General features: G+C 41.2%; 1 protein-coding gene and 1 pseudogene across 1 annotated transcript; both read left to right on the top strand.

Annotated features, from left to right (window-relative positions):
* The first annotated feature begins 60984 nt into the window (after positions 1-60984).
* Positions 60985-112068, top strand: WDR11 (WD repeat domain 11). The gene is made up of 29 exons (XM_033130898.1): positions 60985-61127; positions 62045-62156; positions 67110-67263; positions 68230-68403; positions 69820-70006; positions 72103-72268; positions 72688-72802; positions 73668-73863; positions 74134-74237; positions 76847-77023; positions 79582-79666; positions 85188-85294; positions 87347-87422; positions 88790-88898; positions 91033-91157; positions 92089-92236; positions 96146-96252; positions 96653-96767; positions 97145-97316; positions 103417-103525; positions 104391-104453; positions 105639-105704; positions 106500-106677; positions 107265-107360; positions 107886-108051; positions 108559-108656; positions 109077-109222; positions 109961-110040; positions 111095-112068. Exons 1-29 carry the CDS (start codon positions 61042-61044, stop codon positions 111250-111252), a joined length of 3675 nt encoding a protein of 1224 aa, XP_032986789.1. The 5' UTR covers positions 60985-61041; the 3' UTR covers positions 111253-112068.
* LOC117036482 (uncharacterized) lies at positions 76099-76238 on the top strand (annotated as a pseudogene).
* Positions 112069-144179: the final 32111 nt, after the last annotated feature.

Genomic DNA, 144179 nt, shown 5'->3' with positions numbered 1-144179 from the left:
GAAGAAAGAAAAGGCAAAGGAAGGGAAGGAAAGATAGACAACAGACAGACAGACTGTCCTCACTTCCACTCCATTATCCTCTCTCCCTTGAACTTCTCCTCTGTCCTAACCTGAACTTCTGGCCTTGGACTTTCCTCTTTACTTCAGATGGACTCCTGTGGCTTCTCTTTGCTCATCTCTTGTGGAGTCTTAGTACCTGTTTCACAACGACAGTCCTGGACCCTTTTCTCTCTCTCCTAATTGTCCCCTTCCTGCTATTTTTTTTTGAGGAAAACCATGCATTATTTGCGGAGGAAATTGGAAATGTCTATCAGGAGCTTCCCCTCCTACTCTGTTCACCAGAGAGCATCTCGCTCTCCGCACATCCATCCGTGCTTTTCCCATCTGTTTGCAGAGGGTCCTTTCCCAGCCTCTCCAATGTCATCTTCTCCTCCTCCTCTTCCCTCTTCTGTTGCTCACTAGCTGCCTCTTATTCTTCCTCTTCCTCCTTCTCTTTGTTAATCTTATGTATTAGATTATGTCACTTAATGGGTGCCAAACACTGTGTGAAGTAAGCGTTTCATGAATTACCTCATTCCCAATGGAATATGTGGTATCTATATATAGTATCTTTGCCTCTGTTTTACAGAAGAAATTTTTGAGGCTCAGAGAAGTGAGGTAACTTGTTAAGGTTGCACAGCATACAGCTGGTACACGATTAGCTCCTTCCACTTGGCCTTAAAACATGGGCATGTTTGGGCTATAGGTAAGTAAGAAAATAAATGCATCTCCTCATTTGAGTCATTGTTCTATTTCTGTCCTTTCTTTCACTCTGGATGTATCTGTCAAGCAGACAGGTACCTATGCTTCCATTTCCTCAGCATCCAAATCAAACTTTCCTAAGTTCTTGCATTCTGACTTCTGTGCTCCGCCATTCTGCTAACATTGGAATGATTTCTCAAAAATCACCAATGGCCTCCTTCTCTGTAACGAATGGCCTTTCTAATCCTCCTCTTGACCCCTCTGTAGGCTGTTGATGCTGTAGGCTGTAGGCTGCTGATCTTGACTTTGAAATTTCAGCTGCCAGCCAATGTGGCTTATAAAGCAGATTTGCGTGGTCATTGAGATGTGTTATGGGCGGAGGGCGTGGTTCTGGACAGATGGGCGTGCCACTAATGGGCACACCCCAAGCCCATGGCCAGAAATGTTAATTTCCTTTGAGGGTCCAAAGGTATGAATTATCTTCAGAGTGGGAAGAATCTTATAGATTTAAAGCTATTTTTGCAGCAAATCAAATTATTTACTTCTTCTGAATGTTTGTGATGACCCTATCTGTGTAAATATTAAATACTAAGTATCTAGATAACTAAGTAATATTTATATTTGCAACAAAATGTAAGCAATCCTGGTAATACTGCAAGAATTGTGTGTCCTCAGGGAATGTGGTGAAGGGGGCGGGTAGGAGTGAGAGGAGTGGTTCTCACTTTTATTTAATGGTTCAGTGAAAAAATGAATCTCTTGGGAATATTTTATATATAACTTTGCCAATGAGAGTCTCCTAATTACCTTCATAAGGGTACAGCTGTGAATATCACAGACTGTTTATTTTCTCTGAAGATTCTGCAGTTTGTAAAATGAAAGAGTAGTTCAAACAAAATGCAGATTTTGTTCCTCTGCCACAGGGCGCAGAGAAAGTAAGGTGTCTGGTTGATTGGAAGCGTGGATGCCCATGGTTGAACACACCCAAGAGATGTGGGCTGGCAGATTTTAAAATGGAGACTATACTCAACACTCACAGTGCCCAGATGGTGTTCACGCACATTGTTCTGTCTGCGCTCTCCCAGCTCATTGGGTAAGATGGAGATTTTGACCCCAGTTTACAGATTAGGAAATAGAAGTCCCAACAGTTGATACCATTTGACCAAATCTCCGTTAGCAGTAAAGGCAGACCTAGAGTCAACGCCTACGTCCCTAACTCCTGCCAAAGGCTAAATGTCATCTTCCTCCAGCCTACTGCATGGTTAGTTAATTGCGGGGAGTGAACTGTGCACCGATGACATGGCACAAACATGCAAGTGACAAAGGCCTTCAGCTCACCAACGTTAATGAAACTGCGTGAAAGAAGAAAATGTGCTTCCCACAGAGGTAAAAACCTATTAAGTTGGTGTCGGAAGGCAACATTATTCTTTTCAAAGGACATATTTGGAACATGATTCATTATCGACAGTCCCATTACGAATGGCGTTAAGTATTTTCAAGTGGAACCTGTCACCCACGCTGGCGAGCTGAATCCTCTGCTGAGACAAACTCCCCAAGTCTCCGTGAAGTATTATTGGGATGATTGCTAAGGCTGCAAGTGTGCTTAGGCATAATTTATTCAACTTCTGGTTAGGGTACCAAAATCCAGACAAGGGAAGTCTCAGATCCCTGAGGATACCCATCTGCACCACCACACCCCTTTCACACACACATAAACACGTCTACACAAAACACACATGCACATAGACGTAGCCATGGACCCCCAGGAACCCTGGTTCTATAATGATACTCTGCTCTCCCAGCCATAGGTGATGGGAGCAGGTGACCCAAACTGAACCACTCAGTGCCTCTTTCACCGGAATTGAAATTGAGACAATGCAAATAGGTAAAGAGAGCTGACTGATACAACTGACAAGACTCCAGAAGAAAAGCCCCCAAACTCGAGCCCTAGAGGTTCCTACTTTGTTCCTCTCCTTCTTGAATTCTGGTTCCCTTGGCCTTTACTTTGACTTTAGAAGGTACTACTGCTATATGCCTCCAATCGATTTCACTCTGGGCTTATTCGAAGTGGGTTTCTGAGATTTGTAGCCAAAGGAATTTCAACCAAAGAATGAGAGAGTCCCTGGCAAATAATGAGCATGTTCTCCTATGCTTCTTCAAATCGATAATCGATTTAGTTAATTAAGTGCAGGTTCATCCCAGGAAATCAGTTAAATAATATATGATAAGTTTAGGCGAGTAACGTTGATAGAAAGATGATCTATTTACTTGGTAACTTTGATACCTCTTAAACAGCAACTATTAGAAAATATACTCTTCATGCTTTTACGTAATAAGTGTATGTGTGTTTGTGTATCGTTTGGGCACACACACAGGCACACAATCTACTAATATCTGGAAAATTAGTTGAATTGTCAATTTGGAATAAGAATAAATTTTAAATTTAAAGTTTGTTTTCTGTTTTTGTCATTTGTAACATACTATTCATTTGTTGCATAAAATTTGGAGTTGTGTAACAATTATTTACTAGACATTAAGCTAGAGAGCTTTACCTATATTTTCTACTATCTTAATTACAATTTATAAGACAATAATTGTTCCTGTTTAAAGGTGAGAATCTGTGTGTGTGTGTGTGTGTGTGTGTGTGTGTGTGTGTGTATGTGTATCCAAACCATTAAACCAAACAAAAGTTTGTAGTGTGGACTAAGCATAAAATATACGGGAAAGCATAATGGTTACTATAAAGCAATTCATAACACTTACAATCATACAAGCAAATGCATTCAGAAAAAGAAAGCTTACTTTGGAGAATCTATTCACATTTATGCTCTGCAGTCACTATAAGTATGAAAAAGATTCTAAACATTTCTACCATATTTGGCAAAAATGAGTAGGAGAGAGACAGGTCTTTAATATACTTGCATTATGCTTGCTACTCAGGCAGGCAGGAAGTAGCATGGAGTCATGGAAAATAAAAATTCGCAGGCAGCTTTGATGTGAATGTGATTTGCATTGTTTAAGGAGGTTTAAACAATGTCAACAATTGTCAACAACCCCACAGCTGCCATGTCAGCAGGCGGGTCTTTGAATACACATAAAAATATTAAACGTGTATTTATCTCCTTTAACATGTGATCAGACACTGCATTTTACATGTCCATGCAAAGTCAGCAGAAAAATTCTAGGGGCTCCTTCCGTTATTAAATAGACATTTAAGAGCCACTCTTTAAGTGTTTCAAATTTTAATTTCACAAGTAATCTATGTTTGCTAGAAAAGTTTGAACTTATAACGAAGAAAAAAAACTCTTCATATCTGGATGAATGTTTTTTCATACATTTCTGTGTATCTATATACACAAATTTAAATATTTTATAGAAATGAAGTTAAACTGTTCTGTCTCTTGCTTCATTTCACTTAACAATGTGTTATTGGTATTTTATCTTTGCTGGGAAACAATGAGCTCTCCCATTTCTGCCCATCTTTCCAGCAGGGGCACTGTCTGCCTTAGTCCCAGATTATCTGCTCAAGGATATTTACACAGCAAACAGCCGTGGAGGACAGAGATAGAATCTCCTGCTGGAGCAAACAGCAGGAGTGCTTACTGTCTGATAGAAAAGATTTGGTTCCCTAAGCTCGGATTCCCCTCCTAAAATGCAACCCACTCTATGATGTCAATGCAGGTGTCTCCTGGACCTCTTCATGTCACCCTTTGGAAATTAGGGCTTGAAAAACTGGCAGGAAAAGCAATCCTTTTATTCTGGCTACTGCTATTACTGTGAGTAATAAAGTCCTTTGTCTTGGACCCCGGAGTCTTGTGTCTTCTGCCAACGTCCATGAAACTATGGCTGTCTTGTTAACTTACAAGGGGGGTAAAATCTCAGACTCTCGTGGAGCTTGGCAGTCATGTTGCCAAACCATTGCTCAAGATTATCACTTTTGATAGTTGCATGTAAGGAATGTCTTTATCCATTTTCCTATTGTTGGATTCTTAAGCTGGTTCTACTGTCTTGCTCTTGAATATAATACTTGTATACAATACATTTCTATATCCATCCTTATAAATAACGATATTTTGGGTGCAAATTCCATAAACTTTTACCTTTGATGAAATGCAGACACAGAAACACTTGACCTTTTCCGAGCATTCAACAATTAACTTGTATTTCTCACTGGTCCTAGAGGTGAGGCTCACAGAGGGAGGACAGGGAGATGCCAGAGTGACTGGTTGTCAAAGGAAACAAGGAAAGGTGCACAATCCAGAGTCAGTGATCACTCAGCCTGTTTGGGTCTTGAATGGCAGAGCCCAGGTGGTGATGCTGGGTACTGACTTGTAAACATAATGCTCATGTTTGAGAAGGGAGGATTTGGTCGTCGAAGAAGCATCAATAGGTTGGGGGAATCATCCTGATGACCCAGCCTCTTCCTTCTGTCTGGAGGATCCCTCACAGGCATATCTTGAGTCTAGTGCTTTTAGTCCTCCTCGTGCCATCCTTTCAGCCTGACTGGGACCTTTCACTGGTTTCATACTTCTCTAACCAGACCCCGGGTCCTTTCACTTTTCTGAATTCACTGTGAGGAGACCAGGAGGCAGACATGGGTTGACTGAACCAGGGCCAGTGTCTATTTAAAGTCTCAAAGGTATCTCTGAAAACAAGCATAGTCTTTTGCAAGAATGAAATGGCAAGAATTTCATTGTGGTATTTCAAGTGGTAGACTTTGAAACAATAGCTCTCATTTTGCTTAAATTTCCTCTCCTGCAGAGAGCAGCAGGACCTCTCTCTGACTATCGAGGGTGACAGTCGGCCTGTGGCTTCTCTCCAGTACTGTGCTAGGTGGATAGGAGTGGGGGAGGGACAATAAATTGGAAGTAAACTTCCTAGATTTGCTGCTATGATGACCCGTCCTTCTCCTCCCCTCCCCCCGACCAGCCATGCTGTAGTATGTCAGAGGTGGGTGTCCTTCACATCAAAAATTGCGCCATGCAGGGACAATGTGGCATCGAGCTTTCACCCACAGGGGATTTGGAGTTGGGCAGGTATGGTTACGAGCCTCAGCTCTGCTTCTCTGCAGCAGCTTTTATGACAGAATCTTGGCTTCAGACCCTCTATGTCCTCATGAACAAATGGGGATAATAAAGGGGAATCTGCCTCGTAGGCTGATAGGGCGGATTTAATGAAAAAAACATATGTAAAGAGCTTATTAGCATGTGGCCCATAGCAGGAAATCATTTCGGCTGCTCTTACTACTGTTATTCAGGCTGTCCACACATATACCCAGCTGATACCAGGCAGGCTTGATGCCTGCTACAGTGGAGGTATGATTGCCACTGTTATTTTTTGAGCAGGCTTCTCCCTTGAGAAACTCAGCTGTACCCACAACTCCTCCAGCATTAAAAAGGCGTTGTTGTGATGGAAAGCAGTAATACTGAGAACTTCGGTGTTTTTGTGCCCCAGTGTCATGTTTAAGGATATGCGAGTTCTTTATCTCTGGCAATAAACTTCAAAGATATATGAGCTAAAGCTATGGGCCAAGGAATGAGAAGTCTCTTTTTGACTGCAACCTGCCCAAGGATGAGGCCCTCAATCTAAGCCCTAAGCCTAAACAGAGACGACTGAGTAGTTAATGACCCTGGGGAAACCCACAAGGGTAACGTTCTGTAAAGTCATAGCGCTGGTACATTCTCTAGTCGTCTCCCTCTGATCTTAAGGAAGACGGTGCTGCTTCAAACCCAGAGACTGTGCTCTAAGGCTCATATTGATTTTGTTCCCCTCCACCCCCACTCTAATACTCTGAAACTATAACATTAATTGCACTGCTAAGATGAATGGAGTTATACATACCAGTTAATTTTCCAGTGGTCACCATGACCTTTTGTAAAAGTGTCTGTTCATCATTTGAAAGTGTATGTTTTCCAACACCTCACAATGAAATACATGTCAGGAAGCAAAGCTTTACAGTGATTTTTTTTTTTTTTTTGTGCTGACAAACTGAGAAGTAGGAGATGTTCCTGTGCCCCAGAGTCAGAAAAAGCACAACGAGTTATGAAGTCTGAGAATATCAAAATTGACTTATCACAGCAAATAGTCATGCTTATGTAATTCCATTTAACTGGTTACTCAGCTCTTTTTTGAAAGGCATTATTAAGCTTGTTAAAGAATCTCAAAGGGAATCGGTTTCATTAAGCAACTAAACAATTAGACCTTGGAGTATTTAAGAAGATTACAGGCAGATGAACAGTGCTGCAAAGTGGCCCTGAAATGCATCCAAGAACACAATAGGCAGTAATATAGATTTTCAGAAGTATTTTCTCAGACTGTATTGTTTTTCCGGTTACCATTAATTGCTCATTTTCCCAATGTAGACATTCATTGTAAAATACTATATATTTACATAATTTTTACTATATGTAATTACAGATACATTAAAAGAAGAAGATGACTTATTTCAGCAAACAAGCAATGTCAATGTTACTTTAAAGTTTCCAAAGTTTGTACAGGGCAGCCTGGTGGCTGACAGCACAGACGTCTAGAGTCAGAGTAACTGGATTTACAGCCCAAGGCCATCACTTACGGATTCTGTGATCTGGAGAATTCTCTTCAACTTTGATTAAGTTTTATCATCTGTGTAAGTGAGGTTAAAAAATAGCACCTTCCTTGCAGTATTTTAGGAGAAAGAAACAAGATAATATGCATAATGTCTTACATCCGTGCCTGGTACCCAGGGATTGTTCAGTATTTTATGTACCTTATATAGACAGTATACAATGAAATTGGGATTTTATAGTCAACTCTGTTTGATAAGCATCTTTTTATTTAATAGTATATTGTAAAGCCTTTTCTGTATGAGTACATGCGTATCACTTCATTATTTTTAATAGCTGTGTAATATTCCATCATATGAGTGCTTGATAAGTTACCAGGTACTAAGCATGGTGGCATTGCCTGCCAACCGTCAGTTGAGTTTGGGTGCTGTCTTTCTACGTCAGTGTGTACTTGTGCAATTTATTGCATTTTTAAATTGTTGTGGAAAAATTAGTAGACATCAAAAAACTGAAGGTCTGATATTAATGGTAGGAATTATTGGTCTTATGAGTGTATTACACTTGAGACCAAGACAGGAAGCAGTATATGTTTGATTCGAAAAACATGTATGAAATGGAAAAACATTGTCAATGTTTTTCTATGCCTAAAAGGCAAGTCTAGGTGGAAATTTCATAGTTTATTTTTTATCTCACAGAGAATGGAAGCCCTCTTTTAAAACATATGATTTATTTTCAGCTTTTGCATGTTTGACTGATGTCCAAAGGAAAGTCCTGGCTGTAAGCATCTCCTGACAGCTTCAGGAGGAAACATGAGTAACGTGCAGAAGGCTTGGCTCCTAAGAGACGGATGAAAAGTTAAAGCAGAGTTGAATTCTGCAGCCTGTCCTGATGCTAAGAGTCTGTAGCACTGAATACCTCAGTGATTCCAGAGTCTCTTATCACCAAATACCAAAGTTCGGTCCCCTAAGGACCGATAGAGGAGGCACACAGTAGGAGGGTTTGGTGGGAGGTCTGGGGAAGAGGCAGAGACTGAGAGTTTGAGAAGAGACCCCTTGAAGACACGAATATGCTCTTGGATGTCAATAGCTTTTTATTTTCATTCTGGGGTGAGGACACAGGGTAAAAAGGTACAAAGAACTATGTGCTGTACAGAAGTGAGACAGGAATATCTATCGTGGGCCTAGCACATAGTAAGTGTTCACTGAATTCTGAGTCGATGAATGAATGTCCCGCCGTTTGTCAAGTAAAGGTGTGGACGGACAAGAGGCCACATATTAAACCTGACAAGCTCAGGAGACTGAAAATAACCACATAAGATGGCGTGAGCATAAAAAATTTCATAACTAAGTGAGCCATGGAGGGAAGTCACATCTTTAGCTTCCTTCGTAAAGTTAATCTGTGCCTTTCAGTGGGCCTGTCTGTTGTCTTTTTGCACCTAAAATAACATCCTTGGAATGTCAGGAATCCCCTTTCCCGGACCAGAGCAGGAAAGTACAGAATCCCTCATTATTATTCTTGTCCCTTGATAAACATCTCTATGAGAACTATTAACCGTCCTGTACCACCTATGTGAAAGAAGTACCTGTCTCTCCAATGCACTTTTATCCAATCCCAGAGACTACCCCACTTTGCTTTCTCCTACCCGCTTAATCTGTCACCAATGGGTTTCATGTAATCTTCCTCCTTTGATTTTATGTATAAAATAAGCTGCAAACTGCCATTTTGCGGAGCATTTTCTCAACCCGTTGAGATTTTGCTTCCTGGCAATTGTCATCAGTTTGGCTCAGATAAACTCTTATAAGCCTTTTCTTAGGCTGGATGTTTTTCGTCAACAGGAAGCAGAAAAGTATCACATTGTTTTATAGCATCTCTGCTGGTTGTACAGTCATAAAGTTGCCCTGGCTATTCTCTATCATCTTTTCACTTTATGTTGTGTCTAGTCTCATTTAGAGGAAAGAGGATAAAGGGAACTGATATTTGGGAGGGGCGGGGGAGTGAAGCTGTTGCAAATGATTATGCAGAGGTGACGTGAATGGCATCCCCTGCATTGCACAGTGCACAACCTGTGCAGCTGTACATCATGGTTCCGGCTGATGGGTGCCTCCTATGTTTGCAGTACTGTGCTAGATATCATCACACAATATTACTATACTCGTGTCAAACCCTTCTAAGACCCCTGTGAGGTGGGGATTATCCTCATTTTCCAACTAAAGGAATATTGATTTAGAAGAGTTGAAGAATGTTCTAAGATGACACAATCAGGCCAACAGTGGTTGGGCTGGAATGGGAACTCAGTCTGAGTCTGACTCAGCTCAACGCCCTGCTGAAGCTTTTTCAATCACCCCAGAGAGTTGGGGGTTGAATACATTTAAACACAAACTGACCATCCCCCGCCCCAAATCACAAACTATGTGTAGTACACAAAAGTTCTGCCATTCCGCAATGAATAATGCTCTTTGTGCCTCACAGAGCTCGGCTTTCCTGGAGTTTGGGAAGAACTGTGGCTTTAGCAGGAGCCTGAGTTCTTTGATCTCGAATTTGTGCCCTGAATCCTATGCTTTTATTTGAATTTTGTTTCCTGGGTTATCTCCAGAATCTTTTCTTCCCCGCTTCTTCCTTGCTGGCTCTTTTCATCTTTGCCTGGGAGACCTGGAGTCCCTGTATTCCCTAAGGCTCCATGTCATAGAGACTGGGCAGGGGCGGGAAGGAGGGGTGTGAATAGGAAAAGATGAAAAGGGAAGAGATGTGGAGGTGAGGTGGGGTGGCTCTGAAGGGCAGTCAGGGGACGTGGTTGACACATTTGCCAGACAATGCGGCAACCAATGTGGCTTAACAAGGAGAGACACCTGCAGAGTTGTTCTTTAAGAGACTGTTTTGGGGAGAAGAATTTAAACAGGATTACAGTGAGGGAGGAGCGGGAGTTTTAGTATATGTGCTGCCGAAGCGAGCACGAGGAATGGGAGTTTTGAGAAGGCTGTTGTAACCAGGAAAAAAATCCTTGATTTGAGGCGAGTAAGAGTGTGAATGTGGGAGAATGGGTAAGGTCACGACGAAGGAGGCACCGAGTCCTGTTAAAGGTGGGCAGGGCATGAGGGAGAAAAAGAAAGCAAAAATTACTGCCAACAACACTACTGGAAATGAAATGCCTCACGAGACTGGGCAGTGACATGCTCGAGAGTAAACCGGTTGGTGGTGTTCGTGTTAAAATGGAGACGTCATGCTCTAAGGGGACTGTCCCTACATACGGCCCACGCCAGGTTGCAGCTAGTTGTGGCCATGACCTCACATACCAGGACTTACATTTCAAGAAAATCTAAAAATCTCTTAGATTTTAAAACATAATCATAATAGCTAACACTTATTAAGCACTCAAGGCGGAGGGCAGAGCTTTCAGAATCCCTAAATTTGGGGGGAAGAGGAAGATGAGACATGTGTGAAGGAGAGAGAAAGGAGTTATCAAGAAGCTGAAAGCAAACAGGAAAATGCATCCATCAATGAAGTTGCCAGAGGAGGGAGGGAGATGGAGGTCAGCGGTGGCACCTCTGCAGATAGATGGGGACGCAGGCTGGTACATTTGGTGCACAAGGGGGCATCCATGACTCCCAGAAAGTAGTCAGTAGAGAAACAGAAATCAAAGGCAGAACAAGAGGAGTTGAGAAGTGAGTGGGTCACAGAAAAACAGATGCAGCGGGTATAAACTACTCTTCTCATCAACCCGGCCAGACTTCTTAGATTTCCGAGATGCAAATTCCATCCCCATTAAGTGTCATTAGTTTCAGTGGATACTTTCAATTAGTTCCACACTCAGACGTCCACAGCCTCTTTCTCCCTACTGTTCAAGGCTATTACCAGAAGAAATAAAGGAAGCAGCACAGCTGGGATCTTCCTTTAAATTTTCATCAAGGAGAGAAAAATCAGCAAAACCACTGAGTTTATCCCAAGTGCTGTAGCATAGAGTCCAGCCACAAAAATGAACTCCACCTGAATCTCCGGTGGGTGAGGGAGAGGTGAGGCAGAGATGAGACTTCAATCCTTCAGCAGGACGCTCTTTCCAGATTTGCACAGGGATGGCCAAACTGCAAGTACTGCTCCCTTCCAACCCCACTAGTGCATTCCTTGCTGAGAACTGCGGAGAAAGATCCTTTTGCCTTCATGGTGTTGCTTTTCTCAAGTGCCTTTCCTGGATAAATATTGTAACACTTTTTACTTGCTATCACAGGGTAGAACATACTAGTCCAGAGAAGGCCTCTCAGATTGCCTCCTATGGGGAGCAGAATTGACTGACAGCCCCAGTAGCCGTTCCTGAGTCTGGCCCGAGTTTGTTGTAGCCACATTTCACTAGCACATTAGGCTGCTCCCAGGGACACTGAGACAGGCCCATTCCTGCAAGAGGCAGGACTCCTCTTACACGTGACGTCAGCTTGAGAACTCCTCATTGTTCTTGCTGAAACTTTCTTGGGGGGGCTGCATTGTATTCTAAGACTCTGCCACCCCACTTTTCTTCCTCCCAGGCTCATTCGCAGGTGTCAGACCTGCATAGCGACCTTAGGGCTCTCCCAGCTACTTCCTCTCCACAGGTGTGTCTTGCACAGCGAATCCCTTCTTGGTGTCCGCTTTTGGAGGAACTGAACTAATATCTATCTACATTTAGTAGAAATAGAGAATTAGCCATTAGATGTTGGGGTAATATTTCAAGAGACGCTAGGAGAATAATAGATTTAGAGTCACAAATCCTGGACAAAATAACTTACTAGCTTTACAACCCTGAGCCTATAAAATGCAGATGAAAACAATAACAGATTAACAGGTATTAATAATATAATCTCAGAGTGTTAGCATCAAATGAAATTATTTGTTTAGGTAAACTTTGTAAACTCTAAAAAACTTTACAATTCACAGTTATTAATAATGATACATAAGAATGATGATGATAACACTTTGTTGTCAGAAACTGTGAACTGTCTTTCCTCACAACCCTCTGACTTCAAATATGTAGGACAAATATGTTTTACAATTGAATTCCATTCTGACACTAACTACCCAGAGTTAGCACAGACCCCACAGGTTAAGGGTTCAGTCCCGTGAGACTGCCCTCCCTTCAAACGCCAATTGTAAATTCCAGGCCTTCTGTACTTCTGACCCACTAGCTATAAATCAGAGGTTCCCACAACCCCCTTTTAGATGTGATAATCTGTTTGAATGGCCCGCAGAACTCAGAAAACAGTTTGCTACTATTGGTTTATTATAAGGGATGTAACTCAGGAATTGCCAAGTGAAAGAGACGCACAGGTAAGTACGGAGGGGCACGGGGTTTCCAGGTGTGTCACCCTCCCAGCCCTTCGATGTATTCACCAACCAGGAAGCTCTCCGAAGCCCATCATTTAGGAGCTTTCGGAGGTTCCACTATGTAGGCGTGGTTAATGGAATCACTGGTGACTGAACTCCATCAATTTCCAGCTCCTTTCTGCTCCCCAGCATGTGGGGTGTGGGGCTGCAAGTTCCAACCTCTAATCACGTGGTTGGTTTCTGGAGCAACCAGCCCCAGCCTGAAACTATCCCGGGGCCCACCAAGTGTCACTCATTAACATCAAGTCAGGCCAGGTTGAAGGGGCCTTATTATGAATAAGAAAAGATGCTTGTGTCACTCTTAACACTCGGGGAATTCCAAGGGTCTCAGAAGATCTGTGTCAGGAACCAGGAACAAAGACCCAATATATTCTTATGATCACAGAAACCAAGACACACTTTGTTGTCAGAAACTAGATTGAACTAACGTGGTACCTATGAGAATGGATTCTGTATGTGAATTCTCCCCCTACTGTTACAAAATAAACTGTGGAACTTTATTTGTATCATTGCAAGAGTTGAAGGAGAAAGGCTTCCCACGGGTGATAGTGGGTTTGCAGTGATTTTCTTTGTTCTTGAAACCTCATCCTAAATTCCCACCCTCTCTTCCTGTCTCCCTCCTACCCCACTTCTCTCTCTCTCTCTCTCTCTCTCTCTCTCTCTGTCTCTCTGTCTCTCTGTCTCTCTCTCTCTCTCTTTCTCTCTCTCTCTCTCTCACACACACACACACACGCACACACACACACTTACTAGATAGCATAACCTATTCAAGGTAGACCAAAAAGTTCTTAGACTGTTTTATACTCTTCAGGAGTCTTAACCAGACCCCTCTTCTGGTCCCACAGATTTCTATTTCAAGTAAAGCTTTTCATCAATCTGTGTTTAGTAAAATTGATATGTGGCAGAGTTGGAAAAGATTTCCTCTTGTAGTGAAGGTTGTCTAATGTCCACAGGACACTTTCTAAGATCCAGGAGTGGGTTGAGGTGCTAACAGCCGGGGAAGGTAGATCGTTTCGTCAAGACTCCTGAGGGTTGTGTGCCTTTGTTGAGTTGCTTGGGCCAGCTGGCCAACACTCGGCAGCTTCTTTACAATCCCAGTGGACCTTCCGTGTCAACCTACGGAGTCTTTATCCCCAACCTTCAACCTCTATACACAGCCCACCCAGTCACTCCTTGCTGCCCTCCTTTTTCTCTCTTTGTTTCCGCCTTTACCCAGGGTTAACTGTTAGCCCACTATCCTAAGTTGGCTTTACCTATAAGGCAATTACTGGCCAGGCGTGTTCTGCTACTATTGCTACATGTTCTAATTCATTAATACTAATATTTATGCACCCCCCCTTCCCCGCCCCCAAAAAATATTTCCCGACCACCTGCTATGTTCCTGGCATTAGCCACAGGGGTGGAGGAGTGAATGACATGAATACATCAGCCCCGCTTTCACAGAACTGTTGACTGGTCCTGGAAAGGAAACTGGACGCGTAAGAACAGAAAGGCTGCTGAATGTGGCTCGGGAGAGGTTCCTACAGGCAGCCGTGAGGATGTGGAGCAGAGAGAACCATCCTAATCGAATCCTGGGGAAGTGAGACCCAGAAAAGTCAACCAGTTTGCGTAAGGTCATGTATTAGTTCCCTAAGGCTGCCGCAACAAATCACCACGCTCTGCGTAAAACAGAAATGTAGTCTCTCCCAGTTGAGGAGGCCAGAAGTCTGAAATCAAGGTTTCAGCAGGGCCACGTTCCCTCTGAAGGCTCTGGGGAAGAAGCTTCCTAGTCTTTTCATAGCTTCTCGTGGTTGCCAGAAGTCGGGGGCTTGTGTCTGCCTCCATCACCACTCAGCCTTCTTCTCTTCATGTGTCCCTTTCTCTAAACCTTCCTCTTCTTATAAGGACCCCAGTCAGTGGATTTGGAGTCCACTCTCATCTTAACTTGATTACATCTGTTAAGGGTTCAGGGGTTAAGACATAAACACATCTCTTGAGGTGTTTCAACAACTCATGCCACTACAGGGCACATAGTCATCTAATGCAGAGCCTAGATGCAGGGCTGTCATCAAAAATTCACAATTCAATCAACAGCAAAAATGTACCACCAACAACAATGTGAATTTTTAAATATTAATCCAATTCTCACTGCCCCTTTAAAGGGAAACTATTACCCATCTTAGTTTAGCACTTTGATGAACTAGAACTTCAGACAACTGAGCACTTGTCCCATATTTATATTAAGTTATGATGCCATTTAGAGCACTAGATACAGTGCATTACCTGAAACACAGCCTTACATTTGGCTGAGCACCCACTCAGATTTCAAAGGATCCTGCAAACACCTTGTTTTCTCAGCCTGCCTTAAAGGCTCCAGCCCTGCTGCACACCTGGGCACTCCTTTGCTTTGCAGCCTCCTTCTCCTGTGTCACCACGACTACCTGAGGCCTTTGCACAGCCGAGGGCTCCAGGCTGCATCCCAGAGGCATATGTTTGGTCTCCACATTCTGTGCATCGTTCTAGATCCCCTTCTAGAGAGCAGGTGGCAGGTTCTTAGCTGAAGGAAGACTTGGCTTCTTTCCATTTTCAGACTGGAGCTTTTAGAGGACAAATGAATTTCCCTGCTTAACTCTGATGTGCTTTTATGCTGCTTGTCCCATTCCTACCCCCCAAAAAAGTTTTCCCACTTTTTATTATCTTGCCAAAGATTCCAAGAGGTAAGCGGGAAAAGGGCAGAGAGGGAGGCCAACACATGTCCCACATGTCTAAAGTCCTAAGGATTGGTAGATAATGAGCTAAAGTTATAGATTTATTTAAACATTCCTTCATCTGAGAGAGAGAGAGAGAGAGCTTACAACCCCTAAGAGTCTTCTCTGAACTCAGAGGGGGGTAGAATAAAAGATGTTGTGATTTAATTCCTACACTATAATGAAAGCAATTGTCCTGTTTGTGTCATTATTTTTCCATTATCTCAATGCCTCAGTTAATGAAGATTTTCAGAGCCCACTCACACAGCTACAGGAGCTGAGCAGTTAGATTGTATCGTCCGCCCTGTAGCTATAGACGCAGCTTCACTGCAGACGTGATTTGTCTACCTTGTATCATGGTCCTGTCAGTGCTAGCCATGGATTCGGCTGTATATGCCAGCCTACGGGGGCAAAGCAACTTCCATTTCATCCATGGGCCTCCTCTCCCTCATTACATTTCATTTGTAATATTACTGCAGAGGCCACCCTTCAGACAGTACCCACTGTGCTGATGGTGGCAGATTGACAGCGCCTGGGCACCAGGGGCATTCCGGCATGCCAGACAGTTCGTGCATGACACAGGACATAGGCCAGTATGTCCCTCTGTGTGAGAGGACCCACAGTTTTTAATATGTGGGCATTTTCAGGCTTTATCTTTCCTTACATATAGCGGTTTCAGAATTGCCAACTGGGCCTTTTCTGTCCCTGCCCCCTCTCCCTGGTTTCTGAGAGTAGAAAGGGCAAAATCTATGCAAATCCTCTTAAGAAAAGAGATCAGGCAGGACGTATTCCCCAGGTAGTTTCCTGGGGAAGGAAAAGAGGTAACTGGTCAGATGGTCATGATAGGGGGACAAGCGAATAGGGTGGCAGGGCCAGGATGGTATGGATGAGGGGGAGGACACTTATGACGGAGGAAAGGGAGAAAGCCCTGAGCATTTGGGGGCGGCAGAGAGGAGAAGAAAACCGAAAAGTTACAAAAAATCATTATGAACTTTGTCCTTGGAGCCCCACGAAAGACCATTGAGAGAGACCTGAATGAAATGAAATCCCCTGCCTGGGCTGCTCCGACTTGTCATGCAAATGTGACACTCCTCTGAAGCTGGGCCACGTGGCTCTTAGCTCCATCAGCAAAATAGCTTGTTCCTTGGCCACTCTGTGCCCCCCTACCAACCCGACACCAGCACTAATTAGAAGAGGGAAGAACATGGAATTATAGGCTTTCAGGGGATGAGGCACATTAGAAGTAATCTAGCCTAACCTCTCATTTAATTCAAGAAACCTCCTACCGCCCCGTAGCCTAGCCTTTGCTGGGAGAGTTTCAATAACAGAAACTCAGGTCCCGCTGAGAGCCGGTCTAATTATCGTAATACTCACGCTTCGGAGCCCAACGTGCGGCTTTCAGACAGTCACGCTTGTTGAACTCCTGTTCCCTGCGTCACAGGTCCCTGACCTGGAAAAGAGTCACAACAGTCCCTCTCTGAGTGTCTGTGAGGGGACTAAATGACACACTCAATACGATGTGCTCTAGAAAGAACCACGTAGATTCTGAGTATAGCCTCGTGACCCCGTGCCCTTGGATTGAATTTACATGTTGACCAAACACCCAGTCAGTTCAGTGGGGGGGAAAGAGGCCCAGTGTGGAAACATAGATAAAATAAGTGACCTGATGGAGTTTGGCTTCTAAAATAAGTTCTGACGACATGCTGATACACAACTATGTTTAATTGATTTGGGGAAACGATTCTCAGAAGCCCATCTGCCCAAGGTGGAGAGAGAACCTTGGAAATCCAATGCTTTTCCAATCAAAGTCAATTCATTCATAGTACTTTTTAGGAGCTACTTTAGATATCCTTATGTTTAATGAGTGTGGTATCTGAGTAAGAATATATTATAGGAATTGGGAATCTTAGAACAGCTGACAGTTAAAATAGAAAAGAAAGGAAGATTGCAAAAAAAAAAACAAACACAAAAATCCAAAATAATTATTTAAGAGTGGAGCAATTAGAGTGAGTTTATTTTTCTTCTTTCTGCATATCAAAATTTTCTACAATAAAGTTATAATATGTTGATAATAACAAACAATTGTGTTACAACAATAGCACAATTTAACTGCTAGCTTTGTGTGTGCTCTTATGTCAAATATTTCAACTTTTACTGCCTCAGGTTCTTTATTTTTAAAGCTAGGCCATTCGAGTAGGTGCTATAGATTTTAAGGGCCTTTCTTAGATCAACCCTATTATTCTAGTCAGTGAACATTTCACTCATGAGCAATCGATTGTCACCCATTCAAAAACGCTTTCACCTTCACAGCCAGATGATTTTCCATAGAAAAATCACACATTTAGTTAACAACTACGTGCACCTTGCTTCGGAAATAATAAAAGAGTGACAGATAGATGTTTCACGTCTTGCAAATCTTTGACTAATAGAAGAGCTATCAAATTGTGACTTGGCAATGAGGTGATGGGTGTTATTACGTAGCACATTTATACCTGGCTTACTGAGTGAAAATTGGCACTTTTCAGGTGAGTTAGCATCCTTTGAGTCCGTCCCCTTTTGGAGGGCATAGTGCTCACTGCCATTCATGGGACACACAGTCTGAGTGTTTATTTGTTCCAAGGTAGCTGCAGCCTCTTGAGCCTGACCAAACAATCCAGTAAGCCATTATGGAGACTGGGATAGTTTTCCCATGCACCGAAGTGCCTTTGTAACTTGCATACTTCATAAATATCAAAGTCCATCTCACATGCAAAGCGTTAAAAAAAAATTCATTTAAAAATGTAATTTACATAAAATAGAACATTCACTACTCGAGGAATTGAAAGAAAATCTATCATCATATTTAGACTGTTGGATTTTTGTTGGGTGATGCGATAAAAATACAGTATTTGGAGCCAGAGAGACCTACTTGCTAGTTCTGAGTCTTAAGTATTATCCCTCTGAATTTCAGTTAGTTCATCTGTGAAATGGGCATGCAGTAGGTTTATTTCTCCTTGCATGGATAACCTTAGGTATCTTTAATTCGGTGGTATGGTTTATAAAATCTTGGAAACATTTTCTACATTTTATTTATTTCTACATCTGTTTTTGCACATTTTGTGGTACACATGGTAGCATTAGATTTCCATGTGAAGCTGTGCTCCTTGCCTGATGATAAAAAGAATCAGGAAGAGATGCTAGGGTTTCTCACCACTGTGAGTACTAATTTGCTAAAACATTTGAATTAATAGCAAATCCTAGGTTCCTAATCCTCTGATTCAATAAAGGGATAAAGGCATTTATATTCTAGTTATTTATGCTGCTATCTTGCTTCTTTGACTATGAAGCTAATTCTTGTTCTGGTATGCATATGTAACCCACATTTGTCACCAGATTTTTGTACAGGCCCATGCAGGACTGTGCTGCATGATTTAATGCATATTGTCCCTAGTGAGGGGGTAAGGAGAAGAAAATATACACATTTGCAAAAGAATTTTTCAGAATATATTGGGGGGATGCAGCAAAAATGTGGCGCTAGCTCTCAAATCCTCAAAGATGATAGAATCTGCACCAGTGGTGTTTGTTTCCTCTCCAATAGCCACCCTCCACCTACATTTCCCTGCTCGTGGAGCCCGGATCAATGATAAATAGAGACCGAAATTGCCAGAAGCTCACTTTCCAGCTGCTCTTGATCCACTGGCAGCCATGGGACCTAGCTGGGTCCAGGGACATTAGGGGAACTAGGTAGAGGGTCTTCTTGGAAAGCTCTTCCCCCCTGAGAGAGCAGAATGATGCCTCACGCTCCCTTTTGGACTTTCCAACTCAGAAAATAGTGGCAGCACCTTCTCAGTGTTCAGACGCTGTTGAGTAACTGAGCCAACCCCCCAGATCAACTCTTTCTGGAATTTTTATTATGTGGGGGAAAAATAGCCCTTACTGCTGCTGACACTACATGTAGTCTGCTTTCACGTACTCTCTTTCCCACAGTCTAAAGCATCCTCTAGCATAGGGAATGTGGTCAATAATACTGTAGTAACTTTGTATGGAGATAGATAGCAACTATACTATTATGGGGATTGTTTGGTAATATGTATAAATATCGAATCACTAGGACATACACCTGAAACTGATAGGATATTGTATGCCAATTATCCTTCAATTTTTTAAAAAGCACCCTTTTAGGTGCCCCTCCCACCCTTCCACTCTTGGGCTAAGGCTTCCTGCTTCTCACCCTTTGTCCTGGTGTAATCTCTGGCACACACAAATATACTGCCAAGAGAAATGACACAAAGTTGACCTTTTCTCACTTCCCCCAAATACACTGTTCCCACATGATCTGCCAAGGTACATGAGGACCCGAAATCAACCCCCACCCTCAGAGCCTCCAGTGGGGAGAGGCGGAGGCGGGGTGTCATGACCAAGTCAGCGAGGCTTTAGGGCAGAGCAGGAAGGAATGGCAGGCATAGCTGGGTTGAGGAGTGTACAGCTGTCCAGGAAGCTGTGCCCAGGTCCTTGAAGGAGCTGTGGAGCCCCAGAGCAGCCCCTTGACCCTCAGCAGGAGCAATGTCATGACCTATGAGCTGCAGCGCCCCCAAACTCAGAGGGGCCGCTGCAGAGGAAGGCTGAGTTGTCTGGTTGTCAACCCTGAGACGTGGTAGCAGAGACAAATATCATCAACAACTGCTGCTAACGGTGGCTGTCATGAGATGGGGGAAGCAGCTGCAGGAGCCGGCTCTGCAACAGGGGGAAAAGCAGGTCTGTCTGCAGTCTTTGCCTTGGTGAATGATGGTCTGCAGGGGCGCCCCTGAGACACTGGTGCAGTTCCACAGAGGACCGAACCGTAGGAAGGGTTGAGTTGCTGGCTTGGGGACCCCACAGCTCATATATCCCTAGATCTCGAACACTCCTCTCTTATGATTCGCCCTGACACCTGTGCAGTGGAGAAGGAATTTGTTTCTCTGTTTTGTTCACCCCTCCCTGTGGAAAGAAAATAACTTTCTGTCACTGAGAGACCAGAAGAGAGTGAGGCACCAAAATCTAGAGTTTGTAAAGGACCAAGATTTTGGTCTAGGCTTCAGATGGCGAGCAGCATACGCTCCCTGGAGGAGATGTTACCGTTGCACTGACTGGCAGGCGACCACTGGTCAGGTAAATCACTGATTGGCTGCTTTTGCCAAGAAGAGAAGCTCTTCAAACTGTGGGCATCAGAGCAGGTGCTTCCTTTGTGAACGTCGGCAATCATGAGTTTTCAGAGAGGCTCAGAATGGCTTGCAGACATTTGATAAATTCTAGTTTCTCCGATTCTTTGTGCTTAAGTGCTGCTTTGTGCTACATAGCACAAAATAAAGTGGAAATTTGACAAGAGCGGTTCACGTTGATCACAAGCCCATTGATTTTGCTAAGTTGTGGCTAATATCAAACACGGCTGAGTTTCGACAGAGCTGTGCCATGTAAGCCTCGCAGTACCAACGATGACAGCCACCAACATTTTTGCATGTGCCGGACACTAATAACTGATGTCATTTAATTCTCACTACCCCACGGAGTAGGTACTTACTATCTGTGTGGCTTTGGATGAGTTAATCCCTCCCAGGTGGCAAGGGACAGAGTCAGGACTCAAATGCAATCTGTCAGACTCCAGGGCCTGGGTGTAAGACCACTGTACCATACCATGACTTGTTTTAGACCCAAAAGCCTTCGTCTTTGTCGGGGCTGGCTTTTCAAGCCAACAAAAGAATATGAGAGAATGTCCAAAATAACCCTAGAATCTAACCTAACTTTCTAGGCTTTCTAGGTTTTGAACTCCTTTTAAGTGGAAGGTGTGTGTGTGTGTGTGTGTGTGTGTGTGTGTGTGTGTGTGTGTGTGTTTGTGTGTGTGTGTGTTAATAAAGCCAAAGTGGACACTGCAGGCTATTAGAGCAGAAAAAATTTTTAAATGAATTTAATTTGGTTTTGGGTGCTGCCTCAAAGAAAAGAGTCATGTAAATTAAACATTTTAAAGATCCAAGTACTTACTTACAACAAACAAACAAAAAACTCTAAAAGAGCCTGTAAGACCAAACCTTGGTAACTCAATAATTTGAGTAGGAATTTTGATTCCTTCTGCATTTGAGCACCACAAGCCATTAATTTATTATAAAAGTTCCTGGATTGTCAGCACTTAAATGAAGGTTAAAAGTTGAAAAAGCATGTTAAAACACACCAGTGCACCCAAAACCTTAAAAAACAAAAAAAACCCACCATTTTATTTTTCCTTTCCTTTTGGCTGAATATCACCAACAAGATTTCATTTTATTTAACCTAAGATAAAAAATGTAGAAATTCCATTTACTAAGTGATGGAATGAACGGCTCTAACTCGTTAGTAATTGTAAAGAGTACACACATTTCATTATGTGAGACTGTCTGTCAATTCATTTCTCAGCCCATCCATTAGTGAGAAATATTGGCTGTGCCTATTAGCGGCTGTGTTCAACAAATGATTCATATTTAAAAACTCATTTTCCCTTCTCCAAAGCACTTTGGAAGTGACGGTTTTGTTTATGCTGAACACTGTTGGTGGTTTGTGCCTCCTGTGAATGCTTCAGACAGACACAGCTGGCTGGGCTGCCGTGTGGAACCATGTGCCATGTGCCCTGAGGGACCCCAGGTTTTCTCCCTGTGCAGACAAGACAAGCTCCCGGAATGTCGCACTGCTCTGTATTAACAGAACAGTGTGGAAAAACAGAACTCAGCTATTGTGGGACGATTATGTCCCCCCCAAATTCACAGGCTGAGGTCCTGACTCCCAGCCCCTCAGCGTGGAACTGTATTTGGAGAGAAGGGTCCTTAAAGGGGTGATTAAGTTAAGCTGTGGCTCTCAGGGTGGACCGTAGTCAATCTGGTCGGTGTCTTTATAAGAAGAGATTAGGACACAGACCTGTACACACTCAGAAGAAAGACCATGTGAGGACACAGGGAGGAGGGGCGCAGCTATAAGCAAAGGAGAGAGGCCTCAGGAGAAACCAAACCTGCAGACACCTTGATCATGGACTTCTAGCTGCAGAACTAGTATGAAAAAATTAATTTCTGTTGTTTAAATCACCCAAACTGTGGTATTTTGCGATAGCAGTCCTATTAAATGAAGGTGTCAGCCTATTGTCCACTGGGTATAGTATTAAGCTGCAGCCAGATTGGATCTAGAGTGAAGCTGATGATTCTCCAAACATGGTGACCCTCGAAGGTCAATGTCAGCCATGCCCACATCCCAGTACTAGAGAGTCATCTTCTGTGAGTAATGGTTTCACCAAGAGCTCTCCTTAATCATGTGAGAGGTGATGTAGGACCCAGGTAATTATAGCCACTGGTCAAGCCTTTGGTTAATAATGATAGCAATAACTATTACCAGCATTGGCTGGGGGCTCTGTACTGCACACTCTATGTGCGTTATCTGATAATCACCACTGCGGTCGTATTAGGCAGATCTTAGTGTGTCTCCAGTTTTACAGACAACGATTCTATCTTGCCCGTGGTTATGTAATCAGGAAGCCGGACTTGGACCCAGGTAGTTCATCTCAGGAGCTGGTGCTCTTAACCTCTAAGCTAGAGTCACTGGTAATGTTGGTGACCTTAAAATGCAAGGGTCTGAAAATGAAGTGACGCCCGAATTATTTTTCTCCAAATGACTATGATGATGGGGTGGGGACGTCCATTCTCTTCTGAGCAGGACCTGCCCTCTCCTCTTTACTTCACCTCCTCCAGGAAGCCTTCCAAGCCTACCTCATCCCTAAGGGCTCAGTTGTGCATCATCAATCCTACATTGCTTACTAATGAAGCTCTGCATTTGGCACTTGGTATAAACTGTCTGACCTTATTGATTATGTTCTCATAAGCATTTGTCATATTTTACCAACTTTTATTCAAGACATGGGTATCTGTGATCTGTGGTAGGCACCCTCTGTGGCTTTCACTCCTTCATAGAACACAGTGTGGGCGACAAGCTAGTTTGCCTGAAAATGACCGCAGGAGCTTACCCTGGGGTTGCCTAGATAAGGAGCCAGCTGGACCAGAGACCACCCCCCTGCCTTTTTCCCCAGAAGGAGATTGGGCAGCTTGCAAAGAGCATGCAAACCCAGACTGCCTGAGTCTTAACCACTGGGCTGTCACACTTGTTGTGTATGAAGGGACCTCCATCTTGGGTGTCGGTTGGGCAGAGCAGTTTCCTCTCACATGCCACCTGGATTGGCTGCCTAGACTTGTGCATTGAAAAACACAGGCCTAGTCTGAAATCATGGAAAAGAGTGCCCAGGGTCATCTGGAAGTGCTTTTTAAAAATAGGAGTGCCTGACCGTCACCCAGACCAACTGAATCAGAAACTCTTGGGGACTGAGATGCTGGAATTGTTCTGTGTAAAACTGCCCAAGTAACTCTCACATACAGATGGCAGGCTGACTAGAAAATAGGACACAACCATCCCTGCCTCCACAACAGAGGTGACACCTGGGGGTGAATCTGTGAAGCATTGGACACACTGTGAGTTGTCAATAGCGTCAGTCCCCATTGCCCTTCTTTGTATAGTCTCCTAGTTCTCTGCTAGGAGCATAAGAGGGGTTCAGTAAATACTGCTGGTTGGTGACTGTGTCAGCCAGAATAAGAAGGAAGAGCTTCACCAGGAGGGGCAAGCAGAGGAGCCTTGGGGAGTAGAGTGATCCACTTGTCCTGGTTTTAAAACTGAAAGCCCCATGTTTCCTCAATCCCGGGGAAACCGGGATGATTGGTCACTCTATTGGGGGAGCAGGTGAGGTTTCAGCAGCATCTGCACCTCCTACCTAGAGTGCTGAGATTCAAAATTGGCAGGCCTTTGACTCTTCCCTGTGGGCACTCAGAGCTTGGGGCGGAGAGGCAGTCCACTTTCCTGGTTGACACCTCACTGTGACTTTGAGCACCCAAGGAGCAGATGAACCAGCCATGCTGCCAGTAATGGGAGGAGTTACACACGTCAGCACCAGGTACATACAATAGGTAAGAAGCCCAGAGGAAAACCTACCACTGAGTCTTAAATATTAAATTTAACTTGTACCTGTGACAGGCAAGACCAGTGCCTGATTGTATATGCGTCTCATATATGGTGATGAGGTTTGGTTTTCTTATGTTTTGGCTATGAGCTTTCACTGGGGTCACCCAAGCCTCTTCTGACCCCCTGCCTGGGGACGTGCACCCAAATGCTCGCTTGCAAACATGACCAGCTATTTTTCTCCTGTGGACAAGAATTTCAAAGGAGAATTTGACCAGCTATGAAAGACCTTTCTGGGACAATTGGGGAAATTTGAATATAGATGGACTATTAGATGACGCTCATTTTGTTAGGTGTGATCGTGGTAGTGTGGTTAGATAGGAAAATGCCCTTTTTAGAGGTATGTACTGAAATATTTAGAGATAATAAATCTCATTGTCTGTAATTTACTTAGTAATTCAGCAAAAAAAAAAAAAGATAAAGCAAATATAAAGGCAAAAATATTCAAAGCTATAGCAATTGGGGCATTGTGAGTAGAAGACGAGGGTCCCCAGCCTGTATGTGATGAAATATGATGATGAAATTTTGTAATGATAACCTCGGCTCATGAAGAAATGGCATCTACTGGCCAATCTACTGTCAGGGGACAGGGAAGTATATGGCTTTTAGTTTTCCAAATCTTTCATCCAAAAAGCGGTTTAAATGTTGAAGTTTTTACACTTTTTTGAAGCCCAAAGGCATATAAAGCCCGGTCTATGCCAGCACACTTTAGGTGGCACAAGTTTGGGAGCTGACAGGGAGCTAGGACCCCACCGCCCTCATTCACTAGCTGTGAAACCTCGAGCAGGTCACAGAAGTTCGTAGAGACTCAGGCTTCCTCTCTGTGAAGTGGAGTTATTAATGCCTGCCTTACAAAGCTGTGATGGGGAAAGGCTATAAACAGGGAGCTTGCATGGGTGTGTCAAATAACCAATAAATGGAATAGCCTCTTGTGGAGAAAGAGGAAGGAAATTTGATTTTGTTCAATGTACGAAAACTCCAAGGAAGAGCCCCCCAGAGAGACCTGACTAATCCATAGGAGTCCTGAGAACTGTGTGTTATAGGAAATAGCCCTGCGACATTTACCTTATAAAAAAAAGATTTTTAAAGGAAAATCTATATTAGCAGGTTTCCATTTTTTAGTTAGTCCCACCTGTATTTACATGTAAAGGAGAATAAACTTAATATCAATTGGGGTTCATGTTTCTCCCATTTCTAGTCGTCAGCCAAATAAAACTGAGCCTATTTATGCAATACATACGATAGGTGAAGCATCACTAGATGGAACCAATTTTCATCTTCAGCACAGCCTACTGAGGTGGGTCTTATTATCGAATTATCCCCCATTTTACAGAAGTGATAGATACCAGAGGTGAAGTTCCGTGCCCAGAGGTCATAGCTGGAAAGGCAACGCAGCCTTGGATGAGAATCACTACCACCTTGGCAGGACCTAACTCAGTCCCCGTCCTGGCCCCACTGCCCACAAGCCATAGAACAGGGAGAAGGACTCAGGTGCTCCTGGGTGGGACCCAGTGTCTTCCCTGTAGTGTGAGAGTGATGATAGGAACAAGCCCATCAGATCCTGAGAATGAAATGAGCGAATGCATTAACAGGGGCAAAGCATTTAGGAAAACACTGGCATGTGGCCCATGTTTTGTGACATAGGTTGGCTTGTTTAGCGAGCGCAACCTGGCCAGCTGACCCCTTTACGCTGCTTCACTAGTGAATAGACTCAGCCGGGGGCACCTCTCATTGCTCACCAGATGTCATGATCAAGAGAGGGCTGGATGTGGGCTTCTGGCCCCAGAGCCATCTCTCAGCCCAGCACCCACCCCTGGTTGACTTCATCAAAGGCTCCCCTCTGCACCGCAGGGTGGCCAAGACCTGCTGTGTCCCTCTGGTAGCACCTTAGCCATACTCTCTATGCACCAGCTCTAAGGTTCTCAAATCCGTGAAGCTCGTCAGGGCAGGAATTCACAACACCTGCTTTTGGGATTCATATTATGGGATGCACAGAGCTGACTTCATCCCATGTGAAGAGGGAATTTCTATGCCTGAGAATGTCTTGAAAGCTAGAATTCAGCCCAAACTGAGGAGAAACCAGGATTGAAATATGATGTTGTAGGCACAAAAATAAACATCAGTCCCTTCCCACATACATTCAAGATAGACCACGACAGACGGACTTCAGTTGGCCTACGTTGGTGTGGTTTTTTATTTTTATTTATTTATTTGTTTGTTTGTTTATTTATTTTACCAATATTTTTTTTGTATTTGTGCACAGCTCAAGGATTTTAGGCAGGGTTTGAATGTAGGGTGTGAGGGTGGTTTTGCATTGCAATGTGACAAAACACAGAAGAAAAGATTCAAAGAAACAAAAAGAGAGAATGATTCCTAAAGAGGGGAGTTTCTTCTACGCACAGACATAAGAACAGTTTTCATTCGTTCAATCGTTCATTCATTCATCTGTTTATTCAGTAAATGTTCTGGGGCTTCTTTCTACATTGTGACAGACTGTACGTGATACACAAGGATAGACGGATGAGCAAGACTGGGGTTCTGCACTCAGGAGGGGGTGATGATGTGGATCAGTGATCTTGCTTGACCTTGGGTGGTTACCACCTCCAGGTCCTGCACCTGCTTTCAACCCTGGGTGGGTGGACGTGGGGCCTGACATCATCCCACCCACGGGTAGGTGGGTGGTAGTTTTATCCTCTTGGAGATGGTGAGGCAATTGAGACTTTCCTAAGAGTAGAGACTGTCACCCCACTTACATCCCCACCCCTGAAATTCTGCAGTGCTCTCGTCCAGCTTCTCCTTGCTGAAAAATGCTCTGGGGAATTGCCAGACAGGTCATTCCTAGCAGTTGGCTTTATTTCTCATTCATATTCTCTCTCTCTGGGTTTTCCTCCTTCTCTCCCACTAAAGAATGAATTACATATCCCATAGGCACATATAATTAAAGAAAGAAAATTAAATCTAATATAGCCTCAAGCCATTATGTTTGTGTTTATTTACTCTCTGTGGTCATTGCTTGCTATTAATACTCTTATTGGTTATAGCTTATACCAAAAAGAAGAGGGTAGAAATATTAGTTGCTGGTGATAAGGGAATAAGTACCCTTTTACTTAGCTTGAAATGCAATCAAGTGATAAGCATCCATTGTGCACCTGCTATGTTCCCTGCGCCAGCAGGACACAGATCCGAGACAGGCGTGAGCTCTTGTCCCACTAGCCCAGTGCCTGGCCAGCAGCCCCAGACCGAGGGATAAGCTAGTGCTCAATCAGAACAAGCCCCCCAGTGCTCTCCTCACTCACCCCTTCTGTCTTGAATGAATCCCCCTGACCCATCACCCATCACATTCTGATCAGCCTCTGATCCAAAGTAGGACATTACAACACAGCTTTGTCAACATGGTTGTTTTGCTTTGGGACGTGTTTTATGACACGGTTGTATCCGTCATGCTCCCCAAAGCAACAGCTTTCTTTACACTTGTGCATTCCCAAGTGTTAATGCACAGCAAACATTTCCAGTCTTTATTTCTTGTCCATTTTCCCATCTTCATCCCCCTTTATCAGCAGGACAGTTTCTTTTTTCTTTTTCCTATATTGTCGAAACTGTTTTTGAAGTATGTTCTTTTACTTAGTGGTGTTTTCTAAAAATCTACTAGAATGGAATTAGTCTCTATAGATATGTTCCCTGCTACAGAAAAGTCATTATACGATAGGTTAATGCTATTAGATATAGCTTATATATACTACTAGGTACTGAGAGAATGATTGGGAATTTATTTGGGCCTTCCCTCTGCAATTTGGATAGAAGAGTAAATGCTCATTTTGATGAGACTAAAGGATGAGTGGGGCTGCTGACACAGGGCAAGGCCAGCTGCTCCTGTCTGGTTGGAGGGGTGGGTCGGGATGATTTTTATTTTAGGCATTCTGAATCTGAAGGAATGGCAGAAATTTCTCACGCTTTCTGAGGTGTGGCCTTAACTTCTCAGAACCTCAGTTTTCTTATCTGTAGAATGGGCATGACAATTTTTACGGAAACAAGGAGACCTTAGAAGAGAATGAACACCAAGATCTTTTAAACCTTAATGAGAAAATCCTGAAAAGAAATTGGACTGGGGGTGGCTGGTTATCTCAGTTGGTTAAAGCATGGTGCTAATAACACCAAGGTTGCCGGTTCGATCCCCTCATGGGCCACTGTGAGCTGTGCCCTCCTTAAAAAAAAAAAAGAAACAAAAAGAAAAAGAAATTGGACTGAACTTGGCTCAGTCTCGCATCTCCTGGGTTGAGTGTCCCATCTGTGGTGTCATTTGATACGGGATAACTCAGAAGTAGAGCATGCATGGTATGGGAATACTGTATGAGTCTCTCATGGAGGCCAGAGGATTGCTCCACACCCCTCAGGTGGGGCTTTTCTAAGAAGCCATTCTAAGAAGCGGGCAGTCCAAGAAGTGGAGATTCAGAAGAGGAGCCTTGGATGCAGCTAAAAGAAGAAAGAAGACACCAACTTTTCATCTCCATCAATCCAGGGCTCACGTAGGGACATCTGGGAGTTTCCAAGTGGTCGGGGGCCGTGGAATGCCCTGGTGAAACAGACTAGTGATTAGTTATTTTCTGTGCTATAATTCCCTTTCATTTTCCCCAAACCTTCAGCGACAGCTCTTGCCTGGAATAACTGACGAGTCTAATTGTGAGCGAGAACAGGAAAGAGTTATTCCCAATTACCGTCTCCCTGTGCCTCATGGAACTCTCCTTCCCTGCTTTATAGTGACCTAACTGTCATCCGTTTTCATTAAAACTGCCTCTTCCTGCCTCATCTGGGTCAAAAGACTTAGCCCCACTTTTTTTTGAAAGTCAGTCTCTTACTTTAGTGAAAACTCCTTAAGCTTTTGGAGCCACACATCCAGGCAGCTCTGGGAGGAGGAGGGAACCATGGATTTCTTACTTGTGTACCACACTCCTCCTGGCCCTAGTGTTGGGGTGGGAGTCGGGGTGTTGGGGTTTAGGGATACTCGAGAAAAAATATTCCCCTAAGTGACTGCCCCTGGAGTGGTTGCTTGCTCCTTCCCTGAGTCCTTTCTGCTGATTTTGCTTATTCTCATTTACCCCGAAGTATTTTTGTGTGCATTTCCTAAGAACCAAGACACCCTGTTACTTACCACCATCCAATCATCAACCTCAGGAAATTTGACAGTGATGCAATATCATTATCTAATTACAGTCCATGTTTAGATTTCATCCATTGTCTCCACAGTGTCCTTTTTAGCTGCTTTTCCCTTTGGCTCAGAATCCAGTCCAAGGTCCTGTGTTATATCTAGTTGTCATGTCTCCTTTAATCACTTTTAATCTACAACCATCCTTCAGCTTTATGGGCTGAAATACCATATGACTTCACTTATATGTGGAATCTAAAACACAAAATAAATGAACAAACAAAACAGAAACAAACTCATAGATACAGAGGACAAATTGGTGGTTGTCAGATGTGAGAGGGTTTGGGGGTATAGATTAAAAAAGGGGAAGGGATTAAAACGTACAAATTGACAGATAGGAAAACAGTCACGGGAATATAAAGTATAGAACAGGGAATATAGTCAATAATATTGCAATAACTATGTGTGGTGCCAGATGGGTACTAGACTTATTGGGGTGATCACTTCATAAGTTATTTAAATATACATTGACATTTTCAAAGAATACAGGCCAATTATTTTGTAGTATGTTCCTTGTGTGGTAGCTTGTGTGGTATTCCCTCGTGTTAGACTCAGGTAACACATTTCAGCAGAAATACCCCAGATGTACTCACTGTCTACCAGCACATACCTGCTAGCTGCTCATAAATACCACCTATAGCACTTCGGCAAAATAGTCAAAGATTACATAAGAAGTAAGTCTTTTAAAACCATTTCTGGACTTCAAATTGAGCGCAGTACTCACTGTGAAAAACGAGTGTAAACCTTAGGTGCAAAGGAGTAGAAGTACAGATAATAATAAACACAGACTATAATCATCATCATTATCATGACTATTTTCATTTTTATTTTTCTGACTCTCTGTAGAGAAGAATTTTAATTCAGTCTATCAATCTGAAAGATGAAAATGTACACATTGGTGATGGATAGGAAAAGAGTATGGAAACATAAGGTCATTTAACCACTCAAGATTATTTACTTTCAAGGCACCTATTGTTAAGAGTGGAATAATAGCTTTATTATTCCTTCTTTGTTTTTTCTTTATTAGTTTCAGATGCACAAAACAAAGTAATACTTAGACATTTACCATTTATATCCCTCACACAGTGACAACCCCCCTCCCGCATCCACTATCCCTCTGACATCGCTCAGAGCCATTACATTTCCACTGTCTCTATTCCTAATGCTGTACTCTTATCATCTCAGTTCTTATAAGTGTTTCAGGGAGCATCGTCAAACTGCTGTGGGAAGATCCTCTGAGATGCTGCAAGATAACGGTGTTTACTCAGACTTAGCAGCGAATAGTTGTAATCTCATTTCGTTGAAATGATGTGATTATTGCAAGATGTAGCACCAGCAACTCGAACTGTCTCTGACACTCATATTTCTCTTGTTTAAGAAACAGCTGTCAACAGGATCTGGGTGAGCTGAGCAACTGACAAATTATAGGAAATTGTATTTTTAATCAATCACTTGCCTACAGTTGTGGAAGCTAATGTTTAGTTTATAGTTATCCAGACATAATACCATTTAGAAACTCTTCTTTCATCACAAGGCATCTAGTAATTTTTATGGTTTTTCTTAGTATGTATGGCAAAAAAAATGTCTGAAAATATGCACTTTAAAGTCTCAGGTGGGCTTAAAGAAAAAGGATGGAAAGAGATATATCAGGTAAAGAAAGAGCATAAGAAAGCTGGCATGACTATATTAACACCAATCAAAATAAATTTCAAGGGAAGGCCTATGAGCAGAGATTAAAAAGGAACATTTTATAGTGATAAAAGTATCAATTCATCAGGATATATAACAGCATAAAATATATATGATCTTCAAAATCAATATAAAATATATATAGAATTTCAAAATCTATGAAGAAAAGAATAACAGTGTTAAAGAAAGAAATAGATATAGTTGAAGATTTTAACACCTCTCTCAGTAATTGACAGAAAAAGTAGGCCAAAAAGGTCATGAGTATATGGAAGATTTGACTGACACACTCAGCGAACTTGACCTAATTGGTATTTACTGAACAATGATAGAATATACATTCACTTTTCAAGAAGGCATGGAACATTCACTAAGAGAGACCATATGCTAGATCATAAAGTATGTCTCAATAAATTTCAAAATACTGAAATCTTTAAAAGTATGTTTTTGAATCACAACAAAATTAATTTGGAATTTATAACAATAAGATACCTAGAAAGTCTCCAAATGCTTGGAAATTAAACAATGCACTTCTAAGTGATGTACAGGTCAAAGAAGAAATCATAAGTCATAAGAAAATATTTGCACTGAAAAATGATAATAAAAACATAGCATATCAAAAATTCAGAGATTCCCCTAAAGCATTGATCAATGAGAAATTGGTAGCTTTAAATCTCAGACTGTTGATTTGAAACCTTTCTTCTTCTTGAACATAAGTTTGCATGTTATAAACCTAGAAAAACGTGGGTGAATTGAACCCAAAATACAAAGAAAGGAGGAAAGAAATGAAGATAAAAACCAAAATCAAAGAAATAGAAAGTAGATAATTAATAGAAAAAATTAATAAGGACGATAGCCGATTCTTTGAAGAAATTGGTAACACTGATAATTCCTTAGCAAGACTGATTGTATCCGTTAAGGGTTGATCAGAGAATCTGAGCCAATATGATATAGAATATGGGACATAGGAAATGGACCTTACTCAGTTGCGGAAGCTGGTAAACATTCTATGTGAAGCAATTTCATCAGGAACTGAAGCCTACAGGGCCTTCAGCCAGGAATGAGAAGGGGACATGAAGTGGGAGAAATCGGGACAAACAAAGAGGACCTGCTGAAATGCAGGAGCATGAATGGGAACCTGACTTGGTTTTCCATTGAAGAACCAACGTCAATGTCTCATGTTATGGGCTGGTGGTCTTGCTGTGGAGCTGCATAGACCCCGGACCTGGATTCGGAGAGGCTGAAGGAGGTATCCCAGCAGGAGCTGGAGGACCTGCAAGCCTGGCTACTGCCCCCACCTATAAGGTGAGCCCCCAGAGACACAACAATGTGCCAGCCCCTGCCAGCCCGTCGACGCCTAAGCTGGTCACTGCCTTCCTTCTGCCTTCCATAGCTGATATTAATTTCTCATGTGCCCAACCCTGAACCAGAAACAAACAGAGAAGGAAATTCTGGGAAATGAGATTTAATTTGGAGAGGCAGACACAGTGCATAGCTTAGCTGACCGAGAAAACAAAGAAAAAAGATACAAATTACCCCTATCAGGATTGAAAGAGGGACTATCACTACAGATTTTATAGACATTTAAAAAAATAAGCTCAGCCTTCTTTGTTGCTTAACCTCAACATTTCCTAGTTGTGCATGCTCTCCGGAGAAAAAACCATCACGTTATCCATCCTTCTCATTGCCTTGCTGAGTGAAGTATTTCGACGTATTAAAGCAAAAGCTTATGCAATAGATTAGTTAGAGCAGCAGGGTTTACTTTGCCAAAGAATTCTTCAGGCTGCAGAACATGGACATGTTTCATGGAAGATCATTATTTCACTGAGTAGCTCAAGGGCAAGAACAATGAGAGTGAAAATCGTTAGCCACTTCACATTAAAGATCGCTGAGAAATGGGGAGAAATTTCCTGAAAAAAAAAAAATGACGTGCCCATAATACTTACAAGTAGAATCGCACACACCCTTAAAGACACATTTATTGCCCTAAGTGGTTGTCTTAGTTACATGCTCAGCTCCTTTGTTTTCCCATAATAAGTGTTCTTGCTTTTCATGGTCAGGAATGTATGACATGACATTCTTTATTATGCAGAATTTTTCGCGAATGGTGATCATGGATTGGGTTTGGGTTTCTGCTTTTTCTGCCCTTGCAGAGAGAACAGAGCCTGCAGAGAGCAGCTTTCCCAGAAGTAGAGTAGAGCCCCATTGTAACATTGTTTGTCACACAACTTTGCACGTGTTGGAAGACCACAATGAGAAGGGCAAAGAAAGGCTGGGTCAAGATCCTACCACCATTAGCCTCCCCGCCCCCACCCCCTATCCTGCCCTGACTGCCAGTGAGGAAATGTACCTGATCAATTAATTCACCCTGGAACAAGGAGCAGCCTTCTCAGATTCCCACCTTTTTAAAAAGGTACCTGGAGAAATCAAGCACAGTACCAATTTCTATGGAGAGATTTCAGGCACCAGGGAGGCTGGGCTGGGAGAAATTTGGGCACTGTGGGGAGAATTTTCAGAGTCGCTTTGAATCCGTACTTTCTCCCTCCAGATTCCTTCACTGTTTAGTGAGTCTATTAAGTGCCAACTGTCTCATGGGCAGGTGGGTTAATGCCTGTCCTGACTGGAAGCTTGATATTATTAGGTCCCCAGTTGACAGTTGGTTTTCTCATAATGTCCAACAAAGCCGTTGTTTCTGACCCCAGAGTTTCCAGCCTGATTGTGTCCACTGTCACATTTTATGTCTTCTGGCAGGATTTATGAGGTGGCATTGTTCAAACAGAGAGTGTCGAAAACGCCTCCAGAGGAAGGAGCTTCCACAGTCAGAGTCATCATTCAGAGAACAGGATTTGTCAGGGATCAGAGGACGTCTGACAGAGTACCTTGAAGGAAGGAAGGAAGAGTTAAAGGAGACACGCAGTCGTGCAAACACTCTGCTGAGAATGTGGTGAGTGTGATTCGATGAGCCTTTTCTTCCTCCTAGAATTAACTGCAATTTTCAAGCCTGGCAGCTTGATTTTATATCGAAACTTGATTCAATTAAATCTACATTTTTTGTTGTTGTTGTACTTCATGTCATTCCACTAATTGGTTTCAGCATCGACTTGTGCCAAGTGCTACCACTATACTGTTAAAAAAAAAGCCATTATGCTAAAAGAATTTAAAAATGTAAATGTATCTTATCTCATACCGTCTCTTCATTTTTCTGAGGAGATGGGTGCCAGAAGAGAGGGAGAAGTAATTAGTCAGCAAAATCCAGCGACGCCCATCCTGGAATTAAATTTTCGCAGTGTGCTGGAGAGCGTTATCAAGACACGGTGCTTCTGAGTCCCCAGGTTTGTTCTTAGGCAAACAGTGCACATTGAGCATCCACCATGCGCCACCTTGTTCTAGATCCTTCAGAGTCTAAGCAGGCTCAGCCTAGTAGCCATGAGAGCAGCCCCAGCTTCCCAACGATGGCCGAACCTTCTCTCACGCTCGAAACTCGTACTTCTGGTGGCTTTTCCCCAGACGATTCAAATCATGACCACATCAAGTGAATAATTTTTTCCTGAAGTTCTTTCAGCAAATGCTGGTAACTACTGTATTACCATCTCCTCCGCAGCCTAGTTTGAAAATAATGGTAATGAGAAAAGAGCATCAGAAGCAAGATAAAGCAAAAAGGTTCTTTAATTAAATGTCATTAGGGACTGTGTTATACTCAGGTGGTTCTGAAGACCAAGTTGACAGGGAAGTGCCTCCGATTTCTTGCCTTCTACTGGTGCTAGAAGGACTTTCAAGCCCACTGTGTGCAAAGCCGTGCTCTTACAAAAGGGAGTTAGGCTGGCTGCGTCCACTGGTCCTCAATCTGGATTTCAGGAGCCCTAGATGTTTAAGGGGATGCCTCCAGGCCACTAGGAGGGCCTGTGCAGGGCGGTCCAGGGGGCTGACCGACCCCGAAGCTCCAGTTCCCCACCCTGACTTCAACTAGACAGGGCTTCCCTCTCATTCCTCTTATGGCTCAGTGTCCCCTGGGGAATTCTATATATGGAAAGGTCTCCATAACTTTAAAAGTAATTGAAAACCACTAGCCACACGGACTCCAGCACGCGAGGGAGCGCTGCTGATGAAGTATTATTCTCTCCGGAAGTAAAACAATTTGAAATAGTTCACATTCTGATGGATGATGAAGTAAGACGTGCGTTATGGTCAAAACTATTATGTTGGTTTCTTTGCTCTGGCGTTCAGCACCCTTTTCAGCCCGGGGAAGTGCCCCAGCAATGGAAGAAGGGCTTCTCTCTTTGCCTGTGGTTTCTCACCCTCTCCTACCCAGCCTCACGTGCCGGGGAAGCCCAGCCAGCGTAACAGCCTGGAGATACTTTCGGACACTCAAGTCCACATTTCTATGCAGGTCTGCATAACATAAGCTGAGTTTAGTTTATTTCAAAATAGACACTCCTATGGTTGGGTAACACACTGCTTTTATTGCCTCCATAAACCAGGATTCAGTGGATGGAGCCCTTAACCATTATTCTTTTTGCTCTTCTTTTTCTCAATTTATGAAACAGTAAAGGATGGTTTCAGGGAAAAGTTAATAAGAATATGTATGTAATGGGTATTGCAAAATGTTGGCTTGGTGATGATAGATAAAGCCACTTTGGAGCAAATCCTATATAGCCACAATTCCTGGCTGTCTGTCAGCATGATTCATAGAACCTAGAGATGAAGCTGTGCAGCCCTCCAGAAGAAGCATGCACCTATATATGCGTCTAATTTCTAAGAAATTAGATACAAATATTATTGAATACTTAGCATAAGTCGAACTTCTGTAAATGGCATCTCTAATTTGCAAAAGAACCTTTTACGTCAAGTAGTCTCATTTTACAGAGAGGAACTGAGGTTCGGTGAAGTTAATTTCCAAGCCTCCAACCTTTCAAATCCAGATCTGCCCAACGTGTTCTTTTCCTGCTTCCCACACTACAACTCTGTTTACACACCTCCAATGACAGGGAACTCACTACCTCCCTGTGACACAGCTGTGTGCTGGAGGGGACTAACAACTAAGAAGCACTTTGTGTTGAAATGAACTGTTTTGTCCTCCCTTTCCTACTTATGCCTCTTTACACAGAGCCTTACCTCCTTTTGTTCCCTGTCACAAATGATTATTTCATTTCAAATTATATAAAGGAGACGTGGTAGAATGATTGAAATTTCAGAGTAATCGGCTTGATGTGTATCAAACCTATTATGTAACCAAGGACGTCAACCTTGGCTTGTTTTTTCAATTCCCAGTTCTAAGACTTAGAAGAAAACATGTTCTATAGCTGAGATGGAGGAAACTGTAGTTCGTATTGATTTTGGTGAGACAATCAGTTAAGAACATCTTTAATTACCTAGTCCCAGGGATTCTGTTTGAATTAACTAGATTTTGGTTTCTCTCCCTTCTGGGACATGTTCTCAACTGATTTCTATGGATGATGTGAGAATCAACTGGTAAGTGTGCTTCTAAGTAATTAATAATGCTTCTTTAGAGTATTCAATAATTTAAGAGGATAAAAATGTTTTCATTGACAATATCACCGACAGCAGTTGTTCTCAACTAAGGATGACTGCCCCAGGTGATGTCTGGCACTGCGTGGAGACATTTTTGGTTGTCACAATTGGGGAAGTGGAGTGCTATTGGCATCCAGGGGGTGGAGGCCAGGGATATCATGAAACATCCTGCAGTGCTCAGAACGGCCCCCCTTCAGAGAAACATCTGCCTCAACACATCAGTAGTGCTGAAGTTGAGAAGCCCCAATCTACAACAATACCAAAAGGAATAGGAGCAGCAAGAGGAAAAAAATAAGGATTTCACAATACAGAAAACGATTTATAATAACTTGACATTGGTGTCCACCATCACATCAGGAATCAATTGAAATGAATGGATCATAATTTAGTTAAGACAAAACCTTCAACAAGTGTTATCAATATCTAGTGGACACATTCCTAGCCTCCCTTTTTTCTGTAGAAATTGTTGAATAACAGCCAGTCGTACCACGTTTCTGGGAGGCAGGTAGCTTAGTTCTCAGATTTCCTGACAACAAGTAGAAAAGCAAATTCAGGGATAACGTGGAACATGTAGTCTTGGCACTCCCATGACAACAACAGAAGGACACTTGACCTTCCAACCTGGAGACAAGTGAAGGAGCCAGCCAGTACTAACAAGCTTTGAGTAGGTCGTTTAAGCCTCATGCTTTGGTTTCCCCAATCTTAAAATGAAAATAATAGAAAAACATCTGAAATATTGAGATGAGTATATCAAATAAAACACGCCATCCCCCTGTTAAGTATAAAATGCTACCCTCTGGAAGGTTTTACAAGGAGATCCATTATTATAAGTGAAAGTAGATGCCGCAAGCAGGCATAAGAAATTGCCCAATAAGATTTAAATCCTTAATAACAAGCCTTAAAATTGTGCCCCAGTCAATTCAATTCACAATTTAGTCATTCTTTTCTAATCAAACACAATTTTGTGAATTAAATGCTCTTAATAACATCCCGAAATTAGATTAGGGCTTTGCACCTGGAGCTTTCTCTATTACCAACAGAATAGAAACTATTGGAGAAGCAGAATAGTTGAGTGAATTCTGAAGTGAGACTAGAAAGAACAAAAATAGATACGAGGCGGTGGGGGGAGGGGGAGGAAAAATGTATGAAACAATCTTTCAATTAAGTAAAACCAAATAGAAGCAAAGAGACATTTAGGTCAAAATCTGGGGTAGAGAGTACTCTTCCCTTATGGTTTTCTGACATTAGACAACTTTTCTATGTTTCAAAAGGACAGCAAGGCAACTTGACTAAAAAGAAGCCTGTATCAGAGAACAGACAGATGGTTGCCAGATGGGAGGGGAGTTGGAAGACTGGCTAAAAAAGGTGGAGGGATTAATATGTACAAATTGGCAGTTACAAAAAAGTCCCGGGGATGTAAAGTACAGCATAGGGTATATAGTCAATAATACTGTAATAACGATGTATGGTGCCAGGTGGGTACAAGAGTTATGGGGGGGAGGGGCGCGGATTACGTCATAAATTACATAAATGACTGACTACTCTGCTGTGCGCCTGAAACTAATATCAAATAATATTGAATGTCAACTGAGAAATTGAGAAATAAAAGTAATTGAGAAATAAAAGTAAATAAATAAGCAAAGTTAAAAATTAGAAAAAGCCTGTATCGAATCATTAGAGTAGAGGTGGAAGGACAAGTAATTTAAAGAAAAGTGAGGGGCCTGGGGGCAAGCAATGTGCCCGAGAAGACCTTTGGAAGAGTCAGAATCAGAAAAGAAGGTACTGTGACAACAAAGAAGAGAGGAATTTGAAGATGCTACCCTGCAGGCTCTGAGAAACGGCCAAGAGGCAAAGAAAGTGAGGAATGCAGCTTAGAAACAACAGGAGAAGGCAGGGAAATAGATTCTCCCCTAGAGCCTCTGGAAGGTGCACAGCCCTGTTTTTACCTTGGTTTCGGACCAATGACACCATTTTGAGCTTCTGACATCCAGAACTTAGAATAAATTTGTGTTGGTTTAGACCACCGAGTTTGTGATCATTTGTTACAGTATCAATAGAAAACGAATTCAAGGACCCAGCAGTGTATCTGGGAAAATCAAAGCTCCCAAAAAGGGCCTGGGCTCAGCTGGACAATGGTGCAGCCACTGCCACAAGGAACGGTTGAAGCCACAGGGCTGGGCGGAGTGGGCAGGGGAGGAGTGACACCAGAGCCATGCAGCAGTAACCAATAGGGCTGACGGCTGGAGAGCATCACAGCATGTGGGCAGTGGAGACAGAAGAAAGAAGTGAGCACAGCTAGAGAGGAGAGACTGGGGTGTTGTGATTTTTCAGAAGCCAAGGAGAAATGTCAAGGAATTGGTTTTCCCTCCCTCGCCGTGGACTTTAATTTCTCCCTTTATCTTGGCTCTTCATGGACAGTGGCAAAGGACCCTATCAGCAGAGCTGTAACAGTAAATCACCCAAATCCACGGGGACGGAAAGTAGATTAATGGTTATCAGGGACTGGGGGGAGGCAATAGTGCAGAGTGACCACTGACAGGTATAGAGTTACTTTTGGGGTGATGAAAATGTTCTGGAATTAGTGGTGATGGTTGCACAACTCTGTGAATATACTAAAGCTCACTGAATTGTACACATAAAGTGTACAAAGAGGTGACTTTTCTGGCATGAGAATTAATTCTCAATAAAAATAAATAGACAGATGATAGATGATAGATAGGTGAAAACCCAATGCCCGAGTGGTCTTCATTTGATGCAGCAGAAGCAGAGTGACCTGACGCCTCCAAGTTCAATGTGGTCATTCTCACACAGTGGTTCTTGGGCATCTCTGCTCCTGGCCCTTCTCAGAGGTCCCTCTGTCACTCTCTCCTGCATGGAGGAGACACAAGTAAAAATGATGGGCAGGGTGAGGTGTGTCTCCTGGAGAACTCTTAGCATGATGGAGGTGTTTCTGCTAAGCACAGTGACAGATTTCCACTGAACTTGAGCCAGATCCTGTGGGCTGACTTCCAACAGCAGGTGGTGGTTGCTAACCAGAAAGCAAAACGCGCTGTAGTGGTTTCAAAATGAAAGAATGCAAAGCCAAATATTTGTTGCTAATCACTCACCAAGTAGAAGTGGCTGGTACAGGGTGAGCAGCTCAGAAGGCCCACGCCACGGGGTGCCCACGCAGGACCCACAGGAAACGTCCAATGGGATGTCCTCTTTAAACATCAATGGGAAGATGGTGCTGGAGTCCCTGGAGCTCCGAGGCTGAGTTCAGAGATGGCTTTGCTTCCATCTGGTTCTCTAATCACACTCCCTCAAGGCACTAAATACCTGTTTTTCCATCTGTAAAATAGGTTTCTTGGTTGCCACAGACCAATTATGCTGATGTTTTAATTAAAACCAGAGAGACTGCCATTTAGGACTAGGCTATTAGCGTGTGGACAGTGGCATAAATTTCTGGTAATGGAGGGAAATTCTATTCTGGGCAAAGCGTCTGGAATCCCTGAAACTCTTGCACTATATCTTGAAAATACTGTTATCAACAGACTCTAAACAAGAAAATGCTTCTTTAATCAGCTGTGCCTCACTTGAGCTGTGATTCATCTCTGGCCTTCTGAAAGGAGACTATTTGACAAGAGCAGTTGCTATAATTTGTCAAAATCATATCTTTCTCTGAAATTATCTCTCTGCTCATGACATCGATACATATCCATGATAGTGGCTTTTGTGAAAGAGAGTTTATTTTGATTTCTCTAATAGCTGCATCAGTAATCAAAAACCTTGCTTTGAGGGGATTGTTTCAAGATCATATCAAAGAACTTGGGGATCCTTTTGGAGGCATTTGTATAACCTTCCTTTAACCTAACTTGTAAACAGCAGCAACAGCTGATCACAGCGGAGGGCAGAAGGGGCCCTTTTTCCCCCAAGCTGCTACTGCTCTTCTAAAATAGATTTTCTACTCAAAGTTCCTTTTGTTCTGTCTTCACAATGATCAGTCCTAGAAGGAGATTTCCACCCAACCACACTGCAAAACAGATGTGTTCTCTGCATCATTTAAATATAATTTTCTAAATACACTACATTCATCATCTTCAATTTATAGGAGAACGAAAGTTGTTACCACTTTGCTGAAGTGGTAGCTGCTAGAAAACATGGCAGGAATTTGAACTGCTGGGTGCTGTGCTTTCTGGGAATGATGGCTCACTCCCAACAGGTGAGAATTTACCATCGATGGAGAGTGGGAGACTCAGGTGTAAGTACCCCCACAGGCCCTCCTGTACCCCAGCCTCTCAGACATCTCACCTTACCCTTCCGTCAGATTCTTCCTTTCCGAGAGTAACCCTTCCACATACTCCAGCTTCCATCTGCTATTTCCTCCTCCCACATTTGGGAAGCCCACCCTCTCCACACCTGTCCTTTACATTTCCATCATATTTAGTGAATATCTGCTGTGTGTCAAGAGTTACAGAAGTGACAGTCATCTAAGGAACCTAGGAACACCCAAATTTATCTGCCACTAGCCAGCCTTTCCTTTAAGGTTCTTGAGGAATATATACAGATATAGATATGGATATGGATAGAGATAGAGATATAGAGATATAGATATAGATATTCCTGCAGTGTTACTCTGTTCTCTGAATCAGAGGGAGAGGGTAGACTGGGGCGGTGGGCGGGGGGCGGGCGGGGGATGAAAAGGAGATAGAGTTACCTGGGAGAATGGGAGACAAGAGGAAAAAAGCTGAGTTGCAAACCAGCCCTCCAGAGTCCTCCAGGGCCTCTCTAGCACTCCAGGTGGCCAGCTCAGCTCCATGGTTTGCATTCCTGCCCCAGGTATTTCTGGCCTCCACTCACTGACTGGGGTGCCTGTCAGACTGGATTACAGCCCACAGTTCTCTGCGCTGTCACATTTGCCATCTACAATCAGAAGGGAGTATATTTCAGCAATGGAGATGGAGAAGTCAGGATCTGTGGCAAGGAAAAATGGAATGCAGTGGAGGAGAAAACTCCATTATAAACTCTCTGAGGAGCCGGGGTCATCCATCTTCCTCTTTTGCTTGTCTATAAGCAACTCGCTGCTAACAGCTTTTACGCTCTCTGAAGGAAAGAGAAACACTGAGCATTTATTTTCCCCTTTTAATTGCAGAATTACAGAAATGGGTGATAATACTCTGCATGTAGCTCACAACACGACTTTTCACGTTATCAGCATCATGTCCTCCCCCTGCACTCTTTTTTCCCAAGATCTCACCCCTTGTAGCCTCTTCGTCTTTCATGAGCATGTTCTTTCTGCCGGTCTATCTTTCCATGATTAGTCGAAACACAGCCAGACACTTTAGACCTCTCTGCCGCCCAAATTGTCTGCTGTTATCTTCCTAAAACCCAAGCGCTTTAAGCAGAGGATTTGATTTCGAGTTCTAAAGAGAAACCAAACAAAACAATCCAAAGGTAGGAACAAAGCTAACGACAGTCTTATTTTATTGCTGTTTGTGTTCATTTCCCCAGAGACGAAGCCCTGTACACGGGAGCCCCATTCTGAAGCACGATGCCCAGTCCACTGGGAGCCACAGTAGGTCGTGATATGGGTTACAGGCAATTACTACTACTAATTAAAGTCTGTGAATAAATCTCTTTTCTATTCAGAGGGAGTGTATCCAAGGTTATCCTTATAATGAAATTACTTCCACTCAACTTACTTACATTCTGATATGCTCTCCTCAGAGGAAGAAAAAGGAGGTGAAGTGCAAACAGCACACCCAGAACCATTCAACCACCTCGAGACACTTCTTCAGCTTAGGACACACTTGTCCTGATGCCCCTTTAATAATTTGGACAGTTAGATATGGTTCTAGTAAAAATGTGTTTTAGCTTTTTCTTGAAGTCTAGTTACACCCATTGTATTGCACTTAGAATGTGACACCATCTGTCTCCTGCCTTAGGACAGAAAGTGTCATTGGGCTCCAACTACCTAGAAACTCAGATTCCAAATCTGTCAACTTGCTTTGTCCCCAGAGACACCAGCCTCTCTGTGTCTCTGTTTACTACACTCTTAAAAATGACCGTAACACATGACCTACCTCACAGGGTGATTGCCAAGATAAAGTGACCTACAGAAGATACTCAACTTGCCAAAATTCAAATAATGGACTTTCAAAACTAGCAAGAAAGCTGGCTGCAAAGCAAAAGGTTTCCAGCTCTGTCTGACATCAACAGATGGTGCTAGGTGTCACCTGTGTGGAGGACAGAGGGACAGCCTTTGGGAACCTAAACTGTTGGGAAGCTCTTAAGGAAAATTCACCTTTAAACCGGGAGGGTTGGAAGTCATTCCAAGACATATGTGGCAGCATATCATCTTTCCTGCTGCACTGGCCTCTTCCATGAGCACATTTTTGCCAGTGAACGAATAGTAGGGAGGCTGTTCAACCAGGTGCATGCTTGTTGTCATGGAATAATTGTCTCCTTTCACAGTCAGTGTCCTAGTTTGTAGGATAAAATATCTGGTTACCCTACCCAGTGGGACCCTTGAGGAGTCATTCATTTCAGAGTCAGCATCCAAAGCCTGGTGTCAAGACTGTACCCTGCATTCTAATGCCTCACTGTGTCAAGAGGAAGCAAAACAGTATGATTATTTTATTTTGACTTGAAGTCTGAGGGGTAGTTTATGTAGTACAGTGGATCTCAGCCTCAGTGCTATTGACATTTGGGGCTTGATATTTCCTTGTTATGGAAGACACTTAGTACCGTATTTCCCCGAAAATAAAACCGGGTCTTACATTAATTTTTGCTCCAAAAGATGCATTAGGGTGTATTTTCAAGGGATGTCTTAATTTTTCATGTACAACAATCTACATTTATTCAAATACAGTCATGTCATCTTCTTCTGGAACATCGTCATAACGTACTAAATGCGTCCGTCTGGCTGACGATCTTAACTGGGCCTTATTTTGGGGGTAGGTCTTATTTTCAGGGAAACATGGGCGTATCCTTGGCCTCTATCCACTTGAATACCAGTAGCACTCTCCTTCCCTCTTCCCCCATTTGTGACAGCCAAAAATACCTCCAGACATTGTCAAATGTCTTTTGAGAGGTAAAATCACCCTTGTTTGAGAAGCACTGACGTAGTACTTCTTACAGTAGGACAGAGTGTACAAATATGGGTGGATTCAGCCTCTGACAGTCATGGTACCTGAAATAGCACCTGAAATCAGAGGGCGAGAAACAGTTACCTTTAGGGTCTGGAAGACTATGCTGGTGGTCATGAGCTCAAAATTTAGAGTCAGACAGACTTAGATTTGAATGTGGCTCTGTCACTTACTGCGTAGCCTTGTTCAAGTTACTCAATCTTTCTGAGTCTCAGTTTTCTCATCTGTAAAATGGATTTGAAAAATCCCTATTTCCCAAGGCAGTTGTGAGGATTCAAAGAGACAAGACATATGAAAGCATTTGATATGTTTGAAGCACACACTAAACACCCAATAACAGCATAACAATGATGATATGTGATGTTTCTATTAGACTGTGGGCGGAGCCACGTGGTGATTGAATGATCTGGTATGTTTTGAAAGGTATTGTGGGCAAGTCAAGTTTCTTTGGAATAGGTCTAATGGAGAATAAGGATACATGCCTATAACTATTTGGAGCTATTCCGTAGTTCTGGAAGCCTAATTTCCTGGTGTCGGATTTCAAAAACAAGTGGGCACATGTTTATTGTATTACAAATTCTTGATACCCATGGTGTATGGGGTTTTCAAGCTACCATGTAGCCTGGCCTCTGTGGCATGACCCCACCTCTCCCAAAATCCAACCTGAGCCCCAACCAGAGAGATGGTCGCTGTATGGCCCGTGAGCCCAGGACTAAAATGTGTCAACCCATTGTCAGGCACGATGACCCATGCTCCAGTTGATGGTCCTTTTGTGTCAAAGTCTCCTCCAGACTGTGATATGCCAAGCGGACATGAACCATTCATGGTCCTGGGATATTCCCTGAAACTCACCCTGGGCTTTGCCTCTGTCCCTGGCTAGGTGTGTAAGTCTCTACTTAACCCTCTCTGAATATCAACATCTTCACCTGTAAAGTAGGGACAAATAATACCTACCTGTCAGGTGACTACGAATATGAAATAAGCTAAATAGAGTGTTTAGCATAGTGTCTGAACACAGTAAGGGCCCCGCACATATTTGTGTCTGACAACCTCTCAGATGCTCCTGAATATAAATGAAGAATCAATCGCACACCACTCTGAGTGGTGTGATGAAATCTTGTGCCATCCCACTTTGTCCCGCCCAGGACGTGAATCATCCCTTTGTCCAGTGTATCCACACTATATACACTCCCACGTGTTAATCACTTAGTAGCCATCTTGGTTATCAGGTGAATTATCATGGTATTGTGCTTGCGTTCAAGTAACCCTTTTTTTACTTAATAATGGCCCCAAATCACAAGAGTAGCGATGCTAGCAATTTGGATGTGCTAAAGAGAAGCTTCTATTAAGTGAAAAGGTATGTGTGTGTGTGTGTATAGGAAAAACATAGTATATATATAGGGTTCGGTACTAACCACAGTTTCAGGTGTCCACTGGGGGTCTTGGAACGCGTCCCCCACAGATAAGGGGGCACTGCTCCTGCCTTCCCTAGTGGTTGTAAGGATTAAACGAGTTAAATGATATAAGTCAGTTAGATAGAACACAGCAAACCCAATGTAGCAGTAGCTACCATCATTTTTATTTGCAATATCAGCTGTTCTTAGTAGTTTCTATAATTAGCTTCTTCGGTTGTTTACTTCCTCACCAGAGTGAGTCTTTCTTTAATTGTCAGCAATTTTTGAACGCTCTTTAGCAACAGTCAGTCAGCTCTTGTTTTTATGCCTAAAATGACTATACAGCAAGTTGCAAATTTCTACATATGATTGAAGTCATAATAATAATAACAGCCCTCGTAATTGCTATATGATTACTAGGATAGAGCTAAAATCCTGGCCAGCCTTTCTCCCAAGTCTAAATTCTAAACATTCTTAATTTTGAAAGGTACTCACAACCAGAATCCAGCACACACAGAAGGGAATGTTTTCGATCAGGAATCGAAGTGCTTTGATAATGAGAATGCCCTGTCTGGCTGTGCCTGAAATCTCCCGGAGATGCAACTGTCTCTGTGAGAAAAGTGCTCATTTGTGATTCTCTTTGATACCACATCCCTTTTTCCCCACTGGGTGCTCATGCCAGAATAAAAAAGGCAGAACTCTAGGTCTGTACATATCACATTGCATGCGTGCTCATTTCTAGAGACAAATGGCTCCATTAAACACCGGGAAAGCCTTCTGATACCTGGACAACCCACTGAAAACATATACATTGAATTTCTCACTCATAGCACAAATTCATCTTCATAATACAGTCCCCAGAAGTACTTCAAATGATTTTGTGTGAATAGTTTCTGAGCTATGATTATAAGATACGATTGCTTTGGCGGAGGGGGCAATACGGAGGATTATTTCATTAGTTTTGTCAGCTTTGGCACAGGTGAGGTTATGAAAAGAATTAGCAACCCTGTGGACTATTAAGGGAATAAATAAATATTTTAATATATCGTAATTTGGAAGGTATTGCAATAAGGTCCAGCATGAATAATTCACTTCTTTCATTATGATGTGCTTATGGTTGAAAGTCAAATGTCTGGGAAAAACAAAAGTCCTACTCATTATTAACAGAAAAAATATACCCAACAACTTTGCAAACTATGGTGTGTGCAGGTGCTGCTGACCTCAAAGCACAGGCAGTGTGGTGTGAGAGCTTGGTTAGAGCCTTATCAGGCAGATTCTGGGGCCTGGGCAATGAAAGAGGAAGCCAAAATCTCTATTCTCTGTCCAGACCTGCTGTCTCTGCTGGTGGGGCAAGGAAAATAGGGGGCAAGTAACTCCTAATCTGTACATATGCCCAGAGATTCACTAGGAATCTCTCGCAGGGTTGGCGGAAAGGAGTATGTTTGCACCACAGTAAGGCTGAGCAGATTCTCAGCCAGCTGCCTCCATCACCTCTCACAGGCAGGGGCGTCATGGAGAGGTTCTCTAACCGGCTGCTTGCCAGCAAGCTCCAGCCCTTACTTCCTAGGAGATCCTAATCCAGCTCTGTTATTTTACTGAGCCTCAGTTTCCTCATCTGTAACATTGGGATGCCAGTTCTTACTGCACTGTGAGGATGAACTGAAATGACAAACATGAACTACTGAATATAACGCTTGGCTTCTGAGAATTGCCCCTCCTTCCCCTTCTCCTTTCTAACCTGGATAAAGGAAGGGATTCTCATTCTTCTTCAAACAGCAATAACAAACTATCCTAGGCTACAAATTCCTGCTGGTTGTGGGGTTTATGAGAAGCCAAGAAGAGCAATTCTTTTCAAGAGAACCACACTCAATTTTTCTTACCTCCAGTTTTCTGTATGACCTTGGGCAGCCTCCTTGTTGGTCTGATTCCTGGCTACCTGGACACGTTGGTCCTCACAGTGACTTCCAGCTCTGTGGTTTGCTGACTGATTGTCCCACAGGGCTGAGGCTTTGTAGAGTGAAGCTTTCAGGGATCGTGTGCCTGAACCTTCTGTTTTCCAGAAACATCTCCCACATCCACATAGCTCTGTGGGGTCCCTCATGTTGTTGCACAGTTCCTCTGCCAGGTGTCTGACCCAAACCAGTGAATCAGAGTTCTTCTCCACGAGTTGTTCTAGAATTGGGTAAGAGCTATGGGAAGCAATGAAATATAGCTCAAAAGCTGCTGACAGCTATCTTTTCAGCCTTTTGGTAGAAAACAGGTTGCAGTGAGAGAGGAAAGGCCAGCACAGAGAAGCAGAGCAAAGATTCCAGGAAAATCCAAAGTCTAGTCAGTACTTCACTTTCTAATTCTCATGGTCTCAGATGCCCACCTGCTCCCCTCTTCTCCCTGCAGTTAGGATGTTTTCTTCCTTGGATTCAATGAGCCAAAGAATAATCTTTTTGCCAAAGCTAGTCTGTTATATTTCTGTAACTTGCAAGAAAAAAAATCCTGACTTGGAGCACCATTTTCACTTGATCCAAATATCCCTTGTGTTTATTTGGGATGACATGGTTGCCATTTTTATTATTATAGTGAGAATATTTACCAAGATATCTATCCCCTTAAGAAATTTTTAAGTATACACTGAAGTATTGTTGACTATAGGCAGATCTCTAGGACTTATTTATCTTACATAACGGAAACTTTATGCAACTCCCCATTTTCCTCAACTCCCAACCCCTGGCAGTCACCATTCCACTCTTTGATTCTATGAGTTTGACTATTTTTGATACCTCATATATATGGAATAATGTAGTATTTGTCCCTCTGAGAATCCAGTAAAGTTGCAGGATGCAAAATCAACTTACAAAAGTCAGTTGTACTTCTATATGCTAACAACAAACTATCTAAAAGGGAAATTAGAAAAATGATCTCATTTGCGATAGTACCCAAAAGAATGAAATCCTGAAGAATGAATTTAACTAAGGATGTGAAGGATTTGGTACACTGCAAACTATAAAACATTGCTGAAAGAAATGAAAGAAGACACAAACAAATGGAAAGACACCCCATGTTCATGGATTGGAAAAATTAATATTGTTAAATGTTCATACCACCCAAAGCAATCTACAGACTCAATGCAATTCCTATCAAAATATTAATGGCATTTTTTACAGAAATAGAAAAAAATCTAAAATTGTTATGGAACCGCAAGGGTCCCGGAATAGCCAAAAAGAACAAAGATGGAGGCATCTCACTTCCTGATTTCAAAATAATATTGCAAAGCTACAGTAATTAAAACAGTGCAGCACTGGCCTAAAGACAGATATGTAGACCAGTGGAACAGAATAGAGAGCCCAGAAGTAAATCCATGCATATCTGGTCACTGATCTTTAACAGGGGTGCCAAAAATACACATTGGGTAGTCTCTTCAATAAATGGTGTTGAGAAAATTAGATATTCACATGCAAAAGAATGAAATTGGAACCTTATCTTACACCATACATAAATGTTAATTCAAAATAGATGAAAGACTTAAATAGAAGGCCTGAAGCTTCATGACAGTGGTCTTGGCAATGATTTCATAGATATGTCACCAAAAGCACAAGTAACAAAGTCAAAATAGCCAAGTACATCAAACTAAAAAGCTTTTGTACAGCAAAAGAAACAATCAACAGAGTGAAAAATCCACGTATGGAATGGGCAAAAGTATTTAAAACCATATATCTAATAAAGGGTTAATTTCCAAAATATATAAGAAACTCCTATAACTCAATAACAAAAAACTAATAACTAGATTTCAAAATAGGCTAAAGACTTGAATAGGCATTTCTCCAAAGAAGCCATACAAATGACCAACGTGTATATGAAAAGACATTCAGCATTGCTAATCATTGCAAGTCAAAACCACAATGAGATACTTCTCATACCTGTTGGATGGCTATTATTAAAAAACAAATCAGCCAGTGTTACTGAGGATGTGGCGAAATTGGAACACTTTTACACTGTTGGTAGGGTGGCATGGTTTTTAATATTTTATTAGACCTACATTACGCTACCCTTGAATTCAGCTTCTGTTGCAACATGCTGTTACCTCAGGGGAAAAACAGGAGTTTCTCAGTACTATATAATCTGAAATTTTCAGCCCCAACAGACAGCCTTTCTATGAGGGTCTGAAAAAGAAGAAAATATCGGAGAGTAAGTCACCCCCAGCCCAGCACGGTGGAAAGACAGACTGTCTGGAGCCCCTCAGAATTGGCTGCTTTCAGTTATTGGCTACAAGTGTGGAGTTTATTACAGATTAGATATAACTTTCTGAGATGAGAGGGCAGAGTAAAAAGTCAACACTGACTTTAGGCTCTGGAGTTGGGCATTCTTGCATGGCTGGGCAGGGCTGCATAGGTGGCTCAGCCCTTACATAAAAATCAGTATGTTGTGAATTATCAAAGACTCAACATTTCTTAAAAAAAAAAAATACCAAGAAGAATGTTGTTTCCCAGGCAACAGCTTTTCTATTGCTGCTGTCCAGCTGGCTCCCCACAAATTAATCATGAATGTAAATGAAAGTGTTTCTCAAGGTAAGCGACTGCTGTCCTGCTCTGCCTGTAGGGATAGCAGTGGAGAAATCAAGAATAGAATGAAGTCTTAGGAAAATCGATGGCACAACTCAACACTAAGAGCCCAGACTAGAGCAGAGTGGCTATAATGCTGGTCAAAATGGGTTGTGCCAAACCAACACTACGGGGACACACACCGTCTTCACAGGAGCCTGCTGCTTACTCATAGGAGGCAATGTGTGCCTTCTGCGTTTGATGTCATCCTGACAGTGAGTGTGGAATGTTGACTGGATTCTCTTATTTTTAGAACGCCTTCAAACACTGCTTGCAACAATATTTTATGCTTTTGAAGTGTGCATTATTTTCATTGTCAAAACATGTCAATTTGTGTGCTTTAGGCCAACAGAAAACCAACTCAAACTGGATTAAACTGGAAATCCATTGCTCCCATAAGAGGAAGTCCAAAGATAGCGTGGGCTTTGGGTTGGTTGATGTTATCAGGTTTGTGATATAATTGAAACCCAGGCTTTTTCCATAACTCTGCTCTGCTGTCCAGGGTTCAGTTGCATTCTAAAGCTGCTTTTCCTCCTGGTCATAGGTTGGCTTCTAGCAGCAACGAAGACTATGTGTTTCCTTGTTACTTTTGGAAGCCTGGCAGAGGGGCAAGGAAGAAGGTTCCCAAAAATTTTCAGCAAAATACTTCTTATATTTCATTAGCCGGAAGCATATTTCATACCAGTTCCTCAACCAACCCCTGATAAAGAGAAAAGGACCTCACCTGGACCAAGGAGGCCCATGCCTATAGCCAAGAGTGGTAAAATCAGCTTCTCCTAAGGTATAACGATTACTTGGGAAGAGGTAGCTAGCGGGACCAAGTCTGAGCTCTATTAAACAAGACAAAGGGAAATACATGGCTGAGCAGGCACAGATTTAGCTAAGGAGCACATAAGTAGCTAAAAGTTTGAATCACCTGCTTCCGTTTCTAGGTTGCAGTTTCAACACGAAGACTCTTCCTAGTTCAATCCTTCAACTCCCACCTCTATATCCCCTCTGGATGGACTGTGTGTGTGCCCCTCAAAGTTCATGTGTTGAAATCCTAACACCCCATGAGATGGTATGAGAAGATGGGGCCTTTGGGAGGTAATAGGTCATGAGGGTGGGGCCCTCATGTGGATTAGTGCCCTTATAAGAGGGGACACGAGAGAGCGTGCCGTCTCTCTGCTCTCAGCCATCTATAACTCAGGCTTCTGCTAGTTTGGAGAAATTGGAGTTGGGTATACATAGTGTTGGTTTGAACAACATGAAAGTTATGATATTCAACCATTTCCTGACGTACAAAAATGGCATTTTCATATGATTCAAGCCAATAACTGGTGGGACTTTGGTGAGCCTTCCCTGCGAGGGTGCACTACTGCATTTTGAGTTATGGGAGGAAACAGAACTGTTAGGCAGGAGCTATTATTTATAAGTGTAAGAAGAGGAAGAAGCCTGCCTGGACACCAAAAGGAGCAGATCATGCTAGATAGTCAGCATTTTTATTGTCTAGCATCCAAACATACTTTCTATGTTGGGAAGGCCAAGCTCATGGCCAAGCATAGCCAAGCACATGTTTCTGTCTGGGACTTCGAACCTGGAAATAATTGGACATTCAGAGAAATTTTTTCATGGTGGTTGTTGTGGACTAGAGTCCCCTGGCGTGAAAGTGAGTTTTATCACAGGAAGAGAGATGTCCAGAGGTGGCAGGGCCAGCAGCAGGGAGTGTCCAGCTGGGGGGCAGTGCAGTTCTGAGCAGATTTCTGGCATGGTTGGGTAAGCTTCACCTCCCTTTTGTTCCTGTTCAAACAAGGGTTTCCATTCTTCTCAGTCAGTGTAAGTTTCCAAACACTCTTAGAAGAAATCCCTTTTCTGGGTTAGTTAACTAGAGTAGGTTTTGTTGTTGGCAGTTCAAAATGTTAGTAAGTACACTATTTTTGGTCAGAGGTTTTACAATGGTTTCTAGATAATAGTATTTATCAGTTCTTGCCAGTCCAAGGATTCATCTATAAAATAGTCCAGGTCAGCAGTGAGCAGTAAGGTGGAGGAGGCCAGGAATATGTCTTTGATTTGTTCCTCCTTAGTTATTTGTAGTTTCAGATATTTTTAAAAAACTCTATTGTGGTAGAAATTTGTAGTTTTCAGAAAAACCATCCATTTCCTTTAGACTTTCAAACTTATATAAGTATGCATGGTACTTTAATTATTATTATTTTTTTGGTATTTCTATTGCTGTAACTCCATGTTTCTAATGTTATTTTGTTTCTTCCACTTTAAAAAAATAATTTTGCCAGAGAGTCATCCATTTGTTTTTGTTTTCAAATGAAGAGTGCTTTGATTTATTAATTGCACCCTTGTTTTCTACTTTATTTCACTTTTGCCTTCACTATGCTCCTTTATTTGGTGGGAGGAATGTATGTTTCTTTTCTAACATCCTAAACAACATGCTTAATTTGGTTATTTTTCTCTTTTCTTTTTTTGTATCAATAAAAGCACTTAAGTGATTTAATCTGGCTCAGTTCAACAAATATGTATTGAGGGCCTACTACGTGACAGGCATAGAGCTAGGTAGAACAGGGCACACGATGAATAAGACATGACTATGTGTCCCCAAGAGGTCTGGAGAAGGAAATGGGAATATTTAAAGATTCTTGTAAAACAATATGAATAGGATAGTTATTTTTAGTTGAAATGAATACTGATTTTTTTTCTCTTTTATACATTTTTATATTCACCAATATTTCAATGAAATGTTTTAAAATTTACCCATATTTCATTCTTGAAGACATGCTGTTTATATAATCAGAACATAGAAACTCTACTTTTTTAAGAAGAAAAAATATGACAACATAAAAGTAGTGGTATTTAGCCTTAAATCTGGAGTTTCTAGAAAGATCTCCCAGAGAAGACACCAGATCTGAGTTTTAAGGGAGAGAAAGGGCCAGTCAAAGAAAGACAGAAGGATATTCCAGATAGAGGAAGCAGCATAAACAAAAGCCCAGCTGTGGGAGGAAAGAGGTGTTATCCCGGCCCACTGAGCTCTAGAATGCCTGCTTCAGTGTCTGCCTGCTTCGTGGCTGTGGCTCCAAGAATCAGGGACAGGCAGATGGACTCCCGCTGAGCCTGCAGCTCTAGCCTAACAGGTGCTCTGGGAACATGTGTGACATTGAATGAGGATGGATGAGGTAGGGCAGTAGTTAAGCAGCAGCGCCATTGCCTAGGAAGACAGATTTGATCCAGGAGGCCCCTGGGAGTCCCTGTGGTTTTGAAAGCATAAAGGAAATTTTTACTGCACCTGACATGTTCTGTTTGAGAAGAATAGGTACTGTTCAGGGACAGACAATTTCCCCACAGTTTAAATATTGATGATGTGCTATTATCACTTCCTTAAATCACAAAAGTTCATATTAAGGTACCTACTAGCTCCTGTTGTAGATTAATGAGCCCTAATGCAAATTCTCCAATACCAATAAAACCCTGATGTGCACATATGACCATGTAAAGACTGTTCTTATGGGCTAAATAAAGCATAGAAACAAAGGATTCCTCAATCATAGGCACCGTAAATGTCTTTGGTAATGGCTGCTCTATTGGCCTTCTCTGTTCTGGCTTTGAACTGTAACACATCTACTTCCAGAGCCCCAGAGAGTGTTCAGCTAGGAAAGGCAAGGCTCAAAATAAGAACATTTTAATATCAATGCCATTGGGTAGGATGTCAAGCTATGGTAGAAACTAACTAAATTCTATCTATCATCTATCTATCTATCTACCTACCTATCTATCTATCTATGGTATTTGTGATTTTATATGTATGTAGCATATATAAATGATATATGTGATATACAGAGGGTGCCAAATATATGCGCATATTTATACACATGTATTTTAAGACAGGAAAACTGTATTAAAATTGTAATACTCAATATATACCAATAACAAAAGATGAATACAAGTCACATTTGACTTCTGCAATGACAAGAGGTGCTCAAAGTGGTTACCATCAGCCTCTAGACACTTCTGATTATGGGGAACTACTGCTTGAGCAACGTTGACCAAAGTGCCCACTTGTGTACATGTTTTTGGCACCCTTGGTGTATATAATTAGAAATATCGATTTCCCTTCATTTTCCTGGTTCTCAATAAATAGCATTGCTATTCAGCTCACCAAGTTTTATAGAAAACCCCTTTCTACAATTATGCAAGGATCCTAGCGGTTTTTCCTTTTAAAATATTTTAAGTGAAATTTAAGCCTGATTCCTACAGAGAATTAACTTTTAGAACCACTACATTCTGCCATGAGGAAGAGTAATGGCTGTTTTCCTTCTCTACTTTTTATTGAAATCCTTCATGCAAATGAGACAGATGTGAGGAACTTGGCACATAACAAAGTCAGGTATGACTTTCCTATTAATTTGGCTGTAAAGCCCCCGGCATTAACTTCACCCTCAAAAGAGCAATTGGTGGCTGCATGGGGCTGGGGTCAGTCTCCGGCCAGCAGGTCCAGCCTCACAGGTGTGGGGCTAAGTGACTTGCAATGGGCCAGGAAAGGTGAGGGGAGGCTGGGATTCCCTCCAGGGTCCATGTGGATAGTGAGCATAGACTCTGGGAGACAGCTGTTGAATCTGTTCTCAGAAACATCCTTTAGTCTAGTAAACCTCAACTACCATGTCCTCAAGTGCAGCAGCTAATCCATTGTAATGTAATAATTACGTATAATATGGAGAGACATAAAAAGAGATCAATAACAAGAGTAGCCAAGTAATAAATTCAACTGATGATTATCCACAAGGAAGTGAGGAGTGGGCGGAAGGTGTTTAAGGAAACACCGGAGGAAATCTAAGGAGATGCCAAGTACAGGTGTCAATCCAGTGCTTCCTCCCAGTCAGCCAGTCACCCCTTCTGCTGTTGGCTTCACCTTCCATGTGCTGGGTCCCTTTCCTTTAAAATGTTTTGACTGCACAAAGTGTGCACACTTGGTCCCCATTTTACCCTCTATGATAATTTCATAACCTTTTCATAACTTTTCAGTCTCAAGTGAGAGGAGCCCTGTATCCTGGACAGAGCCCTGGCTTTACAGTGAGAAAACCTGGTGGCTGCTCACCTCTGTCACTGGCTGGAAGTGTGATCTTGGATAAGTCACTTATCATTTCTGAGGTCGAATTCCTTCATGTAGAACATGGACTTGGCAATACCCACCACTGACTAAACAGCGTTGCTTTGAAATTCAAATGCTTTTGTTTAAATAATAAAGGACGGACTGATTTAAAATACAAATGTTATAAGGAAAATAATCCAACAAATGCAGTAAATGTTTTGGGGTATATTGAGGCTGGCATCAATGGGAGGCTGAGCAACCAACAACAGGAGAAAGTTTTGAGTGAAGACACAGCCTGGGAAGGACGACTCATGGGGCCCAAGCCTGGAAGACATGAGGCAACATCATACTGAAAGGTACAGAAGCAGCAGCCCCTCTCCTTTAAAAGCTGACTCCTGCAGCCACTGGAGGTAAGTCCATGCTTACATGTGCTGAAATAAGCAGGATGTGATTTGCGGGGTGGCCATGCCTTCCCATGGTTCCTAGCAGAGTACAGGTTGGGGCTTACCTGGCTGGCAGCTCAAACAGCCTGTGTCTTTGGCTGTGTATGAGGACAACCTGACCTTTATACACACACACACACACACACACACACACACACACACACGCATAAAAGGTGTTGAACAATTAAGTTTGCAAACTTTCCACCGTGTAAATGCATGGTGGAAAGTTTGTGAACTTAATTGTCCAACCTTTTCGTGTGTGTGTGTGTGTGTGGTCATGTTCATTGCATAATTAAAACACATATTCAAGTACACAGATGGTTATACAGTTATTTTGTGCTAACAAAATAGCAAATCTTGGGAATAAAATAATAAAATCACTTCTATTCAGATGATAAGTTTTTACTATCACATCAAACTAAGCAATTTCAGTCTCAACACATTTAGTTAATCTTTCATTCAGACTTGCTGTCTAGTAACAGCATATCCACACAGGCCACTAAAGTCCACTTATGTTTCATATTTTCTGTCAGAATTACAACAAAGGTGGATCAACAGCACTGTCTGTCCTTCTCACTGGAGAAACTTTGTTCCACAGTAGAGATGGAGAATACTACAGCGACTTCTTACTTGGCTTGAGTAGGATTGGCTGTTTCTGGAACTACTGTTATTATTAGCTCTAAGATGTCAGTAAAAATGCTGGTAATCTCTCTAAGCCAAGCCTTGTATATTTGGACAAATAACTTTCATGGTTAGTCTTTTTTAAATCAAAGTATAGTTGACATACAATATTATGTTACCTTCAGGTGTACACCATAGTGATTCTACATTTATATTCCTTATGATTTGGCCACCACAATAATTCTAGTAACCATCTGTCCCCATGCAATGTTATTACGATAATATTGACTATTTTCCCTATGCTGTACATTACAAACCTCTAGCTATTAAAACATGTCAGCCTGATCTTTTAGAGTTGAGTTGTCCTCTCCAGACCAAGATCAACATGGTCCATTTGGAAGCTGCAATTCCCAAACCCTGCCTTATATGTTCATGGTTGTGGTCTCGTAAGCCTTTGTTTTAAAGTTGGCCACTGCAGTTTTGGTACTCTGGTGACTGACAGCAAACTCAACTCCACTTTTACTCAAATCCTTACTACTTCTTCTCTTGCAGGCCACACCTCAAAGAGGGAAGATCTTTCTTCAAATTCAGGCTGGTAGAGCTTAGAGAGGCCAGTGCTGTCAATGAAAACAGGATGTCTAAATTTATACCTCAACTCTGTCAGTAAATAATAAGATGCTTAGAGATCTAAGTGCTGTGTTAGGCTCTTTTCATATATTTTCTAATGCAATGAATGCATTTAATCGTCCAAGGAAGTTACTCCCTTCTCTCTAAATAACAGAAGAAAAGGAGGCTTAATGAGTGAGGTCAAGTGATCTGCCCAACTTCACAACAAATGCTCTTCTGTTACTGATGCTAACCTTCCATTAGGCCCTCAGGCCAGAAGAAGAAAATCCAATGTGAGGATTAAAGAATAGAAAAGACTTAAGGCACATGGAAAGTCCTTCGCTCACTGCCTACCGCATGGTTAAATCCTCAACAGATGATATCTGACATTAATAATAGAGGAGCATTAAAAAAAAAAAAAACAACTTTAAAGGGTCACATGCAGCGCATGGTTTCCATGAACTTGTGCACATAGAATAGAAGCACTTGGTGCTGGAAGACATTTGGACAAGTGTGAGGGGCAGGAATGAAGCAGAACTACAAACAGTGTGCCTGAAGTTGTTCATTATCCTACCATGTCAAGTGAAATAAATTAAAACAAAAACACAAATAGTAAAATGCAAAAATAAAACAAACAAAAACAATCCATAAGTTTCTCCTTTGACTAATTTTGTTATTCCTGGGAGAGTACCCTGTCGTAATACACAGTGTTTCAGCATCAGAATTGTGTCCCCTTCCCTTCCCACAGCAGGCTACAAACAGGCCACAGCTCTCTTTCTTAGTTTGGGAAATAAGACCTTGACTGCAATCCTTGACCTGATTTGCAATATTTGTTCAGCCAGTGGCTCAAAATCTATGCGGTCACCTATAGAATGGGATAATTTTTTTGCAAATCTAGTAAGAGATTTGTGTCTAAAGTATTTAAAGAACTTTTATAACTCAGTAGTAAAATGACAACCCAATCTAAAAATGAGCAAAAGGTCTGAATAGTTCTCCAAAGAAGATACATAAATGACCAATAAGCACACGAAAAGACTCTCAACATCATTAGCCATCAGAGAAAGGCAAACCAAAACCACAATGAGACCCACTTCACACCCCCTAAATGGCTATAATCACAATGACAGAGAATAAGAAGTGTTGTTGAGGATGTGGAGAAATTGGAAGCCTCAGACACTGCTGATGAGAATGTAAAATGGTGCAGCCTGTTGGAAAACCAATCTGGTTGTTCCTCAGAAAGTTAAACATAGAGCTACTATATGAGCCAGCAATTCTACCCATAGGTGCGTATCCAAGAAAAATGAAAACACAAGTTCACGCAAAAATGTGTGCAAGGATGTCCGTAACAGCGTTATTTATAATAGCTGGAAAGTAGAAACAATGCAAATATTATCAACTGGTGAATGGACAAGTAAAAGGTGGCATAGCCACACAATGAAATATTATCCAGGAATAAAAAGGAATAAAGAACTGATATATACTACAACATGGACAAATCTTGAGAACATTATGCTAAGTGGAAGAAGACAGGTACAAAGGGCCACGTGTATGATTCCATTTATATGACGTGTCCAGAAGAGGCAAATATACGGAGACAGACAGTAGATTAACAGTTGCCTAGGGATGAGGAGGGGGCAGGAAGTCGGGGGGAAATGGTGAGTGACTGTTAGTGGGTACAGAGTTTCTTTTTGAAGTGATGAAACATTCCAAAATTGATTGTGGTGATGGTTGCAAAGCTCGGTCAATATACGAAAACCAACCAAATTGTGCATATTAAATGGATGAGTTGAATGGTATATAAATTTTATCTCAAGAAAGCTGTGGGTTTTCTTAAATCCCATGTTTTCCAGGCAGTTGGGCTTCATTGTAACTAGACTGTGGAGTAGATTCTGACACGGAGGGCAGTGTGGTGTTGTCAGTAGTTAAAAGTGTGAGTTTTGTAATCAGACTCACGCTGGCTCTGCCTGATACTGGCTGTATAACTTTGGGCAACTCTATGAACCTTTATTTTATCATCTGTAGGATACTTGTTATAATACAGCCTCGTGACTTTGAGTAGATTCAATGAGATGATGCAAGTAAAGGTTTTATCATAGTACCTGGCACTTTCTGAGTGCTCAGTAGTAAGTTACTGACTTCATTATCGTCATCCTCTCCATCTCCATCCATGTTCAAACCTGTTTCCCAGTGTTCTCTCTGATGTGACCCTGGAAAGTTTATTTACTAAGTAAGAAATCTATTCAGAAATATATCATTTCTGTCTTCGCCCCTTTCTTCTGCTTTCCCCCACCCAAGCAGAGTCGGAATCAGAAATATCACCATTATACTCTTTATCTCCACTAATTTTAAAAGAAAGAGGGAAAAAAGTTGTCCTAGTTTAGGGATGCAAATGATATAGCCGTGGAAGGATGCTCTGAGCCTACATTACCAGGCTTTGGAGTTGATGTCATTGGCCTGGGGTGAAATGGTACTTTTTCAGACACAAAAGAGGAGCATAGTTTCTTTACTATCAAAGAGACCAATTGTGCAATTGTGCAGTGTGTTCAATATTCTGTCTTCCATACTAGCCAAGACAGATGCTTCAGAGAAGGCTGTAAAATCCACTGACATACTTAATTCACATTTGTACCATTGGAGACTGCTGTCCCAGTCCCACCTAGTCATCCATCCTTGCCTTGAATATTAAACATTCATGTCCTCAAGATAGCTTATAGATTTAAACTAATTAATCCCTCTTCCTCCAAGAGGGTTACCTTTTGCCTTTCTTCATCTGTGAGCTCCTGTACTGACTCCTCATTGTCACCTGGTGTCTGGTTGACTTTATACTTATGGCCATTTAAAACGCCTACTCCATCCATCATTTATTGAGGACCAGGAAAAATGTTAGGCATTGGGAAGAAAGGAAGATTGGGATTTTCTTTGTCCTCTGAGAGGAGTTCTAAGTCTACTGGAGTTTATTTATTCTCCTATATTACAGTTGCCTAAAAATGTGTTAGTCTCCCCTGCTAGACAGACATATCTTCAGATAACAGGGGTAGGGTATAAATATTGAAATAGTACTGAACGGCACAGAAGAGTGATTTCTCAGAAGTCGCTACACAACACTTCCATTTATATCTCATTGGCCAGAACCTAGTCTCATAGTCTGATCTAGTTGTAAGGGAATCTGGGGTATGTATTCATTTAAAAGAGTGACAATGTGCCCAGAAACAAATTGTGATTATGTCACAATGAAAGAAGGGGAGAATGAATTTGGGGGGCCAATTAGCAATCTTTGTCACAAGAGGCATCAAAGATTTTTAATAAGGGAGTGATAAATTTAGATCTGTGGTTATGGGCATCTCTAGTGGCCCCAAAAGCATCAGTAGGGGAGGATGTGATGCAGGGAAAGGGAGGGAATGGAATGGAAGCAGCAACAGTGTGTAGTTGCCAGATAACAACTAAGAGCCAAACATTGGCTTTAACAACTAAGAGGAGAATACAGGTGGTCTTCGAGAAAGCTAGTTTATAAGACCGATAAGGTGTGGACACAAAGACCTGTGATGATAAAATTACCAATATTTTGTCCCTTTTGTTGATCAAGGAAATAAATGTATTGGGGGAGAAACAAGGATCTGCAAAGATCATTGTTGGAAGTGCTATGAAGGGTATAAAGGAAGGACGGAGTAGAGAGGAGGAATGATTGAGTCTCACTAGAGGGAGAGCCTCAGAGGAGAAACAGCAGAATGAAAGCTACTCTAACTGGCAAACCGGTGTGTGGCCTCCGGAGTAATGTTTTTTCAATTATTTCCAAAACCAGATATGGAGTGTTCTCCATATTTGGAAATTTTTATCTTTGGGCCATTCATCTCATTCACTTTCTCCATTTCATCCAATTAACCCTGTTCATTCATTTATTCTATAAACTTAATGAGGTCAGAGACGTAGTGTCTTCATTGCTACCACCCCCTGCCCTCCACCACCCCACCCCCCGCGCCTGCAACAGTGCCTGGCATTGGTAGTTGTCCTAAATTAATTAATCAAAGGCAGAAAGGCTAATTGGGACTTTTAGCTCTTGCTTTTCACGATTTCCAGCAGGGCACAGAGGCCAACGCAGTCTCAGTCTGAAGACAACAGAGATGATGTAGGTAGTAGCCCCACTTCTTCTAAGGCACAGCCCAGGGCAACGACAAAGCGGTAGAACCGCAAGGGCGGCGGGACCCTGATGGAGGCGGAACCGGGAGTGGCGGAATCTGGTCCGCGGAATCCAGGAACGGTGGAACCTTGGAGCCGGCGGAACCAAATGGCGGCGCCCACGGAGCCACCCGGAGTGTATTTAGAAAGGAAGTGCAGTGGCCGCCGCTTCCTGATTGCCCGTCGGCTCGGAGGGCCGGGCGTTTCCGCTGTGATGTTACCTTACTCGGTGAATTTCAAGGTGTCGGCTCGCACCCTCACCGGGGCGCTCAGCGCCCACAACAAGGCGGCGGTGGACTGGTGAGGGCGCCGTGCTTCGAGGCCGCCAGGCTCGGCCAGGAGATTGTGAGGGGAAGGGGAAAAACAAGAGGTTTCACCCCTGGATAGTTTGGCCTCGCCAAGACTGGGTGCCGCCCTCACATGATAGAGGTTTTCTTTTAAATGCTGGGATTTTTTGTTGTTGCTATTAAAGTGGTAAATACCCGGTGTGAGAACCTGCCCTGTGCAAATATGTTTGCCCTCTTGCTCCCATCTTTGTTTCTGTTTGCTCCTTTCCCCACACCTTCCGTAAACATTCCGTTTCCCCCGCCACCTCTCCTCCGATCTCCAGGCTTCTCACCGTGAAATCCCCCTGACCACCCTCCCTTCCCCATCCTGCCTTCTCTCTCTTATCCCTGTCCCTTACCTTTATTCATTCAACAGTGTGCTACCACCCTGTGCTATCCTTCCTTTCACTGCTATCTTTTCAGTGTAGAATAAGACTGCGGCTCTGAATATTAGTAATTCGGCTAATGTAAAGCAAAAGCCTGGAGCTGTGGTTGCTGGGAATGTTGGCAAGGGGGCTGAAACCTGTCCAGTGTTTATCTTACCGAGTTGGAAGGACCAGGACTCATCACGGATTATATGCAGCGTGAATCCACAATGAATCCACGCACTTTGTGGAAGCTCAGGTCTCAAAGTTGAATAAGACAAGGAGTATGCCCTCAAATAGATGACAGGAGTTACATTGTGTTTCCTCAACGCTCTAGACGCATAGCCCTTAGAAGTTTTTTATACAAAGGGAAAACGAATTTCAACAAGCATTTTTAAGTTTAGCTAAACCTTTCATTTAAACGGGATAATGTAACATACTGGCCTTCAGACTTAGGTAATGATTTTACGAATGGTAATCCATATTAGGTAAATTTATTGACATTTTCATGTTACTGTTTTGTTAGGGGCTGGCAAGGTTTAATTGCTTATGGATGTCATTCGCTTGTGGTAGTGATTGATTCCAGTACGGCCCAGACTCTTCAAGTTTTAGAAAAACATAAAGCTGATGTTGTCAAGGTAAGTCAAATTCCACTTTGACTCTATAATATATTGTGTGTGCTAAAGTGGTGTGACTAAAATTTCATTAAGTCGTATGTATAAATGTTGAATCGCTTTTAAATATAATAACCTATTTGGGGTGGCCTAGTATTTCCGTGCATATGGCTTATGTCAGTCCAGGATGAGCTATTAAATGCTAGTCCTTAGGTCAAAGCTGATGGAAAACACCACTTACTCATTCATTAGTTTTAGCACTTAGCATGTGCCAAGGACAGGGAAATGACAGCCCTCAAGCAATTCATTGTCTAGTGAGGAAGCATGAAAAGAAAACACACAAGTACAGTGTAATTAGCGAGACTTGCAGAATGTGCTGTGGCAAGACAAAGGGGCTGCACATTACCTAGTTGTAGGGATCTGGGGAGCATCACAGAAGTCTTTTCATTTTAGGGGCTGGTAAACTGTAGTTAGCCAAGTGAAAAAGTGGGGAGGAGCCCTGCAGGAAAGAGGAAGAATATACACAAAAGAAGTAGTGTGGATAAGGGTGGCTAAAAGACGGGATACGCATTTAGGGGTGATGAAAGAGGAGGCAGCCAGGGAAATGCACTGCCCTGAAAGTTGTACAGGTTATGAGAAAATTTTGGAGTTTTAAGTAGGCGATTGATAGCGTCATATTTGCATTTTAGAAAAATTCACTCTGACAGCAGTGGAGGATCTGTTGGAGACAGGCAAAGCAAGGCGGGTCATTTAGGAGAGTTGCAGTGATTCTGGCAGGAAACTCTAAGGGCCTACAGTAAAGCTGAGGCAAGAAGGGCTGTTATTTAGGAGCTGCCTGCGAGGTAAACTTGATAGCCTTTATAGTAGTCGATTTTAAGTGAAAGTCAGAATAGAATGACTCCAAAGTTTCTGTTTGAGTAACTGAATGACAGTATTACTACGATGAGCTGAGTTTGTGTGCAGTCAGTGATTTTATGTTTTCAACATGCAAAGTCCCACCCTCCTGGGGCAATTGAATTACAGTGATCTGAAGTTTTAGGAGCGAGTGGAAATAGAGACTTGGAGTCTTTCTGTTTTTCTTTTTGATAACAGCTTTGAGAGATTCATACCATAAAATTCACCCATTTTAAGCTTAGAATTCCAAGGTTTTTAGTATATTCGCAGAGTTGTACAGCCATCACCACAATCTCGTAACCCCAAAAAGAACCCTAACTCATTAGCAGTCACTGCCCCCCACGTCCCCCACTCCCGTCATCCCTAGCAACCACTAATCTCTGTCCTGGACATTTGTCTTTTCTGGATATTTCACATGAATGAAATCATGCAATATGTGGTCTTTCGTGCCTGACCCTCACCTAGCGTAATGTTTTCAACGTTCATCCATGTTGTATCCTGTGTCAGTACTTTGTTCATTTTTATTGCTGAATAATAATCCACTTGTGTGGATAAACCACATTTATTTATTGATGGACATTCGGGTATTTCCCACTTTTTAGGTATTGTGAATAATGCTATTATGAACATTTATGTACAATTTTTTTGTGTGACCCTGTGTTTTCATTTCTCTTGGGAATCTGCCTAGTAATAGAATTACTGACTCATGTAGTAGCTCTGTGTTTAACTTTTTGAGGAACTGCCAGACTGTTTTTCAAAGAGGCTGCACCTATCGGCAGTGTATGAAGGTTCCAATTTTCCAATCCTCACCAACATTCATTATTATCTTTTTGATTGTCACTATCCCGGTGGCTATAAAGTGGTTCTCATTGTGGTTTGGGTTTGCATTTTTCTGATGGCTAATGATGTTGAGCATCTTTTCATGTGCTTATTGGCCAGTCGTATATCTTCTCTGAGAAATGTCTTTTCAGTCCTTTGCCCATTTTAAAATTGCATTGTGTTTTTATTACTGAGTTGTAAGAGTTCTTTATATATTCTAGATACAAGTTCCTCATCAGATACACGGTTGGCACATATCTTCTCTCATTTTGTGAGTTGTCTTTCACTTTTTTGATAGTGTCCTATGAAACACAAGCTTTTAATTTTGATGTAGTCCAGTTTATCTGTGTTTTCTTTTGTTGCTGTATTCAAGAAATACAGCATTGTTGCTTTTCCCAAAGTCAAGAAGATTTACACCTTCGTTTTTTTTCTAAGAATTTTACGGTTTTAGCTCTTACATTTAGGTTCTTGATCCACTTTGAGGTAGTTTTTATATATAATGTGAACTGGGAAGAAGTAAAATTGATTTTTGTGTATCGACCTGTATCCTGTGATCTTGCTGAACTCATTAGATCTTGTAGTTTTGGGGGATTTTTTTACATATACAATAGTGTGACCTGCAGATGACAGTTTAGTTTTTTCATTGGTCATCTGTATGTCTTCTATCTTTTTTTTTTTGTAATATTGCATTGTCTAGGAACTCTACTACAGTGAATAAGAGTGATGACAGGATATTTTTGTCTTGTTCCTGAGCCGAGGAGGAAAGCACTCAGTCTTGTACTATTAAGTCTGCTGTTAGGTGTAAGTATAGGGGTTTTTTGAGAAAAATCTCTCTCTCTCTCTCTTTTTCTCTTTCCCCTGCTCCCTTCTGTCGTTTTGGAATTTCTAGAGTTTTCATTTGTGTAGATCCAAGTCTCAGTCTGATATTGTTATATGTTCCCTTTGCCTGAAAAAGTTCGCTTCAGTTCTTGAGGTATACATCTAATATTGGTTGATTCTCTCAGCTTTTGTTTGCCTGAGAATGTGTTTCACCAGTTTTTTTCCTTGTAGTACTTTAAAGATGACTACTCTGCTATCTTCCGGTTTGCATAATTTCTGATGAGAGAGTTTTATCTTTGTTTCTCTGTGTGCAGTGTATCTTTAGTCATTTGGCTGCCTTCAAGATTTTCTCTATATCTTTGGTTGTCAGCAGTTTGATTATGATGTGTTTACGTGATGTTTAAAAATACATATATATATACTGCTTGGGGTTTACATAAATGGAATTCAAGCACAACACGTACATACATACACGTGTATATATGTGTTTGTATATATGTATGTATACACACAGCAAATTCTTATTTACGGTAGTTTTATCCTGTAAAGTTGCTGCAAACACTGATTAGCAAATACTAAAACATTGTTTGCTCCTAGGGGAAATTCAGGGTTAGGTTCCTGTGAGGCTTTAGTCACAATATTTTTGTCTACTGATCAGTACATAACTTTGTCTTGTATGTGTTCACGTTAAAAAGCATTTTATTTAACATGTATTGGTGATTCATTAAAGTTGAATTCATAGCCAATTGCACTATAACTCATGCCTGAACAAAGCTTCTCTCTCATGTTTTTTCTATAAGGCGCATCAATCACAACTTCTTACACTTAGGAACACCAGACAGCACTTCCGCACTGTGCCCAGGGACCATTTAAATAGTAAAATCAACAAAAAGCACAAAAATACAAAGAACGTGCTAAACAGACCACAGAAAAGACACTTGTTTGCATTGTTAGAGCTGAGACATGAACGCCTTGTTGGGCCTTAGCTGGGAATGCACACGTGTGTTGGGTGACTCAAATTTTTGGCCATTCTGCACATGTCCATGAATGACTGCAAAAGCACTGCAAATCCTGATTTTGCAATAAAAATCACAAATAGATTTTAGTGAGGCAAATTCACAAATACAGAATCTGCAAATAATGAAATAATGAGGATCTACTTGCATATGTACACATTACATAAAATACATATACATATTCAAGCATATACACATACACATATACACACATTTCATTTTTAAAAATATTGCCTGAGGAAAAGATGTATTACAGTAGAACCTTAAGGCATATGGACATTGAAGCTTACAAAACCTTGTGTTTCCATCTTTTTCATGAATACTATAGGAATTGGTTAGCATACTTCCCTACCTCAGCATTATGTATAGTGTGTTTACGTATATATATGTGTATATACACACACACACACAGACACACACATTCTCCTGCATACATATGTTTATGTGTGTATATATTTAAAGATTCTGTGGTGTTTCAGTTCATTTATTAAACACATATTTGTTGGGCACCGCGTTAAGGTTGGGGATTACAGTATGGCCTGCGTGATCCTGCCCTGTGGAGCTTATTGTCCATGGGTTGGTGATAGATCGAAACAAAGTAAACAAAATAATTACAAATTGTTGTGTGGTAAATGCTTTAAAGAAAACAAGCAGGACACTGAGTTAGAGGAGAGGGGACATTGTGGCCAGGGAAGTGGCTGGGGAAGACCTTGGGTTAGGGTGAACGCTGTGTGTTTTATTTCTGACCTTTATCAGTATTTGATGCTCAGGATTAGTGTGATTTGCACTGGAATTCTTACAGTTTTTATTTTTAAAATTCTCTTCTTGTGATATTGTAGAGGTATGAAGCATCCTTTTTTTTTTTTAAAGAGAAAAAGCTTACCATTTTTTCCAATTTTATGAAAGAGGGACAGCCAGAGTTTTTTGTTTGCTTTTATTTTTTTTCCTGTTTTTCCATCTGCAAGATTTTTGTAGCTCTAAGTTGTCTCCTTTTAATTAGGAGAACAATACAGAAGAACATTCGCCTTGGCAATTTAGGATTTTAGGTGTTCTGTTATAATTAGATTTTATGATTGTAATATTTGATCGTTAGTATGTACCAATGATCATTACCATTTCATGATATGGTGTTTTGGAGTGTTTACCTGGATTTCCCAGAGTATTAAGGCTATCCATCATTTTCGATATTTTAAAGGCAGGAACGTAGTGGTATTTTCAAAAATATTTTAACTGCAACTTTTAAAAAGTACCATAAATAATAAAAAACGCCTGACTTTCAAGATGGAAACTGGTTTCCTGTTTATTCTTTTTAAATATTTTTGTGCTGTAAGTGTGGAATGTAGTGTGGGTACGGGTTGATGTTTTATGCAAGTTATGTTTAGTCATCCAGTGCAGGTATTTACTCGATTTGATTTCTTCTTGATACTAGGTTAAATGGGCCAGAGAAAATTATCACCATAACATTGGCTCACCATATGCCTTGCGCCTAGCTTCTGCTGATGTCAATGGAAAGATCATCGTTTGGGATGTAGCAGCAGGAGTAGCTCAGTGTGAGATCCAAGAACACACCAAACCTATTCAGGGTGAGGAAAGTGTGCACTGCTAAGTATTTATATTAATACACTTCATCTTAGAGTGGATTTTTATCCATTTATTTTCATCATTTCCTAGTTAACTCTTGATTGTGCTTAGTCTGTTCTACTGATCTGAATCTAGGTTTTTTTATCTTTATCAATACATTTCTGGGCATATTTGCTCCAATCCCAGCTGATTTGAGCTTTGGTAAAATGCGTTAATTTCGACATCAGCCTCAGTCAAGCATGATGAGAGACATTAAACTGCTATAAACAGTTTTGAAATCTTAAGCTACAGTATAACTACACTTAGCCGAGCTGCTGTTTTATATTAGCCCTCAGTGCTTACTTTCTATTACTGATTTTATTCTTTTATATAGATGATTTGTTTGCTTGTTTATGTTTGTTTATGTTATTGACTTAAAACCAAAACAGTATTCTTTACGCTCAAGGCTTTGACAGAGTGGCTGTTTTGACTGAGAGAATTTTTAAAATAACTGTTTAAAAAATATTTATTGAGTACTTGCTATGTACTAGGTACTGAACTAAATCTTTATGCTGTTTATTGTTGTGAAAAGACGTGACACTCTGCCAAGTCCCATTAAATAATTCCGCAAAAGCATTAGGAGAGTCTCATGTTAGTGATCGTGGCTAGGACAGTCTTTGACATAAAGTTTAAAGTAATGATTGCTGCGAATTGCCGTGTATTTTCTTTGAAGTCATATTTCAGATTACTTGAAAATTTTGACCTTGAGATTCTAAAGTACAGACATTTTTATGTAAAATTAGCTTCTCTGCAATCTTGACACATGTACACATATATGCAACCTTGGGGGAGAGGCGAAGGTGGAGTTAAGATTTTAAGGATTATGTAGAAAAAACAAAACAAAACAAAAGACTAAATATCAAGGACACGTTAGCCAAGTGTTTTGAAGTGGATGATTTCTAAATTTTGCCTCTATCTGGTCTTTACAGATGTTCAGTGGTTATGGAGTCAAGATGCTTCCCGAGATTTACTGCTGGCCATCCACCCACCAAATTACATTGTGCTCTGGAATGCAGACACCGGCACCAAACTGTGGAAGAAGAGCTATGCAGATAACATCCTTTCTTTTTCCTTTGACCCTTTTGATCCCTCACATTTAACTTGTGAGTAATAGTTTCTTGTGGAAAATGAGTTTGAGGTATTTAGATATAGTTAATGCTGTATACATAAGATACATACACACATCGTACATCTATAATGTTAAAACAACTGAGCAAAGTGGAGAAACACATCTCTAAGCCCCTAACACAATCCTAGTACAGATACCAAATCGTAACTCATAGCATTTGCAAGTATTTTGATAGTTAGAAATTTAAATCAGCAAGCTAGACCATCACTATGTGGAATTTGTAAATAGAATAACATTAGTCAGGAGGAGAAAATGGTGTGCTATTCTAATTCATACTTAATTAAATTTGTTTTTCTGTAACATTTAAAGAACCAAAGTTAATGGTTGCATTTAGTCTATGGCCAAATTCACTTTTCCTTTTTAAAGAATTGTTCTCTAATTCATGACATGCATCTTGAGTGTCATAAGCAGATGCATGTAAGGAACAGATGAAACCCAAGGGAATTTTTTTTTTTTTGCAGAGGTTGCTTTTTTGCCAATGTGCTTTTGATGTTTTACTGAGCTACTGAGCTAAAAATTAATTTGTTTTTAGACATGTTTTTGTGACTACGTTATTAAGAAAATATTTTGTATTCAATTATCCAACCGATATTTCTTGAGTAGTTACTGTATGTCAGACATGTTGTGGAACCTAGAATATATCAGTGAACCGAGACCAGGGTTCTTGCCTTCATTGAGTGTGTATTCTAGTGAGAGGGAGTCAGATCCTAAAATCTGAACATAGTTCTAAGTGGTATAAAGAAGTAAAATCGGGTAAAGGGAATGGAGGAGGCTGGGGGAATGGGATTGGGCAGGTTGTGGTAGGCAGTCGGCCACTCCACTTTTACTCTGGATATAAAGAGAAGAAGAACACTGTACATCCTAGGGGTTAATCTGATGCTCAAGAAAAAAAAGGAAATATATTTAGACGGGGTGGCTCATGGTGATCAGCAAAAATTTGTATCATCCAATCAGATGTTTGAATTCAGCTAAGTGCAATAGGAAAAGCCGCTTCTATATGGGTTTTCTTTTTTTCTTCTGTGAATTTTATATTTGGAAAAGTATTTGGATTTTGAAGTTATAGGATATAATGAGGAAAGGTTTCTAATGAAAGTCCATGCACTGAATTATTTGGAAGAACAAACATTTGTTCTCTCTGCCAGTAACCTTCTGGTATCCCTTCACTATAAAACATTAATTTAGAATGCTAAGCTCGGAGGCCTCTGAAGAAATGTAAAGGACCTCCTGTTTCACTTCTACTTGGAGAACATTCCTGTTATGTTATGACTGCGTAACACTGCCAGTTCTGTATTATTAAAATTATCATTACCTTGCTCTCAAAATTGTGTTGGAAAAAAACTATGCTAAACTTGATTAAACTTTAATCAGCCTTTTGCTTCTCTCCATGTAGTACTCACCAGTGAGGGCATTGTGTTCATCTCAGACTTCTCTCCATCCAAGCCTCCCTCAGGCCCTGGGAAAAAAGTTTACATATCCAGCCCACACTCCAGCCCAGCGCATAGCAAGCTGGCTGCAGCCACGGGGGCTAAGAAGGCTCTTAATAAAGTGAAAATCTTAATCACGCAGGAGAAACCCAGGTAAGTTAACAGTGTAACGCTAACCACAGCATTCGTCTGTTTATCATCTATTGGAAAAAAATCATTTTGAAGATGTGCTAAGATTGATTTTCTTCTTCATCTCACCCTTTCTCATTTCCACTTTTCAATTTCATAAGAGGAAAAATAGTCTTTTTGTCTCGTCTCCTAAAAGGAGATTCAGCATTTAATGTGGCTCCTTTGTTTCCACTAATTGGGCTAAACTCCCCCCACTGATTTTTCACAGATTAAAATTTTTTACTTCCAATTTTTAGTTTTGAAAATGTGAGATGAACATTCTAACGTTGTGGCTATTGAATACATTAAAAATTGAGGGACAAAAATCTGGATTTTCATTTTCAATACATTTTTCTGACTTAAATGCTGTGCAGTCTCTTTAGTCGTAAAATATGGGTGTTTTTCTTACGTATGTAAAGATGTTTCTCATACTGGTTAAGGGCCAGGATTCTAGGGGAAATTGTAGCTATGTGACTCAAAAAATTCTTTAATCTTGCTCAAATTTCACTCTCCCAATCTCTAAAATAGTGTTTTAAAGAATTCCGTACGGTTGCTATAAGAATTAATAGATACAATAACTGAAGTGCTTAACATAGTGGCTGATACTTGGTAAGCATTCATTTGGTAAATGCTGCTAGCTATTGTTCATATCAGAAAGCAACTGAATAAAATTTTATTTTAAGTAACTAATTTTATGCCTTACACATAGATTTATCTTTTTCCTAGAGCAATGGTTGTTCTTATAGTTTTATTACTTTGGCAGTTTTTTTGACATTCATTTTAAAAGAGCCTTTATTTTTAATATGCTAAGATTATTCTATCTAGACTTTGTGGGTAATTACGTGCAAATATGTGGTAAAATACAAATGGCTGTACATTCTGAATTTATATGTAAATATCATTTTTATATATTAAACCATAAGCCAGGTAAGTTCACTAATTTATTCTGCACTCTATACTGAAATAATTTTAAGATTGCGTCTTAAATATCTTAAGAGAACTTTCTATTCATTTTTCATTGATTCTGTCTCATAAATAAATAATTATTTTGTAGTCTGAATAGTTTTATAAGTTATGATTTATATGTTACATTTTTCTCAAATGAATCTACTCTCATCTTGAGTTTGGGGGAAGTGAATTATTAATTCCTTCAAATAGAACTGCTCTGGGTACTTTCACATACATTATTACATATAATATTACTGCAATCCTGGGTAGCAGTACTGTTCTCATTTTATAAATGAGGAAATTGAGTCCCACAGTGTTTTAAATATGTTACTCAATTCACCCAACCAGGAAATGACAGAGCCAGGATTTTAATGCAGTCCAAATCCTTCTTTCTAGTCCTCTAACTTTATTTTAAATTTCAAAACCTTTTAATAAAATCATTATGTTAAAAATGTACATAATTGTATCTCTGTTTCTATTGGAATATAGTTAATATAAAAAGGTAGTTAATTATATGCAATAATCACAAATTACTGAAATGATTTTTGAAACTCTTGAACAGTCTTTTACAGTCCTCATATAGTTTTACATATTTTATTTACAAAGAAGAAAATGCTGTGATGAGTGAATAAAATACCCTACTTTGTTTCCAAAAAGATTTGAGACAGCTTAAAAGTAAATGAAGCCAGAATAGAGGAAGTGACTTGCCCAGTCACTTGATCAGTGGCCCTAATTACCCTAAAAGGTTTTGTTTTAATCCTGAGTTTTGTTTACAGCAATCTGTTTAGTATTTTCATTGCAAAAGGAAATAAAGCTACTATGTTATGAATGTCAGTATAGCATTCTCACCATGTTATATCACAGACTCAATCTTACACTTTCAGTTTTTCAAAAAATTTACAAACATCTCTGTCCAGTCTATACATTATTGTCATAATTTGGATTTTGGCACGTAGTAGAAGTCTAAGTTTTAGATACCAGCTCCTGTTGGTCATTTCAAGAGAAAGTTGTACATTCTCATTGACAATTATTATGTGAAAGTACAACATTCAATTCCTTATTAGCTTTTTCTGATATGAATGAAGTCTTTGACTCATTTCTTGATGCCTAAAGTAAATGTTTACTTTTTTCAGTGCTGAATTCGTAACTCTCAATGATTGCCTTCAGTTGGCGTATCTGCCTTCCAAAAGGAATCACATGTTGTTACTCTATCCTCGAGAGATACTAATCCTTGACCTTGAGGTGAATCAAACAGTAGGTGTGGTTGCAATAGAACGAACAGGAGTTCCATTTCTTCAGGTATCTACAATTTATAAATTACATCCCCAAAAGTTGATTATGAATGTTATATAGAGAAAAACTATAATCTTGCAAAAGTCCTTCATTTGACTTTTTCTTTTCTATTGATTTAAAGATTAACAAAGTTATTTTACATTCCTTATTTTTCTACACTTTTGATTGGTTTGATTACCCTAGAAATTCTGACTGATCTGAAGATATTTACTGAACTATTTAAGTTACATGGATAAAGACACATTTTTTTTTATGATTATAAATGTATTTTTTTTTTTTAACTGTTTAAAGCTTTGGAGTATGTGCTATGTTTTTGTTTTTGTATTGTTTTTTTGCCCATATTCTCTAAATACAAGTTTGAGTTTCACAGTATATACTCTTTAATTTCTTATGTTTTAAAAAGTAAATAAATTATTTATCTAAAGGTAATACCCTGCTTTCAACGTGATGGTTTATTTTGCCTACATGAAAATGGCTGTATAACTTTGCGTGTCAGAAGATCTTATAACAGTATTTTCACCACTTCAAATGAGGAACTGGGTGAGTTTATATCCCACAATGATGTTAATTATGTTTTCTTCAGAATTGTTTTATAAAGCTTCATGTGGTAAATACCAGCCAAATGATAGAGTTAATGATAATCTTGGCCTTGAGAAAGTCGAATATGGTTATAATGGGGGCTTAAAAAGCAAAAGCCCAAGAAAAATCTCATGGAGTTATACTAGTACACCTACTATGTACAACCAAGAAAATAGTATTTTGTAATTCCTTGATTATTTCCACCAGCCAAGTAGATGTTATCTTTTGTGAATTTTTATTTAGCACAAGTCTAATTTGTATGTACATTTATTATTATACCCCCTTGACTTTTCTTCTGCTTTAGGAATTTCCACTGTAAAGTGACATAGGCTAATAAGTCTCTAGGTCACTCAGTTGTCAGTTTCATTCAGTCGTATCTTGGAGAATAAAAATAATGTTTTGTGAAATGAAGTACTGTGTAAAGGTGAAAGTGATTTTTTTACATTTTGTAAAGTTCAATTATTTTCAGGCTTATATATATAGACTACTGTAAATTATGGTCTATAATGCACTGTTCATTATTTAATCATCACTATTGATTATTTTTCAAAGCATTTTCTTTATTTAAAAAATATTGAAAAACAAGCTATCTTGATTATTATTGTTTTGGGTTTTAAACTTGGTGTAGATAGTCATTAAGGTAATTATCTTTATATTCTGAAGAAATTAGTAATAATTATAAAGAGGGAAGCCATTCTTGACAAACTTTGCACTAGTAAAGGAATGGTATCCTTTTTAGTTGAGGTTTTATTTAAATTAAAACAAGTATTAGTAATATCATTACAGTTGCTTTCTGATATTTACAAGAAAACAATACTATGTTAAGACCCAGATCCTGTCCAGGAGCTCACATATGACTTACGAAGCCAGTGTGATGCAATCAGGGTGACAAAAACTGTCCGTCCCTTCAGTACGGTGTGTTGTCCTGTCAATGAGAATGCCGCTGCCCTCATAGTGAGTGATGGAAGGGTCATGATATGGGAACTGAAGTCTGCAGTTTGTAATCGAAATTCACGGAACAGGTAAATCAATAGGATCATGTTTGTTTTCTGTTTCCTCTTTTTTAAAACTTACCAGAATCATATTAAAATAGCAGGGATTTTTTCTATTGAAAATAGTTTTAGAGTGATAATTAAGACTTTGGATTTTTAGGGAATTATGTAAACCTAGAGATATTTTACCTATGGGTAAGAAAAATAGAATGCGTGATCTGAAATTAGTCATTTGTTAGCTACTAACATGTGATGCAGGTTATAAATATGTAAAACCATCTGATTATTATGTCTTTGCAGTAGTTCTGGTGTGTCACCTTTATATTCACCAGTGTCTTTCTGTGGAATTCCTGTAGGAGTGCTACAGAATAAACTCCCAGACCTCTCCTTAGATAACATGATTGGTAAGCTTTTGTTTTGTTCTCTAGCTTTCATGTCTGGTATTCTTTTTGAAGGGCAAAATTAATAGTCACTGATTTGCAATGATAAAGTCAAAGTTAATACTTGAGAAAATTAAAATGTAGCGAGCACAGAGCCTTGTACTTGATGTGCAATAAACATTTATTGAAGGAGTAATAAAGTAACTGAGCAGTATTAGAAAAAAATTATTTTAACTTTTTGACATATGTTTTCTTGTTTACATATTGGGGATGCTTAATTTCAACAAATGTTTATTTGCAGATAAAATATAGTTTCCAAATTACTCATTTATTATAGGGCCAATATATATTAAAGGAAGAATGGGGATTTGTAATTTCAAATATTACACAACTAGAAATTATAAATATGCCAAGCAGTTTTGATGTCTAATTCTTTTAAAATTGTGGCTGTGGTTTATAAAGGATTTTCTGTGTCATTGTTTTTCCATAATGTTATTGAAAATTGGTATTTAGTAGGTTGTTTTGTTTAAATGTAGATAGGTGATATACTAGGAAGAGCGTTACCTTATTAATCTTAATCGGAGATGACATTTACTGGGTGCTTAATACTATGTTAAGTGCTGTTCTCAATGTTCTGCGTATTACCTCAAACAATCCTGCAAGGTAGGTAATATTATTATTTCCATTTTATGTACCTGGGATCTGAGACCCGGAGAGATTTTTAAAACTTGCTCAAAACCACACAACCAGTAAGTGGAAGAGCCAAAATGTAAACCCATTCACTGTGATCTGGAGCGTCCAGTCCTGGCTGCTCCAGGGTGGTCTTAGGCAAGACCTGACCTTTCCAGGCCTTGATTTTCTCATGGTTCCTGTAAGTTGTAAAATCCTTTTGCTCAATGATACTTTTATATTTAAAACTAATTATCTTAACCTTCCAGACTTAAATCCATATAAGGAAGTTTAGACACATATTTGTTTTGCAAAATGCATTTTACCGGTAACACAAAGTTAATTGACCTTGTCTGCATTTAATGTAAAATATTAAATTGAAAAGAATTGTAAGCACACCTGCACAGAACTAATCAGGATGAAATGTTATGCTGTTTAGATATCTAAGTGATACCACTTTTTAAGAGATAAAGGGATATATATTGTGTAATAGTTCTTGACAATGTAGTGTATTTAAAAGTATTGAGTAAAATAAAGTTTTGTTACTTGAAAACATTTTAATTAAAACTTTTAATTAAACTTTTAATTTGAAATTCACTGTGTACTTAATGATAATTGAAAGCAACTGAGTTAAATACAGACCCCTGATTTCTATTCACTGGGTAAAAGCGGCTGCTTATTAAGACCGAATCTGCCCTACCTGGGAGCTGCCTCTACGGAAGGTGCTTGAAGAAAAAGGTAGCCATTCTCAGGAGTGACCTCCAAGGTCCTGAGGGTCGATAAACATGGTACCTCCCTGTTGAACTTCCTGTTCCTTTACACCCCATCTTTTTTTTTTTTACCAAAGGTTGATAGCAATTGTATGGCTGGTCCGAAGGGTTCAATTTATTTGGATTAAATCGATGGCCATTTTTTTGTGTATGTCTTACGGGTTTTAAAATAACATCATTAAAACAATTTTATAGCCTGAAAAAGTTATACTTGGTCCCCTCACCCTCTCTGCGTAATTATTTACATTTTTTCCTTTCACAGTATATACGTGTATGTGTGTATACATATATACGCTCACATGTTCGTTAGTATGTATTTTTGACAACTTAATCTCAGTAATCAATAGTGGTTTATAGGAAATTACAGTTTATATCTAATACAGAATATTTATTAATATATATTTTATATTTATTTTGCATAGTGACATATCAAGTATTTAATTCTAATCGCTTCTCGGCCTTTTGGCTAAGATCAAGTGTAGTATTTGTTCTTATCAAGTATTTAATTCTAAAGCGTAAATTTTGTAATTTCATGGACACATTGAGATTTCTCATTAGAAATCTAAATGAGTTCTTTGAACCTGTTATTTGTGATTCCCAATCTTATGTGCACTTTGCAAAGTGTATCCACTGAAAGTTGCCCTTTAGAAAGGTGGTAAGACAGGAGTGTTGCTGCATCCCTCTCCCCAGAAGTTGCCCTCTCGGGTTCTAATACCAGGAACTTTGGCTGAAATAGTGTTTCTTAGAAGACAAAGGTCCCTGAATTCTGGATAGCAGTACTCTGGAGTAATCTGTCTTTTGAGCTGTCAGACAAGGCAGTTTAAATCCTATAGCTGCAGCCCCTAGAGTGCTTCCTTACACCTTCTAGACCTGAATATACAGAAGGTGCCAAAAAAATGTATACACATTTTAAGAAAGGAAAAAACTATTAAAATTACTCTGATGGTAACCACTTTGAGCACCTCTTGTAAATGCAGAAGTCTAACATGACTTGTATTCATCTTTTGTTATCAGTATATATTGAGTATTACAATTTTAATACAGTTTTTTCCTTTCTTAAAATGTGTATGCATTTTTTTTGGCACCCTCTGTATTCTTCAAGGCCTAAGAGTGTTTTCACTGAAAAGGTGTTTTAGATTTTTAAGATCAGCATACATTATAATTAATATATTGGTATTTCTGATTACAAATCAGGGCAGAGTGCAATTGCTGGGGAAGAACATCCCAAGGGCCCCCTTCTGCAGGAAGTGCACCTCAAATTCCTGCTAACAGGACTGCTGTCGGGACTGCCCTCCCCGCAGTTTACTCTCCGCATGTGTCCACCGCTGACCACTAAAAACATCAAGATGTATCAGCCACTGCTTGCTGTAGGTGAGTATGGGACCTGTTCTTTTTTTGAATTCTTCATGCATGTTTTACACTGTATAAGACATACAAGTTTGCTAGTTACTAGAAAATCCTTCTTTCTCTTAAAGAATAAAGAACAGGAGGCTAAGTGAAATCGTGTAAATACTCATCTTAAAATATTTTTCTTCTTTTTCCTTTCTGTCCTTTAAATCCACCCATCTTTTTATTTATTTATTTTTAATCACAATGACAATTCGTTCACCTGACACGGAGTGATAGAGTCGCAGACACTATGGGTACCTTTCTGAAATGTCAGGAGGATAGTCCTTCTGTGATGCTGCACTGGACTCCTGTCTTTTCTTGGACCACCCCAGGCTCTTTCTGTGCATGTCATTTTGTATTGGGTTTTTGGTAACTGATAAATGGTCATAGTTGATAGTTTAATAATAGTGTTTTTCATTTGCTAAGAATTGTATATTTAAAATTGTTTAAAGTCTCTATAAACTAAGATTTGCCTCTTGGGTTGAAATTGCATATTTTTATGTTGTAGATAGAAAAATTGGTCTGGGTTTCAACTTGCTGTCACATTAATTTCATAGTAATGTGAGTAACCTAATTTCTTTTATAGAAAGAAACCAAATTTTAATTTGCTATTAAGTATATAAGGTTAAAATGCATTTCTCTAAAATTTCAAAAAATAGTATATTTGTTTGAAATTATCAACATTTTTTTTTAAAGATGTTATTCATTGGCTTCTGGCTTTCGTCCCAGGTCTATAAACATATGATTTGTGATTTTTTTTTTTTCTAAAATGAAAACCTGACCACATTTATTTTGTTGCTAGTATATCTCAGCGTAATGGCTGACTTGTGAGTACTAAAGGCTCATTTGAATATTACTATTTGGCATATTCCTTTTTTCCCATTTTTTTCATTGCTATTTTCTGAAAGTCATTCGAATTTTAAAGTTCAATAGTCTGTGTTCAGATTTATATAAATGTAGATAAATGTTTAATTTTTGCTTTAGACGCTGCTGATTCATGTTAAACTTCTTATGGAAATTTTAATTAGGTTTTGTCAATGTACAATGTATGTACAATGTTAATATACCTATTTTGTTAGTTAGGATTTCGTCAATTTCTTGGAGAAAATTACTTCTTGGGGATAGCTAGATAATAGCTAATTCAGGATCTGAGATTTCTATTGTGGAATAAGCTGTATTGTACTGGTGTATAGTAAATATCAAGTCATTTATTGAATTTAGGACAATAATAAAGTAAAAGCAAAAAATATAAAATAGGTGCCTGAGCTTTTGCAGAGTTACTAGGGAAGAAAGCAGAGTTTGTTAAGCTGTCGAGTTACTTCTTGTGCTACCCCATAGTATTAGATCATAGGTTCAACATCATCAGAACTTGCAGAATGTAGAAATCATTTGATTATTATGAAGCTCTGTTAACTGAAAAGTTTTAGTAATTCTTTAGATATTTTCTCAGTACTAGAAGATATTGTGAAATAGATGATAAATGTAAACAAGTATAATACTGTGTTTTCTACAGTAGTTTCACAAAAAAATTCTGAAGCTCTGTTCAGCAAATAATCTAAAAATTGGAATTTGCCAACCATTTTTACTTCTAATATTATTATTATTATTATCATTACATTTATTATTTCTACATTCGGTTGCTTTGTATGAATTCATTAATCCTTTTAAGTTATGTGCAATGAGAAAGTGACTGTCCACCTAATTATACTGTTCACATTTCTTGCTTAACTTAGAAAAACATTTTAAGGACTGAAACATTACTTTCTCAAGTAATGGCCCTGTCCCTTCTAATTAAATTTTAGACACAGTACCAAGATCATAAAAAGCTTTAGGCAAAATAATAACTACAAACCATAATTACAGTAATAACAGAAATAGTAATAATCACATACTTCCTTTGTGGCAGGTACTGTACTGTTTCACATATGTCTTCTCATTTAATCTCCAGAAAATGGATTTTTTTTTTTTGTGAAAGGGATAAAAACACAGCTTTAGTGTGGGCCAGGAAGTTATAAGAGTCCAGGGCAGAGCCCGGGCTTTCACTCAGGCTCCTTTGACTGCAAAAATCCAGGTAACCATTGTACTTTACCATCTCTTTGTGATTTACTTAACGTGAGACAAAAATAGAAACGAATCTTTGTGAAGAAAAATAAAAAAGTCTGTTTAAGAGTTAGGTTGCCTTTTTGAGAACCGAACTATAATAAACTATAATAAACGTTCCAAAGTTCAAAAAGTGAAAACGGCCATGTATAATAAAGCTTAGGAAGGTGCTTCTTCAAATTCTATGTGTATTGAGTTAGATTTTGAAGTCTTTCTGTGGGAGTCTATCACTTGATTTAGGTAAGATTTCAGGACACAAGAGAGTAGGCCCATCTTTGATAAGTGGAAAGGCAGAGAAATTCAGTCTTTTTTAACACATACCTTTGGTCCCTTTTATAAAAGATCAATGTTGTAGAATGATTAAAATCTCGAGACAAGACTTGTTGGGAAGATCTGGAACTCCCCTAGGTAACTACTCATCTGTTACGTCATTTTGGTAGGTACAGGAAACGGTTCTATCCTGGTGTACCACCTCACCAGCGGGCTGCTGCACAAGGAGTTAAGCATCCACTCGTGTGAAGTCAGGTGAGTGACATCACGAACATACAGAATGCCAGGAGAAAGTTCTTACAGGCTTTTCTGCATTGAATACTCTTCAGTGGTGATTATTTGACTGATAACTTTGGATAATAAATATTCATGTCCAACTAATGGCTATGCTAATCAAGGATGAGCACTAACTGTTTGCTTTTTGTAAAGGACATTATGCAGTGGAGAATTTTTTTCTCACTTTCATTGCTGCATCTTATTTCTTTCTCCTAAGGTCCAAGCTATTTTCTTACTGGAAATCACTGGGTTTCCTTGTTCGGGTTTATTTAGTTTGTTTTTCATTTCTATCAAGATCCCTCTGTAGGACTGCTCATGAAAAATTTGAATAAAGTCGTGTTAATTATTAATTTCCTTTATTTCTTTGTTGAAGCACCATCGGGAAAGAACCAAAACTATATGACAGTATTTTTTCATTTTCAGAGGTGATCTGTTTTATGAGTACTGTGTTTGCCGAGATTTGTGCGGGAGAGCTAATGAAAATGATACTAAAAATAAAAATGCCTCTTGGTTTCTATTTTAAAAGTACATGCCTGTCTGCTCCATGGCGTTATTCTGCTCATCGTATGGCTGTTTTCCTTTTTTGCCCTAGCAAAAATGGATGGATGGATGGTGATGGATTGTGAAGCTACTCCTGTATAATATAAAATTATTAAATTGCTAGTAACTTTTGATGATCCTTTAACAAAAGTATAAGTAGGGCCATTTTCTGTACTCTGTGCATCGTGTAAGTATAGGTCTCAGGTATACATTAAAATTCTTAGTGAACCTTAAAGAACACATTATTCTGAGGAAATGCATTTTCTGAACGGGGGAGGGTTAACCTTTTAAATGCCACAAGTGCTCATTGTTTTGGAAGTTTCTGAGAAGCTTGCATTGCCTTATTCTGTCAGGTGCATTGTTTTGCTGTGCAGCCTGGGTGACTGTTTAGGCCACCTTATGTTGTGCTCCTTCAGTATCTCCCTAAATACATTTAAATGGAGTAGTCTTGGTTTCAAAAGGGTTAGGTTTTCGGGGTACAGGGACATGGGTCTCTGTCTGAACCCTTTCAAGCTGCTCATCGTCTTTCTCTTCTTCCAGCAGTCCCTGATAACCACTGCTGACATCTTCTCTCTTCCATTCTTTCTTGTCTACATTTCTTCTCTTGCCATTTCCTTTCACTGTTGCCTTTTGTGTGTAGTATTTCCTTTTATAGCTAACACCAACCAATCAGAACTCTCCATTAAATCAGTACTTATTCTAAGGTTTACATTAAATATTAATACTTTGCATGCATCATTTCCTTGAATTTCCACTACAGTTCTATGCAGTAGGCACTATTATTATCCCAGTTTATAGAAGAAGAAACCGAGTATTATAATCTGTGAAAAGTTAGGTGGAATTCAGTCTAGGCCTTTTAGGCTTAGGAACTGATCTCTTACGGTATATGTGCTAGATCTCCAGCTAAACAATACACAAAGGTTAGTAGGAAGTACTTCGACAATAAGAGAAAATTTTAACTAAAACAGGATTCATGTTAAGAATTTGGTACATGCTTCTGGAAAATCAAGCACATTTTCATTTTTTTTTTCTGAACCGTGAAATCTTTAATAAAGACACAATAGCTAGTTTATCAGCAAGCTATTCAATTTTTTAAGTAAGATTTGTTATCCTGGCTCAGTTAGGTCATAGATGTCACTAAATACTTGACTTACATGTGCTATAATAATATTTGTTACTGAGTAACACTGAAAGTATAAAGCGTTACTTGGGATACGAAATAACTCTAAAGGATATGCTACTCAGGCAGGTGCTGTGAATGATCACACAGATCTGCACCAGTGTTTCACACGAATTTTCCCTCTTAATTGCCATTTTGAAGATAATTCACCTTTTATATCCAGAGCCGGTACCCCAGAAGATGCTAAAATCCTGCTGTTTTTGTATTTCAATTAGTGCACTTACAGTATTATAATTAAAGCCATTATGGAAATTTCACAGAGGTGTTTTAAAAACTGCTAAACTATTTAGCAACAAACCCCAATGCATTCTAGGTATTCACATGCAAATTACAGGCCGACTTTTAGAAAGTTGTTTTTCTACCTTGTACTAAGTGTGTTTTTTAAAACTACTTAATCTTAAATACTTGAATCTTATGCACACATGTGGTCAGGGACTGCCTAACTGCAGATAGTTGCATCTGTGTGGTTTTTTTAAAACCATGATGTTTTAACTAGTTATGCTTTACAAGTAAGTATAGAGCATCTTCTGTATGCCTGCAAACAGACATCTTTGAGGCTTATCATCTGTTGGAAGATACCTAGATGTAAATGGAGTGGAGTGGTACATGTAGGTTTTCTTAGATTATTAGATTTCTTAGATTATTAGTCTGTGTCTTTGTTCGGTGGGCTAAATTTATGATAATATTGCCCAGTACTATTTTCAATATCAAAAAGCATTAGAACAGTAGTTTATATGGATATCAGAACATTGACTCAGTATTGCTTTGAGTAAATTGAGTGATTTCTGGAAAGTAAAATGATCTGTTTTGTCTGTGAGTTTGCAGAAGTTAGTTTTACATAATCGTAGAACTTCAAGGCCTATCAGGAAGTGTGTGCTCCCCCAGCCACCAGCGTTGAGAAGTAGCCTCTGAGTATCCCCAGTGGAGATCACCAGGCCCATCTTGGGAAGCTGTAGGAGTCAGAACCCCAGTACCCACTGATAAGGGTGCTGTTGTTCACTGGTAGGAGTCCTATAAAACAAACCTAGATAAGTCAGAAAATGAGCTGCTCTTCTTACAGTTTTTTTATAGAGCTCAGTGTGTTGTTTAGACCTAAATAATAGTTTTCTAATCCTGAGAGCACTGTGGTGTTTTGCTGTGTTTGACAAGAGAGTTTGTTTTCATTCTTTGCTTCTGAGAAATAATCCCCTCCTTATCTAATCTACTTGTAAGTCCAATTTGATTTTGATTTTCTTCAGTTGATCAGTAGGCATCGGATGTACAAGCCGCTGCTGCAGTCTGCTCAGAGGCAACATAACACGCTCCTGGTGGTGGATGACAAATAAGCAGTCGCCCCATGTTCTGTGACATCCTGAACATGGGGACATGTTATAAACACTTCCTGAATGTGTATGGCGCTAATAAACACAAGGAAGAGAACATCACTTATTTAACCTAACAGTTTGCTGAGTGCCTATCATGTGCCTGGTGAGGCATGGCGTGTACCTCCCCTCAGAGCGAGTACAACATAGTCGCACTGTGCAGTGTCTCAGCCAGTCCCACTGTCCCCTCCGCTGGTCAGGCTTTCAGGCAAAGCCCATTGCCCTTTGGGATTCAGCTTTAATGGTCTTCCAGGAAGACCATTAAAGGAAGACCAGGAAGCCTTGCCTGGCCCCTGAGGCCAGATTTCGTGTGACTCTTACCAGCTCCTGTCGGACTTTGCACCACTCTCTTGTAATCGGTTATACAGAGTGCATTTGTATAATGTTTCTTTTCTGCTAGATTGTAAGCCCCAGAAGGACAGCGGTTATACCTGTCTCGTTCACAGCTGTATCCCCAGGGCCTAGTATAGTCACTAGCAAATGTATTTTTAAAAATAAGGACTGAAGAATGGGAGGACTGGATTTCTTAGTGTCCAGAGATAGTGGCATTATTGCACTGGAGCATAAGTGGTTCACATTGCCAGCAGCGAGACTTGGAGAGTGTGTCTTAAGGTTTCTTAAGGTCTGATTGAAGCCATCAGTTATAAAGAGAGCAGAAAAAGTCCAAATGATTCTTCTCTCCTTTTATTCACACTGAGTAGAAAACTTAATACTGTTAGGTATCGGGAAAAAAGAGAAACAAGAGACAAAGGGACTTTTCCATTGAATAATGAACCCAATTATATTGTATTCACTATAGGTGTGGTTTTAGCGTAGTAAACGGGGAGGCCTCACATTAGATTTTGACGTAAGAGTAATAATGATGATGATGACGAGTGCTAACGCATACAGTGCTTGTTCTGTGTCAGGCCTTCATGCACTCGCTGTTACGATCCTTACTGAATGGATGAGGAAACAGATGTAAGGAACCAGCTGGAGCTCGGACTTGCACTTAAATAGAGCTTGAAGAAGGAAGAAAGAGGTCGTTCTAGGCTTGGAAAGTCTCAAGAATACTCCGTTTTAAGCTGCCTGATTTGAGTGTTTCAATACAGTTTTACATTTAAAGAAGTTATAATCCTTGGTTACTACAGCAATTCATGCTGTTGCAAATATTTTCAATTCACTTGGGATTATCTTTGTCCCTCTGAGAAAAGACAAGTAAGTGGATGGAGACACAGGGTCAGTGAGGAAAGTTACTGTAGTGAAACTAGCAGACAAGATTCATATGATTGAGAGTTAAGTTTGGTCAGATAGGATGAGGCACATGGCTGGATGGCCTTGGAAGTCACATAGAGAAGTTTGGATGTGATGCACGAAGCCGTTGTACCTTCTTGGGCAAACGAGAGATATGTTCAATATTTGACACTAAGTCTAATAATAGCATTCAAATTGCAGTAGACGTGGATGAACTAGACAGGGGTCGGCAAACATTTTCTCTAAAGGACCAGATAGTAAAATTTTAGACTTTGCAGGCTATAAAATTTCTGTCACAACTACTCAACTCTGCCATTGTATCATGAAAGCAGTCAGAGACAATATGTTAGCTGTGTTTGTCCCATAAATGCTGATGAGCAATCACGTATGGAACAGAGGTTTAGATATCCCTCCCAGACAGCCTCTATCACCTTGTAAGTAACAGGGTAGTATAGTAGTAGTGTTTTTGACTTCTTCTTACGACTCTGATGGTTCACTTGTCCTGTGTCTCCCCTCTTTTGCATTCTCTACAAGCCATGATGGTGAACAGTCTCCAGTTAGATTAGTGGGGACAAACATCACTTCTGATCGGTCCCACACAAAGGAACTCCCAGGGCGTTAGGATAGGCGGCTGTCTTGTCAGCATGTCTTTTTCTTTGAGATTTTTCTTTTGTGCTTTTCTCTAATTGATACACGATTTGGAACTTGCAACCACTTCCAAATCTCACAGCTCAGTTTGTATTGTTTATTTCAGGGAATTTCTGCTCCTAACCAAGAATTGTGATAAAATTCCTAAGTATTCTCAACTTGAAGCAGTCTGCTTAAGATATTTCTATTAATATATCACTTTTTTTTAAGCAATGGAATTCTCAGAAACTACTGTGATGTGATTCTCGTTTGCCACATTTTAACAGTTATTTTAATTCTGCTGTTAATACCCATAACTAAACAATCTTGTCATTACATTTGGAAATAAACTTTTAATGATAAATAATTTCATATATGTTGGAAATATTATACATGATAATGTAATCTCAAATAAAGTCATATTAATATTTCTTGTATAATAAAATTTAGTCCTTAGGTAAAATATTTTTTTTTTAAAAAAGGAAAACCTTATTTTTCAAATAAATTTTTTAAAGCAAAGCAGGTATTAGATTAATATTTATTTAATTTCTTATCATAGGGGTATTGAATGGACGAGTTTGACTGGTTTTCTTTCTTTTGCTACCTCAACACCAAACAATATGGGATTAGTGAGAAATGAACTTCAGCTGGTTGATCTTCCAACAGGTTGGTATATTTAGACTCAGACAAGATTCAAAATGGTTTGTCATATTGTTCAAAAATGTTGTCATATATAAACATGTTTAGAGTACTTTCTTTCACCTTGGAGTTTTTCCTTGTATTCTGTTTGTATATTTATTTTTTGTTGTTCTGTAATAATTGCCCTAGAAAAGACTCATCATTGTTTGTATGCAAATTGTGTTATGGTAAAATGGAGTACCATTAGCTTGAGCAGACAGATTCATAAGTAAATATGATATCAGTTCTTCTTTTAAGTACATTGTTATATATAACCAAAAGTACAGTTTTAAAATAAATCTTTGTAGTTAGATTTATTAGAATGTATTTCAAGACTTTGGACTTTATAGGAAACCCTTAAAAAACTTACAGGTAAGGATTGTTTTTAAATGCTCAAATTTAAAACTTTTGAAAGTCTCTGGCTGAGTGAATAGGGAAACTTAATTTGGGAGTTTAAAGACTTTGCAATAGGAAACATTTCAGTAAAGTAACTTGTTCAGAATTGTTAAAAACCTACAACCCAATGAGTTTTAAAATGAAAAACTTGAAAATAGAATAAGGTGAGGATTTGAAATTATTTTATAGCACATGCTGTGATTTCAAATAATTTGTTTTTTACAAAATTGTGATTTCTTTAAAATGGTGTACCAGTATGAATATATGTTCTAATTACACACACTTATTACACATTACATACAAGATATTACAATCTTATTGGTAAAAAGCAATTTAACCAATAAGATTGTAATATCTTGTATGTAATGTGTAATAAGTCAAGAGTGTGATTGCTTCCTTATAGTCTCAATATATATTTCTAAGATATAGGTGAGAACAGCTAACATACTTTCAGAGTATGTTACTGAACCTCTAGGAATTAGCCCTGCCTTTAGACCAGTGTTGGCTCTAGTTTCATTGGAAGTTACCTACCCAGCAATCTCTACCCTCAGATCCCTGATTTGCCAACAAACACACTGGTCTCTCTAGTTGCCTGGTAACCCAGGGATGAAATGGTATTCCCTAGTGTCATTCACTAAAAAAAAAAAAAATCCCTGTTTAGTTTTTTCAATCAGGTCAAGTTCAGAGTTTTTAGATAACTTAAAATCTGTCTTTTACAAATTTCTTTTTGAGGAACAAATTTCTAAGTAATAGTTATTGTCTTTTTTAAGTGGGACATTTGAGTTCATAGATTATATACTTTTATAGCCTTGTCTTCTGAGGGCAGCAGAGTAGTGGAGTCAGGAAAGGTTGTGGAGTAATAATATAATTGTGATAATATATAATATAATAATTATAATAATCAAATAATAATGGTGAGATTCCATTCGATAGCACTGAAGAGCAGGGAGGCTTATAGGCTTTCAGTTATCTTTAAATGGAGTGTGTTCTCTCTTTGGTTTAATGAAAATTAAAATCTAGGAAAAGATCTTAAAATATTTGTTCAAACATAAGGTAGAATTTTGCATTTTTTTAATTACAGAAAAATCATTTAGTTTCTTTGGCAGCTAACTAATTCTTAACAGTCCCCAATTTTAGTTTATAGAGACCTTTTGATTAGAACATGTCAAATATTTTAATTGGGTATTTTGCACATGGTACAGGAAATCTTAAATATCGGTTGAAGAGTGTTTTCCCCACTAGTTAGTATTCGTAAGTATGGGAAATGTTTACATTACTTTAAATATACCAGTAGTTTTTACAATAGACAATTTCCCTCCTGTAAATGGATTCAAACTTTAGAAATTGTTATTTCTAAATTTCTAAAATTAAATTATTTGAAAGAAACCACAGAAGGAATTCAAGAAACTTTGTAACAAGTGAAAATATTTTTTTTTTATAAAATGGATATATATTATTCATCTTTAACTTGTAATACTTTTGAGAATACTTTGAATTTAGATTATTAGAAACAGCTTAGAAGCAAATGGAAGAATGAATGGCAGAATAGAGGGTAGCACTGATCAAATTACATTGGTATAATTGCTCGTTTCTTACATGTTTTATGTGCTGTTTTCACATTTTATTTAATATTTGCAATTAAAGGTAGGAGCATTGCTTTTCGAGGTGAACGAGGCAATGATGAATCGCCCATTGAAATGATTAAAGTATCTCATTTGAAGTAAGTGTCGATTTAAAAAAATCCATGTTGTTATCACAATGGAATCTTAAGGATTTTTTTTTTATCTTTAAGAAATTGAAAATGCGCTAGAATGCATATAGAGTTTCTTAGTGATAGCAAATGGTGATATGTAGCCATATCAAAGAAAATGTTTTGATCACAAAATTAAGTTGTCATTGCTTTTAATTCTCCACCTCTAAAAGATGAGGTAACTTTTGTATGGATCTTAACATTTCACTACCGTGTTTCCCCGAAAATAAGACCAGGTCTTATATTAAGGTTTTCCAAAGGACGCATGAAGGCTTACGTTCAGGGGATGTTATCCTGAAAAATTATTCTAGGGCTTATTTTCCGGTTAGGTCTTATTTTCGGGGAAACATGGTAGATGGGTAAAATCAGTAACCCTGTTTTGATCTGCTATAGCTGTATTGATGTAAATGTCTGTCACCCACTAAGAAAGTGTTATCTGATGAAATTCTGATGCACTTCCCACCTCAGTGTAGGTTTATTGACTGAAAGAATTCATTTTCTTCATTTATAATTTAGACCTACTTTAGTTCCAGGTAAGTTTTGTAGCTTTTTTATTCCAAGGGAAAAATACATGTAAAGCTGGATTATTAAACATAGAGACTTGAATGAAAACCAAAAGATCAAAGAAAGAAGTAAGCTCTCTAAAATAGATTTGAAATTTTCTTTAGCATTTCTAGATCTTTGCATTTCCATATAAATTTTAGAATCAGCTTACCAGTTTTACCAAAAAGGTTTCTTGGCATTTTGATTGGGATTACATTGACTCTATAGATCATTGTGGGGAAGGACTCATCTGAAGTTTTGTGATTCATGAACATGGTGTATATATTTTTCCACCTCTTTAGGTCTTCTTTAATTTCCCTCAGTAATCTTTTGTAGTTCTTGGTGTATATGTCTCACAAATTCTTTATTAATTATTTTTTGTTTTTTCTTTGATGTTGTTATAAGTGTTTTTTTATAAACTCTTTCCTATAATTTTCACTATAACCTGCATACCAATCCATTGAGGTAGGTAGTGGTCTTCGCATGTCATGTATGAGAAAATTGAGCCTCAGGAGGGTTACTCTGAGTTGTGGCAGCAGGATGTGAATGCTTGCCTTTTTTTCTTCTTTCTTTTGAGCTGGGCTCCTTGCCTAGTTATGGCTGTGTGGTGCTCAGAGGTCATCTTAGAGCTTACCTTCTTATGACTATTAATCACGAGGGCTAAATATATAGTTTAAATTATCTATGTTTAGAACGTGTCATTGGAGTTTTCTGATTTACTGAACTGTTATTTGTACTACATATGGTGAAACTTTTGCAAAAAGGGGCTTATTTACTAATTTTGTTTATTTTAGGCAGTATTTGGCAGTTGTATTCAAAGATAAACCCCTGGAGTTATGGGATGTTAGAACTTGTACCATTCTTAGAGAAATGTCTAAAAACTTCCCGGCAATAACTGCTTTGGTAAGTTACAGCTGAAGAACTAAATAGTTTATGTAGGTATGCACATATATGGTGAATATTTTTCTTTAGCTTGAATTGAAATCCTTACTGCCATGTATTTTCTTGTTAAAAGGTATGTTCAGAGAAGATCTAAAAATTTTGATAACTCTTATTTTCTTGGATGGGTTAAGCTAATACTATATTAGTGCAATTCCAGTTAAAATGACATTTAGATATTTTCAAGAACATGATAAACATTCTAAAATGTTTGTGAAAGAATAAAGGTCATAATAGCTAAATAAAGCTTGAAAAAGGAGGAGAAATGTGACGGATGATGGTAATATAAACTATATAAACTATATCCTACCTGATATAGTTTATATTATTATAGGTGTATAACTGTATATACCTATATGTATCTATATAGTTATATACCTATATATATATCTATATAGTTGTATAGCTATAATAACATGAACTATATCAGATGGGATATAGTTTATATTACAAAACCAGAGAAATGAAAGCAATGTCATATTGGACCAAGAACAAGAAATGGACCAACATCATAAGGAGCTCATTATGAATATTTGGGAACTTAATGGACAGTAAAGGAGCACCCAAGTCCCAAGGGGAAGAATGGGCTATTTAATGAGAAGTCTTGAGACTTCTTGAGACATTTTATGGAGAAAAATACTGGATCTCTACTTGATATCATATTCAGAGGTGGGCTCCACAAGATTAAAGACCTAAATGTAAGAAAGTAAAGCTATACAATTATATAATCAAACATAGAAGAATATTTATGTGTTCTAGGGGCAGGAGAGGACGTCAGAAGCTTACACCAAAAGGCAAAAAATACTAATGCATTTAATTACATCAAGATCGGTGCTTTCTGTTCAATGAAGGACACCTATGTCAAAGTTAAATATGGAAGACAAGTTGGAAAAAGAAATTTTCCAACGTCTAAGACTGACAAGGGTCTAACTAATCCCTCTAGGGGATGAGTATGGGGGGAACTCCTGCACGTAAGCAATGAGAAGACAGGAGTCCCAGTGGAAAGATGGACAAAGTATGTGAGCAGTTATTGAATGCCACAGAAGCCTAAAAGGCCAACAAGCATATGAAGAAATACTCAAACTCATCAGTTTTTAGAGATGTGTAATATAAAATAACCATGATACATCTTTTAGACTAACAAGAATTGGAAAGCCAGATAGCATCAGATGTGGGTGTGATACGGGCTGTAGGAATTCTTCTGCGCTGCTGGTAGGAGTGTAGGCAGACGAAGCCATTCTGACAGCACTTACGCCCGGACAGACATCCTCTGTGCCCCCGCTATTCAGCTCCTGGTCACACAGGAGCTTCCGTGAGGATGTTGACTGCCGTGTTATTTGTTGTGATGAGAGTTTGGAGGCAATCTTGGTGTCCTTTGCTGAGAGAACAGACTGAAAATGGGTGGATACACCCGTGGAGTATTCTATAGCATGCAGAGCTTAGCTGCACAGTGCTGAGTGAAAAGAGTTAGAAACCAGGACGAGACAGATAATACAGTGCTCTTTATGTAAGTTACAAATACATGCATGTAAAATAACTGCATGCTAAGAATTTATGCATGTGAGAGGATATTAGATTACATACATTAGAGTGGGTGGGAATATAAGAGAAAAAATAAACAAAATGAGAGGTTTGAGGTGGTCCCGTGGATGATAATGGGCCATCATTGGAGGAACATGATTATCTCGTGCTGTACACCTGGGGGGAGGACGTGGAGGGAGGGGCTAGGAGATACCGTAACTGAATTTATTATTTCCATTTTGTTAAGAAAAAAAAAAAAAAGGTTTTGTAAAGACCTTTCCATTTTGTGAAAAAACCTTCTAGAAGTTTGCCATTAAACTCTTCTACCTTAAGCTCTAATTAAAGATTAGAAGTAACAGGAGGTGGAAGCAGATTATTAAAGGCTTCTACCTTAAGCTCTAATGAAAATGCATTCAGTTAGCCTTTCTATAACGATAAAACCTGAGAACAAACTGTGAATTCATGTGCACTGACAATAAGTGACGCTAGGCAGCAGCAAATGTGCCAGCTGTTGTGGAAGGATCCTTTGACAGAAGAAAGCTCAGCACTTCTAGGTGTGTCTGTCTCTGCTTCACAGGAGTGGTCACCGTCTCACAACCTGAAGAGCCTGAGAAAGAAACAGCTGGCCACCCGAGAGGCCATGGCCCGCCAGACCGTGGTCTCCGATGCAGAGCTGAGCATTGCCGAGTCATCTGTGATCAGGTACATGCAGGGCACTGTTTCCGCCACCGTCATTTGTAATATCCGTGTCATGGTTGGGAGCTTGACGAGTGTCACCCAAAGGCATCTCTAGAAGCAAGTTACACTCTGCTTTTGAACATACTTTCTCTGTTGCTTCAGTCCACCCCCAGATTACTGCAGACTTAATTTAACTGTCGAGGAGCTTAGTGTAGTCACTAACCTACACTGTAACCTCCACACAGCAGATCTGTAGTGAAACGAGCATTCTCAGTGCCCTTGTGTTCTGTAAACTTGCGCTTCTGAAATTCAAGTGAACGTAGCATGAGCATACACAGAGATCACATTGTCGTTTATGTACACCAAAGAAAATGCAGAGGGTGCCAAAAAATGTATACACATTTTAAGAAAAGAAAAAACTGGACTAAAGTTGTAACACAGTGAATGACGCTAGCATTCATTTGATTAACGCCATCTTTTGAGCCTACGTCATACTACATTGTTACATAATTCAGTTCAACTTGAAAACTAATACCTTGATAACATCTCTTAAAATGTGTACCTTTTTTTTGGCACCCCCGATATATTGAGAATTCTAAATTTAGATATTGTCCTCATCCCTATCGCCACCAGTTTTACAAATAAATCCCCTCCGAGAGCATGCTGGGTCAAGGTAAGGCCCCTCTTCTGCTGAGGAGAGTTCTGCAGCAGAAACAGCGGAGAGGTTTGTTTTTCTTGTGAGAAGTCCAGAGCACTGTGTTCCTCTGTTGGGGGAAATGTTCTCTGGGGTCTGACTGTTTGGGAGTAATTTGTGCTTTCCTGTTATTAGCTGGAAAGATTAGTTTCAGCCTCTTTTTTTTTTTTAATGGTTTTGGACCTCCTGTTAAATCTGTTAATTATGGGTGTCACTCTAGGGAAATGAAATATCTTTATCTTATTTTTCTCTATCCCAAAGCTTGTTGCAAGAAGCAGAAAGTAAATCTGAACTCAGTCAGAACATCTCTGCCCGGGAGCATTTTGTGTTTACTGATCATGACGGCCAAGTTTATCATCTCACTGTGGAAGGAAACTCAGTGAAAGACAGCGCTCGGATTCCCCCAGATGTGAGTCAGCCCTTGGTTAAATCTGTATTCAAGTTCTTATCAAACATTTTATTGGTTCCATATCCAGTCAGGCCATCTGTAAGTTGGAAAACTATTTCAGAAAAATGTAATATAAATAAACTTTCAACTTTCCTATTTAAGAAGATAGCATCATTGATTAAACTTGTTCTGTACTATTAGAGAATAGCATTATAACTACTTTGCTTAAGTATTTATCGTGTGCTACTCATTTTTATCCCCATAATAATCCATGAGGAATTATTTTCATTTTATCGATAACAAAACTGAGGGAGACTAAGTAACTTTCTCAAAATTACCCAGCTTAGTGACGTGGCCATTTTAAACTCAGGTATGTCTGTTTGACTTCTGTATCTTTCCTCTCTCCATTTCAGGCATTACTTTGAAGGATTTGATTTACAGTCTAGTATTATTTTTGGATAATAGTAATCCGGTTGTAAGGGTAACAGTATCATTAATATTTGCTAATTTATATATCTTCTTATGGTCTTGTGGAATCCTCTAACTAATGTTTTGCAGTGAATAATTTGTCAGCATGTATATCTCACATGTTGTTTTTAATGGATGGATTAAGAAAATGTTTTGGTTAATAATACTACTATAATGGTTAAGTGAAGGCATGAGATGATATATGTATGTGTGTGTATATATATATATATCATCTTTAAATATATATATATATATATTTAATCTTTAAATATATATATATATTTAAAATTGGCTGCTTTCTAAAAATGGAATGCTTTAGTCAACTGCCAGTACCCATGCTTACGAGGTTGCAGTCAGGACATCGGCTAGGGTGGCAGGGTCCACCTCCAAGATGGCTCCCACACGAAGCCATCACACATTAATGCCGGCTGTTGATGAGAGAGAGGCCTCGGATTTTCCACACGTGGGCCTCTCCATGGGACTCTCTGAGTGTCCTCACAATGTGGCAACTGTCTTCCTCCAGAGTGAGTGATCAAGAAAGTGTAAAGAAAGCTGCTATGTCTTTTAGGACCTAGTTTTAGCAGTCACACTCTTGTCATTTCCGCACGATGCTATTGGTTCACAGGTCAGCCCTGTTCCTTGTGGGAGATGATTATGAAGGGACAGGAACACCTAAAGGCAGAACCAGTGGGGGCCTCGTAGAAGCTGGCCCCCACACCTTCGTTATTAACAGCTGTGGAAGAAGCGAGGGCACCCAGACAGCCTTCACTAAGAATAGAAGCTAACATTGCAGAAGTGCTCTTCAAACTGTAATTTAATTTTTACTATTGTATAGAATAAATCGTATCTGAGGCATAGTCTATTTTGAACGATCTCTAGTGTTGCCAAAAATGTTCACTAATTTAAAAGGATGAAAATTATACTGCAAATGTGAAAGATTGATATTGGTAGTTATAGTAAAAATAACCTGGCTAAGCGTGTACGTGAGTAGCAGTGTACTCACCGTACTCTCGGTGTAATGTCCTTCGGAAAATCGCTTTACTTTCTTAGTAACCTATGTAGCTCGTCTTTAGAAGCCCAAAGCAGGCCCCATCTGAGCTCTTCTATGCCACTCGCGAACTCTTCAGTCTCTTTTGTAATCACTTCACATTTGAGAAGAGAATGTAGAAACAATCCAGTAATTTTTGAGACGCCAGTTCCCCCCCTCCCACCCCCAAAAGAGTTTGAAATTTTTGGACATTGACACGAGCTTTCCTTTTTATAAGTGCTTCTTGCAGTATGATAATTGCACGCCACACAGCTTTTAAAGTTCTAACATTTTGTGGGGATCTGAGGTCAGTATAGGGAAATCTGTATTCTGCCTGCCAGATCCTTTTATTGCACAGCTAGAAGCAGCTTCCTCAAAGAATGACCAGCCTAATGAGCAATAAGGATCTAGCCTCCAGTGACATTAGTACACACGAGTGAAATTAGTGCATACATGCTTGTATTTTAGAGCAGATTATTTTTAAGGAAAGGGAATGGAGCATCTACTAGATAATACAAGAGGAATTGGTTTTGTTTTATTATTTTTATTTTCTGTAATTAAAATATTTTCTAGAGATTATAATGTAGAATTTAGGCAGAGGTTTTGTTTGCTTATTTTAATCCATTATTTATGTTACCCTCCTCTCAAATATGAAGTATTAAACATTTGTTTTGAGTTGAAATTTTCCTTTTGGATTTGCTCCCATAACTATAAAGTATATAAAAATGACAAAAACAAGAGGAAGGTTTGGCATATTTTAAAGTATGTTCTCATGGAGATTCTGTAGTAGTTGGTTGACTGCCTTTATTCAGAAAGCTGGGACAATGGACAAGAGTGAATCTCTGCTTTGCTGCCAGCCTTATTTGTGGTTTTTTGAACATCATATTTTACATGTAGGCAACATATCAGTTCTCTCAGGATTATCTGGAGCCACAAAGCAAGGTTGTGGCACATCCTCTGAAAGCACGTCGGTGCCTCCATATGGCCTATGTTCCATCAACAAACTCTTAGGTAGAAAGGTCTGGAATGTTTAATTGTACAGTTGTATTAATACATCACTTGTCATTCTAAGCTGATAACACTAATTTCTGGGCTAATTTAAATGTTAATATTCTAATTTTTAGAAGTTAGAAAGTAAGAATATAAAATGTTAAAATTTTCAAGACTAAAATATAAATGTAAAGGCAAATTGTTAATTAAATATTCTGTTAATATGGTCAGAACAGAAATAAGATCTTCGAGTATTGTTTCATATACGTAAGTCTATTTATTTAACATAACCTCCTATGTTTTTTTTAATTGAATCCACTAAAGTACTCCTTTTTAATACAGTTTTTCTTTTGTTTCCTGCCACTAGAATTTACGCAGTATTTGGTGTGTGCGCCCATCCGTTAATAGTCACTTGGGCAGCCCGTGGAGCTTTCCTGCTCCTTACTGTGGCTGACGGGAGAACTGAACATACGCATTTTTATATTGTTCTGTAAAGGCAGAAACAAGAAGTAATTGAGCAAGAATACTATTTAATAGCCAGTGTATATTGACTGTTTATTGTGTGGCAGGCACTGTTTTAAGGCCTTTGCCTGTATACATTTATTAACACTAATGGGAACTCCTCAGGTTTCATGAGTTTACTCTACTTTATTGATGGTAAAAATCCAAGACACAGAAAGATTAAGTAAACGTGCCCCAAGTCATGTCACAAAGTAAGTGATAAAACTCGAATTGAAACCCAGGCCGCAGACCCCAGAGCCCAGGCTCCTGAGCTTCTGTCACACAACCTCTGCGCGTTTGTTGCAGCTGCAGGCTCCCAGTGTGGCGTCATTACAGTAGTGCTGCTTTCTTACATTTGGGTTTCTATTTGTAACTGTTTTGCAAAGCTTTCTGTGGATTCAAATTGTGCAGGTGCCTTTAATGTACAGTACCTTGCCACATTCTTTATTCCAGAAGGTATCTATGGAGCTCTAAGCCCGATTTTTCAGTAGAAAAATTGCTGCACAGTTGTTATGAAATGGCTCTGAGTTTCCCCTGGAACAGATTTATTTATCCTTTTGCAGGAAGAGAGAAGTCGGAGACAAGAGCTCTCTGGAAATGGTTTCCTTTCCTTCTCATTTTTTCATCTTTTAATTTTCTTCTGTTTAAGGTATTTGTTTCTCAAAAAGACAGTTTCTCTATAAATCTAGTTCAGATAACTTAATATCTATCAAATTGAAATCTCTTGTTTTTTCATAGTTGAAATTGATGTGCTATGTAGCTCTTTCTGAGTCCAAAGTCTGTCTGTTACTGTTTGGTGGCATTCATAATAAAGCAAAACCATTTATAATTAAGTTTTATTAAAATACATTATTTCATCACAGTTATTAAGTAAAAATATTGGCTCTGTTATGACAGCTTATGAGTAGTGAAATTTATGTGTATCTGTTAATATTCTTTTCTAGGGAAGCATGGGTAGTATTACCTGCATCGCTTGGAAAGGTGATACTTTAGTTCTTGGAGATGTGGATGGAAATTTAAATTTTTGGGATTTGAAAGGCAGAGTGTCCAGGTATGAGTTAAGAATGCAGTCTTGTTATTTGGTTAAAAAAAAAAGTAACCCCTTGATATGGTTCCATTGGAGGCTGTGACTTGGTAAACAGGGTCACCAAACATGGCCTGTAGCATGGACCTGGGATCTCTTGTCACTGAACTTGGGAGGAAGGGCCTTGAACCAAGCTCTGGATCATTCATATCTGCAAGTGGCCCATACAGAAGTGCTGGGACACTATTCCAGCTATTGTTAAAGGGCAGACCCTTTCTGGGAGATTTGACTCTTTTCCCAGAAAGTAAAGTGGTTCTCCCATCACCAGAACTTGTCAAAAAAGGAAGTAGAAGGAAACATAGTTTCTGGTGATGAGGTGTTACTCTACTTCATGTTGGTGTTTTGGTTTTTGTTTGTTTGTCCTCAGAGGGATACCTACACATCGGAGTTGGGTGAGGAAGATTCGTTTTGCCCCTGGTAAAGGAAACCAAAAATTAATAGCCATGTACAATGATGGAGCTGAAGTGTGGGATACTAAAGAGGTAAGCCCAGCTCCCCATGTGTTGCAGTGATATAAGTGAAGCTGCTGCCTGCAGAAACTGTTTTTTCCTTCCTTCTGATTTGGAAATGAAAACTATATAATGGCCTTGTCAAACTTAAAACAATTTTCTTCTTAAAATTTTTCTTTTCCAGTATTTCTGTTCCAAAGGCAACAACTTAACAGATTTTTTAAAAATGTCCTCACTGTCTTTGGGACCTTTAAGATGCAGTCTGCATGTAGAACTAGCTGCCAAAGACCATTCAGTGTTAGTTTTCCACTGGAGCTTTGCCCAGGCACCAGCTTTCTTTGACTGTGTAATCTAGAGTGATAAACTCATCCTTTTCTTTCTGAAAGTGACAACCAAATTCACTCTTGAAGGTTCAGATGGTAAGCAGTTTAAGAAGCGGAAGAAATGTGAACTTTCGGATATTGGACGTGGACTGGTGTACATCAGATAAGGTGATCCTGGCATCAGATGACGGGTGTATCAGAGTCCTCGAGATGTCTATGAAGTTCACGTGTTTTAGAATGGATGAACAAGAGTTAACCGGTATGGAATGCTAATGAAAGGATGCTTTGAAGTCTGTCTGTATTTTGCCCATACTGCTCCCTTCTGGGAAGAGAGCTGCTTCTGTTCATTTCAGTCTTCCTTTCTAAGAATCTGAGTTTAAGAAAACATGTTAACTTAAAGCTTGAGTGTTTCTACTGCTAAGAACTCCAGTATGGTAAGTGCTCTTTCTTTAACCCTTTCCTTAGAGCTTTTTCAAATGATCAAAGATGTTTACATTCATAAAAATGGCTACTCAGAATTTAGGAGAACGCATCAGAGGACATGATCTAGTGATAGGTGCTGCTGGCTTTTTAATAATTTGAGCCTTGTATCTTTTGCAAATATGTATCATTAAAAGTCACTTGGGAAAGTGTTCTGAGTATTATGCATTTTGATGCCTATCTTATGACTTGTTAAATGGCCAGTCAAAACAAAATTAGATGATTGTACTATCTTATCCTTTATTATATGGTTGTTTTAAGATTGCTTTTTACCAGAGTGAAAAATATTTTAGTGCAAATAACCTCATAAGTTACTTTAAGAGAAGAATATTCTGATCCTAATTGGAGCCAAGCAGGAAACTTCCTGCATTAAGTACTCTCTCAGCGTAGCTTTGGTGTACACACCAGGCTGTCTGATCTGTCAGAAAGTTTCCTGAGAGACTTGTTTAGTCATTTACCGAGTCTCAGCATAGAACTGTCAGCTCTGGGAATTGTCCGTACTTTGTAGAATCACCCTTCGGCCCATTCAGGGACAGTCACGTTTTGCAAACCTGCTCCTCGTTGCCAGGTTCATGCCTGAGGTACTTCCCTGTTGCTGCTGCTGTTGGCGGGGCTACCTGTACCTTAGGTCAGGTGTGCTTTTGTCTGTCTTCCCCACCCTTGACTCTGTACTTGGGCAGCACCTCTTCTTAGTGTAGAGCTGTGACTGCCATCTGGCAAAGCCCGAAGTGCAGTGTTGCGTTTCCATGTTGTCCTTCAGACTCTTGCCAGCTCTGCAGAAATCGCAGGACCTCCTCCCGTGGAAGGAGAATCTTTGATACTGATTTTAAACCTAAAGTTATTAAGGCAATGGAGACAACTTCAAGGATGGTTTTGCTTTTAATTCAGTTACTAGTTCTAGGTAAATAGTGTGCAAACATAATCTAAATGTTTGAGAAGCTTTTCTTTGACCTTTAATTTAAAATGTGGATCTAAAAATCTCCAAAGCCAAGGTAGCTTTTTCTTAAAATTAACTGACTATAGAATTAGAGCCCATCATTAACCCGTTGAATACCACACTTGAACATCTGACCTGCACCCAATTTTAGATTGCATTTTTCTTTTAAAGTTTTTCTAATATTAAAAAAAATCATTTCTATTTAACCTGTACTGGCGTGGCCTTAGGTAAAAAGGGGGAAAAAAAATTTAAATAGTAATGGAGAAAGGTCAATAAAATTGTGCCTGCATTCCACAAATTGAACTTTAAACTCAGAACAACACTCGGTCAATGTTAAAGAATAAAAACTGGTGATAGTGAAACCATGGAGTTTGGAGGAAGATGTCCGTATGTTTACCTCCATGTACGTGCTGACTTGGTCTCGGAAACACGTTTGCTATAATACATTTCTATTCTGGGGAATTATAAATGTATTTTGGACTTACTGATGTGAGATAAAAATAAAATCGTTTTAGGTCAGATGCATTATATATCACAGTTAATATATTTTCTTCAGTTCTCTTTGGTAACAAGTAGAGAATATCATAAAATACTGATTTAAATCTGTCTGTTTTCTTAGAAGGGCTTAGGTAGTCCTCTCTTCCTATGCCCGCTTTATTTACATTTGTCTCTCCACCCCACCCCCCACCCCGAACCACAATAAAGGGAGATGTCAGACAAATGTAGAAGATGGGAATCCCTGTTTTTGACTTGGAGAACCCTTCTTACCTGCTGCCTTATTATCAGGGGCAAAAAAGGGCATAAAAACCCAAAATCTTAATATTCTTTTTAGCAGCCTCTTAAAGGAATCCAAGAGTATGAGACTTGCTTAGTAACATGCTAGTATGATGCCGTTTCACCACACCGTCACGAGTATCCACACCGTGTCAGAGACTCTTTAGTCTACCTTCCTCCCAACTGGTGGGCCGTTGGTGAGCACGTTTTTTCCAAGTGCGCTCATATGGAAAGACGCTTTCAAAAATCAGGTTTATACACGAACGTTTCCTCTTTGTCTGCCTCAGCTTTCCACGGTTGTTTTCTAGTAGTTTTCATTTGGGGCATTTGGAAATGTGCCGCGACTTGTGAGTGTGGGGCGGTCCAGGGACGCTAAGCAACATGCAATGCATGGAACAGTCTAGACGATGAAGAATTGTCCTGCCCAAAATGTCGTTAGTGTCCCCTGTCTCCCTTCTTCCCCCTCATTGAGTCCCCGTGAACAAAATCACCCTTCTTCCTAGATTGCCTGCTCACCTTGACATTTGCCACTTTCAAGTGGTGACAGAGTAATTTTTCTGCTGCTTCTCTTCTTGGCTCTTCAGTTCCTGATTTCCTACATTGCTGTCATACAGGCACCTGAAAGCCTGCGTGTGTTTCTGATTAACACCTCAGATAGCGGCAACCCAGACTAAGCAGAATGTATCTAAGAGAAGTAGCAATGATGCCAACTGCCTTTTCATTCTAGTTGTCCCATTGGCAGAAGTCAGTGAGCTCTTGCAGGTGAGTTTCCCTAGCTGTGAGATAGATGATCGCCTGTTTTTCATGGCTGATCTTTGCCTTTGAGAAGAAAGATTTAAATTCACTTGCGTGTGGGAGGTAATAGAGTTCACTTTCAGTTTGTTCAGGCTCATGGGATGCTATCTATCGACATACTTTGTTTGGAGAAATAACACATATTTGTTTTTAAAACGAAGACATTTCCTTCAGTTTACTCAGGCTGTAAATGTCTTGCTCACATTACATAAACACTGCAGCGCGCTGTCTAAGAAGATTATCTTGTGTCTTTTCATTTGTCTACTGATTACGAAACTGCCATGTAGTTTCCATGTAGCATGGGAACTGTCCTTGAGCCATTCAAGTTTAATTTGTATTGTTAATTTCTTGTTCCGTGACATTTACTATTTCCAAACATTTTGTGACGTACTGCCAGCAGCTACTACTGTCTGATAGCGAAAGAGGCTGACTTGAAAATTAGGGGTGAATAGAAAGAGAGAGCATTCAGTAAATTAAGCACCATCATCCCTTCCAGTGCTGATTTTAATGGTTCTATAGATAGGTAGGTAAGCCTCATTCTTACCAGGTACATTCCTTCGTTTATAACCTGACTGTAAAACAAAAGAGAAATTTGAATAAATGGAAGGAAAAAAACAACAAAACAACTTTCAGAGCAGAAGAAACTATAAGCAAAGCAAAATACAAATGATAACCTGGTAAAAGTATTTACACATCATTAACAGATTGTTCACAGGGAGAAATAAAGGATATACAAATGGCCTTTAGCCATATGAAAACATGTCACCTTTATTCATAATAAAAAAGATACGAATTCAAACTACACTAAGAAACCATTTCTCACCCATCACACTAACAGAAATTCGAAAGCTTAAAAACAATCTGTTGCAAGGCAGTGAGAAAACAAGCACCTTCATACACAGCGTGCAGAGTGATCCCTGTAGGAAATTCCATTTCCTGACCAAAAAGAACCTGGGCTCCTTGGACTAACAGTTTTTTCCAGGATAAAAGCAGAAAAGACGCAAGATGACTCTGCGACATCATGCAGTCACAGAAATTAAAGAAAGAATTCAAAACCAGTGAGAACCTGTCATAAGTATAGAGACCAGCTTTGAGGGGCTTCTGTCAAATTCAGGGGAGTATGACCATTGCAAAGAATGATGGTATAATATGGATATCATTGTTGAATAAAAAAAAAAAATCCATCACTTCATAGTAATATTCAAAGAGAGAAGGGGGAATGGGCAAGAAGGAAAGCTCGTGTTTATAGAAGAATGCCACTTGATAATGTAAACAGAATGCTAGAAATATACAATCACCAATTTGTAACTCCTAACGTAATAATTGATTCAAGCCAGGATCATTAAGTGGATGTCCTATTACTGGGTAAAAGAGTGTTGGGAACAGGAAGTTCAGTCTCTGTGTCTCCTCCACACATTACTTACTTATTCTAAAGGGAAAAAGGTGCCCTGAGTAGAGAGAGCTTTGGTGAGTTCCCACCGAACTAGATGGACAGATTGAGTGTTATGTACCAGAAGGTAACCAACTCACATGCCCCTTCTGATAGGATGCGGTGGGGTGCACACAACATCCCCTGAGTGCTGTTCTGGCCAAAAATGATTAACCTGAGTCGATGCTCAGAAAACACACAAATCAGAAAGTAAGCCATTTTCTAAGATAGCTGACTCTTCAATAATGAAAACATCATGTAAGATCAAAAACAAAGTGGGAGGTCTGTCTTAGATTAGAGAAAACTAGAAACATGACAAGACAGTGCAGGCGGGAGCCTTTACTAGACCTTAGATTTTTGAAGAGAATACAGCTGTCAGGTACTTGGTGGATAACAGAGGACTTTTGAATATGAACTGCATTCAAAGTGACTTTATTGAATCGGTATTAAAACTCTTGTTTGTGAGGAAAAAAAGTGGTATTAGAACTATTCTTGACCACCTTCCAACGTAGAAATTGAAAAGTCCATGTAAAATATTTTATCTATGATTTAATTCATATTTAACTGCATAGAATGAAGTTTCCTAAAGCAGTGCTGTCCAATAGAAATATAATTTGAACCACATACGTAGTTTAATTTTCTAGTACCCACATTAAAAAAGTAGAAAGAAACAGATGAAATTGATTTTAATAAAAATTGTATTTAAGTCAGTATATCCAAAATTTTATCATTTCAACACAGCAATATTAAAAATTACTAATGAAATATTTTACATTTTTTAGTAAGTATTTAGTCTTCAAAATGCAGTGTGCATTTTACATTTAGAGCATGTCTCAATTCAGAGGACAAGCTTTCAGCAGAAATACTAGAGTTGTATTTAGATTTTATAAAATTTACTGTGAAAGTAGTCATGTATTCTAGTTCTTCCAAATATCCTTAAAAGTTATCTAGTTATTTAATGACTGAATCAAGTATTAGTTTTTAAATTCAAATTAATTAAAATTAAATAAGATAAGCGTTCGTTTTCTTCATTGTAGTCGCCATATTTCCAGTGCTCAGTAGCCACATAGGAATAGTGGCTGTCGTATTGGACGCAGACCGTAAAGTCTGTGGTCACTTACGGAAGGCAACACCCCCTGAAGATTTGTGTGATTTCATGTAATTATATCTATCCAAGGGCTCCATGGAAGACAGGCTTTGCAGGACACAGGAGGGCAGTGAGGCTGAGTTTGTAAATGCCAGCAGGTTCCAGAGACTGTGTATAAGGTTGAAAGTCTGACGGAGTCCAGCTGTTCAGGGAGCCAGGGCCCAGCTGCCTGGCTGATGGAGCCTTTGGGTCTTCTGTTTCTTCGCACTGGAACTTGAAAAACAGGCAAATTCTGTTTGTTGTCTTAAGTAAGCCAGATGCTGCATGTGGGGGATGCTAGGGCCCAGAGTCTGGGGAAATAGTCCTTTTGTGCAAGGGTTACCTTTATAGGTGAGACCTGAGGATGTGGCTGATCCCTTTATGAGAAGCTCAGTGTTGATGGGCCATGTTAGTTTAACAGTCTCCGAAAAGCAAAGGCGTTGAATGGGATAAGCTGGTACTGGTAAATGATTATCGTTAGTCTTTTAAAATAATGAGCTATATTGATATCTGTTAAGTCTTCACATTGAATCGTTTATTCAGGTGGGATTATTATATACATCAGGAGACCTAAATCTTCAAAAGGGGGAGAAAAATATGTAAGTTAGTTTGAATGAAGAGAATCTCTCTACTCTTAGCCTGTGCGTCTTAGCTAGTGAGTACACTAAACATACTCTCTTGCTTGCCACCAGACTTATACATTTTTCTCTACTGACTTTTCTATAAACTGTCTACAGCTGAAGCTTCATGGTGGTATCAAATTTTATTTAAAAAGAAAAAAAAACAACTTTTTTTTTTTTTTTTTTTTTTTAATCTAGAGCCTGTGTGGTGCCCGTATCTCCTTATTCCAAGGGCCTCTCTCACTTTGAAAGCTTTCTTACTACACCAACCTTGGAATGGAGAGTATTCTCTGGATATTTCTCATGTGTAAGTTTTTTTCCATTTTTTTTTTTTTTTTCCGTTCTTCATTTCCTTGGGGTTGAAAGACACTTACAAACATCAGCAGCAGCCAGTAAATGCAGGACTTAAAGGCTTGGGACCTTAAAACCATGCTGAGGATTAGAATCGTCGGTTGGCCTCTAGTTTCTACCCCTCTGGGGCCTTTGGAGGCGTGAGTCTGAGGAGGGCTGTACACATGCTGCTCTCAGGTGGGCCTCTGGTCATCTTGCAGTCTGAACACGGGGCATGGCATGATGAGTGTGAAGGGGGCCAGTTGAGGCCAAGACTTAATTCTTTTTAAAAACAGCAAGAATGGGTCTACTTCAGAGGTATTTTATGTTTTATAAATGTCCATGCCTGCCTCATTGCAAAACTATTCCCAGAAACAGTTTAGTAGTTATTCATTAACCCACAAGGGCTCGGAACTTACGCCATGTGGAACGCACAGGTGAGCGTGGGTTAGGGGACTAAAAAGAATGCAGTGCGAGGGTGTGTGCATGCTCCAGGAAGGGTCTGCTGAGGGGACACGGATGTCCCTTCTGCAGAGAGAACGAGCACTTCCCTTCAGCCCTCTCCAAATGCCCTATTCACATGAGTCTACACCTATAGTTTTTAGAGCCCACCGATTAACGTTCTGGTTTCTTGAAAGTCAGACTTTCTTCACTCATCTCTTTGTTTTGACTAAAAGCGACGTGAAAGAGATTGGTGGGGCCTGAGTGTTTTGGTCTCACCAGGTTTTTAACCAAGGGCTACCAAGAGGTTGTTTCTGTAGTAACACAGCTCTTCTTCTGGTGAAAAATAAGTGGTTTTAAGTGAAGAGATAATAAACTCATTCAAAATCTTTTCTGTACAGTGATTATCCAGAAAATGAAGACATAAAGAACCTCCTGCAAGAGCAGTTGAATTCATTGTCTAAGTAAGCATTCTGACTACGTTTTATTAAAAGATAAGAATATGGGAAAGAAAATATAATAATTTAGGCTTTTTAAAATTAATTTGCATTTTAGAAAACATGAGTGGCCCAAGGGGAGACCACTTCTAGCACTTTAAAATCTTTGTTTTGTAGACATGCTTATTTCATAGTTACACTGCCAGAGCATTTGTCTTCAGCAACTTCATAAGTGGCAGGTGGCTCTGGTCCGCTGTTGGGCCAGAGTAGAAGCTGTGATGCGAGTGTCCTCGCAGCCCCCGGCCTCCACCAGAAATGCCCTGAGAAGCCTCATGTGACAGGACCTAACAGGGCAGGGCGATGCTTGGGTGTCAGCTTCCCGCTTCTCAAATGAGTTCCCCGAGTCAGGTGCTGTGTGCACAGTTCTGGTTAAGAAATCAGAATATTCCCTAAGCCAAGAGAATTTAGAAGTATATATTAGGAGTAATATTGCACAGGAAGTAGAATAGAGGACCACAAGGAGTTCTTGGTAAAACATAACACATTTTTGCAATCCAGAATCTGTCACACCTAATTATAATATTTAATAAGTAAGCCATAATAGAATGTTTTACTGATGTCAAATTCAAAATAATAATTTTTTTCCTGTGTTCAAAGGTTAGCATTTGTGGTTAAGTGGAAAAGAATAGATTTAAAGAATATCTTTCTTCCCCCGCCCTCGCCAATTTATGAACATACTTACATATTTGGCTATTTTAGAAATACCAACTTATAAAAACACTAGCCCTTCTTCCTTAAATATTTTATTTTGGGGATAGTTTCAGAAGTTAATTCTGAACACATCTTCTTTAAGGTATATTCTGTTCCTGATGATTAGCAAAGTCATTTCTTGATAATGACATTGTTGTTCCAATCGCTAGGCAGCTGTTCGTATTTTCAAAAATGGGAGTTGAACTGTTGCAAGCATGTCAGCCAGAATCCGAGGCTCTCAGCCCTTGGGGTGCCCTCTGGGTACTGCTTCTCCACGTCTAGATACACACTCTGTGCCCTGTGAGCTTCTGTAATGTTAGGGACATGGCAAACTATCTTTCATAAGTTTTAAACATACCTTTTGAGTGGAATTTTCCTTTTCTAGAGTATGTTGATTTATCTCCTTGCTTTATTGTTGAATTAAAAATTTTTGTCTCGCCTTTATCTGGTTCCCATCTGCAGTGACATAAAGAAACTCTTGCTCGATCCAGAATTCACTCTCTTGCAGAGATGCCTGCTTGTTTCAAGGTAACACTGTTTGAAGTGTGCTGTGTACAGAAAATTTCGGGTTCACTCATTTCTCTTGTCTTGGATTTTAGGTTAAGATCAGACTCTAAAATCTAAATTGTAGAAAAATATTTTAGTTCGTTCTTAACACATGACTTAATTAATTTAGAAAGTAGTAATATGATTAGGAAAAAATATGTTTTAAACTTGAAATCTAGGCCTTCTTTAATGAAAAGCCTCCTTTATATACAGACAGCTTTTTAAAATACGTGTTTTAAAATATTAGCTATAAAGGGCATGTCCTAAAATATACTGATAAGTTATATTTAGAAGCAGTAACCTGTACTACTTCACCGTACAGTAGAGTTGTCACTTGTAAAAAAGACATTTCCCTCCACTCCCCAGAGAATAACTTGCAAGTTATTTCCCGTCCTCATCTAGCCAGTTATCCCACAGGAACTTCTTCCTTCATGTGATGCTGCGGTCCAGGTCACAAGTGCTGCTAATGGCAAACCAGATACAGCCCAGTGGCCCAGGCTTCTAAGCTGTGGCCTGGCTCCTAACACGCAACAAGCAGAGGTTTGGGGCTGAAGGGACCCTATGTAGTCAGGCCCCTGTTTTGTGGGAGCCACAGTAAAAGGCTGGGGAACTTGCTGCTTCGACACTTTGACCCTGCCAGGCCCCTCACCAGTGTCCCCAGTGCTTTTTCATATGACAGCACTGTGCTCCCAATCCTTCGGGCTACTGTGGGAAGCCCCTGTCCAGGCCCAGGTCTGCTGTGCGAGTTCAGGAGCAACTCTGGTTTCACGTTCCCAGGCTCTACGGCGATGAATCAGAGCTGCACTTCTGGACGGTCGCTGCTCACTACCTGCACAGCTTGTCCCAGGGGAAGTCGGTGAGCACAGCGGCTGTTAAAGAGCCTGCTGCTCGGGAGAAAGTGAACAACCCCCTGGATATAGGTTACGACATACTCTGTGAGAACGCCTACTTTCAGGTATTACTTTCATGTAGGAGACTTTCCTCATCTTGATTACTTCCGTCTTTGTAACTGTCTGAAGCTTGGGAACCTTTGGAACTAAGTTGAGGTCCACACAATAGAACCGAGAGCCTCGGCACATTTGCATAAAGAAGACCTGACTCAGGACTTGTTACTGAGTTTTATGATACACACACAAAGTTTTTTATTAACAGTCTTTTGATTTTTTTTCCTTTGCCTAAAAATTTTTAACTTACAAGGATTATCTTAATTCTCTCATTTTATTAATTTTCTATAAACAACAAATATTTCTTTCACTTGGTTTGAATTTGCTATTTTACATATAAAAATGTAGCTTCATAATTGTTTTCATCTATCGTGTATTAGTTCAGTGCACGCAGGGATTTGTCATCCAGCTCTACTCAGTGCCGATTTCTGTAAGGAGGCAGACTTGCGCACGAATGATAATACATTGCAACATTTTTTTCTTTTCAAATTCTTATTAAACTGTTGTATTTCTGTAGTTGATTAATAACCGTATTTATATTTAAATAATTTAAAAGTCTTATAATCCAGGCTCAATTTTCCTTTCTCCCCTACTCTAGAAATTTCAGCTGGAAAGGGTTAATCTGCAGGAAGTGAAAAGGTCAACTTATGATCATACACGGAAATGTACAGACCAACTACTTCTCTTGGGTCAAGTAAGTGAATTTTCGTAACTTCATATTTCATGGAGTTGCTAGTTGATTAGTATTTCAGAGCATCCTCTCTCTCTGTCTCTCTCTCTCTCTCTCAAACACACACACACACACAGTGTTTCTCTGAAAGTATAAGTATAAATTTAGGCTTTCTCTCAAGTTAAGACCAGCAAATCTTGTAAGAAAGTGAAAATATATGGTTAACCAGCTTGTCTGCTTATAGTGTTGGCTTCCAGAGTGCCAAACGAGACCTGATTATTTGTCTTGTTTTGCTTTGTGTCTCTGAATTGACTGGTGCAAAGCCAGAATAAGCAGTTCCTGGAACACCTAGTTAAACCAGACTGTGGTTTTACATTTGTCCCGAAGAAGCAGTAAAGTACTTTGTATATGTAAACAGCACGTTCATGAGCAGTGTTGGAAAATGAAAGTATTCTTCCAGCTATAAACTTCAGTGTTTCAAATTATGAAATGCAAAAGTTATGTTGGAGGAAGATGATCTCATAATTAGAAGAACTGTTTCTTTATTAGACAGACAGAGCTGTGCAGTTGCTATTGGAAACAAGTGCAGATAACCAGCATTATTATTGTGATTCACTGAAAGCCTGTTTGGTCACAACTGTCACCTCATCGGGCCCCTCCCAGAGCACCATTAAGCTGGTGGCAACTAATATGATTGCCAATGGCAAGTTGGCAGGTAAGACGTGCTTTATGGGTGTGTTCGCCAGTACTCCAGAAAATTAGGCCCACTCTCCACAAAGGGTTTGGTTATTAGGGATATTCCCTTCATTTTTATATGTGCTGGAGAAAGATAGAAAGATTATTACTAGCTCTTTAGCAGGTAAACGTATCATTTAATCATCTAAACCAGAACACTTTTTAAGAGTGAAGGGGCGCTATTTCTAATTGCCAAGACAGTAGGCATAAACTGGAAAAACCCGGGCATACGAAAACAATGAAAACCAGTGAGTGAGATACGCTTTACCTGTTTATTTTCTGGTCTGTATCATGCTTCCTACCTGGTTATTTGGGTGGTAACATTGTAGAATTCCGTCTTAATACGTAATATTAACATTTCAGTCAGGAGTGTGTCTAGCAGGTGTGTGCTCAAGGCTAGAGGAGGTCACATGGTGATTTGCCTTTCAGTGACTTGTCCAGGACAGAGCTGCACTGTCACTGGAGGGGCTGCTGTTCTGTCTTCCAGAGGGTGTGCAGTTGCTCTGCCTGATAGACAAGGCTGCAGACGCCTGCCGCTACCTGCAGACGTACGGCGAGTGGACCCGGGCAGCGTGGCTTGCAAAAGTAGGTGATTCCAGTAGTGCCTTGAACATTTAGGATAGAAATTTCGGTCTCGAACTTTCCACTCATGACTTAGAAGCATATTTTGGCTGCAAAGCTGCTTTGCAAATTTTTTCTTAGAACTCTCATCCTCCTATTCTTTCTTAGTGTAAATTCCATTTCTTCTTATTAGAAGATGAAGTTAGCAATGAAGAGAAAGCAGCGGGCTCCTCTCCCCTCCGGGGTGTGAGCCCAGACTGCAGCCCAGAGGTGTTGCTAGGCCCCAGGCCCTCTGGCTCGGGTCGTTACCATGGCTACACATGGTAAGCAGCCACATCAGGCAGTGTGCTGATGGAGCAAAGCCGGGAACAGATCCCGTTTCAGTGGAAGTATTTGTTTATATAGTGCAGGATGTCTTTGTTTTTAACATGGCATCTTTCTCAGGTCCGCTTAAATTCTGAAGAGTGTGCTGATGTTTTAAAGAGGTGGGTTGACCATCTTTGCTCTCCACAAGTCAACCAGAAGTCGAAGGCCCTTTTGGTTCTCCTCTCCCTGGGCTGCTTTTCCAGCGTGGCTGAGATGCTTCACAGGTACACCCAGAGTCCCATGGCTGGTCACAGTAGCCCGTGATTAATCACTTCCTTCTCCCTTGAGGCTCTGCCAGGTGAATGGCAGTGCTTGGTGCCTGGAGTGAGAGGAGAAGCATACTTGCTAGTTTTATTTGTATAAACCTACAGGGAATGGAATAGTCCTTGTTTATTAACTCTTCATTTGCTCTAGGAGCTATGATATTTTCCTGCCTACACACTGGTGAAACTTAACAGGTACCCATTTCAAAGGAATATAAAAGAAGCCTTTAGAGAAGTGGGGACAATTCAGCTTTGAATAGAGCGACTGAGATGGAGACCAGAGAGCAGTGAGAAGGGTGACAGAAAGTGTGGCAAGTTGGAGACGCCTGCCCTGAGCATCTCAAAGATGCTTTTAGCTTATTATGGGACCTGTTGTTTATTTAAAACTAAGGGAGGGAGGTTGAGGCAAATATGGCAGAAGATTACGCATTAAATCTGGACGGTGGGTGCGTGGATACTTGGCTAAGCTGTAGATTTCTATGTATTTCAACTAATTCACATTTTTTAAGTGTTAATAAAAGAGAGCCTGGGGTTAGGGCCGTGAGGATGCTCCCCTCCTTTCCTCTGTAAGCCAGGAGTTAGAAAGGTGACGATAGTGTAACATGCGTACAATCTTTATATAGAAACACGTCCTTGGATGGTTCTACTCCAAAAGCCGTAAATCACAAAGCCTAACTCTCATTTTGTTCTGTTGAGCAGCATGAGATACTTCGATCGAGCTGCCTTATTTGTGGAAGCTTGTCTCAAGTATGGTGCATTTGAAGTCAGTGAGGACACAGATATCCTTTGCCTGGATGTTGATGCTGAGGAGGAAGCCAAATGACCTGAGTGGGTTTTAGGATTCTTCTTAGTCGTGCTGCCTGGGCGGGAACTATATTACATCTAGAAAGGTCCATATTCTGATTCATCAAAGCCAACAAAGAGGGAGCAATGAGAGGGAAAGAATCAGAAAGAAGGTTGCTGCATTGCTGGCATCCGCTCACTATTATCGACAGTGACAGTCCAATGTGGAACAAGACACAGCAGTTCAAAGAGACACACCATGTAGGCAAGCCGCTGCGGTCCCCGTATCCCCAGGGACAGCTCACTTCTTGACGTCAGTTGAGTCACATTTTTTTGTTTGAAAAGAATGTGCTTGAGAACACAATTCCCATTTCCTTGTACTTGCAGAGCCCTACTTGTTTTCATTGCACTTTTCTTGACTTACTACATTGTGGTATCATTTCTACATGTCACATATTTCGTTTTCTGTGTATTTTCTACAGAAAATTAAACTTACTCAAGATCATAGAGCTAGGCACTGTAAACTTGCCTGTAGTTCGAAGGAGCCATTTTGAATGTTAGGACACCGTGAAACAGGGCCATCTAAAAACCCAACACCCAGGTATCTGGAGTCCTGCCTTGGGACAGGCTTTGCAAATAGAAACTCTCACCGAAACTGTATCTGCCCCAAACTGCGAACCTCTCAGACTCTAAAGTAGCCCAAAGGTTTGCTTGGAAGTTTCTCTTCTATCATCTTTCTCTTTTCCAGTCTTTAGTGGTGTTTAGGTGGTGGGAGAATCTGGGAAGATGTTAGTTGGGTCTTCTGGGAGAAAGAGCAGCTTTGGGCTCAGCCAGTGCTGAGTGTAGTGACGTTACAGATAGAGACATGGCCTCCTCAGCAGGAATGGCCCTCCCCTGGGACGGGGTGCCTGCACTCACCCCTCGCTGCCCTCCTGTGGACACCCTCCGTCCCTCCTGACGTGGGGCAGAGCTGGCGCTTCTTTCCGCCTGTGGGAGCTGGGTGGAATGTCCTCACCTCCTTGCTGCCCCTTTTCTTTAACTGTGGTTTACAGAAACTCATCTCTGCGATATATGCAGATTATGCCCGAAGTCTGAAGAACCTTGGTTTTAAACAGGGAGCAGTTCTTTTTGCTTCAAAAGCTGGAGCGGCTGGCAGAGATTTATTGAATGAGCTGGAATCCCCCAAGCAGGAACCAGCTGAAGAATGACGAGTTAATAAGCGCCAGGGAATCTGACCCGGTAGCCGGGCGGGGTGGGGCATTGGTCTGGCTGTGGTCAAGGTCACAGTGCAGACGGATGGGGATGCCATCCCGGGTCCTGGGAGCTGCTTCACCACGTTTCTCGTACTCTGTGTGCACAGCAGTGTACAAGCACCTACATTGTTAAAAGCAGACTCCATGTCCTGTGTTTGTCTCGGAGAAAAACGTGAACGCTTCAGATTTTGAAAGTGTATGACTTTTTATGCTTTGGAAAGAGAACTTTAAGAGTCCCTGGAAATAAACTTTTAAATCTTTTTAAACTTAAAATTCAAGCAACTGAATTGTTTTTCTCATTAAATTTAAAGATGTTTGAAAAATCTATAGTGAAAGAAGTTTGTGAGACCTATTCTCAAATATGGGCTGTGCCTGTGTTTCTATACAATCGTTCAAGATACAAACAGAGCAGAAATATTTAAGCAGTAAAAATGACTTACCAAGCCATTCCTTGTTTTTTGACCTTGAAAACACAGAACTGTTCATTCCTTAGTATAAGCAGTTGCTAAACTTTGTGATTTCGGGCTCGTAGGCTCCTAGGGAAATTTTAAGCTTTATGTTTCGTTCCAGTATGTGGAATCATTGATGTTTTGCATTTTAACTCCTCCTGTGCTGCATCATGGTAACCTCCTTTTTGAAATCTTGAATTATCTGTGCTTCAATTATCTGTCTTTGTGTTCTTAATATGAGATGTGACTATTATAAATTATTGCTGAGAATTTAAATGTCTATGACTTACAGAAATCACAAATAAAGAGGACATTCCATCCAGGCCTCTGTGTTCTCTGCGTTGCTGTGTGTGAGGCCAGGAACCATGCGGGCTTCTCAGGAGTCAGTCCCGCTGCCCAACCCCAAAGTCCAGGCTGCTCGCTGAACCCAGAGAAACTGGGCCGCGGGGACACAGGGCTGCGGCACCTGTACCCAGGCAGGTGTGTCTCTGGTGCCCGAGGCATCAGGGCTCAGTGTGCGGCTTCAGAAGGGAGCGTAATCCTCATACCCACCAGGACGTAGGCGTTTCAGGTAGAATCCTAGGCTCTGTTCCTCAGCCGAGGAACTGAGACCCATGAAGAAGGGCCTGTCCCCGTTAGCTTGTTCCCGGGCCGGTGCTTTGGCTAAGTGTCCTAGAAGAAATGCAGGATCCTTTCCTGGGTCCTGTAACTGATCTGTTTCCTTGTCCTTTCTTTGCCAAGGCAGAGTTTGTAAAGGCCATGGGCAAACACAACTCTTCTTACGCTGTTTATTATTTAAATGATTGTCCAGATATATTTTATTCATTCAACCACCAATTAGCTGACGGAAAAAAGAGTGCTTGCCTTAGGAAGCAGAGCGGAAAAAGAAGTTTTATTCCAGAGTAGGGCGTTTTGAAAATTCAAGATGCATTTGACGAATAGGTCGTGAGCGTTATTTGGCTGTGGGAAGAGTGGGAGGAGCAGGCACAGCCGCTTGGTAGGGATGCGCCGAGCACACGCAGAGCCTGGACTTTTGTCACAGTCCAACTGGCTGGAATGGCAGTCATTACCCTTTGGGACAAGATGGAGTCGGAGTCTGTGTCGAGATACAAATGGAAGTCCTGTTCCAAACAAACGGCATCTCCCTCTCCTTGGTGACCTCGTGGGCTCAAGGCTGAAACGGCCACATCACCTCAGGAAGCACAGGAAGTCAAGAGCCAACAGGTGTGAGGCACTTCCACAATCGGCCTTTTTGAACTTGAGCTTGTCTTCCCCTGAAGGATGATGAGCTCTGTGGTGTGGATGCATCACCGAGGAGGCATCCCAGGGTGACAGACAGCTGCACTTGGAGGGAGAGTGACAGTGACCCCAGGGCAGCCGTCCGCTCCCCGTGTCAGCCCCCACAGCAGTGCTTGTCGGGCCTTGGCCCTTCGCTTTGCCACAGCTTGGGTGGGGGGGAGAAGACCTGGGCGGGGGCTTCTGTGGAGGAAGGCCCAGTGCTAGCTCCTTCCTCCTGGCTGGTCTCGGCACTGCCATTTCCTGTCACTCGCCGTTACCTTTTTCCTGCTGTCTTGCTAATTGTTCTGCCAGCCGTGGCATGTGGCATGCTTTCACTCCTTCCTTTATTTGAAGGAGGTAGCAGGACCTTTTGTTCTTTTAAAATGGGTGTCAGAGCAGCAGCTATATAAGCCTCCTGTCGCTCACAGGTGGACCTAATCAGGAATTCCCACCAGAATGGACCCTGGCCTCAAAACACATGCTCTCTCAGCTGTTTCTCGGTCTTGCATGGGGACAGACGGTATTGTGTTTCAATGAATCCTGAGCTCGGGGATCACCCATGATATTTCACTCTTCGCAGCAGTACACAATTGAAATAAAGCCATTAGGACACACACGTGTAATTGTGCCACCATAAAAGAATTCTGAAAGGCAGAGACGACAGATGAGTGAGAATATTCTGTGAGCCAGCAGGGCTCTATTTCTTTGGGAGCCTGCTTGTAGTTGATTTGATTCAAAACAATTTGTGATGAAAGAATGTCTCTAAGTTAAAATGTGAAATCATTTTTATTTGATTATTCTGGTGGTGCTGGTGTTTTAAAAGAAGGAAAGAAGGAGCTAGGCTTTAGAAACGTGGTTCTCCAGAGAACCACTGGAATCTTAGAAGGGTGACCCACAGGGGACATGGGCAGAAGATTGTCCAGCTGCTTTCCTTTCTTTAAAGGATCCTTCCATGTGTTTGGTTGGTCAGCCACACATGATCCACTCAAAACAACCCACGGAAGCCTCACTTCTCTCCCACTCAGATTTTCATTGGCTCAGGTGCTCGATTGAGTCCCTTCAGACAATTTCAGGCATTTTTCTTAAGTGTTTGGCTCTCCTGCCCCCAGAGGCCAAATAAACACCACCAGTGATTAAGAAACACAACTCAAAGTAACACAAGGAGGCAAGAGATTCTGGATCCATAGGCGATTTGGATTGATGGTTTAGCTTTGCCTTCTTCCATATTTATATGTAGCCATATTTATATTTATTTATTTATTTTTTTATTTTTTTATTTTTTTCTTCACAAAACTTTTTATTCCCTGAGGACCCACGCTACATTTATATGTAGCGAAGCCAAGTGCAGTCAAGGAAGAAGGCTGTTCAAGACCCTGTGGTGTACAGCTTCGGAAAGACTGGTTCTGAACACATAGTTGAGAATTGACGATCAGATAAGAAGACATTCCTCAGTCACTGCCATCAAAGGATAGCTTGGGTCAGTCTTCTCTTTGCAGTTAAGGTATTTTTACACTGAATAAGGTGGGCCAATGTGGAGGCAGGGGAGAGGAGAGCTACACAAGCAGGGGCCTTTGGAATGACAGCCTGCAGACCTAACCCCGCTTACTGCTGTTCTGTAAATCAAGTTTGGGTAGAACACAGCCATGCCTCTCCGTTCACTGTGGCTGCTTTTGTACAACACAGGAGAGCAGTTGTGACAGAGACCATATGGCCTGAAAAGCCCAAGATACTGACTGACTCTTAACAGACAACGTTCACTTACTCCTACTCTGGGTCCAAAGTGCTTCCTTGTGGCGAGATTGCAGATGTCCAGCTGCCCTGTTGGGCACAGATCGGCATGAGGCCCTTTGCGATTTTCCTACGACTCAGGTGCCCTAGAATGTTCCGCTTCCCAGAAGGGTGTTGTGAGCTCCAATCCGTTTGGCTCCTTCAGAGGCCCACGTTCCCAGGGCAGTAGCTCTAGGAAACTACATCCCATATGTATCCCCCGGCTGCCCTCGGTCTTCTTGCTGACATCTCTGAGACAGAAGGCATCAGTAGATGATAGAAAACTTGAAATCCAAGAGCTGTTTCTTTATTAGAACATTTTTAAGCAAATCTCAGTTTTCATCCAGACACCTCCTAACATGTTCTGCTATAATGAGACCCTCACCTTATTCCAGCTTTGTGGCATTTTACCATCGTTTGTAGCCATGATGCTTCTTCGGGCAGAGTAGAAGGTGAAAAACAGTTACGTCCAAGGCCACTGGTAGGCAGTACTGTTGCTGAAGTGAATTCATGGACATCCCGCTTGGGGAGAGAATCCTGCATCGGGAATTGCTGTGACTGGTGACGAGGGCCTCATATAATCCCATATGGGTGAACCAGGCAGTGGAACACAGAAGTGAAGAACAGACAGGTCTGCAATATAATCAAATGGCGAAGCTCAAGGAGGAAACTGGCAAACCATTCGTTTGCACAGTTACGTTGGGGAAGGGAGGAGGGGAGGCCTAAGTAAGAAAGGATTTCTGAAGGCTGATTTGTGGGGAAATGATTGATTGTTTTCTGAAGAACCACCTGTCCAGTAACAAAGTTTAGTTGTACAAATTAAGTTTACTTCCCAGTGGTTTTCTGGAATGCATATCAATCTGGAATTTATTTGAACAGCAGCCCTGTGCACGTCTTAAGTTGCTCGTCTTTGCCAAGAGTAGGCCAAGGAAAATACGCCTTGTCCCTTTTTTTTTTTTTTTTGCTCAGTTAATATTTATTAAACAAAATAGTTACAAACTATTCCACTTCTGTAGCATTGACAAATATCTGAAAAATAAATGGACTTCATTCCCAATGTTTTCAGTAGTAATAACAGCAACACCGACAACAATAATAATACCAATCGTATATGGAACACTATGTCTCAGGCACTTATTACATGGATCAAATCATCCTATCCTCACAACAACCCTAGGGATTAGGTATCATATGATTTTTATCTCCATTCCAACGGTAAGCAAACATAGACCCACAAATACTGCATCCAGTCCTACAAAGTTAACGTGGAAAGACCATGACTCATTTGAAAAAAACAGGTCTATTTGAAGATGTAGGTTTCTGTCTTGCCTTTACCACTTAGTGATGAGGCCTTGGGTAACTTTTACTAAATTTCTCTGAGCCTTAATTTTCTCATCTTTTTTTTTTTTTAATTTATTGGGGTGACAATTGTTAGTAAAATTACATAGATTTCAGGTGTACAATTCTGTATTACATCATCTATAAATCCCATCGTGTGTTCACCACCCAGAGTCAGTTCTCCTTCCATCACCATATATTTGACCCCCTTACCCTCATCTCCCACCCCCCAACCCCCTTACCCTCTAGTAACCACTAAACTATTGTCTGTGTCTATGAGTTTTTGTTTCTCGTTTGTTTGTCTTGTTCTTTTGTTGTTTTTGGTTTATATACCACATGAGTGAAATCATACGGTTCTCTACTTTTTCTGTCTGACTTATTTCGCTTAGCATTATACTCTCAAGATCCATCCATGTTGTCACAAATGTTCCTATATCATCTTTTCTTACCACCAAATAGTATTCCATTGTGTATATATACCACAACTTCTTTATCCATTCATCTATCGAAGGGCATTTTGGTTGTTTCCATGTCTTGGCCACCGTAAACAAAGCTGCAATGAACATTGGCACACACGTGTCTTTATGCATAAATGTTTTCAGATTTTTGGGGTAGATACCCAGGAGAGGGATTGCTGGGACATATGGTAATTCTATTCATAATTTTTTGAGGAACCTCTACACTGCCTTCCATAACAGCTGCACTAGTCTGCATTCCCACCAACAGTGTATGGGGGTTCCTTTTTCTCCACAGCCTCTCCAACACTTGTTACTATTTGTCTTGTTGATGACAGCCATTCTGACTGGGGTGAGGTGATATCTCATTGTGGTTTTCATTTGCATTTCTCTGATGATTAGTGATGTTGAGCATTTTTTCATATGTCTATTTGCCATTTGTATGTCCTCCTTGGAGAAATGTCTCTTCAGGTCATCTGCCCATTTTTCAATTGGGTTGGTTTTTTGTTGTTGAGTTGCATGAGTTCCTTGTATATTTTGGATATTAGCCCCTTATCGGAGGCACTGTTTGCAAAAATCTTCTCCCATTCAGTTGGTTGCCTCTTTATTTTGTCGATGGTTTCTTTTGCTGTGCAGAAGCTTTTAAGTTTCATATAGTCCCATTCGTTTATTTTAGCTTTTACTTCCCTTGCCTTTGGAGTCAAATTCATAAAATGCTCTTTGAACCCAAGGTCCACAAGTTTAGTACCTATGTTTTCTTCTATGCAGTTTATTGTGTCAGTTCTTATGCTTATGTCTTTGATCCATTTTGAATTAATTTTGGTACATGGTGACAGATAGCAGTCCAGTTTCATTCTTTTGCAAGTAGCTTTCCAATTCTGCCAGCACCATTTATTGAAGAGGCTGTCTTTTCTCCATTGTATGTTTTTTGCTTCTTTGTCAAAAATTATCTGTCCATATTTATGTGGTTTTATTTCTGGGTTCTCAATTCTATTCCATTGGTCTATGTGTCTGTTTTTCTGCCAATACCATGCTGTTTTGATTACTGTAGCCCTGTAATACAAGCTAAAGTCAGGGAGAGTGATGCCTCCAGTATTGTTCTTTTTTCTTAAGATTGCTTTGGCTCTTCAGGGTCTTTTGTGGTTCCAAACAAATCTGATGATTTTTTGTTCTATTTCTTTAAAAAATGCCATTGGGATTTTGATGGGGATTGCATTAAATCTGTATATTGCTTTGGGTAATATGGCCATTTTAACTGTTGATTCTTCCAATCCATGAGCATGGAATGTCTTTCCATTTCTTTGTGTCTTCTTCAAGTTCTTTCAAAAATGTCTTATAGTTTTTAGCCTATGGGTCTTTCACATCCTTGGTTAAGGTTATTCCTAGGTATTTTATTCTTTTTGCTGCAATTGCAAAAGGAATTGTTTTTTGTGTTTCTTTTTCTGAGATTTCATTGTTAGTATATAGGAATGCAATGGTCTTTTGTACGTTGATTTTGTAGCCAGCAACTTTACTGTATTTGTTGATTGTTTCTAATAGCTTTTTGGTGGAGTCTTTAGGGTTTTCTATATATCGCATCATGTCATCTGCAAAGAGTGACAATTTAACTTCTTCAATCCCAATTTGGATGCCTTTTATTTCTTTCTCTTGCCTGATTGCTCTGGTAAGGACTTCCAACACTATGTTGAAAAGCAGAGGTGATAGGGGACAGCCCTGTCGTGTTCCTGAACGTAGAGCAAAGGGCTTCAGTTTTTCACCATTAATTATGAGATTAGCTGAGGGTTTGTCATATATGGCCTTTATTATGTTAAGGTATTTTCCTTCTATACCTATTTTATTAAGTATTTTAATCATAAATGGATGTTGTATCTTGTCAAATGATTTTTCTGCATCAGTTGATATAATCATATGATTTTTGTCCTTTATTTATGTGATGTATCACATTGATGGATTTGCGGATGTTGAACCATCCTTGTGCCACGGGGATGAACCCCACTTGGTCGTGATGAATAATCTTTTTAATGCATTGTTGTATTCGATTTGCTAGAATTTTGTTCAGGATTTTTGCATCTGTATTCATCAGAGATATTGGTCTGTAGTTTTCTTTTTTTGTGTTGTCTTTACCAGGTTTTGGTATCAGGGTAATGTTGGCCTCATAAAATGAGTTTAGGGAGTACTGTCTCTTCTTCAATTTTTTGGAAGAGTTTGAACAGGATTGGTATTAGATCCTCTTTGAAGGTTTGGTAGAATTCACTAGTGAAGCCATCTGGTCCAGGACTTTTGCTTTTGGGAAGGTTTTGGATGACTGATTCAATTTCGTTACTGGTGATCGGTCTGTTTAGATTTTCCGGTTCTTCATGGTTCAGCCTAGGAAGGCTATATGTTTCTAAGAACTTGTCCATTTCTTCTAGGTTATTGAATTTGGTGGCATATAGTCCTTCATAGTATTCTTGGATGATTCTTTGTATTTCTGTGGTGTCCGTGATAACTTCCCCTTTTTCATTTCTGATTTTGTTAATTAGTGTCTTCTCTCTTTTTATCTTCGTGAGTCTAGCCAAGGGTTTGTCAATTTTGTTAATCTTTTCAAAGAACCAGCTCTTTGTCACATTAATTTTTCCTATTGTCTTTTTGTTCTCTATTTCATTTAGTTCTGCTCTGATTTTTGTAATTTCCTTTCTTCTGCTGACCTTGGGTTTCACTTGTTCTTCTTTTTCTAGTTCTTTAAGGTGTAACATGAGGTTATTTATTTGGGATTTTTCTTGTTTCTTGAGCTAGGCCTGTAATGATATAAATTTCCCTCTTAAAACTGCTTTCTCTGCATCCCAAAAATTTTGGTAGGATGTATTTTCATTGTCATTTGTTTCTATGTATCTTTTGATCTCTCCTCTAATTTCTTCTTTGACCCGGTTATTCTTTAAAAGTATGTTGTTTAATCTCCAGGTATTTGTGTTTTTTTCTGCTTTCTTTTTGCAATTGATATCCAATTTCAAAGACTTGTGATTACAGAATATGCTTGGTATGATTTCAATCTTCTTAAATTTGCTGAGGCTGATTTTATGTCCCAATATATGGTCTATCCTTGAGACTGTTCCATGTACACTAGAAAAAAATGTATAGTCTGATGTTTTAGGATGAAGTGCTCTATATATGTCAATTATGTCCATTTATTTTAATGTGTCATTTAGGGCTGCTATTTCGTTATTTATTTTCTGTTTGGATGATCTATCCATAGCTGTCAATGATGTATTTAAGTCCCCTAGTATAATTGTGTTCTGGTCAATTTCTCCCTTTAGTTCTGTTAGTAGTTGCTTGGTATATTTCGGTGCTCCCTGATTGGGGGTGTAAATATTGATGACTGTTATGTCTTCTTGTTGTATAGTCTCCTTTACCATTATGAAATGTCCATCTTTGTCTCTTGTTACCTTTTTCACCCTGAAGTCTGTTTCATCTGATATCAGTATGGCTACACCTGATTTTCTCTGGGTATCATTTGCTTGGAGTGTCAATTTCCACCCATCTCAGCTTGTCCTTGTAGCTGAGATGTGTCTCTTGGAGACAGCATATGGTTGGGTTTAGTTTTTTGATCCAATCTGCTACTTTTTATTGGTGAGTTCAGTCCATTTACATTTAGGGTGATTATTGATATGTGAGGATTTCCTGTCATTCTATCTTGAGTTTTCTGGTAAGGCTGTGTCTCCATTGTTTCTTTGCCTTTTTGTTGTCTGTTATTTCTTTGTGGTGGTATTCTATGATGTTTCCCTCTGTTTCTTCTTTTACTACAGTATATATTTCAGTTCTGTATTTTTTTTGAGTGGTTACCCTTAAGTTTATGTAAAAGAAAGTTTGATATTTAGAGTATTCCATTTTCTTCAGCACGCTTACTTTCTCCATTCCCATGTTCTGGTTCAGGCCTTTACTCTCCCCCTTTTTATGTTTCGGTTGCCACAAATTGTCCCTGTTGATGGTGGTCGAATTTCGGGTGGTCGGTTTTTGGGTTCCAAGATCGGTCCCCAGCACAGTGGGGAAAAGAGCACAGCAGACCGTCCATTCATTGCTCATCACCGGGTGCTGCCTCCCCTTAACGCCACGGGCCCAGTTAGGGAAGCTTTGAACCGCAGCAGGAGCAGGACCTTGGTGGGGCGGCCGTGGTGCTCTGGAGGACACTGAGACCCTCAGCTGTGTGTAGGACACATCGCTGTCCTCAGAGTGAGCTGAGGGACACAGACAGCTAAGCATGCGTACAGCTCACGCTATGCCTGCAGCTGGCAGCTGGCGAATCACGTGCTACATCCGAGCTGGGAGGCCATACTTCCCAAGAAGCTGGAAGCACTTCCAGTCCCAGAGACGCCTCAGCAGCTCCCTGCCTGTCCATCTCCGGGGGTGTGACCTCAGGAAGTATCCCGATCAGAAGCAGTTAGGAGAGGGACAGAGGGATGGCAAGGATATGGGGTGATGTAGAAGTGGGTCAGGGATGGAAACATCGGGGCAGCCCTGGTGGGTTGTCTCTGGTGAGTGAGTATCCTACTGGGAGCCCACACCCCTCAGCCTCTCAGGGATCAAGCTTCCATCTGTGCGCAAAGCCACACACCATTTAATCCACAGCTTCACAGTGGGTCTCATTGCCCCATTTTACAGAAGAATAAGATGATGGGAAAACTTTGGTGACCCACCATCCTGGATTGCCCCCAAATGAAAAGTTCCCTGGAACAACGGACTTTCAAAAGCAGGACAGTCCCGGGCAAATGGGGACAGTTGGGCACCCTACTGGATAAATGACAAAGCTGGGCTGCAAGACACGCCTGTGTGACCATGCAGACTGAGCTACTTGGACTCTCCCCAGCTCTCTAAAGGAGGGAGAATTTAGGGGAATTCGATCTGCAGCTGAGCCGGAATCCCATGCTCTGCCTTCACCAGGGGAGGTGGGAGGAGCTGAGGTCATCAGCAAACTAGACACAGGAAGTGCGGAGATCAGCAGGGGCGAGAATTAAAGGACTGTCTTCTTAGCCATGCGTTGTTGGAAAGAACCCGGGTTTCAAAGCATTCTGAAACGTTTTGGGGGAGTTTGGATGCTTCACGCACATGTATTTGCCAAACTGGAACAGGTTATACCACTTTGGTTTGGGGTGCTCTCCTTCCGTACAGAAACTTGAAGAATGCTTTATTTTCTGTCCTCATTTTCCTTTTAAACGAAGAGCAGATGCCCTGCGGAAACCGAAACAGTACCTGTAGGCGGGAAGGTAAAGCATCGGTGTACAGCCGCTGCTTCGTCCCTCAGCCAGGGCTTTGGAACATCACTTCTTTTCCTGCTGCCTCCAGGGTGGCTCCGTTTTCAGGTAGGACTCATTCCTCACCTGCACAGGGCATCTGTGGCCACTAGTCGTCGGCATCCTGGTCTCAGCGCTGGGTCCTGTTCCGAACCAGCTTCTGCTGTTTGGTCTGCTCGGAAGTCGGCAGGATTAAATTCAGTGACTAAACCTCTAACACCCTCGCGGGCCCAAGCATTATGAGCAAAGACTAAAACCAGATGGCCTGTGATTTCACTGGCGGTGGGGACGCTGCCTGCACTGCTGTGAGGGATGGGGGCAGGCAGACCCCAGAGAAGGCTCCAGAGAGGATGCTCCCTTGCCTTGCATTTGCCTCCAGGCTTACTCCCCTTTCCTCCTCTCTCCCTCCCCATTTCCTCCTCAATCTTAGCAGCTTGGCAGCTGGCCTCCCAGCTGTGAAATGGACCTTGTGGAAGCCACTCGAGACCATTAAAACCTTAAATGGAGAAGCAAGTCCCAACCGGCACACAGTGGCCTGCCTTGGCTGCCCAGTCTCAAGAAGGGGCAAAGGCTAATCCGTAAGTCCGTGAAGACCCGGCTCTGATCTGAGGACACAGTCGGAGAGCTGCTCGTTTCCACCCCTGGAGACCAGTGGCATGGGTGGGAGTCCAAGGAAAACTCCCTTTGTGAGTCTCGGTCTGGCTGAGCAAATGCCGCCTCCTCCCTTTGATCATCAGACTGGCCCGTAAGTTAGAGCCTGTAGCCCTTAAACTGTAAGCGGTGGAGGCATCTTGACTTTCATGTGATCGTGGGAACGGGAATGGACGTGCTGTGTTGGGAGGGGAGAGGCTGGGGGCTTTTCACAAAGTCATCGCAATACCTGGTGAGTCTCAAGGCTGCATGGGCAGCCCAACCCCTGAGTTCCTGGAACGTAAGGCAGGCCATGACTGAACCCATCTAGTCTCAGGAAAGAGAAGCTCCAGGGCCAGCCACCCTCCCGCCACCTGAGCCAGGCACGCATGTCGGCCTGTGTGGATGACATGGTCACTGCAGCGTCTGCCAGGACCTGCCGGTGGAATTGCTGACTCTCCTATAGGGGGTTGAATGGTGTCCCCCCCAAAATTCATGTCCATCAGGACCCTCAGAATGTGACCTTATTTTGGAAACAGATTTTTTTGCAGATGTAATTAAGAAAGACCTTGAGATGAAATCATGGATCCAATGACTGGCGTGTTTATGAGAAGAGAGAATACAGAGAGAGGACAGCCACGCAAAGACAGAGGCAGAGATCTGAGTGAGGCAGCTACAAGCCAAGGATTTCCCGAAGCTGCCAGAAGCTAGGAAGAGGTAAGGAAGGATCGTCCCTGTCACCTTCAGGAAAAGGATGGCCTTGTCAACACTGATGGCCAACATCTAGCCTCCAGAACTGAGAATAAATTTTGACTGTTTTAAGCCACCAAGTTTGTAGTCATTTGTCACAGCAACTCTGAAACTAATAGACCCCAGTGACCAAAAACGAGGACGCAGAATTCCTCAGGGCCTTCAAATTGTAGTGCTGACGACCTTTGTTTTCACCCAGCACAAGAAGAATTCTGACTATACTACCCCATTCTGTCCTGGCTGAGGGCAGCTAGCAGGACACCCTTAGCTCCCATGTGTTTTACTCACAGTCGGCTTTCTCTGGGAAGGACCCACTTCTCTAAAAAGAAAGGAACAGCTTTGAGCTTTTTATGCACCTCTGGACATAGACATTTCCTTTTTAACCAGATTTACAGAAGCAGGCTCTCTGCCTTGTTTCTACCACCCTGATTTTAGCCGCCCTTGCAATGCTTTGCTGGCGTTTCTTTCTGCGTTCCACTTCAGATGGGAGAAAACCATGGGCACAAACAGTTCCTAAACCCACAGCAAAGCCCTGGTTTGGCAGTCAGAGCCTCCACTGTGGTATGGGGAAGATTCCAGAGTCAGGGCTTCTCTGTGTTTTTAGCTTTCCAAACTTCCAGAGCCAAGAATCCCTTTGGCCAATATATCCCAATCTGTTCCTTGGAACTGTGCTGTCCTGAAAAACATCAATGAATGTTTTTTAATGCATTATAGTCAAACAAGTTTGGGAACTGCCAAAACAAATATAAATTTCTTTACTGCAGACCTTCTCAGGGCCTTTAATATGCCAGATACAAGTTGTGCTTCTTCAAGCAAAGGTCAGATTCCCAAACTGATTTGCTCACAGGTTCTCTCTGTGCTCCTGGCCAATTGTTCTGCATCAGTCTTCAACAATGAAGATGTCCCTCCTTCCCCATCCGTTCTCTCCTGCCAGGGCTTTCTCTTCCAAGTTCAGAAGAAGACACTCTGCCCCTCCAGTCTTCCTCATACGTAGTATAACTGTACCGCTGCTAGCCCAGAACCCTTCCTTTTCTCCACACCCAGACTCAAGCTCACTTTGGAATGACATGCAAGGTGCTCCCCCATCCAGCCCTAGGCCACCTCCTGCTCAGTGCCTGTTATTAGCAAACTCGTGACGCCATCGGCCTGAAACACTGATTTCTGAACCTGTGGCACTGTCACAGCTTTGTTGCGGTTGTCTGGAATGCCTTTCCTGTATTACCTGCCTGGAGAATGTCTGCATGTCCTTAAGACTGAGCGCCCTGTGCCATCACGCCTCCCGCTACCCCAGCCCGATCAGGTGGCCCAGCTCTGAGCTCCGCCCACCCTGTCACTGCATGGTAATAAGCTCTTCTTGAGCTTGCCGCATCCACTGGGCAGGACGGGGCTCACCCACTGCAGCATCTCCAGCACTTCAGCAGTGCCAGGTGCCTCCAGGTTTCCAGGGGCCTGCTTCCTCGTGGTGAGGCAGGGTCCAGAACAACCATAGGCCATGTGTTTACTAGAGGGCGAGGTGAGTATGGTGACAAGGTCATCGGGTCCCTCTGCTGCTTACTGTGTTTGATATCAGCACGAGTTCATCGTTTCTCTTTCCCCTGTGTTTGTATTGCCTTCTGTTTGGCCTTTTGTGTTCTTATATATAAGGGGTGTCCCATCTAAGTGCCATGTAGTTGGGTTTTGTTCTTTATTCATTCTCAGTTGTCATCGTCGACCATTTCCATGGAGTGGTGTTACTTAATGTGGCCACTTTCAGTCTTATTATCTTTATTGTTGGCTTCCAATTTTCCCACCTGTAGTATGTCCTGTTCCCTCCTCCCTAGTCTCATTTTGGATTAGTATTTTTTAATATTCCATTTCCCCACTATTATCTTGTTACTTACATATCCTCTTCTATTCGTTTTATAATTATCTAGGGGATTACAGGATTCATCCTTGACTTATTATTAAAGTCTCACATAAATGAGTACTTTAACTAGTGTCCAGACAGTGAAAAGGACCTTAGAACATTCTAATTTTGTTTATCCCTCTTCTGGTTTATGTGCTGCTGTTATCATGTGGTTTGATTCTATGTATACGTCAAACCCCACTCATGGCATAATTACTATTATTTGATGCGGTCAATATCCGTTTAGACTTGCCCACAGGAATATCCATTCCCATTGCTCCTCAGCCCTTCCTGCACTGCCAAGCTGCCATCTGAGACCTTGTTCCCGCTGCCTGAAGAACACTTTTCAGCATTGTCTTTAGTACGTGTCTACTGGTAATGAATTCTCTCAGCTTTTGTTTGTCTTACCTGTCCTTATTTTGCTTTCGTTTCTTTCACGGAAAATTTCAAGCATACGAAAGTAGAGAAAATAATGTAATAAACCCCTGTGTGCCCACCACCCAGCTTCAACAGTCATTTCCATGCTTTAAGGATATTTTCACTTAGGTTGGTAGTCAAGGTTGGCAGCTATGTTCTTTGAACACCATGACAATATTCCATCGTCCCCCAGCTCCCACTGTTTCTAAGGAAAAGTCAGTTGTCAGTGTCATTGATGCTCCTTTGAGTATGTCTGGTAATTTTTGATTATCAGACACTCTATATAAAAAGACGTAGGTGTAATTTGCAGTGCTGGTTGAGGCTATGTTCCTCCAGGATTTACCATTGCTTTGTGCAGGTGGTCAAGCTAGGGGCACTAGCAATCCCAGGTGACCTCAGTTGGGAATTGAGATGATTCCGAACTGTACTTTGACTTTCTGAGGGCTGGTCCATTTCTGGTTTACTCTTATTTTCCGTGTGTATTGAGAGTCTCATGGCCCCTCCTCTCACCCCTTAAGCTCTGCTTAGGTTCTCAGCCTCTCAACCACCACTTTTTAAACCCATGAAAACACATTTTAGCCACTTCCTGAAGAAGGAGTAAGACTCCAGCAGCCCTGGGATCTATAGGCTGCGCTGTGGCTCACTGTATCCTCCAAAAAAGGCACTTTCCTCCCAGTTCAGCAACAAAAAGCAAGTCATAGTCAAAGCGTCCATTGGTTTTCATAATGCTTACCTTCCACCTCTGAGCAAAGGAACAAACACAGTGTATAACAGGGAACTTGGGAATGACCAATAATATTGAGGCCCACAGCTCTTTTTCTAAGTGTGTTTGTGGTTATAATATTTTCAGATGAAAACAGACAGTGTGACTGGTTTGACCAGTTGAGTGTTGTTTGGCTGGTTCAGGGGACAGAATGACATGGACACACACTTCCGGTGTTGCACAAGAGCCCGTGAACAGCTCCATTTGTGTTTTGCTTGATTTCAGTACAGATTTGGTTCAGATGGACCCAAACTTTGTATTTTTTGGGTGACGGGTATCCACAGGCTTGAGGACAAATCAGAAAGTTAAGTGCCAGCAAGGATGGGATGGTCCTAAGTTTGAGTGCTATCGCGTCCAACACAACAAAAGCAGTGAGGGTGCAAGAAGGGGCGGTTTGGGTTAAGTTTTTAAGAAAGAACAAACAGAGACTTAATGCAGTTAAATCTCTCAGAAGGCCAGGGGTCTCTCAGTCTCAGAGGACTGGAGCCCAGAATTAGGCCGACTGAAGGATATTATTGATAGGTATACAAATACAAGAAAGTAACATTGTTTCTTACACGGTCTGTGAGACTCACACATCATAGCAGAAAAATGTTTATTCCAATCACCCTTTGTCTATAAACAGCCGAAGCACAAGGTCCCATGATGTCTAACCTAAGGTATGTACCTTTTCAGGGTCAAGTCTCTCATATTGTAACAGCTCCTTTGAGATAAGTGGAGAGAACTGATCTTTGTTGTCTTCATGACTTCTCTCACAAACAGGTGCAAGAGAAAAGCCAGAGCCGGCAACAGACTTTCCCAGGCAGGGGGAAGGGGAGGCAAGGCCCCTTTCCATATTTTTCTAAGGCAGCTCATTAGGGGTCCCCACTCGGTTCCGCCTGGCTTAGGTTCTATCTCCCGTGAGATATCTTACCCGTCTTTGGCTGCAAACCATCTTTTGGGGACCAGACAGAGAGACATAAGGTGTAAACACAAGGATGGTACAGAGCCCCAGAAAGGCAGTCTTACAGATTCTTCTTTCCTTAAGGAAAGACACGGGCGTCAGTTGGCTAGGCTGCTGTGTGACTACAGAGTGTGACAGTCCGGGTGCGGTGCTCAACCCACCCTGTGCGAGGGGGCGATCCCGGGGTGATAGGCTCAGGAAGGGAAAGTTGCTGAGCACCAGCTGACTGTTGGGACACAAAAATTGGGACTGAGCTGAGCGTCAGATCTTTTGATGTTTCAAAAGAAGCTTTAAGTCCAAATAATTACATGCAATGTCCAGATTTTAAAATGGTGGCTTGATTTTGTAAAAATCCAGTGCAAGCCAAACAAAAATACATCTCTGGGCCAAAATCCGCTCTTGTGCTGACAGTGTGTGACTTCAATAACCAAAAAAATAAGAAAGCATTAGCATCAGGCTTCATTTTTTTCACGTCACTATGTTAATGCAAAGAAAGCTAAAAGATGTTTAACACTTCGGAGCATCTTGGTCTCACTACACTCCCTAGGACCTCTCCTGGGACCACTTGGGCTGCTCACGTAGTATCCTCATGTGTAGGCCTCATTCCTGGTCCCTGAATTGTATGTGCAAGTTATAAGTATATATATATATGCTCTGGCTTTCCCAGTGTGACATCCCGCCTTCCATTTCTCTGCCCCCCCCACCCAGGCTCTGCCCTCCTCCTGCCCAGAGCTCCCAAATCCTGATTTATGTTCTCCTGGCTCTTGGGGCATCATTGTATGTGTGCGGTGATTTTTCACACACTAAGCCCCAGAGCTGCCACTGTCTTCTTAAAGTGACCATATTTTTAACAAGAAAAATCCCTTCCAGTTCAGGGTACACTCAGGAACAGGGGGACAACCTGACAGGTACTAGGTTTAAATGAGTGTTGGATGCACCTGGCACAGCAGGTTCTAGCAAACTGGTGCTCGCAGCTGAACAGAAGGTCAGAAAAAAGAATGCCCATGCTGCAGTGCTTATTTAAAAAGCAAATTACCAATACGGTGTGCTGGCTGATATATATAATTTATAGTATAATATAATATGTAATAAATATCACATATATTGACCAAAAAACTCAAGGCTCTATAACAAACTGTTACCAATGATTATGTCAACATGATAGGATTCTCGATGGTTTAAAATATTCATCTTACCTGTATTACCTATATTTCCTAATTTTCTTTTTAAAGATTTCATTGGGGAAGGGGAACAGAACTTTATTGGGGAACAGTATGTACTTCCAGGACTTTTGCCAAGTCAAGTTGTTGCCCTTTCAATCGTGATTGTGGAGGGCGCAGCTCAGCTCCGGGTCCAGTTGTTGTTGCTAGTTGCAGGGGGTGCACCATCCCTTGCATGAGTCGAGGAGTTGAACCGGAGATCTTGTGGTTGAGAGCCCGTGCTCCAACTGCCTGAGCCATCCGGGAGGCAGCTCAGCTCAAGGTTCTGTGTTCAATCTTAGTTGCAGGGGGTGGAGCCCACCATCCCTTGTGGGAGTCGAGGAGTCGAACCAGCAACCTTGTGGTTGAGAGCCCACTGGCCCATGTGGGAATCAAACTGGGAGCCTTTGGAATTAGGAGCACGGAGCTCCAACTGCCTGAGCCCCCGGGCTGGCCCTATTTCCTAAATTTTTATCAATAAAACTTGTTCCATAATAAAATACTGAAAGTTGTGTTTAATTCTAATGTAAAAAGACTCAGCCTATCAAGTCCCAACCTCTGTCATGTCTTTTCTCTGGGATCCCCCTGCAGCCCACCTGGCAAGGTAGAGTTTATGGTGTCTGTGGGGCAGAGTCCCAGAGAGCAGTTTCCAGGCTCTCAGCCTCACGTGGAAAGGTGCTGGCTTGGGTAGTAGATGGCCGGCCATCAGCTGTGACTAGTTGGCCATCAGCTGTAACCAGTTAGCCATTAGCCACTAATATAACCGCCATGGCTATGCTAGGGAGTTGGTTGGTTGGCAGAGAAGTGGACGGCAGACTGCGGATCGTGTGCCTCCTGCTTCCTATGTCTCCAACCCAGCCGCCAGCGCGACTATAGTGGTATGAACCCCCATCCATGGCTCCGTGGATGTTCCTTTTTGGCCTCACCATATCCTGCGTTCTTGTGCGGGGAGCGGGACCTGAGACCCTGCATGACAGTGTCCTCTATCCCATAGCACTCGGGACCACCTCCTTCATAGGACATGGCGTCACACTGTTTTATAAACCTCCCTCTGCCTAGGCTGTGCCCTCCTGCCTGTCAGCGCACTCAGAATGTCTTCTTCAAAACCTTTATCAGTTGTGACTGATTCACTTTATGTGCAATTTCTACTCTATTATCTGTCTTCCCCACTGGACTGCATCAACAAGGGTAGGAACCAGATGCTCAACACAGTCTATAGAATACAAAGTGGATGCTCAGTAAGCAGTTGCTGAATGAGGGAATGAATGAACTCAAATCAGCACTGTCTTAGAAAGTCCAGCTCCCTGCCCAGTTGATGTCTGCCATCAGATGTGTCTCCCTGAAATGCAGAAACCCTGCGCAGGCTCTTTGTCACTTCCACTGCACACGCAATTACCTGGATCAGAGAAGACTTTTGATCTGTCCCCGAGGAATCAGTTCTTGGCAAAAGCTGGAAAGGAGGCCACCTGTGCGCTGTGGAATCCACATTCTCACAGCGCGAACCTTCCCAAATATGAAACAAAAAAAAGTAGTCCCACTTCTGCATTGTTTTCAAGTCTTACTTTAATTTTAAAGACACACAATATGCTATGAGAGTCTGTTCCTCTTCTGGACTTCTTTTTCCAAAGAGATGGCAAAGTGTCTCACCTGGAGTGCATGCGAACCACCTGGAGGGGTTACGCAGAGGCTGAGCGTTGAGCCCCGCCCGTGGTTTCTGGCTCAGGTCTAGCAGGGGCTGAGAAGCTGCCTTTCTAGCCAGTTCCCGGGTGACGCCATGCTGCTCCGGGCACCAGCCGGCGGCTCCTGCCCGGTTGATTTGCTGTGTGGCCTGGAGGAAAGCACTGCCCTTTCTGAGCCTCAGGTTCCCTGCAGGTGAAAAGAAATCCCTTAGAACGTGCTTCTGTGATGCCCGTCGCCAGGCTTTGCATCAGCGTGTCCCAGCCTGCAAGAGACAGCAGAGGGCAGCAGAGATTGAGAAATGCAGCTGAGTCTGGCCCCCTCAACCACTCCACTCAACTCTTCACAGAATTGTCTTCTGTTTGAACAACATCTGTCTGGCGACACAGCGCCCCAAAAGCCATCAGCCAAAGGAAGAAGAAATTTCCTCATCTATCTGCCCTCTCTTTTGTGACTAGAAGTGAGTCAATGCCTTACATGTCAGTTTACTTGTTAAAGTCACATACTGCTAAATGACTTTGAAAGGCCATTTCTGCACACAGGGAAACTGAGGCCTTGAGCGGGAAGAAACGGACTATGGTAACATGTTGGTGGCAGGCTCAGGCCTTTGACTCCAGTCCATCGTAAGCTTTACATTTGTCCTCGAGGAGAATCAGGCCAGGTGGCCTAACGACCAGCTTTCTTCCATAGGCCATGAGTGATTTCCTAGTTGGGCCCCAAGAGTTTAGAGCCCCCTCCATGTGCAGCTGGAAAAGAGTTCCCTACAAAAATTTGGCTCTAGGGCCCCCAGACATCTATTCAGAGCCAGCAGGTAATTCTCAGTCTGTGCCTCTTCAGCCCGTCTTCAGACAGAAAAGGCCCTACCCCTTTTCCAAGCATGACCTGCTACTATGAAGGACCCACACTCCCCACAGCGGCAGTTCTCACACTTCCGAGTGCCTTTGAGTCCTTGATTGAGGGAGGGGGCAAAAGATAGCTTCCCTAGCCCCACCCCCAGGACCCCGTTCATCAGGTCTGTGTGTCGGGGGGTGTCCCCTCCAGCCTCAGGCTGGTCTTCCTAACCACACCTGGAGAATCACCGTGGGGAGGTTAGGTTGGGGTGGAGACAGGAAAAGGGGTGCGGCCAACACTGGAAAGTCCCCGTCTCTGTGCTGGGAACCACCCCCTCCCCTATGAGGAGGATTCCTTGGTTCTGGCAACTTCCTCCACTGCCTCCTGACTTCCTAACGTTTTGGAGCCCCAGAATGAGAGTGAAAGTGGAGGCCCCATATTGTGTGTCTTTTACTAAAAAGTTATTCATTAAAATAACAAGCTGTTAGATAAAACATGGGTTATTTTTCTACCTTATAAATGCATCTTCTTCATCCTCTAGAAGGCCAGGTTTGGATTTAGAAATCTCAGCAGTTGCCTGTCAGGTGTCAGTGCAGAGTCGGGCTGTGGCCCACCCCTTTTGAGGTCCACCCCCAAATATCTATTGGGCCGTGAGGGCCTTGTGCACTTGTGTGAGTGCACGTGTGTACCCACACAGCCTCAGGTATCCAAGTTCTGTCCATGCCCTCATCCCTACTACCCACACCTCCAGCTGTGCTGGTCCCCACAGGAGAATGGATCCAGGGAGAGAGGCCCACACACACCTGCGTGGCTCAGGGCTCCACGTATGCAAGAGAACTCTGAAAGGACAGGATGCAGGACCCAGGTAGACACATCCCAGGCCCAGGGTCTCCTTGTGCAGTAGCCCCTATAGACAGGGCTGGGCCTCAGGGGGCAGACCAAGTCCCTCCCCTTCCTGCCTGGGTCTCCTGCCAGGACTGCCTCAGGGGCAGCACAGCTGATTCCTCCGGCCCTTGGAAGACCCAGTGCTCAGTGCTGCCTGCCACGCTCCGCTCCTCATAGTGCCCGCCTCGCCCTTGCATGCCCCGGGGACCTCTGCTCAGTGCCAGCGTGCTCTCATCAGACCCAGGCTCCCATTGGCTGTGGAAGCAGAATGGGGGACTACAGCTTATTCATGTGGGATTCTCAGTTCTTTTTAAGAGAAAATATTAATAAATGTGGGATCCATGAGGCTGTTAGGGAACCTATGGGGCTTTAGGGGGTCTCTAGGAGGGGCTACCTCTAGGTGTGTGACCCTGGGCCTGGGATGTGTCTACCTGGCAATTGAGTGACAAGGCAATTGAGTGGGCCGTCCACCCCTGCCCCAGCCCTAGAAGGCTTTCAGAGGCCCCTTGGAGGGAGGCCCGATCTGCCTGCCACGTCCAAGGAGACAGCTGGGCCTGGGAGTGCTGCGGGCAGTGTGGGAGGTGAAAGCTACCAGAATGGGCCTGCTGAAGCTGCGCTGGCTCTGGGCGCCCATAGCCTGGCCGGGAGGGAGTTCTCAAACCTCAGGGCGGTTTGAAAGGACAGAGAGAGTGGCAATCCAGGACTGAGCAGGCTGCCTGGAGATGGGGCTGTGGGAGGGACTGCAGCCCAGTCTGAGGGTAAGAGCTGCCACGATGGGGCAGGGGCAGGGACAGGGCAGGCTCAGACCAACTGCAGCCCCCTCTTTGCGGGGAGAGGGGTGTGTGGGAGGAAAGGGCTGTTAAAATGCAGCTTTCTGGACTCACACCACCCCTTCAAATAAGTGGAGCCAGGAATCTACAGTTTTACAAGTCCCCCCCAAAGAATCTAATTTACACGGAAGTATAAGAAGCCCATTTTTCTATTTATCCAGTCAACAGATATTCACAGAGTGTCGCTTCCCTTGACACCATTAGGCTCCTAGCTCCTATGGCTGAAAAAATAAAATAAAACGCCATCTCTCCCCATGCACATGCTCCCTCCTCTGGTCTCACTGCGATCTCACGTCTTCAGGGGCACCTTTTCCAAAATGTCAGCCACCTCCAGGCTTTCTCCACCACATCCCCTCATTTAGCTTCTTGGCCTTTAGCACAAGCACAACCTAGCTCGTTTGTGTATTTATTTTACTCGTTTTTGTGTCTCCCCCTCTAGAACATAAGCCCCCCTCCAAGGCTGGGGCCTGATGCATGGAGATCACCCCATTATCCCCAGGGCTGTTGCCATACAACAGGCTCAGTGAATATTTGTTGAATGAGGCCACTTCTCATAATGGGACAATAGGGAAGGCGCCTGTTGAAGAGGGACATTTGAAATGAGGGAAGGTGTAGGTGGCGGAAGCCCCTAAGCCCTGAAGCCCCAGCATGGCCGGCTGCCAGCCCCTCTCCGGGGACACTCAGCCATGAAAGGCAGAGAGGAAGAGATACCAAGAGAGCTCACAAATGGGGCGTCCTCCCTCATGAGGAAGGATTCAGGGCTCAACACGCTTCCTGGGGCCGGGTCTGTACAGGTAGGAGGAAGGCCCGCCCGGCTCCCAGGCTGCGCCAGCCCGAGGCCCGGCGGCTTGCAGGAACCCTCCCTTCAGAACCTACTTGTATGTACTTGCTCTTCTGGCATGCCATGAACTGGGTTTTGGCTGCCTTGTTAGGAGATTAAACTTTCTTTTAAAAAGATGGAAAAAAAAATCTCTAGCAAAGGCTTGACTAGAGCTGACCCCCAAGGAGTCAGCAGCAATAACTGATGGGCACTACATTTGTCTAATTAATCTTCTTGTCAACAAAGTTGTTCTTTGCCAGTGCCAGCTCTGACATCACCCTGCAAGCTTGCCGCACTGGTTCAGACCCAACTACAAAGGCCACCTCTGACCCAGCCCTCAGCTCACCAGCCACCCCCAAAACACTGCCTGTGGTGCTGCTGCTGGACTGGGAACATGTGGGTGGGAACAGAGGTGCCCCATACCTGCTAGCTTAGAGAGGACCCTGGGAGATGAAAGCTTGAATAAAAGGTGGGTAGAGACCTGGGAGGTTCATCTCCAAGCCGTAAGGAGCCTGTTTTCCAAATAGGACTCAGAGATGCTGAGGTTTTTCTGCAGGTTCAACTCCAAGGGTTTCAATTCTGCAGGGCAGACCACTGTGGGGGCTGGGTTGCCCTAAGCAGCAACATTACAAAATCAAGTGCCTTCAGGGCCCAGGCAGACATGCAAACGAGTCTGACCAGGTTTAGGAATTGGGGGGAAACAGTGGCCTGACGCTGAAGACAGGTCCTGCGCAGGAGTCAAACTTTCAGACTCTGCAGGTTTATGGGCTGAATTGGGCCCCCTGGTGACCATTTCCTACCTCTGTATGAGGCTTCTTAACATCAAATATCATATCATTCAGGCCCTCCCAGACTGTCCCATTTGATGACTGTTTTTCAGTATAATCGGTTGCTTTGTAGTCCTGAGTGTCTTATTTTATGTTTTCAAGTGTTCTGAGGAGGTCAGGGACTTCTCCTGACTGTCAAAGGGACCACCGTGCTCTAAGCTATCTCTTTTATCCTCTTATCTATCATCAGCATCCATCTTGGTCCTGGCACATAGTAGGTGCTTATTAAATTTTTACTGAATGTATGAATGAACCATAAAACAAATAAATGAACAGCGGCATAAGCCTTACTATGATCTTGCCCATATATAAATGTCTGATCACTATGTTGTACACCTGAAACTAATATAACTATTGTCTGTCGACTGTAATTGAAAAAAACTTAATTCGGGGGGGAGAAAAATGACCTCGCCCCAGTTCAGGGGCCCATGTATCCCTGAAAGGGCAGAAGGTGCCCAGGACCCTTTGCCACATGCTCTCCTTTCTCCTCAACAAACCCGCTGCCGCCACAGGAGGGGCTGGGGCCTGGCCCCGCCCATGAGAGTTCAGGGATGACCAAGGAGTCCCCGCCACGCAGGACCCCACCAGGCCATTCTCTTTGCTTGTACAGCTACTTGGTCGCCCGCGCCCTGAGCAGGAAAGCAGGGATGTTCCCAAAAGGACGTAGAGGTCCTTCCGCACCCACCACAATCGCCTGGCTCACCCCGTCCTTGGAGGTCCGAAACCATGGCTCCGGTTGCTCTGCCCTCTCTTGCCACGCGGTGGCGCTGTGTCCATGGCCGCGGAGTCGGCGCGTCTCGCCACAGCCCGGCTGAGGTTAATCAGCGGCGGGTCGGTTACCCAGCAGTCACCCATCAGTTGCCAGTCAGTCACCCATCAATTACATGGGCCTGGAAATCATCCCCAGGTCCAGAGGCGTGGGAACGCGGGGCGCCCGGGTCGGGGCCCCGCAGGAGGGACGAGAGGGGTCGGGTTCTCGTGGCCTGGGGATGAAACTCCAGGAGCTGAGAGCCTCTAACTCGTGCACACCGTGTCCTCAGAGGTGGCCATAGCGTAGAGGCCAAGCGCCCTATCCTGAGAGCCAGATGGACGACTTGAATTCTAATTCCGTCCCTGTCTTTCTGCCTCCATTTTCTCTTTTGCAAAATGGGGATAATAATGATCCCGACCAGTTGGTAGGGTTGAAGGAGATGCTGCTGCAAAAGCCTTACTCAGCACCACGCATGGCGCGTAACACTGCGGGACAGGGCATCGTTATCCCGGTTAGGTGAGGTGAGCCTCGGCGTCATCATCCGCAAAGGGGGGACCACATCAGCCCGGAATTGAATGAAACGCATCCAGAGCTCTTTTGGTGCCTGGCACAGGCATAGCCAAGGACTGTTAACCCTTGTTCTCCAGCGAGAACTGTGCGCAGGTAGGCCGACACCAAGACGTCCTGCTGCCTAATACTAGTCACACCGGGACCTGGAGGTTTATGCCAGGAAGATGGGGCCCACGCAGGGTCTCCGGTTTTCTACAGAGAACGTGGGCACAGGGGACTGCTTACTACTTTTAGAAGGAAACTCGAGAAAGTGGCGAACATTCTTCCCGAGTCCTTGATAAACGAGGAGATTCACTCTTGGAAAACTGGTTTCTGGTCAGAGGAAGTTGCTTAGCAGATCTAAGAGGCTGTGCTGACACCCAGCGAGGTGTCTCAGGAAAATGGTGAGATTCAGCCTTACCCCTGGGTGGGCCCTAGGGCCCCATTTGGTGTGCTTGGGGCACAACCCTCGCCGCTGTCCCTGTGTGTGTAGTCACTGGGGCATGCAGGCTGGAGCTGGCCCTGAGTCAGCCAGGGACCAGGGTGTCCATAATTAAGAGACGTACTTCAAGAATGTAAATTCCTGTGGTTCCCAGCCTAGGAAGGGTTCATTGGATGCCTCAGGACAATTGAGGGCCGAGGGAGTCTGAAAGCGCGTCTGAAAGAGCCAGTGTTACTGTTTAAAGCGTTATCAGTTTAATGAACTGCTTATGAAGTGTTAAATGCATGCAAGTGTAAACGCAGCATCTGGGCTTGTGTTTTATTTGTAGACTTCAAACTGGGCACTTTGTGTTTTGAAAATGCCAATTAATGGTGTAAACTCAGAATTTCTTTTTTCTTTTTTTTTTTAATCAGAATTTCTAATGGGGAGGAATAGTTTTGTGATAGCTCCTTAAATTATATCAAAACATATCCAAAACCCACACATTCACACACAGTGTGACCACAAAGACTTAAAATATGTATTTTTTAAATGAGAGAAGCAGGAATTTGCTACTCTGTTCTTAGTTGTTGCACAATTTGGTATGTTTTGGCTGGAGGAAAGAATAAAGAGTTTAAAATCAGAGATATCATCAACACAAATTTCCCAGAAGTTGTTCTAGGAACTTTGTCATTTCTACCCATTTCTCCCAGGCCAGAAAATAGACAGTCTACAGGAATATTTACTGCACTTTGATGAGAAAAATTTCCAAGCTACCTCTTGAAGCAATGAAGTTGGGTTTGGAGCAAATGGAAACATTGTGAAATTGCTTATTTTCTTCCAAAATTTGTATTTTTCTTCCTTATTTCCTGTTAAATCAGTGCCACTCATTAGCAACCATATTTTTGCATTATAGACTCAGCAGAATTTTTGCTCCGTGACTGTATTCCAAATTAAACTTTTAAGTTTCCAGGAAAAATGTAACAAATGTTTAAATCAGTCAGAAGTTAAACTAATGGGAGGAAGGGGAAAAAAAAAAACAACCCACAACTTTCGTCTTCTCTTGTGAAGTTTTTTATCTGCTTCACACTTTGGGGACGCTTTTATCCCTGGGATCCTGAAAAGACTGTTCACAAAGCAAGGAGGCTCAGGGCAATGCCAAGATGTCTGAACTTGGAGCGACTGAAAAGTTCTGACAAACGCTGGTTTCAGGGAAACAAAGGCAGTTTGAGGATTTCATTGCAAGATTTGGATGGGGCTGCCTGCCACAAGTTGCGCTGTGTTAGCGCTGGAAGGCCATCCAGTCTGGAAGCCTCATTTTACAGATGGTGTGGCAGAATTCCAGAATGCGACAGCAGCGTACCCACGATAATTTAGTGATAAAGTTACAAATGGAGCCCATACCCTTTGCTGAATGTTCTTTAATGAGCAGCTACTAGTCTTATCTAGGGCGTCTCTCCACTAGGGTTCAGTGAAGACAGAGCCAAATGCAAGTCACTGTTGTGTAGCCAACAGCCAATGACACCCTTAATAAGAAAACGTAAGCACACAAATTAATTTTCTTCAAGATAGTGTAGCAAGGCCCAAGCTCTCTCTTCATTCTGCCCTTGTTTTCTTCTCCATTCCAAAGCAAACAGCCAGGATGAGCATGGAAAAATCCAAAGGCCGCTTTCCTGGGGGAAACTGGTAAACCTGACTATTTATTATCATGAGAAGACAAGAAAGGCTATTCAGGCCCACGAATTACATTCAGACAAGATGTGCCTGAAATGCTCCTTCTAAGGAAATGCTGGTAGCTTGATCTGGCCCAGAATATTTTGAGAAAGAAGTACATTAAAAGTATTATATTGTTGAAGGGGGGAAAAAAGGATATTATAAAATTTCAATAGCCCAATGAAACCATCAACAGGTGTATCAATATAACAGAATGTCTCAAAAACAGGCCCTAATAGAGATAATACAGATGAAAAATTAGTACGTGATAAAGAACTGTGAGGAAAGGGAGATTAGTCAGTAAATGATGTTAGGACCAACCATGTGGAAAAAATTAAAGATAATCCCTAGCTCTCCCCATACACCCAAATAAATTCCACATGCATTTAACAGTTATATGTAAAACTAACATAAAAATAGAGGACATAGGTAAATTTCAGATGTCAAGAGAAGGACTCTGTAGATATAAATGCTTAGAAATAGGTTAATAAATAAAAAATTATTGGGGCTGACCACAGAAATATTAAAACTTCTAGATATCAGTAATACCGGGGAGAGGCTTGTGGTAAAGATCACGAAGAATTAATCTCATTTTTCTGTGAGAGACTAATGCAAAACACAACAATATTTAAATGGACAAGAAGTACAAGTAAATAACAAAAATACGAATATTCAACAAACATGTAAAACATTCAAATTTATTAATAAAATATGTAAGTCAACGCAACAATGAGCATTCATTTTGCCCTTCAAGTTGCTGTAGAACACGCACTCTTGCACATTGCTGGTGGGATCTCACACTGACAGAAACTTTCTGTAAAACAGTGAAGTTAATCAAGAGCCCTAAAAATAGCCGTGTTCTTTCATTATGTTTTCCTATTTCTGCAAATGTTCTACAATTAGATAAAACCATAAATACTTATTTATAAGCTTTTTCATTTGGGGAGTTACTTCAACATTTTGAGAGATGGCCTATCTATCCAGTAATTAGAATTGTCATCATCCACATAATAGAATATTATGCAGCTATTATTATTATTATTATTATTATTATAGATTTAAGGATGGGGGAAGTGACTATGATGTAACGCTAAAGACTTTGGATGTAAAACCCATCCATAATGTATATTTTCAAAGATTGAAAAAAGTACCCAAAAGTTTTCAGTGGGAATAATATGGATTGGGTGTAATTTTTATTTTATCCTTTTATGAATTTTTTCTATAATAAAATATACATTAATTTATGGTAGAAAACAAGTTGTTGAAAATAACGACCATCTTCATGTGACCCCCGCTCACGCAGACCCCACTGATGATATTTGTAAGGTGCTGGGGGTGGGCCTGCTCCCTCACTGGAAACATGGTGGCATTGTCACAAAGCAGGCCCAGCGCTCCCACAGCTTCTTGTGTGTATAAGTTTCTTCTGCACTTGTCAAATCCCTCAGGGCAGGTTTGCCTAGACTAGTGAAGGATCCAGGGTCGTCGAAACCCCAAATTGCTATGGCCTAACTTGCCCACAGCCATCCGCATCTCTACCCCGTACAAGGTGAGGGGCTTATGACACTATAGTTTCCTGTATCAGGGAAGATACTGTCAAATTAGGAGTCTCTCAGGGTTGGTTCAATATTTTGGTTCTGCGTTTGTCCACCACGAGGCCAGAGGGGCCTCATTTGCCACACACCCCAATGCTTCCTTGCTCTGGGCTCCATCGCACAAACTGGGGAAAAAATTTATGACATACTCTGGAGCCCTGGTTGGCCCTGCGGAGCTGTCCTCTGTTAGGGTCTGCTCTAGTGCTGGATACGAGGGTATGTTGGCACCAGCTCCTGCTGCTGGCCAGAGCCCATTGGGTACATCTCTTCTCTACTCTAAGTTCACCGAAAAGGTGGCTTATGGTTGGCCATTGTGGTTATAGTTACACCATGGAAATAGTCAGACACTACAAATCTGGGCTTTTATTTTTTTCCTGGAGAACCCAGAATCATTATATAGTAAATAAAAATCTACCAGCACACCGCTGGCTGTGCTTAAAACAACAGTCATTTTTATGATCTCTCTCACAGTTTCTGTGGGATAGGAAATGGGGAAGGGCTTGATTGATATTTCTGGGCTTCTCATGCAGCTGTCGGTGGATGGTGGCTGGAGCTAGGACAGGAGAGGGCTGGAGCAGCTGGGGGGTGGCTGGGCACCTCCCCTCCACAAAGTCGTGTGGTTTCTCCATGTAGGAGAGTTTGGGCTTCCTCACAGCATGGCAGCTTCAGTGCTCTGGCGAGAGGGTTCAGCTCCCATGGTAGAACTGAACTAGCCATTAGGATTTCACACTGAAGGCAGACGGCATGACTGCTGTGCATTCTGTTGGTTACAGGTGAGTCAGAAACTCATCCAGTTTCTAGTGGAGGGCTATTAGACTCCTCCTCTTGACGGGTGAGTGGCAGCTTTCTCGAAAAGCAGATAGGATAGGTAATACGATGAGAGTGTTTTGGAAAATATCATCTGCCACAGTGTTTTAAAATATACTTTGGGATCTGCCTTCAGAGGCCACAGCACATTTTCTAGCTGTTCACTGGCCATGGCTAGTCTTCCTCTGTTGAGTATATATTTGATTTCTGAGAATATGCAACAAGTATTGAAAGTAAACTCTGGATAACTCTGCTGGATAACAATAGTACCAGAAAAAGAGATGTTACAATAGTAATGAAATCAGAAGTTATGAGACCTTACCCCAGGGTTAGAGACATTTCCATAAAAGGATGCCACAGCGCTTCTCAGCTAACTCAGAAATACATGTACAACCTTTGAAACAGACTACTTTGATGGGTGGGGCCTTCTGAGCTAAATATTACAAAAGTGGCATATTTTACTACAAAACCTGTCTCATTGCCTTGTCATACATTGCACTTTTCTTTTGCAACCATCAAAGTATTTAGCACTGTACCAGACACATGATAAAGACAAAGTAAATATTTGAGTGATTGACTGATTTATCATCCACAGCAAAAGTAAGCCAGTCCCTGGTTCAACTAGGTCCTTTAGTATTACCTGGCATTGGCCAACCATAAAAAGAGAAAAATTGACCTTTACTCTTCAAAACCTCTTAAATTAAATCTAATGCATTTAGACTCAAGGTATACATAAAAATGTACCTGTCTTGAGTGCATCTATTTCCAAAGTCCATAAATCTGTGCAACTATTTCCTCGCATCCTTCTTGGTGGGAATCAGAGAGGGTAGAGGAGAGGGTGGGAAGCACAGGTACTGCTCCAGGCTTCTTCACAGCCTGTAAGGCAGACCCAGAAGGACCAATTGGCATATTTCTCCTCAGGCAGCTAAGCATTAGTTCTCAGGCCCTGCTTGAGACCACCAAATATTTATCAAGATCCTAACCTATTCTGTCACCAGGACAGAGATGCTCCTTCCATACCTGTACTTTCCCCTTAATTGAAGCTTAGAGTTTCCCCACCGGTCCCCATGAAAGACTAAGGAAACAACACAGAATATTTTTTGTAGGACTCATTATTGTGGACATGTTGATGCTTACAGGGGATGGCAGAGACATTTTCTGCTCACCATACATAATGTGCCCTGCCCCTCACATTTTCCAGCATCCTTGCAGATAGGTAAGGCCATATGACTAGTTCTGACCGGTGGGATGTGAGTGGACGTGAAGTGTCACTTCAGGGTTGAAACATAAAACAGTGGGGGTGGGATGTCCAAGTTTTCTCTTCTCCTTCCCTGGCAATCGAGCAGGTCATACATTCCAGAGAGTATATGTGTAGCTATGAGATGCAAGGGACGCCATTAGCCTGGGTCTTTAAGTGACTGTGTAAAGCACTAGCTGCCCTGAATATCCCTCAGCCGGTGGCCACCTCACACTAGGCATGGACTATACCTTTTTTATGTGAAGGCACTAAAGTTTCAGGGCTAGTTATTGTAATATAGCCTAGCCTTACCTAATACAGTGGTCTACAACAAAAGAACACACCCAGGAGCTAGCATGTTCTTATGAAAGGTAACTGAGTATTCCGATGTAAGCAGGACTCCACGTCCAGGTCCAGGTACGAGAAGCTATTCTGCTGGTGGGAAGACATGCCACCTAACTTTTGATTTAGGAAAAATAAAAATGGGACTGCCAATGGCCAACAAAGGATGTGTTCTTTGGATATAGAAGTACAATAAATATTGGATATTTGACACGATTGCTTATTATAGGATATATTTGTGGGTTTAGAATCATGATCAGTGCGCAGAGTCTAAAACCCAATGTCTGATGAGTGAGGTGGACACACCTGCCATTTCACTGAGACGGATATGTAACCATCAGCGTGTGCACATGTGTGCATGTGTGGTGTGCCTGCATACCTAATAGTTCACAGGAGTTGTGACTATAATAAATATGGATACTGTAGCTCCATTTTGTAGTCGTTCACTTCAGAAGCCAATATCAAGTAGAAACAGATTTTAATGATTAATAACTGAAGGAAGCCAGGAAATCAATCCCAAAAGGAAGAAGGCCAATCATTTATTGAAATATTAGGCAGCAAAGTACAGTTTTTAAAAGTACAAGATTTAAACTAAGATTGGAACTGTGACTGCCTGGGCTAGAATCTTGGTTTCCTCCCTCTTCAGGTGTTTGGCCTTAGGTTAGTTATATAATCTCTAAGTGCCCTAGTTTCCTCATTTGGAAAATGTTGATGTCATATTGTTGTTACAAGGATTAAAAGTAATAACTCTTAAAAGTCTGTATTAGGATTATGTTTAGCTGCTTGTAACAGAAAACAGTGGCTTAAAACAACAGAAAGAGAGTTATTTCCTTCCAAAGACCAGAACTAGGCATTCTAGGCTCGTATATTGCCTTAGTGTCAGGTATCCAGCCTCCCTCTAAAGACCCGGTTTGCTCCCCCATCTTCAACAAGCGGCTTTCACTCCATGACCCAAGATGGTCACTGGTGCTACAGCCATCAGATCCTCACTGCAGCTGGCAGGAAGGAAGAAGAGACAAACGAGAGGCAAAAGGCTCATTCTGTCCATCTCATTGACCAAAAACTTGTTCCGTGGTCACGCCTGGATGCAAGGGAGACCGTGTACTCTCTGTAGCAACTACACAACTTGACAGTGGTGTAGCAAAGTCAGCCTAGAGGATCTGTGACAAATGGGTATGGCTATGTTCCAATAAAATTACTCATGGACACTGAAATTTGAACTCTGTATAATCTTCTGCAAATATTTTTCTTCTTTCACATAAACAGATTTATAAATCTGATAACATCCTTGTTTCCTACTTTTTAGTTTGGGAAATATGATTATCTATGCTGCATAACTACTTTCCCCAATGCTATTGATGGCCTTCATATTACGTGGGTGGTGAAAGATAAAGGATGCCTGGAGTTTGCTTTTCTGTGAAGGGACATGTCAACTGGGTGCTTGTGCCTCAGAGAAATGCCTGTACGAAACCAGCCAAAGATACCGGTTAAAAACGAGAAAATAGAAAAACTCATTATGCTGAACTGGGGTCCAAACTGAACAACAACCTCTGACGTTTCTCCCACTCATTCAACACACACTGTGTTTATTGAGTGCTTACTATGTACCAGGGGCATTAAAAGATTAAAACTTTGAATTATGTTTTAAATAGAGACTTTCTGGAATGCTTTTGGGAATGCTTTTTGTGAATTTACAAACATGGAATCCATGAATAATGAGGATTGACTCACGTCAATGTATTGTTAGTATCTGAAAAGATCTCAGGGTGAAAACTGGTGTGTTCATTCTGGAGGGGAGCTGAGCCGTGTGTCCCTAAAATCTAAGAGTTCAACTTCTGAGAATTATCTAGAGAAAACCATCAGGTGAGTGAGTGAATATTTGTGTACAGGGCTGCTCATTGAAGAGTAGTTTATAATTGAATGGAATACTATGCAGCTGTGAAAAACAAAGAATTAGATAAATATTTGTTAGTATGAAAAGAGGTTCATGAAACGCTATAAAGTACAAACATAGTGACACAATACATATACCATGGTCCCATTTTTGTGACTAGATATATATCATTTATGATGTGTGATATACACATATCCAGTTTATGATATTGGTATATTGAGTTTATGGGTAGAAAAAAAATCTGGAAGTCTATAAACCCGTAAGCTACCATGTCTGGGATTTGGATTATAGATTCATTTAATTGTGTTCTTTGTACTTCTCAGTGTTTTCTAAATTTGTTTGTAACAAGAAAGCTACCTTTGTAACTAGAAATGCATTATCTTTATGACTATTTTTGGGGTGCTTACTCTATACCAGGCACTGAGCTAAGTTCCTTACCTCTTGACTTTTTATTAAAATTCTGAGACAATAGTTGTTTATATTTTATAATCTGTAATATAAATAGAAGTAGTCTCAAGATCCCCTAGCTTCGTTCTACAGATTTGGAAGGCTCTCGAGGGCCCGCTCC

The sequence above is a fragment of the Rhinolophus ferrumequinum genome, chromosome 16 (assembly GCF_004115265.2).
Source record: "Rhinolophus ferrumequinum isolate MPI-CBG mRhiFer1 chromosome 16, mRhiFer1_v1.p, whole genome shotgun sequence".
Taxonomy (NCBI): domain Eukaryota; kingdom Metazoa; phylum Chordata; class Mammalia; order Chiroptera; family Rhinolophidae; genus Rhinolophus; species Rhinolophus ferrumequinum.
This window is presented reverse-complemented; position numbering and strand designations above follow the sequence as displayed.

Bases quoted from the DNA above. Each gene is read 5' to 3' on its own strand.
- WDR11 (XM_033130898.1), top strand. From the start codon at position 61,042: ATGTTACCTTACTCGGTGAATTTCAAGGTGTCGGCTCGCACCCTCACC. The intron at 77,024-79,581 runs GTGAGTATGGGA...TCATTTTGGTAG, and splicing joins TCAGCCACTGCTTGCTGTAG to GTACAGGAAACGGTTCTATC. The intron at 109,223-109,960 runs GTACACCCAGAG...TCTGTTGAGCAG, and splicing joins GTGGCTGAGATGCTTCACAG to CATGAGATACTTCGATCGAG.